Source organism: Scomber japonicus, chromosome 10, assembly GCF_027409825.1.
Source record: "Scomber japonicus isolate fScoJap1 chromosome 10, fScoJap1.pri, whole genome shotgun sequence".
Classification (NCBI taxonomy): Eukaryota; Metazoa; Chordata; class Actinopteri; order Scombriformes; family Scombridae; genus Scomber; species Scomber japonicus.
The window spans coordinates 485424-617351 of NC_070587.1; the positions used below are offsets into that span (position 1 = coordinate 485424).

The 131928-nt window shown below is 42.5% G+C and overlaps 2 protein-coding genes across 4 annotated transcripts in view; one reads left to right on the forward strand and one right to left on the reverse strand.

Moving 5' to 3' along the window:
- Positions 1 to 6871: 6871 nt before the first annotated feature.
- On the reverse strand, positions 6872 to 74545 carry LOC128366648 (DNA-binding protein SATB1-like). 3 transcript variants are annotated; one of them, XM_053327386.1, is made up of 13 exons: positions 74107 to 74545; positions 58948 to 59186; positions 55963 to 56139; positions 54682 to 54808; positions 51040 to 51088; positions 44596 to 44707; positions 43397 to 43474; positions 38313 to 38818; positions 35076 to 35288; positions 29753 to 29824; positions 29124 to 29279; positions 10703 to 10909; positions 6872 to 8774 (listed from the first exon to the last, which is right to left on the reverse strand). In XM_053327386.1, the coding sequence occupies exons 2-13, from the start codon at positions 59159 to 59161 to the stop codon at positions 8154 to 8156; spliced, it is 2532 nt and encodes an 843-aa protein (XP_053183361.1). In that variant the 5' UTR covers positions 59162 to 59186; positions 74107 to 74545; the 3' UTR covers positions 6872 to 8153. The 3 variants fall into 3 exon arrangements, with proteins under 3 accessions (XP_053183361.1, XP_053183359.1, XP_053183360.1); XM_053327384.1 differs by having other exon boundaries at positions 50965 to 51088; XM_053327385.1 differs by lacking the exon at positions 74107 to 74545 and adding an exon at positions 60580 to 60688 and having other exon boundaries at positions 50965 to 51088.
- Positions 74546 to 123780: 49235 nt separating this feature from the next.
- The window catches only part of si:dkey-82o10.4 (uncharacterized protein LOC797793 homolog), a 12300-nt gene continuing 4152 nt past the window's right edge, over positions 123781 to 131928 (forward strand). The window contains exons 1-4 of the mRNA XM_053327427.1: positions 123781 to 124349; positions 125191 to 125262; positions 126023 to 126149; positions 127158 to 127302. Of these exons, the coding sequence (XP_053183402.1) occupies positions 123879 to 124349; positions 125191 to 125262; positions 126023 to 126149; positions 127158 to 127302 (815 nt within the window). The 5' untranslated portion in view covers positions 123781 to 123878. The remainder of the gene's footprint in view (positions 124350 to 125190; positions 125263 to 126022; positions 126150 to 127157; positions 127303 to 131928) is intronic.

A 131928-nucleotide genomic window follows, 5' to 3' on the forward strand; every position in this document is an offset into this window, starting at 1 on the left:
CCTTCCTTAGCTCCGGTCTTCCCTTCCTTCCTTCCTTCCTTCCTTTCTTCTTGTCTTCTCTCCTCTTCCTTCTCCTCCTTCTTTTCCTTCCTTCCTTCCTTCCTTCCTTTAGTGATCCGGCCCACATGAGATCAAATTGGGCTGTATGTGGCCCTTGAATGAAAATGAGTTTGACTCCTCTGATGTAGAGTATTAGACTGATGAGTGCTAACACAGGTTTAAGTATCACATGTGACGGATTACATAACAGAGAAACTGTGAAGGGCCGCGCCGAGTTGTGAGCCATTACCCGACAGCGGACCACTCGACGGTCTAGCAGGGCGACTATGGTTTCAGACCTTTCCTACACACTCGTTAAGCTGCACATCATCCTTCCTCCTTTCCTTCCTTCCTTCCTTCCCTCCTTCCTCCCTCCCTCCCTTCCTCCTCTCCTTCCTTCTTTCTCCCTTCCTTCCTCCTTTCCTTCCTTCCTTCCTTCCCTTCCTTCCTCATCTCTTTCCTTCCTTCACTCCTTCCTCCCTCTTCTTCCCTTCTCCCTTCCTTCCTCCTTTCCTTCCTTCCTTCCTTCCCTTCCTTCCTCATCTCCTTCCTTCTTTCACTCCTTCCTCCCTCTTCTTCCCTTCCTCCCTTCCTTCCTTTCCTTCCTTCCGTCCTCCTGACAGCGAAGCACTCGACGGTCTAGCAGGGCGACCGTGTGGTTTCAGACCTTTCCTACACACTCGTTAACCCTTAAACAGACAACGTGCACCAGGAGATACAGACTCTTTAACCATTCGTGTTGTCCTCCCGCGTCCTTCCTCTGTCCTTCCTTCCTTCATCTGTCCTTCCCTCCTTCCTTCCTTCCTCAGATCTAAGTTCAGCTGTTAGGGTAAATGTTCCCTCCTTCTGTCCTTTCTTCCTTCCTTCATCTGTCCTTCCTTTCTTCCCTCCTTCCTTTCCTTCCTTCTTCCTCCCTCCTTTCCTTCCTTCTTCCCTCCTTTCCTTCCTACCTTCCTTCTTCCTTCCTCCTTTCCTTCCTTCTTCCCTCCTTTCCTTCCTTCTTCCCTCCTTTCCTTCCTCCTTCCTTTCCTTCCTTCTTCCTTCCTTCCTTCCTTCCTTCCTTAGATCTAAGTTCAGCTGTTAGGGTAAATGTTCCCTCCTTCTGTCCTTTCTTCCTTCCTTCATCTGTCCTTCCTTTCTTCCCTCCTTTCCTTCCTACCTTCCTTCTTCCTCCCTCCTTTCCTTCCGTCTTCCCTCCTTTCCTTCCTTCCTTCTTCCTTCCTTCCCTCCTTTCCTTCCTTCCTTCCTTCCTTCCTTCCTTCCTTCATCTGTCCTTCCTTCCTTCCTTCCTTCCTTCCTTCCTCAGATCTAAGTTCAGCTGTTAGGGTAAATGTTCCCTCCTTCTGTCCTTCCTTCCTTCCTTCATCTGTCCTTCCTTTCTTCCCTCCTTCCATTCCTTCCTTCTTCCTCCCTTCCTTCCCTTCCTCCCTCCTTTCCTTCCTTCTTCCCTCCTTTCCTTCCTACCTTCCTTCTTCCTTCCTCCTTTCCTTCCTTCTTCCCTCCTTTCCTTCCTCCTTCCTCCTTCCTTTCCTTCCTTCTTCCTTCCTTCCTTCCTTCCTTCCTTCCTTCCTTCCTTCCTTCCTTCCTTCCTTCCTTCATCTGTCCTTCCTTCCTTCCTTCCTTCCTCAGATCTAAGTTCAGCTGTTAGGGTAAATGTTCCCTCCTTCTGTCCTTTCTTCCTTCCTTCATCTGTCCTTCCTTTCTTCCCTCCTTCCTTTCCTTCCTTCTTCCTCCCTTCCTTCCCTTCCTCCCTCCTTTCCTTCCTTCTTCCCTCCTTTCCTTCCTCCTTCCTTTCCCGCCTTCTTCCTCCCTTCCTTCCTCCCTTCCTTCCCTTCCTCCCTCCTTTCCTTCCTTCTTCCCTCCTTTCCTTCCTCCTTCCTTCCTTCCTTCCTTCCTTCCCTCCTTCCTTCCTTCCCTCCTTCCTTCCTTCCTTCCTTCCTTCCTTCCTTACTTTAGGTGTAAATGACATAACTAGTAAGGCCTGTTTAAGGGTTAAGCTGCACATCATGTCTGCTCAAAACTCATGAATCCCAAACTCCAGATTTTCCATTTGTTCCTTCAAGTCGTCTGTGAAGTGTTAATGTGCTCCGTTGATTGACATCTTCATGAGTACTCTGGAGAGGGACGGGGGGGGGGGGGGGGGGGGGGGGTGGTTGTGTGTTAAGTGGAGCATGTATACGTTATTTAAATGTGTCCTGCCTGCCTGCAGATGTGCATCCTATGAATGCCGCCTCGTGGTTGCAGTTTACATCCAGACTTATATAATGATTGTAGTGAAGACTCTTTAAAGGAGTATAATAAAACATGTATTAAGTCTATTATCTATCTGCAGCAAGGAAGCTACAAATATAAAACCTCTTTGTATTAAAAGGTGATAATAAAAGAGTCATAACTGAGTTTTTTTGCTGTTTAAGGTGTCAACACTTTTATAATAGTGGTCTATGGGGAAAATACCTCTTGGGCCGTAAGAGGATTTTTAACTGCAATACCTTGAGTGACCACTAGGGGAACATATTTGTAAGACTGAACAGTGGAGCCTTATCCAGCTTTTATAATACATACATGGTCTCAATTTGAAGGAGTATAATAATAAAAATGTATTAAGTCTATTTGCTTTGTATGTGTTCACATGTTTGGCCAATAAAGCTGATTGTAGCCGAGACAGTATAGGCGATGCTTCAGATATGGATGCTGCAGCAAAGAAGCTACACATATAAAACCTCTTTGTATTAAATAATAAATAAGGTGATAATAAAAGAGTCATAACTGAGTTTTTTTGCTGTTTAAGGTGTCAACACTTTTATAATAGTGGTCTATGGGGAAAATACTTTTTGGGCCATAGGGGGATTTTTAACTGCAATACCACGAGTGACCACTAGGGGAACATATTTGTAAGACTGAACAGTGGAGCCTTATCCAGCTTTTATAATACATACAAGGTCTCAATTTGAAGGAGTATAATAATAAAAATGTATTAAGTCTATTTGCCAATAAAGCTGATTGTAGCTGTGACAGTATAGGCGATGCTTCAGATATGGATGCTGCAGCAAAGAAGCTATACATATAAAACCTCTTTGTATTAAAAGGTGATAATAAAAGAGTTTTTTTGCTGTTTACGGTGTCAACACTTTTACAAACATCTCTTTTATAATAGTGATCTATGGGGAAAATACTTCTTGGGCCATAGGGGGATTTTTAACTGCAATACCTTGAGTGACCACTAGGGGAAATATGTTTGTAAGACTGAACAGTGGAGCCTTATCCAGCTTTTATAATACATACATTTGTTCTCTGAGTGCATGTTCATGAGTTTTCCACAATAGAAGATGAGTTATGTTAGTTCTGTACAAATAATGTAAGTTACTACTTTTAATTTGCACTATCCAGTCATGCTAACATACTCCATATCATGTGCAGTGAAGATATTGGAGTAAATGTACTTTAAGGATGTGATTTCCCTTCTTGGGTGCAGACATCCCACTTGCCTCTTTGACTTCACACTTTTTTCTTATTCAATTAATAGATTGTATTTGTGTTGTGTCTCACAGATGGGAGCAGGAGCAAGAGAGAAACATGCATATGCTTACACACACAGAAAGTGAAATCCTCATACAGGCAGAGTGTGAAATATGAGGGGAGGTGGGGGTGGTGGGGGGGGGGGGGTCTTGGGGGAGTATCAGACAAAACTACACTGAATAATACACACATTCAATAAGGAAATAGGTTATTTGAGCAGATGTATGTCATAAATGAACATATGCATTTAAAGTATTCCTATAATTTGTATGTTTGGTTTTGCATCTGCTCTTGTGTGTGTGTGTGTGTGTAGGCCTCTAACCCGAACCCTATGAGCTGAGCATGTTCATGTGAGACCCTCAGCTCCTTGTAATGACACGTTTTAAACACTCATATATATAAATAACGAGACCCGAGGAGTTGAACATGGTCTGCCTGTAGTTTGATGAGGAGTTCCCAAACTTCTCCATGATAAGGACCCTCAAAGAGACAGAACAGAAACCTTTTGATGGTGTTGAGTCCACCTGAGAAGAGTGTGTCCTTCCCTTCCAGAAGTAGGTAAGGAAAGAAGGCCGAGTGTATTCAGTGTGTAACCTTGGAGATGATGAATAATACATTGCTATGAGCTTTACTGTCAGATACTCTATATGAGACAACCTGCATGCATGTTGGTAAGAAAGCAGAATGAAGTGAATTGGACTAGTTTAATTTCTCTGTCTCCAACCCTCTAACCCTAACCCTCCTGGAGAGCTGCTGCCCTGCATGGTTTAGGCGTCTCCCTTCTCTTAACACACCTGATTCTAATAATTAACTCGTTATCATGCAGCTGAAACTTGTCAATGAGCTCGATAACAAGTTCATTATTAGAATCAGGTGTGTTAGAGAGGGGAAGATACCTAAAACATGCAGGGCAGTAGCTCTCCATGGAGCAGGGTTGGAGACCACTGATACAATATGAGATCAGCTTATTTAATGCATGTCCAGTATGGAAGTATGAAGGAATGCAGAATATATTAATCATGTTGCTTTTCCTATAATTTGTATTTGGACTTGTGTGTCTGTGGAAATGTAAATTGATAGTTGGGCTGAGCATGTATTGATGTGAGATACTACATTAATATCAGAGTAGATTTTTGTTGTTGGGTATAATTTAGTCTAAATGTCAATATATTTATTTTAGCAGTGATTACTTGTACATATGTCCCCAGTATAACATTATGATGGTCAATTTGAGAATTTAGTTGCAGTTGCAGGCGTGCAAGGAAGAAGAAATGCTAGATCTCGTAAATAAAGAAGGTATTTAAAGTTATAATAAGTGTGTGAGGTCTGTAGGTTTAATCTTGGGGTTAAGGCCAATATTGAAATAGTCATAATCATTAAAAAAGGAGCCTATAAGTTACATTTTAGTGACTATTTCATGAAGTGGGTTATTTATGTGGCAGTTAGACCTCAGTACCAGCAGCCAGACCTCAAGCATGTGTGTCTACAGGAACCTTCATGAGGAAAATGTTTATTTGCTGCGACACTGAGCGATTTCTACAAATATCACAAGAAGATACTGTACTGTATCTGCTGGGCCGCCTTTCTCCCCCAGAAACATGGCATACCACAGCGTGATGTGGCATCGTCTATGAATGCTTTCTTGGAAAACTTATCTTCTGTTGCCTGCTAATTTATAAAATAAGCAACAGCATGAGAAGCCCGGGGTAACAGAGTCAGTGATTCATCACTCAACATTCTTGTCGTAATTATGATTTCTATTTTGACATCTGGGGAAGTCTTTGAAGTGTGTTTTAATACCGTGGAGAGCCAGCGAACAGCCTAATGGAGACGGGAGTTTAAAAACTGTTCTGTTCTTGCCAGTCCTCGCTGAGCAATCACCCATGATACCCACCCGTGGCGAAACTCCTGCGTTTAGCACAAAACTGGAGCCTCTGTGAACCTTTCTCAGCTCGTGATGCAAGAAAGTGAAGCCAAGTTTTCTACAGCTGTGAACGGACAGAAGGTTGAACTCTGGCACTGAGCTGCTTTTTGGGTTTTTTTACACTTCTTTTTAGGATATTTAACTTCTTCTATACTTGTATTTCAACATCCCCTTTTTTTTTCTCCATCAGAAATCATTTCAACAGCTCCACAAAAGCTGCTGTGACCATCTCCAAGATCGAGAACCATTGTTATAGAGACGTATTAGCCATCTGTGTGGGTAAAGCTTTTCTAAGGCTGAGGCAAATATGGCTGATCCTTATGAAAACAGATATAATGAGGAGGAGTATTATGCTGGAGTTCCTGTTATTTGTTGGTGCCGTCACCTCTGTTTGTCAGTGAGTAAGTCACTTGTTAAGTCAAAATCAAGAAATAATGAAGCTTAATGGTGTCTCTACTTTCTCCTGTCATTTTTTTTTTTACCTCTTGACACCTTCTGATCTCAACCTTTAGCAAAACGATGACTCCCCAGAGAGCGTCTGACACCCTATGATCTGTTTTCTTTTCTTCTGAACACACACAATTTTACACTCTGGCTTTTTTTATTCATGAAAAAAAAAGAAAGAGCAGAACATCAAGGGAACGCCAGCCCAGACTGGCTGGCACACATCGCAGGTAACAGGTGAGGGTAATTTCCTAAAGGTGCAGACACCTGGCCTCACCTGGGGTTCACGGCGAGGTCAGAGCACCTGTGCTGTTCTTTATCTGAACTCCCTGCAGAGGGCTTTGCTATCATAGGTGTTCACACCTTACATTTATTTATTTCAGACTTTACAGGTGCTTCAGATACACTCAGCAGTAGAAGTGAAGATGCAGTAGAAGAGCCCAGGTACAGTCGGTTTGATGGGAAGAGGCACGACAGAACGTTGATTTCAATTGTTGTACGGTGAGCTCTTCACAAACTTCAAATATATTTACAATAATAAACAATCAATGATTCATTAGATGTGATATTTACAGTTATTACAAATAACATGTGTTCAGTGACTGCAGCTGAACGAGTCAGTAACCGGAGATGAAATCTCTTAGCAGTAGGTTTTAAAACAATTCACATTGTTTCATCTTTTGTTTCCAGAGGAGAGAAAAAAAACACAAAGCCCTCTGGTGTCAAAAGAGTCTGGTCAAGTTAATGCCAAGAAATCTGTGGTACAATACAAACAGTTTAATTGTGTAATTAACAATCAATAACCACTTCTAGTTAGAACATTTCTGCAGAAAGGAACCGAGAAACACTTATAAAACAGTCAGTCGTAACAAAATAACTGGTGTTCTCATCGAAATCAACTCATAAAAAAGAAACACTTTTTATACAGAATATTTATACAGGAATAGCTTTTGAATTGGATTGTTAACCAAAGGAAGACACATCGCAGACATCGATTTTCACACAGATTGCATATGTTTTTCTTTCTAAGGTGTTCTATAGGTTAGTCATTTTACCTAAGCTTATTTGCATGATAGTAAAAATTGCATACAACATTAATTGTGAAGCTTGTAGCATGAGTTTGCTTGACATACAGCACTTTTTTTATAGGCAACCTTTAAAGCACATTTCTCCATTTAAAACGTGTAAGACACTTTTTGTTTTTACTGCCCATCGAAATTACATTTATAAATAGAAAAAAGATCGGTTGAATTAAAAAAAAAAAGCGCTATGCAACATAAACTTTTAAAAAAAGTAATTACATCAAAAACACTGCATGAACTGCAAATAAATAATGTCGGACAACATAAACATGGTGTAATTCACATTTCTAACTGTGTGGCAATTCAGAAAGTTACAGTGACAAAGGTTTTGCAAAATAATGTAACATCGGCAGTGCCGTATAGTACAAGGCATTGTTGGCATAGTTTCTTTAAGACTGTATTTCTTTTTTACAGTTACAATATATGTCTATATATATATATTTATATTTCTTCCCTAACAAATAATAATATGTAAAGACTGAGCTATTCTCGGAGATGCACCTGGGCCGGGTGATCGCGTTCCAGAGTTTGGAGTGATCCATAATCACATTATGCGCTTTTTAAAAGAATAACTAATCTGCCAGCAGGCTCCAGACTTGATACCTCATAATTAAGGCCTTGTCAACCACTTGGTCCTTGATTTCATTTGCTATTTTTTAAAAAATCCAGTTAAACGTCACATACGTAAACACCTATCAAAGTCCTATCAAACTCCACGGGGACTTTTTTTCTTTTTAAATATAATCAGTAGCTCAAAAAAGATAAAGTAAGTCAGTGTAAAACAACAGACAGAGTGCAGTCAGCAAATATCCACGGCAACATACTTAGAATAATTTTTTGTGCAGATTATTTAAATGATGCATCAGTCTTTACAGTGAATAATACAAGTTTTACAAAATCCAAAAAGTAGTACTTGTTGTATTACAGAGTCTGAGATGGGCTTTCCAGTGTGTGAACACTAACTTCACAGCCTGTCAGTCTGCAACTGATATATAAACACTCCTCATACAGTCCGGGGCGCCGTACTGAATAAAAACACTACTTCTCTTTATTTGCAGTGTGGTGGTTGTGTGTCGGCCAGAGCGTTACATTTAGCACAGTCAATCAGTCTGTGTGTGCACATGAAAGCTCTCAGTACATGACTCGTCCTACTCCTTGGCCTCGTGCTCTAACTCTGACTGGGCCTCGCTGCCTCGGCCCAGCTGCTCTTCGATCTTGATGGAGAAGATGGTGTTGTTGGTCTGCGTGCTCTCCTCCATCTCCTTCAGCAGCTCTCCGCTCTCCCTGAAGTCCGTCAGCTCTTCCTCGAAGGCCGGGCTGCTGCTGCTGCTGCTGCTGCTGGTGTTGGTGTTGCCTGCGGTGCTGTTGTTGTTACTGGGTTCCTTCAGCCCCTTGGCCGGGTGATTGACGTAGAAGCGCTGGTTCTGGAAGAACTTGATGATGGTGAGCTTGGGGAGGTCCAGCTGAGCCGACAGGGTGTGGATGGCCTCCTCGTCGGGGTACAGACCCACATCCTGGATGAAGCTCTGCAGGATGCCCAGAGCTTCCAGAGAGATCTTCCCTCCGCTGGTACGGGATTTGATGCTCCCTCCGCGGCTGACCTCGTCCTCCGTCTCGGCCGGAGAAGCGGTGGAAGGCTGGCGGGGCGGCAACCGGGGGCCGGTGGGTGGCTGCTGTAGCTGCAAGGGCTGCTGGGACAAAAGGGGTTGGGAGGGGTGCTGGAGAGACAGGGAGGGCTGGTGCTGCTGTTGTGACTGGGGCGGCTGAGCCTGCAGTGAGAAGAAAAAAAAAAGAAAAGAAAAGGGAAGAGAAAGGAGACGGGGATGTTATCAGTGAACACTTATCGGCGCATTAATAAGGCCTTTCATTAAAATCAATTGAGTTGTGAGGAAAAATGGGCCCACTGTGTATAGAACAGGCATCTGGTTGAAGGAATTTTCCATGTAATATCTCATTGAATGTAATCAGTTCTGCAGATATGACTTTTTTTTTTTTTGGTGGTGGTGGTGGTGGGAGATTGTGTCTCATTGTGGGGGTAGAGGCAACAGCAACACACACACACACACACACACACAGAAACTGAAAAGACACAATCAGCCCTACACACAGTGGGAATTCACAGGGAAACTGGCCTCTCTATTATAGCCTCTGCTGCTTATCAGGCTCTATTGCCAGGCAGTGATAAACAAGCTCCCTGTGCACAATTCATGTTACGATGGTCTGGCTGATTTGCCGCAGTGTGAGAATGCTATCGATGGCTTTCACTCTGCCGTCAGAATCCCGTTAGTGTAAACACATGACACATTACTCGTAAAATGTCTCATTGTGTGGTTGGAGAGGGAGTGAGTGGGCAACTCGTGTTCCCTATTGACCCCGCAAAATGGGTGCTCTTTTATTTTCATTTCTGAGTCAGACACTGTAGAATAGGTGTTTCATAATGAAGTTTGCAAAACAGCACTTTGCACACACTCTGTTTGCCAGATGCATAAATGTACCCAAAGATGTGATTTTACAGCACCGATATACAGAGCTATGATAGTTCTTGTTGAGCTAATGTGAGCTAATTTGGCTAATGTGTCGTGTTAGTGAAGGACTGGCACAAAATTAAAAAACACTAGTCTCTTATGGACGCAATAAAACGGCACCATTAAATAAGAAATAATCCTATTTTATCAATCTACAAGCATTTGTGTTTGCATGCAAAGTAAAACTCCCTCATTCCATATCTGCTGCTGGAATTGATTTGTAAGAGAAATCCTATTACCTTATTTATATCCAGTAAATGGCAGCCTTTGTGAAACACTGGCCATGTCTCCAAGTAACCAAATAACTAATCAAGTACTCAGCTGTGGCTCAGACTTTTAATAGAAGAATTATTGTACTTCATTAAGATATTTTGACCGTTAACCGAGGCTCTGTGTTATTTTCCATTCATCTACCAGATGTCTTTTATAAAGCAGCTCTGTTAAATAAGTTCAGGCTAATGATATCTTTGAAAAAAGGGAAAAAAAAAAAAAAAAAAAAGAGGCTTTGCTGAAAAGTAGGAACTTTTAAGTGTTGCTGTGTTTCTAATTACCAAGAGTTCATAAAAACTCTTAAGTGTTGTTTATTACATAATGCTGGAAAATTAGTTAAGATTAAATGAAAAAGGGGGAAATTTTTATTTATTTATTTCTTTTTTGAAAACAGCAGTTTAGAAAATGTAAGTAACATATGCTCAAATACAGAGAGGAGAGTTTCTCACCTGTGTTTCATATATATTAAATTACGGCTGCAACTAAAGATTACTGTCATCATCCATCAACTTTATAATCTTTAAAATGTCAGAAACAGTTAAAAACATAAAGTTAATGTGTTTGAATTGCTGGTTTTGAGTAAAAAAAACACAAATATATTCACTTTACTATCAAATAAGACAAAGAAAAGTCATTATTGAGACGCTAGGACAGTGGAGGCTTATTCTTTTTTGACTGAAACTTGACTTCCTGTCGATCAGCTGATCAATTAATAGACTATTGATTTCAGCTCCAACATGAATCACAGAGTTAGGGTGAATGTATGTGTGTGTGTATGCATGCATAGTCCATCCTTTATGTCCATACGCTTCATATTTATGTCCATTTTTATTCAAGTCACACCTACGAGAACCTCTTTAGACGTGACTCCTGAGCTCTCTGACGCCTGCGTGCCGTCTCACCTGTAGCTGCTCGGTAGAGATGTGCATCAGGTGCGTCGGCCGCTCGCTGTGGTGCTGCTGTCCCGCGCTGCTCTCCTGCTCGTAGATGGCGTCGCGCTCCATCTGGGAAAGGCTCAGGAAGCGCCGGATCATGGAGAGGTTCTCCCACAGCGTCCGGTTCTCCGGAGACGGATCCTCCTTCCAGCGGAGCAGCTCACACAGCCAACCCTGAGAGATGAGAGATGAGAGAGAGAGAGAGAGAGAGAGAGAGAGAGAGAGAGAGAGACAGAGAGACAGAGACAGAGACAGAGAGAGAGAGAGAGAGAGAGAGAGAGAGAGAGACAGAGACAGAGACAGAGACAGAGAGAGAGAGAGAGAGAGAGAGAGAGAGAGAGGAAGGTCAGCAAAGCAGGTTTACAGACTGAATGTGTTGTAATTAGTTTCTAAAGATGTAAAGATGTATTTAAAGGTGTTTAAAGGTATTTTTAGGCCACATGATGTAAAAACTGGTTCACACAGTCACATCCTGATTCATCTAAGAGGAGAACCAGATTATAAAAACTGCTTCTTTTGGTGTTGGAACAGATAAAGGTGACACAAAAAATAGAAACTCACAAGTACTGAGATGTAAAAGATCCAACGTAACATCCTTTCAAACCATTCAAGCAATTATAATGACTGAAAAATGCAAAAAAACACACTTTACAGTAGTAAAATAAAATAAATAAAAACAATAAAACTAAAAATACCCTCTATTGTTTCATAAGAGCTACACCTGCAGTTTAGTGTGGGTTTGTGTTTCCTGCCTCAGCTGAAGATGAAGACAGGAATTAGCCGAGGTCAAGCGACACAGCGGGGGGGAAGAACAATTTAATGTGACGAGAAACACACACTCCGCATATTGAGCAGCACCCATGGGAGGAAGAAAGTGACTCCCATGTTTGAAACACTCCAGCAGAGGGCCATGAAAGACAGAGCTGTGTGGTGGAGGAGCAGTGTGGGACAACTCATGTCTAAAAAAATTTAAAAAAAAGCTTAATTTTTATAAATTATTAAAAAATAAAAAGGTGTGCAATGAATCTGATGACTGAAACTCTCATTATAAGACACACAGGTGGAAATACTGCACACTGTTTAAACACATTAAAAGATAAAGAACTATTAACTGCACTATTATTAGTATCAGTGGATCATATCATACATGTTTCAATTAAAGTTTTAAAGCAGATTATAATTAAAAACTGTCAAACTTAGATTGTAGTTGTCTGACATACACTTAACTTATTTCTAATGTGACAGTGGAGCAGAGTTCTTTGCACTTAACATTAATTACATTTTGCAAATATTTGCCACAGTTATATATTAATATGAGAAAAAATACTCATATGAGGAATATTCACCATAAATATTTGTCTTCAACAAATCCTCATTTTCAAGATTTAAGATTTAATTTATCTGCAGATTGTTTTTTAGATTAATCAGTTTCATCTGTGTGAGAAAAAAAAAGGATGATTAACCGAGAAATGAAACTGATTAATTTGAGAAATGAGAAAAATGAAACTGACGCTTTTCCGGAAACCTAAAACTGACATAGTGAAATGACTAATTTTAAATATTCAGTTAAAAATGATATAAAACTGAGAAAAGCTGCAAATCATTCAGTTTGAGAAGCTGGAACCATTCAACCAAGAACAATGATGTGTTGTGATTTCTGCTTTAAAATAAGTGAAACGATTAATTCATTATTTAAATATTTGTTCATTTATTGGCTAATAATTTCATCTGTAATAATAATAATAATAATATAATTCAAACAGAGCTAATAAGCAGAATTACTTGTTTTAATATCTGACTACTCAACTTCTACAATATGAAGATTTGCTGCTGTTGTCTTTAAATGATTATTAAAAGAGGAAAGTTTTTTTATTTTTTTGGGATGTTGGTTGGTCAGAAAAACAAGAAGTAATTAAAAGATGAGCTTTGGAAAAAATGATTGCATAAAGATGAAGACCTCTAACTACTTCCTGTCATGATTGTGATTTAGAGACAAGCCTCAGGTTTCTGGTTGCGGTCTGGATTGGAGTGAAAGGTTAGCGATGAAAGGATCAGATGTTATGGAATAATTACTCTGAATAGAAACTTCTCTCTCTCTCTTGTGTTTGTTCACAGAGGTGATAAACTGAGAAGTGATGAACTGAGAAGTGACTATTGTACAGAGTAGAAGGACTCTTCAGGGGTTGAGTGACGTGGTCGCTGCCCGGCTCTGACGTGATGATCTCAAACCTCAGCGGCTGGTGCGTGTGTGTGTGTGTGTGTGTGTGTGTGTGTGTGTGTGTGTGTGTGTGTGAGTAAGAGTGAAGCACGCTGTAGAGCTGTGTGGGAGAGCGAAGAGGAGCAAGGGGGGGGTTGGGTTGGGTTGGAGGGGGGGGGTGGCGGTGAGGTGAGATGAAGAGCTGTAGTGAAATCTACTAAGAGAGAGCTGTAAAGGGACGAGAGTGGATGAAGAAGGAGGGACCGCCGGGGAGTGAAATCAGCGAGGAGGAAACGCAGCGTCAAAGAGAAGCAGTGAGGTGTGCGACTGTGTGTGTGTGTGTGTGTGTGTGTGTGTGTGTGTGTGTCTCTGTGTGTGTGTCTCTGTGTGTGTGTGTGTGTGTTACAGAGGGCTACTCGCTCAGCCGGTAGTCTGTCCTGGCAGCGTGACAGAGCGGCGCTGTAATCTCCCGGCCAGTGCGCGGCAGCACCTTTCATTTCCACAGGATTACACTGCGCTGCTGGTCCGCTCACAGACACACACACATGCACACACACACATGCACACACACAGACACACACACATGCACACACAGAGGGCAGAGCCACGCCGCCACACTGCATGCAAGAGATAACTCAGCAGTTTGGTTGTCCCCTGTTCCAACTCCTCCCATAAGCCACATCAAACCCAGGAGGGGTTTTGGAGGAAGCCGAGTAGGGGGGAGAAAGAGAAAGAGACATAAAGAGAGAGAGAGAGAGAGAGGGAGAGAGAGAGGGAGGAGAGAGAGAGAGAGGGAGGAGAGCGGGTAGAGGGGGCCATAAAGCCTGCGTGCCCACCTTGTTCCTTTGCCACGTTTATTGTTGCGTTTTTAATTTGCATGCAGAGGGATTTGGACGGCGCTCCAGTTGGGCTGTCTGTGGTTTCAGCTGATTCGGTAGTGAGGGAGAACACACACACACACACACACACACACACACACACACACACACACACACACACACACACACACACACACACACACACACACACACACACACACACACACACACACATATATATACACCCCACCAAAAACACAAACAGACAAGCACACAAACCACACACCATCTTGTATAAAGCCAGAGAAACAGTACCCCGGCCCAACGATGGAGTAATCCAACTCAAACACTCCCCAAACCAGCAGGATTAAACCCAAAGTAGCAGAGCCAATCAAACAAAGGCACGACGTGAACTCCATTTCAATGCCAGGAAGTCCATTTGATGAAATAAAGTACAGACAGTTTATTAGTTCACAAGTGCGAATGCTCATTTGTGTGTGTGTGTGTGTGTGTGGGGTGAGGAAGGGGGGAAGGGGGGATGGGGAGGGGGGCTTCCTTTTTTCATTTGATCATTTCCACAGTTTTTTTTTTAGCGTTTATCGAACGAAGTGAAGGCCGAAAAAAAACAAAAAAAAGAACATTTGCTAAACCTTTTTTCTTTTTTTTTTTTTATGTTAAATGTGGTGCAGGTCAAACAGCAGTTAGCGCTGCTCCCGGCCAGCACGGTGGACACTGGACAGTCAGCATTTTCCATGGCAGCTTCAAGAGCTTTGTTTGTGTTTGTCTAATTGCATTGCTTCCACAGACCAGACAGAGGCAGCGAGAGGGTAGAGAGGAGAGAGAGAGAGGGAGAGGGGGAGAGAGAGGGGGAGAGAGAGAGGGAGAGGGAGAGAGAGAGGGAGAGGGAGAGGGAGAGAGAGGGAGATAGAGAGAGAGAGAGAGAGAGGGGGAGAGAGAGGGGGAGAGAGAGGGGGAGAGAGAGTAGAGAGGGAGAGAGAGACACATACACTGAGAGAAGTTAGATATTTGACTCCCATGTTGACGGTAAACTTTCAAATTAAATGCATCAAAACTTAAATTTCTCCTAAAACTCAATACACCACGACGTCTATTTCATATTAAACTTACTTCTATATATTTCAATATTCTTTCCTAAGAATTTAGAATCACTAAATCAACAAGATTTCATGTTGAACATTCCCACACTCTGCTGATATTACCATACTGTTGCAAATCTGTTTTCCTCTTTATTGTTTAATGTAATTTGTCGAGCCTCTCCACCGCAGCTGACAAGCACCAACTGCTCTTGATTGGATCATGCAACTTGCTGCCCCGGCCGCTTAAGTGTTCCAACACCGTCCAGAAAACAAAAATCTAGGGCTCTTCAATCCAGTGTACTCTGTTTTGTTGGAGATCATTAAGGGCTCTCTATAAATAAATAGAACAGGTAGTTCAGGACAGGCGTAGCTGCCGACCAACACACACACACACACACTACAGCATCTACAGAAACTGTGTGATATGACAGGAAGTAGTCCGGTGGTACATGCGAGGAAAGTCTACGAGTGACTGGAGGGGGTTATTATGACTATTAGAGACGGGGAGGAAGAAGAGTTGTAATGTAACACAGTCCTTTTTAAATGAAGATCACACAAAACCACAGGCAGCCATTTCCAGCAAACAGTGTGAGACAAGCTGAGTTGAAGCTAAAAGTGGCCGACATGAAACGGCAGACAGCCAGAATAAACTGAGTGTCTGGTGAAGAAGTGAACGGCTAATAGCAGACTGGTATTAGTCAGGATGCTGGTGTTGTGTCAGTGTGGAGAAGCAGACAGTAGTTTGCTAACATATTAGTCAGAACAACTTCATAAACTACTGATATAAGAGAAGAGATGTATTTGGAGGATGGTGAATGTGCTCTGTGGGTTTCATTGTGTGTATTTAAGAAGCTTGAGGAAATAATACCGTCTTGTTCTTGATGAAAAAAAAAAGAAACAAACATTACCGTCTGTAATCAGATATTGTGTTCATTAATAACCATCGCTCCTCTTTACCGTCTAACAATAGTTTCTCTCTTATATTAAATTCACGTGTGTGTGAATTTACAACTTTCAGCCTTCGAGCTCGTGTAAATCTGGTTTTTTGCTGGTTGTGTTTTTACGGCTGATCTTCAGAGGAGGACGATTCTCTCCACAAAACACAAAACTGACCATCCCAAATTGTGTGACCTCAGTAAATCCAGCGTAACACGTAATCACCGTCTGTTCACACGTCTCCACGTCGCAATTACATTACGTGTGATCCTCGTCTCAGTGCGTCTGCAGCGAGGAGAGAGAGGCGCTCAGATGACTCGTACTCTTCTTCTAACTCCAGCCTGGTGAACCACACACACACAGTCACTATACTCCTCTAGATATGAGTCATTCTGCTCCCCCCCCCCAATAGTGGGAGATCAATACATATTTAAATTGGCTCGTTAGTGTATTCAGCGGTTGAGTAAGAACATGTGCTGAAATATTTGGTCAGTTATTCAAATGATCTGTTACACGCCAACACTTGTGATACTAGTGTGTAATTCATAAAAGAAACTCTGCCTCCAGCTTCTTTACATATCTGTGTAATCTGATGCCTCACTGATATTACAAATCAAATCTTAAAATTGATATTAAAATACATTCATTTGGCTTTTCTGTACAAATAAGAGCATGTAAAGTAGTATCCCAATTAAAAGCCTGTTTAGTTCTTAGGATTTTTTTTTTAAATTAAGCATTTAATTAATTAATAATGAAAATAAAAGGCAGATTAGTTGATCATTAAAACATCTGGAGTCCCTAGTTTGACCATTATGGAGAAAGAAAGAAGAAAGAAAAAGTTTATTTCTACATCAGACAGTGTGACGGAGTTGAGCTGCTGCTTTTTCAGGTGAGGTGAGAAACTGCTTTGCCTCAATGATGAAACACAAAAAACCAGAACTGAGCAAATAATAGCAGAGACTTTCCTCTGAGGTTTAACAAAGAGCTTAAGTACTTCTATCTGTAGTGGATGACATCACATTAACTGTTTAATCAGAGTTTAATATATTCACTAATACATCAGAGAGCAAACGGTAGAAATGTCTAAACTACAAAATATGATCATAATAATATATTTGTCTGCTTTATTTGTTCAAGTTAATATTGATTTAATGACATTTACTACACATTTAAAGATGTCAGCTGACCTACTGAAGTACATCTATGGATTTTTCTAACCTACATTATCTCAGAAATCACCAGGATAGTAACTAGTGATCTGGAAAGCCAGTTTATATGGTGGTACATCTCTCAGGTGAACTCACAGATGTTACAAACAGGTTCATCCGAGCAATACGTACTGACAGGGATAGGATTATCTTGCTATGTTGGCACACACCTGCAACAATATTGCACAATAATCCGCTGCCTCTAGGTCATCGCCGCTTAATCATTAATTAGTTTCAAACAACGGGACTGGCAATCAAGACTCGCCAGCCTTTTCTTGTTTTACAGCAGACACGGACTGACCAGAGACCCACCCACAAGGCTCTGGGGTCATAAGGTGCCAAATTAAAAGGGTAATAAACTCCTCAGCGGACCATTGTATGGCTCGGGTATAAATAGCAACCGGGTGTTCTGATAAAAATATTTTCCTCGCAACACAATAGTTGAATTCATGCGCGAGATTCACCCAGCTATGCAATGCGGTACATGGTGTATGTGAGTGCTGCAGTCACAAGCTGCCAATGAGAGTATAGGCCTGCTCTGTCAGAGAACAGCATGGTATTCACCGCCCAAGCCCACCTACCCATTCACCCGTTCACCACCAAGGCTACCACTGCAAATACCCCCCCAGATATGGAGCCTCAGAGGAGGGCTGAGGGAGAACTGGCTGTGCTGCTGTGAAACGGGGACGACGGACAGATGTGGAGGCAGACTGACTGAGAGAGAGACAGATAGACAGACTGAGAGACAGATAGACAGACAGACTGAGAGAGAGACAGACTGAGAGACAGACATGCAAGTAGAGAGAGAGGCAAAGAGACAGACAAAGACACAGATAGACTGAGAGACTGATAGACAGATAGACTGAGAGACAGACTGAGAGAGAGACAGATAGACTGAGAGACAAACAGAGAGACATGTATGTAGAGAGACAGATGTGCAGGCAGACAGACTGAGAGACAAACAGAGAGACTGAGAGAGAGACAGATGGACAGATAGACTGAGACAGACAAAGAGACTGATAGACATGCAAGTAGAGAGAGAGGCAAAGAGACAGAGAGAGACACACAGAGAGATAGAGAGAAAGACAGACAGAAACAGAGACAGACATTTAGGCAGAGAGACAAAAAGACAGATTGACAAAACAGACAGATGTGCACAGAGACAAACAGGCAGAGAGAGAGAGAGACAGACAGAAACACAGACAGACATGCGGACAGACAGGCGGATAAACAGGCAGAGAAACAAACTGACAAACAAACAGATAGAGAGCGAGAGAGAGAGAGAGAGAGAGAGAGAGAGAGAGACAGACAGACAGACAGACAGACAGGGCTGTCACACGGCCTGGCCAACACCTTCCCTCTAATCTCATTTGCTCGTTATCAGTCCCATCAGGCTGACCTCGGCCACCGCAAAAATAAATAAATAAAATAAGCCAACAGATGTCCATCAATTTGCCATTTGAGTTTTTTTTTTCTCCTTCCTCAGATTACTGCGTGACCAACAATAACGCCACAGTTTCAACCCCTGCCACCAAGTTTATATACCCAGTACACTTTGACTTCTGAGCTACGATGAACACACATGGCCAAGATGACACATCAAAAAAAAATGGAGAGAGGGACAGAGAGACAGAGAGAGAGAGAGAGATAGAGAGAGAGAGAGAGAGAGAGAGGGAATGAAAAAAACACACAGATGAAGAAATGATTGTGGCCATTGTTGTGGCTGGCTGGATGGAGGACAGGGCTGTTTCGGAGGCAGCCAGACAAACCTCTTCTGTGTCTGAACAAGGGAGAGAGCTAAAAGTAGGGGTGGAAGACAATGCATTATTGTCTTTCCTCCTCCTTGAACCTGGCAGAGGCCCAGCACTGGCAGACAACACTATGCAGATAAATGCAGCCGATAACACGGTATGTTCAAACCTGTTCCTCCTCCTCCACTACCTCCTCCTCCTCTACCTCCTCCACCTCCTCCTCCTCCCCCCCTGGCCGAGCCAAAATGGCGGCTGCACGTGCGCGTTCACCCCGCAAGGTAACGTGTGCTGTGTTGTAAATACAGTACGCCGTGGTGGACGCCCATCTGCTGACGACAAGAGGAGTCTTGATATGATCCTGATGCTCGGGCATATGTGAATCTCCCGCAACAATAAGCAATAATTGACTGCACGATTCAGGGCCAGGTTTTTTTTGGGGGGTGTTTTTTTGGGTAGGGGTAGCGGGGGGGTTAGAATAAGTCTTTATATGCAAATAGAAAGGCTCTGAGTGACTGTACAAATGGTTTTTGGCATACTGGGAGGAGGATGGGGCAGTGGAAATGGGGTCAGTGGCCTTAATTGAACTGCAGAAGGAGAGCAACCATGTGCCAAAAATATAGTGAAAAAAACACTTTGTGCCCCGCATGCTAACTAATAATAACCCTAAATACCTGTTTAATTGTCTCATAGTGTCATTACTCAATATTCAATTTGTGCTATACATCCACAGTGCTTACCTTACTGTACGATGAGCACTGGAGGGAGCTAATGACAATTTAAAAGATATGATTTTGATGCCGATGCCCAAACGCCAATGTGGTCCTTTTAGTGGAGGTACGAATGTAAATCCAATCTGTGTGGAGGTGTTCTTCTTCTTCACGTCCCACCATCAATGCTCAACGCGTAGGATTTAATTCATGGTTTCTCACAGGATTTAACCCGTCGATCGCCGCAAAACACTCAATGTGCAACGTGTGGTATATCACCAGGCGATGGGATGGCGTGCATTCATTACACCTCCCAAAGCAATCATGTTTATATTCTTTTATTCAACGTGTGATAGAGAGAGAGATCATCAGGTTTGCACTGGAAATGATCTTAACATACTAATTCTCTTAACCGTGCATTCATTACAGTACAGTATATACACCCCAAAAAAATAATGATTGCATTCTTTAGTTCGCTTACGGTGCAGCGAGGAAAAGTTTGCACTAGAAAATGTCTTTACTAGATCACCAAAAAGATAATTTATCTAGAATTACTGAGAAGAAAATGACTGAGCCTGTTACTACACTCTGCTTCATGTTGTATTTGCAGTGAGGAAACACTGCTGGCATCTAATGTGTTTACGAGAAAAGAAAAAACCCCACAAAGAGTAGTGCAAACAGAATTCATGAGGTCTCTACGTGGTCTCCAAGTAGCCGAGACTTCCCCACGTTTTTTTGGGGGGGGGCAAGCACATCAGTGGAGACCTTTACTCATTTCCATCAATGACATCAGGATACGTGACAGCCGAAAGCACACAACACAACACCGGGAATTAAAACAGCTCTCTGGGTTGTGCAGAAGGAAACTGATCATTTACAGATAAATTAAATTATCATCTTACTATAAATATAAATATAAATATAAATATAAATGTATGGTCTCTGTGTGCTATCTGAGTCTGGTCTCCATATGGTGAGCAAGGAGTTGATTTTCTTGTTGGAGCCACATTTTTATTTACCTCGAGATCATTTTTCCATAACCTCTCCATCTGATTCCACTTCACAGGCTGGTCCTGACATGCACATTAGGAGGGAGACTACAAAACAGAAGGATCAAATGGACATCTATCTGAAATGACAGATAGGCCTTAAGGATGATTGGATATGTGACCACAGAAATGGATGATGAAATTTCTCGTCCTCATATTTACAAATCACAGGCCGGCCGCTTGTCTCTTAAGAAAAGCTTTTGAAGATTAACAAAAAAAAAAAAAAAAAGGGGGGGAGAGTCATCTAAATCATTTGAAACTTGCTTTTTTTTTTTTAAAGAAATTATTAAATCACATTGATATGACTCTGATGTCTTGTCAGAGTGGATCTGTTCCAGATTGCGGCTGCCAGATTGTGTCACTATCCTCTTTTGTGAGGATGTCAGTGGCTGAGCTTTAGGAGAGAAATTTGCCAGTCTGAATCATACATGCCAAACAATTAATCTCTATTCGAACGGCGACACGGAGAAGTCTTAGCCAAACAGTGCACATTTTTCTGAAGAGGGGTCGTGACCTCTCCAGATACAATAAGCAAGTTGACAACAATAACAGACTGACAGCTAACACGACACACATTGTGGAGGCAAGGCATGACTGTGCAGGAAATGGCCCTCTCTGTGTCAGCACTCGCTCCCAGAAACAATACCGACCAGTTCTGGGTGGCAGTTTACGTCATGGCTGCTGCACCAATAAAAGTGTGCGGGGGAATTTTTTTTTGAGCAACCAAATAGAGGCAGATGGAGCATAAAGAATAACCAAAGGCAAATGACCAGTCCATCTAAAATGGAGCACATTAAACATCTGTGTGGTGACAGTTTCTCTTTTTTTTAACCGCACGTTTTATTCCTTTTCTGCAAAGTTGTTCTTCACACACAATTGCACATAACACAGTAACAATAATATAAGCAGGGAGTTTCCACAGCCACAGTCTCCTGCTGGATTCTCACAAGTTACACTGGACCATAGCTGCAGGAAAAGTGCCTTGCTCATTAACAGCAGTAAAGACATGAAGAGCAAGAACGCTTTTAAAGCTTTGCTCTGTGTTTGTTCACAGCAGGAAACATATTTAATCTTCTAAGATATATTACTAGCTATCCTTGAGGTGACATACTGCAGAAAAATGTACATCAATCAATCAATCACTATCACATTTTACTGTTTTCTTCTTTCTTATTCACTTTGTCCAGTAAAGCCCTCGAGCTGGTTTATGTACAAAATGGCTGAAAATCGAGTCAGTTGTGATTCAGTACATGTGCCTGTTTGAATCAAATATTAGTATCGTTGAAATTGCACCACAATCTAATTTAGCTCGGTGGTGGGCTGATATTTGGGTACCGGCACTGTGTCTGAGCAGCTATACCGAGTGTTCAAAATCTGTTCTCCCACCACAAATTTACCTCTTGTTTCTAATCTGTTGTGTTCAATATTCAATACTGCTGAGGCAGATGGAGGATGAATGCGCAGAAGACTACAAACACACTGGAGATGAACTAGAGATAAACAACAGCAGCAGTGACATTACAAACACAGAAAACACCTACATGGAGTCTGATTCCATCAATTATAAGAGTTTGATTGAGATTTAATTCAAAGCTGGGCTTTAATTGCTAATATCAGAGCATAATTAAGCTGATAAATCATGACTGATCTTATTGAATTAGGGATTGAAATAGCGGAGAACCTGCAAATTGTCTATGTCAGCTAAATAAGTGTTCTTAATTGGTCTACATGTTTGCTTCAGATACTAATGAAACTGAACAAATTTCATCCCCAAAAAGTGGTTTGAAATAAAAGTCTTCATTTACTGTAGTTGATTCAGTGCTTCCGCTGTAGCTCTACTGTTCACATCTGTCTGTACGTGGCTCTAATGTCCTCCTCCAGGCTTCATTTATGCACTATTTTATACAAACAGTGGCTGAAGAATACAGTTTAGACAGTGATGAGGATGGAGAGCTGGTCTCCGTTAGAGGGAGAAATAAGACCAGAGAGAAGAAGATAGTGAAAGACTGAGAGACGGTAAATAATGCTAGCAAAACAAAGTGCACACAAGCACCAGCATGAGCACTTGGATAGGTCCTAATATCTCCCCATGCAATTCCCCCTCACTCACACTCACACAAACACTCTCTCCCTCTCTCTCTCTCTCTCTCTCCCTCTCCCTCTCTCTCTCCCTCTCAGACTGCATCTGCCGGAGCTAGTGGCTGTAGTTAAATTGAAATATTTCCCGGCGTGTGTCAGAAGCATGCAGAATGGTAATTATGACAGATCTGATTAGGCGGGCCGAGTCGGGCGGCTCCGGGCTGCAGGTGCGACCTTGTGCATTCCTGCGTGTGTAAATAAAATTAATTACAAGCGTAGGGGGCGCGCAGCGCGTGACATCAGCGCGCACAGGGGGGACTCCCACGGGGGGCACCCTAATGGAATATTTTCCCCGAGTCTAATAATACAGTTGGTATTGACTTGAGGTAATTAGGGGGATCATTAAAGCGCTTTTCCCGGCGTATTTGCCTGCCTGATCAGATTAGCGAGAATGGGCCTCAGAACAAGCCCTGTGTGGTCTGTCAGGAGAAGTGGAGACAGTGGGAGAGGTTTAGCTAGCTAACATTTGTAGGAAAGAAGGAGGAGAAGGGCTGAGACAAGAGCTGCATTCTCTAACAAGCTAGCAATGTGGAAGAGGCACTATTAAGGTTAGACTGGTGGCGAGTAGGTTAAGCACTTATTAAAGCTTCATTGAAAGAGAGCGGGTGAACTATTAGAGAGGTGGCGGTTCAGTTAACCGGCTGAAACATGCCCACCAGTGAGAAACATTTGTCATATATTAATGCATTAGAGGTGATGACGAAGAGACAATTTGGAGTCAGGAGGGGCAGATTACTAGTTTTGACTGCAGGGTAGGAGGTAGGCGAGGAGGAGGAGGGAATGAGTTGCGCAATTGGAGACAGATGGGGTGAGAGGTGGCATGTAAGGCGTAAGTGAGAGAGATGGCAAGGGAGACACAAAGTGCTCTGGGCATGCTCAGTGAGACCCTGTGCCCCTGCTAAGAGGAGGAGGGTTCGATGAAGCAGGCAGTGGAGAGAAAACAAGCTGGTGGGAATTCCACTGTCCATTAAACAATAAGAGAAAGGCTCATTTCAGAGGGAGGGGAAGACTTACCGTTTGCAAGATAATTCATTCGCTAAATTAATTATTCAGACAGCTGGGTCTCCAGTTCAAGAAATTGTGTCTTTAATAATAGAGAGGATCTGGCCTAGCCTGTTTCCCATGGCAACCTAATAACCAAGCAGGCACTGGAGATAAATAAATAAATCAATTAATAAACAGTCATGGCCCTTTTTAAATCCCTGGGGGTTGTGATATGCTTGTTCTGATCTGTCTAATTTGAGGGAGAGAGAGGTATGGAAAAACTGTGAGTCCACAAACAAAAGATGAAGACATCTTGATGCCTGCCCTGCCACAAGCATACCAAGCATCCAACTTAAAGACAAGTGGTCCAAAATTTCACAGTGTTCCCACACGTAGCCCCCAGCGATGACCATAACCCCCGTCTCAGTTCCTGATAGTATAAAAGTATCTGATAACATCTTTACTAAATCAGTTTTAGGGATGTAATTTAATGCTATTTTGTAGAAACTCTTCATGCAAAACACGACTTCTAACGCACTGACCCCCCCAGTGGCTCCTCAGCAACAGACTCTAGAAACAGACACCCAAAAGGTCAGCCATCTGCCCCTCTTGTTAAGCAGCCATTGGATGGAGCAAAGTGTGTGTGTGTGTGTCATTGGCCTGGTCTGGATGGGCGGGTCAAATATCTGAGATTAAAGCTAAGTAAAGCGTTCAAGCTATAAAACATGTACGAGTCCGACCACTAAACGGATTCCACCCGTAACAGGAAATTAGTCATTTTCAAAACATGAAGGAAACTGTTTCGGTTATTCTGTCACCCTCCCTTCCTACTCATATCAGTGTCCCCATCCGCCACCACCCACCTCCACCCACTCCCCCACCTCTCCAGACCAACCAGGCACTCACTCCCCCCCCCCCCCCCCACATCGTCGCCCCCTCTCCACACACACACACACACACACACACACACACTATCCCCTACCCTCCACTCCAGGGACTGCCGTGCCAGGCGGGTGCAGGGTGACAGATGGCATACACCAACCTACCCCCCCCCCCTCCACCCCCCTCAACCTCCCTCCTCACTCTCTTCTCTCTCTCTCTCTCTCTCTCCCCCCTACTGCACCAGCCCCCCTGCCCGGCCCCCCCGGTGGCGCAGCGGCGGACCAGATCAGTGCCATTCTGTCTCATTAGAGCCTGGCTAATTAGCGTAGCCTCTTCCAGGGGAGAATGAGCAAGTGAGAGAGAGACAGAGAGAAGGCGGTGGCGGAGGGAGGGCGATGTTGGTGGTGGTGGTGACTGTGTTCTGTTACTCTACTGGTCATTGAGGAGTCGGAGGGCTTTGAGCCCCGTGGTGCGCAGGGCTCCCCGGGTGCTTGTTTTATGACAGCAGGGACTCTGATTTCATCCGTTGCGCAATTCCCTCTCAGGAAGTGTCGGGGATGTTTGGACATAAAAGTCGTGTCAGAGGGATGCCCCCCCTTTCCAATCCGCCCGCTCCACCCCTCCCACCCCTCGGCTAACCTCCCATCGTTCAACAGAACATTAGCCGCCCCCTCTGCCAGGCTGGCCAACACAGCAAGCCTCCTCTGTTAACGTGAAGGAAAACAAAGCACAGTGGCTTGCTAGATAGATAGAGCTCTAGTTCTACTGAGCCAACTCCAGGCTATCCAGATCATAGCTCGCACCTCCACCGGCTAAAATGAAAAGGGACCGTCGACCAATACGAGCTACACTTCTGGCAGTGACGTCTCTGGATTAGAACCAGTAGCACACACTTGTTTTCTCCAAGTCTGACTTCTCCTGAAGCTAAATGAAGACGGAGCATTCTTGGAGTGTTTGTACCATAGAGGAATGGATCATGAATAATAGTTCTGATTTTTATCAAAGAGTAAATGTAATATCTTTCCTAATATATCAAAATGGCTGCATGGATTATTTTTTAGAAAAAAGTAGGTATGCTCAGACTTAATGTGAATGGTGAGCATTAATCTGATAAAGTAATGTGGCTTGGGTGAGAGTCACTGTGATATAGTTACTGCTCTCTATATGTGGCAGTAAAAGAGTGATTGAAATGCAACATTGAATATGTGAGAGGGGTGTAGGGTGGAGGGGGGGGGCAGTTAAGGGCTGGCAGAGGCCTGCTGTGGTTACGAGCCCTAAGAGAGGACAGGATGGCAGCGTTCCAGGATCCCCCCACCCCCCCCACACACCCCCCACCCCGAAAGCACATACACACCAACACACACAAACACACACATTCAAGTACACAAACATCAGTGCCCACATTCAAATGGGGCTGCACATAAACCCATATTTAAAATACAGAAAAGCACACACACACACACACACACACACACACACATACACACACACACACGCACACACCTAAGCACACACACTCAGTGAAGCATGCACCAATCAGTAAACTCATGTTTACTGCTTTTCTACCCGGGGGACCACCGCCGCCTGTGACCTCCCTCAACTCCCTTTTCTATCTACTCTCAGATCTCCACCATTCTTCTCCTTCCCTTCTCAGCTCTATCATCTGTTTCACTCTGAATGAGGCAAATACTGTATGCTACACACAAATGCTCCACACACTCAGAAATACTTCACAGTGCACGGACACACACACACACACACAGAGACACACACACACACCCACGCACACATTTGGTACCGATAACAACAGATCCTGGGTCACCTGATCCTGAGCCGGCGTGAAGCATGCCAGGAAATCTTAAGCTGAGCAGAAGAGGCAGAGGTTGAACAGCACACAAATCTGACAGGACAGTGCCAGTTTCAGTGATGAGGCCTCCTCCTCACCCTCCCCCTACAATTATTTCCCTGGACCCCATATGGGCATCCTGCCAGTCCAGCCCATCCTCCATCCTCATCACCAACCACATTCATGCTCCAGTCCCAACCTCAGAACCAACCCAAGGTTTGGATAGAGGATATTTTCTGCCTGTAAGGCTCCAAACCCATCTGGACCTAACCTTTCATAACAAATTGAACATTTTTTATTTGTAAATATACACATTGCTGCTATTTCTTAATTTAAATTATTATCAGCTCATGAACAATTTACACTGTCCTAACCAACCACCAGGATCCAAAAAATAATAAAAAATAAAATAAATCCTTTCCTTGTTAGAAAAAAACAACCCCTGGTCACACAACCCATCATTTATCTGGTTCCAGCAGTGGTATAACATTATTTTGGGGAGTAAACAGAGCTAAATATCTAATTTGAACAGCGATATCTAGCACGGCTTCACACAACACAAGCAACATCTTCTTTTCTGGTGTGAACTGAGCTGGAGTCAATATCCTGCAAACATGTTTCTAAAATAAAACAAGTCAAATCTTCCTAAAGTCTCATCTACCCAACACTGAACTACCATTCATGACATTTAACAGATAGTAGTTAAGGAAACCGCTGATATCTAAAAGGCTGCAACTACAGGTTATTTCATTACTGATTAAACTTCTTATCATATTCTCTTCTAATCCATTATTTCATTTTAGTTAATAAAATGCCTGTTACACTTTCACAGAGTCCAAAGGTGACAATTAAAAATGACCAACAGTCCAAAAGCCAAACACATCCAACCTACAACTTCAATAATTCATAAATAAAAAAGTTTCTGCTGATAAACTAATCAAATAATTGGGGATTTTATTTTTGCTGTAAACTAAAAAATAACATCCTTCTACTGTATGTGTGTCACGTCATCCACAGAAAACTACGTCACATTTCCACCCACATTGTTGGAGTAACATGAATTCTGGGAAGTAAAATGAAAACACTATAGAACTGACTGTCGACGGCATTAAAACCAGAACAAATACACAAAATCATGTTTTTAAGATGATTTTTTGAGTGAACTGAGACTGAAAACTGTGTTCCTGAGCTTTGATTTTTCAGGGTTCAGGGGGTCCTGATGGGGAGGAGCAGCCGCTGGCCTGGTGGTGCTGGTAGCGGTGGCAATGCCGGCTGGGTAGTAAGGGGGGAGACCAGCTGCCCGGGGAGCGCCCATTACGAGATGGAGCCAGAGATAAGTGCTCTCCCAGGCCCCCTTTCACAGGCATAATTAGCACACTTCTTATCTGCTGCTCAATTCACATTCACACCCGCCTGCCATGAATGGAACGTGAAAGGAGAGGCAGAAATCGGGGTGGGGGGGAGAGAGAGAGAGAGAGAGAGAGAGGTAGAGGGGGCAAGACAGAGAGATGGGAGGGAGGTGGAGAAGGCACGGTGGAAACCTGTTCCCAGACAAACCGTCATTTGAGAAGAGAGAGACATGTGCGAGTTAATACTGCGACCGCCTCGCTCTCCCTTTCTCTTTTTCCATCCTCCCAAGGAGTCTTTGAACTCCTTAACAAAAACAGTGGTTTGTGCATCAAACTGCAATTTGGTAAAACAAAGCTATCTGGGGGTATAATCATCCTAATCAGCAAGAAAAAAATAAAGCCTTTGCAGATATTTCTAGATTATTCCGCCCTTGGTGATCTATTTCTCCCCCCCATCTTTTTCATCAAGCACAATTGTGGAAATCTTCCCAACTGTGCCTCCGACAGACAGACACGTGAAAACCTTTAATAATAACTCCTTAGTGCTACATTTTTAAATTGCTTTATTAAGGAGTTAAACTGGTGGCGTGCCCCCCCTCCGCCCCCCCTTCACCATTTCCAACACACACAAGCTTGTATTGTGTGTGTGTGAGCGCCCTTCTCTCTCTCTCTCTCTCTCTCTCTCTCTCCCTCTCTCCCTCTCTCTCTCTCTCTCTCTCTCGAAGATAACAGGGGCCCCTCCGTCTTACTGAGCTAAGCTAATATAAACAAGTTTGTTTGGTATTGAAACAGTGTCGAATGCTAAACTCCCAACCCACAATACAGAAGACATATATGTCATTATGTCCATAAATCTTTGCCCTGATGCACTGACGCGACGACACACTTTATATCTTGGATAAATTTCCACTTCTTTGCTTTTAACTTTATCAATATGGCCATCTAGTCTTATATGTGATCAAATCTTATATTCTAGTGAACATGATCGCCTCAGAAAGCAGTTCAGACGTTACGTGAGCGTGTGAGAAACTGTCTCTGTATAGAGTATAGAGTAATGTGTGTGTGTGAACGTGTATCAAGAGTTCAAGTACATCAAATGCTCCGCGGGTCAAGGACTGGCTTACTTGGGCACCGACGAGTCTCTCTCAAAGCTAAAGGATCTTGATTTTCTTCCTTTGATCTTTGCTAGACATTTAACAGCCATGTGAGAGAGCAGTCATAGATACAGAGTTGGAGTTTAAAGTTTGGATATATGGCACATCGACATCTTGTATTATGAATAGAAGGCCATGATATGCAACTTTTCTCCTAAAATGTATTCATATCAAGCTTCAATGGTGTTAAAAGAACAAATGCTGGGTCTCTCAGCACTCTGAGCATGAAGAGTAGTCAGTCTGAGAGTAGTTCAGTGTGTGTTTTGGGTACCTGGCTCTTGGAGGCTGCCACCTTAGCGAACAGGGCCTGGGAAACCTTGGCTCTCTTCATCTCCTGCTGGATCTCGTCGTAGATGGTGGAGTTAATGTTGAGTATGCAGCTCTCTGTCTTTCCGTTCCACTCGCTGGGCAGAGGCGACGGTTTCACCTGGCGGAAATAACCACGGCAAAGGAAATCAAGAAAATCCTACACACATATGTTCCATCTAAGACTTCTAACACTTTGTCACATATTGAATTCTTGATTGTATTTCATGCATTGATCCACTTTAAAGGAGCATTTCAGCATTATCAGAGTCATGTACGGCTGGGAATCTATTAAACATTGTGTATCTGTACATGTTTTTTAATTGAGCAACAATATTTCCAGACTCTCTGACATCAAATTATTAATCTTTTAATAATAATAGAATACAATAATGTGTGTTTACTATTCTGTCTCCATCTTCAGATACACTGACACGTTGCTCTTTTCATGTTTCCTGCTTCACAAACATTTAAACACTTAAGTATGAAGGAACTGCATGCAAGCTCCGGTGTGTGTATCGAGCGTTCAGACTGGTGGTGCTGGGTGAGAGGTGAGGGGGGGTGGGGTGGGGGGGGGTGGAGTTGTTTACTCACAGGGGAAATGCCCACGGGGATTCGGGGATTCCAGTCCTCGGGCCTTACGCTGTTACAGTCTTCCCTCCGGGGCTACAGTATTGGGAACACAGCACAACCATATTTGCTCAAACTCACATGAGAAGAAATAGAGAGAATCTGGCTCAACACAAGCATGCAAACACACTCATGCATGCACACATCTCACACATCTCACACACACACATACACATACTGAACACCCACGCACAGCACCACCGTTACTCAAAAAAACACTTGTATGAAATGTTATTATTCTTATGTCAAGCTGATGATTAAAAAATAAATGTGAGTCAAGTGAAATCAAATCATGTTCATTCAGCGGCTTGTTGGATCTTGACAAAAATCCTTTGACAAGGTAACAAGTATCCTAATAAAAGCATTACCCAAGAACCATTAGCATATGAATCATTCCATACGAGTCCTTTCTGAAAGGAGACATCCACAGGGTTCGGTATGAGCACAAGTGCACGGCATTCAAATAAACCATAATCACACCAACAGCTACTAACTCAGCCTGTGATAAAAAATAAAAATACATATATTGGAGTATTTGTCTAGACACCTAACATGAGCCCCTATGTGTTCAAAAACAATCACATAATCCTCAAATTTGTGGTGAAACTGGAATGTGGGAGCATCGCCGGCCCTTTCATCCTGTTTTATGACAGCTCGACATGGGCTTCTTTTCAGTCTGAGTGGTAGGTTACCATGTCAAGCTAATTGTTAAGGCTGGGATGCGCACTAACTGGCATTGGGGGAGTTGAGTCGACCCATCAACACACGTGAGAGAAACATACCTCTGCATCTGTTTTTATGAGGCCTATAAAAACCCTCCTCTGTCTCTGGCTCAATTGCCACCCTGGCTGATTTATGGGCTTAAATTCACACTGCATTGCTCCATAGGAGAGGCTGGCAGATGGCCAGGTGTATGAGTGTGTGAACGTGTGTGCGTTCGTGGGTGTGCATGTGAGAATTGCCTTGTGTCGGAACAGGTCTAACATGATAAATGTCGATGGGTTTTAGTCATACAGGTGAAGTATATTAGGCCTCAAGATATACTACTGATGTGCCAACAGTGTTCTTCATGTGAGAATAAAAACCACAAGCCAGAAGCTTCTGCATGCAGTTTTGGAGCATGTTTGAAATAGTTACAGATTGATGTGGAGCAGTAGTCATTGTGTTTGTTGTGTATCTTGCAAACCTATTTCTGTTTGGTTATGCATCTCTATAGCTCCATAAAATGGTTTCAGATATGCTGAAAGTCCCTCGGTACATTCATCCTGCAAGCAAGTGGATTACTAATGTCTATTTCACCTGATGCAGTTGTTGAAAAGCAAAAAAAAAAAAAGTTGTGCTTCCAAATCTCTACGTGTGCTTCTAGGGTACAAATGAAGACATTAACCGTCGCTTGTTTAGCTAAATAAAACACACTTTTCATTCTTTTTTTCCTTTCTTTTCTCTCACTTTAAATCTCCGTCCTGCACTGACACAGTCTCTGATTGTAAACCTGAGCTGTGAACTGCAAAGTGGCCCTCCTGCTTTTTTAAGTTCAGCACCACTGCTTCAGAATGACAACCTTTTCTTTTTTAAGTTTTGTAAGGACAGAGACAACTGAGATCACGCTGAGCAATTTAAGGGGAAGGCTCCATTTTGGAGATGGGTGGGCCCTGACGCTTGTGTCTTTCTTTGCTCCTCACCTAAAAAAAAAAAAAAAAAGTCCCATCTTCAGAGAGGACAGGACAGAGGAAGCCTTTGTCAGCCCCTCTCACCTCCTAGATGCAGCTGACCGCACTTCAAATGGGCTTAAGTGGTAGAGCGTTGCCACATACCTTTCAAATGAGAGACACTGATTTGCGGCAGGGGTAGAAAGTTGTGCTTGTGGCACTCAGTGATTTTGAATGAGGGACCGACTAAAAGACGAAGGATGTTTGATCTTTCACGCAGCTTGTCATCACTGAGTGAGCTTTATTTTTTAAAATGGGAGGGCTGTTAATGCTGCCTAATGCATGGTAAAAGGTCAAAATTAGCACAAAAAATTATCCATCATTTGTGCACCATTCTCACCTGTGTGGTGAGGGCGGGGATGATGCACAACTCATTTACATGCACGGAGAATGTAGAGTATGTTCTCTAATGTGAACGCTGACGGATCGAATCAGCTTTTTTTTTTTTTTACTTATTATTATTATTAATACTTGTTTCCAGACGGGTTGCAGCCTGTTACGATGCAGCACGGTGTGAGGAGCTAAGGTGCCGCTTGTATTCATACTTGCTTGTCGTCACATGTAAACAGAAAAGCGCTAATGAGAGGAGCTCATTAGCGTGTCTTTGTTTTAACTCTATTAAATGTAGACACACACTTCTTTTCCTACACTGGAAAGAAAAAAAAAAAAAGGTGCAAAACTGAATGACCTTTTTATTCCTGTCTGGATTAAATCTCATGACACCAATACAAGGACACGTCTCCGTCCCTGCTCTCAACACTGACTGAGCTAATATGAATAATATCTTGAAGCAGTCGTACAGTCCACAGGAATGAGTCCCTTCACACGCATACACTGTTTTCTACATCGCTGCACTTTTTTCTTTTTTTTTTAATCGATCCACCAGAAAGACTTTTTTCAATTTTGCTCTCTTTTCCAGCCGTTGGGAACTTCAAATAACAATTCGTTTTGTTTCATTATATTCTAAATTGGAGCGGAGAGACGTTTTGGTTACACAAACATCTCTCCACAGTAGAGTCGCTCGAAATTATCCCCCCCCTCCCCTCCCCTCCTCCTCCTCCTCCTCCCACCACCACCTCCACCACCTCCACCCCTTCAATCCTCAATGGTGGAGCCAAGAATGCAAGGTAACACAAGGCAGGAGTGGTTTATTTAGCAGCACTGTGACAAAAAAAATGAGTTTGAAATCTAGTAAGCTAACTGGATTCCTGACCCCCCCCCCCCCCCAGACCTGGACTTGGATTAGCAAGTAGTTTTGTGTCAGTGGTTTTTTTATACAGCAAGTCCTGAATGTATGTTTACTTTGTTATCAGGACTATATCTCCCAATATGGAGGCAAAGTCTTAAAAAACGACTTCCTGTTAAAGCGAACCTCAGTTTTGGTCATCGATGGGAATCAGAAGAGTGTGACGCATTCAAAGCCCTGATTGACAGTCGGTGTGAAGTAGGATGAAGAAAGGGGAAAGACCTTTTTTTATGAGCATGGAGAAGAGTCCCACATAAGGACGAGCTCACAGATGAGAGGTGGTGCACCACGCTGGCTTACCTTGCAGACATATTTTGGCAACTCAACGAGTTAAACGTCAAGCTTCAGGGCAAGAATGAAAACATTCTATCATCCACAGACAAGATTCGGGGGTTTATGGGCAAGCTTATCCTGTGGCACGAGGCTTTGGAACAGGGCTCCATGGACATGTTCCCACTGGCATCAGCCGCACCACAGGCAGCCAGGCAGCGGGATGTGTTTGCCGAACACTTTCAGACATTAAAGGAAAGGGTTTTTTGACCGATATTGAGGACTGTGATCGGATTCGAGACTCATTCGATCAGGAGTCCTCAACGGGAAAACTCAGAGAGGACTGCGCTTAGCTCCGTGTGGACCTTCTGGATCCGTTTTTGGTTGGCATCTCCCACCTCGCTATTGAGCAACTTCTTCTTTTCCTCTCTATCTATCACCTATCTGACTTCTCCACTCAGCTTCCCATGAAGAGCAACAAGAAGTCACGCCTCTAATAAAACAGGACTTCTCTCTTTAGTACCATCGAGCACCGGCGGGCACGCGTGTCTCACCAGCTTGTAAGTAGCCAAAAATAGCAAATGTTTGAATGTTGATTCATATTTAAGTTATTTCAAATTTCTCACTAAACATTTTCTTTTCAACTCAAAGTCAACTGTGTCCATACTATTTTGTTTTGCATGCTAATTAGTTTTCACTCTCAATGCATCTCTTTTTTTTCTTTATAGTTTTATACTATACGTTTATTTTAAATCAATGCAAAACTCTGTTTACATGTATTTACTGTTTATATGCAAATTAGTTTTCCTTCTTAGTGAATCTCTCTTTCTTTCTTCTTAGTTTGGTCTGTAAAGAGTGATTAGATCTTGTTCAACCAGTGATGCTGCCTCTCTCTCTCTCTCTCTCTCTGTCTCTCTCTCTCTCTGTCTCTGTCTCTCTCTCCCTCTCTCTCTCTCTCTCTCTCTCTGTCTCTCTCTCTCTCTGTCACACACACACACACACACACACACACACACACACACACACACACACACACACACACTTTTCTGTCTCTCCCTCTTTTCACCACCACATTACCTCATTTTTAATTTTGCGATGTGTCTGCAGTTTAAATGGGTGTGTTTCTGCTTTGATGTAATTTTACAAAGTTTCAAATGAATTCTTGAATTACTTTGTTAATAAATATTTCATGAGTAATTTGGTTGTTTGTCACATTTTATTTGGCCATAGTTAATAAAAAAAATAAATGTTAACAGAGTGATAAGAGTGATACCATGTGTTATAGAGGCTGTGTTGCTCAGATATGAATACAGGTGTGCCTTGAGATGTTGGCTCTCCATACAGGCTCGTAGCATAAAGACTCAACCACAGCTCATGTGTAGCCCTCAAAAATGTAACTACACATCTGTGATCGGTCCCAGACGTGATTACTCTCCTTGGGTGGCTTTGTGTTTTATCCTAAATGTCTCCAGCACTGATAGCGTTTTGTTGATAATGAAAAACACTTGACAAATGTTAAACTTCTCATTTATACCAATCAATCATTTATATCATCAAGTTTATATTGTGTGATCTAGAAAAGAATTTCCACTGCTTCTCTCCATAATTGTCCCTTTTAGAAAGTGAATTAAATCATGTAAACATGATTACTTTGGGTGTACAGCAGACACATAACACTGCCTTATAATGCAAGACACATTCATCTCGTTGCCGTGGTGCTACAACAATTAATGGCTTCAACCATGAATCAGTTTCTGGCCTGTGTGTTTCTGCAGCAGGACCACCAAAACACTAAAATGAATCTTCCTTTAACCCTTGACTTTTCCTTTTTCCTATTCTAATGCTGCTTCACTATAAATGAAAGCCTTTGAACAGTAAGCTTTATTTGAATTTTTTTATCTTTGAATCTTTACAGCAGCTCTGTCTCCAAAACATGTTCGTAAAGCTAAAACTCCGGTCTAATAACTACTGTACGTCCTATTCAGTCACATTCCAGTTAACATTAAGCTATCTGCAACATGCAAATGAAAACATGCACAGAGAGGAATATAATCTCCGGTACCTGTACAGGTCGGTTGGGTGGAGTGCTGATAAGTGGAGCGGAGCCCATTGCGGAGGCAGCGGTCAGGCTTCGCTCTCTCTCCTCCTGATAGATGCGGTCACGCTCGGCCTCCGGCAGCTGCAGGAAGTTCTGCATGGCACGCAGGTTGACCAGCAGCGACTGGGATGCTGTTTTAGGATCTTCCTCTTTGCGAAGGATCTCAGAGAGCAAACCCTGCGTGATGTTGGAGGGAGGAGAGAGAGAGAGAGAGAGAGAGAGAGAGAGAGAGAGAGAGGGAGAGGGAGAGAAAAACAAAGAGAGTAAAAAAAAACGATGAAGATGAGGCGGTGAGGGAGAACGGCATAAAAAGATTAAATAGAGGAAAAGAAGAGCTCACGGAGAAGGAAACAGTCAGGTGGTGGGGTTCAGGATGGCAAGCAAGAAGGAAAATATTCACATTAGAGGATTCCTTAAATAAGACAACCATGAGTGTAAATGGAAACTCTAATGACAATGGAGATGTGTCACTCTTATACCCACTTAAACTTTAAATACTGCCTTTTAGGGACTACTTAAAACACTTTCTTACTCCACACACAGTATTTTTAGAGACGGCAGGTGGAGTAACAGGTTTTTTCCCTGTCATGTGATTACGACAGTGTTTCCATCTCTAAAACACATTCACTCTCTATCCAACATCGTCATAAAAACACATTATGGAAGAACACTTTACATATTCTCTTCCTCCCTCTGCAGAGCTTTTGTCTGGTACTAAAAAAAATATATATTATTCAGTTGTGTCAGATCATGCCCTCTTATCAGTGATCATTCTTGGATGACTAATCTGCTTCTGCACAGCTTTTAAAAAGGCATTAAAGTGGTTTAAGTGTAATTTTGCACATCTTGGACACATTCTTACAGCCGTACGTCGCTCCTCCGGATAAGAGCCGCAGCTACAAGCCTGAAAAATGTGAAAGTCTTGTACGGCGGGCAATCAGTGTATCCTCTGTTTACTTTTCAATAGCGCTCAATTCCATCATTACGAGACAGCGATGACTCCATTATCAGAGACGTGTGATTGGGCCTTTTCATCAGCTCTTGGCCACACACTGTGCGAACCATCGCTCCGCTTCCCTCACCATCAATAGGTGTGATTTGGTAATAAAACAAGGTGGTGGTGGTGGTGGTGGTGGTGGTGGTGGTGGAGGGGGGTAACAACCTCAATTTTTTTTATTTTTTTTAGTTTTAAATGTTGATTTATTTTCATTTTTTATCGTGCAAGTCCTCATGGGGAAAGAGTAGAGCTGCAGATATGTGCTTTGTGCTGTTTGTCTGACTGTTAAAACGTATGAGACTAGATGTGTCACGTTCAGATAGGAGCTGGAGGTGTGTGGTATCCAGACAAGCAGGAACAAGAGACTCAAGAGAGACGTTTTTACGGGTGAGGAGGACTGTACGCGTTTAATGTACACAAGTATTCATGGGATACATAAGTGGCATTTCTAATTTTATTAGTACTGTGTGTGTGTGTGTGTGTGTGGGGGGGGGTGTGTCTGTCTGTGTGTGTGTGCATTCTTCAGTGTGTGCATTCTTATCATTCTTTGCCATCAACCATTTCTGTCTGTCTCTATCTCTTCGGTCAATCAGTTTCCTCCCTCAAAAAAACACAACCCCCCCCCAAAAAAGTGTCCTCAGCAGCAGCACCTCCTCTCCATCTCCGGCTTCCTTCGTGTCACTACTCACCAACCCCACCACACAACCAACCCCCCCCCCCCCCCCCCCCTACCACCTCACCCCCACACACTGCTTTTATTAACACTGAGTGGAAACAACACACATGCCTAATAAATAATCCTCCAAAGGCAAACTCTCCAACGGCACATCGGGCTAATTCCTCATATCAACGCAGATAAGACTGTTTGTGTGGGAGCTTGCCAATCTGCACAAGAATACCACTGTCTGACTCCACCATATAACACACACACACACATTTGGGTGGGGGGAGGGGGGGTGTTTGAATTGCTGCATGTTCTAATTCTAATAGATCTTTATCAGTTCCTACTTTTTTTTCCCTTTTTCATACGGCAACTTCAAAGCTAATGGAGTCGTAATGAGGTTTGCTGTCACTTCCTTCCACCCCCTTCTAATTCAGACAGTATGTCTTAAGACATTATCACTGCCTTCTGTGTGTGTGTGTGTGTGTGTGTGTGTGTGTAAATGTGTGTGTAAGTGTGTGTGTGTGTAAGGCCTCTGACTATGAAGTGAAACCACATATTTTGGCAGGGAGAGAACGCACGCCATGACCAAGCCCGGGTCTTTCACATGGCAGGCAGCCAGCTGTCTTGAAGTACAGTAGAGGTGCTAGATTACTGTATAGTGTATGAGAATTATGAATGAGATACACTAAAAGCTATGGAAATTAACAGATTCAACCAGCAGGCCTTTCTCAATATCTCATAGAATAAAAGGTCTCCTTCTTAAAGACTTCATTAATGTGATGTATTTACATTTGAAACATGCTGCTGAGGAGTCTGAGATAAGGAAGTATTAGCCAGGGAGAGAAAGGAAGTTTGATTTCAATGGATAAGCAGACATGGGTGAATGACTTTTTGTTTGTGGTTTAGACTTATTAGTTTCACCCTTTAACTTTTGGTGGTGTTGAATGACATCACCAGCAAAGATGTCTTCCAGGAAGCAGTAGTTTTCCAGGAGGCATTAAACGTCTCATTTCGTGGGATCTTTAAAAGGTAACTGTTTGTAGTCTATTATTACCTTAAGAATATATATGGGTCACACTGGGCCATTACACTGAAGATACTCAATGTTCAATTATATTAAGAAATAAATCACATTTTTAAATTAACCTTGAATGTTGTAGCAAATACTGATGTTTTCCATGATTGTACAACTTCAGTAGCAATGTACCGAAAATAATATCTGCATTTATCAAAGTATGTCATTATTTTATCAAATGGAACTTTTTTTGGCCAAATATTTTTAAACTGTCTCAGTCAATGAGAAATAAACCACTGAGCTGCATTGTGCTTTAATTTGGTTAAATCTGACAATACTCAAATACAAATCAGAGCTTCCTCATCAAAAAGCAGCAGGAAGGGGAATGAAACTCTAATTGATATAAAGAAACTATAAAGAACAAAGAAACTAAAGTGGTGATTTTTAGTAGTGACAGTAATTGTCCTTTTTCTTTGGTTAGGGGAGTCCCTTTTAAATTCTAGCCCATCTATCTTCCCTCCTCACCTGGGTTCTGTTGAAGGCCACACGGGCGAAGACGGCCTGTGAGATGCCGGCCCGCTTCAGCTCGTCCCGAACCCACTGGTAGATTTCGGAGGACACCTCTGTGTTTGATGCCACTTGTGGCTCCAGAGGCTTGTTGTGGGAGTTGCGGTTGACAGGTGGGTGGTTGAGGTACTGCTGCGACAGGGACTGCTGTGCCAGCAGCCGGTTCACTGCATACTGCTGGTTGAGGATCTGTGCCATCACAAGCTGCTGGTTCACCAGCTGGGGACTGATGGGCGTGGACACCAGGCCCGGGTGGTGAAGACCCGGAAGCTGGGGCTGTCGGCCGCCCGTCTGGCCACCATGTGGTGGTGGAGCGTGGGACATCGGGGGCACCGGCGAGGAGGGAGTCTGCTCTGCTGTGCTGCCGGGGATGGGCTGCTGCTGCTGGGAGAAGCCCAGGTGGTTGTGGTTGTGGTTGTGGTTAGAGCCGGGTGGGGAGAGGTCGGACAGGCCGTCCATCTCAGCTGGAGGAAGAGGGGGAAGACGAGGCGAGAGACAGAGAGATGAGAAAAGGGACAGGGTCGGCTAAAAACCTACATTAAACACCACAAAGAAAATACAGGATGAGAGACTGTGGCTCGCTGAGGAAGAGAGAAAAAAACTAAAACTACGAGTAGCTGGAAAGTGAAACCTCAATCTCTAAATCATCACTGTCAGTAAAATGTCACCATAGCCATAGTCTCTCTGCAGCAGATCAACTCAGCACGTATCCATATTTATAAGTGCTAACAAGAAAGACATAGCAGCTTAGTGTAAATGTCTGCTTCCTAACCAGCGCCCTTCACAGGCTCTTTCTTCCCTGATTGGATATGACACAGCTGATCAGCCAACGACTGGTTAAAAAAAGAAAAAGATGGAAACTCAGATAAAAGAGCTTCATTGTGTTTGACCTGTGTCTTCCACAACCCATGCCTTCGAAATTAAGTTCAGAACGTCTGTGGCCTCATCATGTGAAAAAAAATCTTGGAGAGACAGTGGAGTGTGTGTATGTGAAGGTACAGGAATAATGTGTGTGTGTGTGTGTGTGTGTGTGTGTGTCTGTGTGTGTGTGTGTGTGTGTGTGTGTGTGTTCACAAAGGCAGAAGCAGTGCTGATAAATCTGATTCACTAGATACATCCTTAATTCTAAAATAAGGAACACAAGCTAGCCAATATGACATTTTTAGGGGAGGATGGCCTAAATATAAATGTAGGGAGCAGTGAATGGAGGCAGGCCATCATAGGATAGGATACAGTACTGTATGTAACCTGTAAAATGCTCTTGTTTGACTGTACGACAAAAACTGGTGGGAAAAAAAAAAAAAAAAAAAAATCAAGATGTCTTCGTTTAATGGCATTTTGCATAGTTCTGCGGCATCTCTTGCTTCGGGAATCTTTAACGCCATAATGGGTGCTGGGGAATATTTTAAGACAGGTTTAAATTATGTGCTTAGAGGATGAAAACAATGATTTAACATTCAAAGTACTACCCACAGCGAAGTGAATGAGCATTTGGAGCGGCTGAATGTTTTTTCACGTTTCCGCCTGTCTTTAAGGAATTCACATATGCCGAGGCTTTTCACATGCACTATACCGACTGACTGAGTGAGTGAGGGGGCAGCGTTTAAGAATTCATACGGATGGCAACATTAACACCTTAGAAGTATGCTGCTGCGGCCTCCACATCCCACAGAAAAGCATCGTATAGGATTGTGAAAAGCATAAATTGCTGTTGTGGAGAAGAAGAAAAAAAAGGGGGGAGGGGGGGGTGTTGGGGGGGAGGGGGGGGGGGTCCTCAACAAGCTGAATTTTTCAGCAGATGAAAGATTAAGTGCATGGATGTTTTCCAAAAATACCCACAATAATCATGTGTTTGAGCTGCGTGTTTCTTAACTGTCAGCAAGCACAAAACACCCGGCCAAGACGGGTCTATTGAGCGTTTGTGGAAAACAAATGATGTGGGGGGGGGGGGGGGGGGGGACAAAACAAAAAAAAAAAAATCTTGGTAATAATCACATCTCTTCCCATAATCCCTGGCATTCCCTGGCTCTGATGGTATGGCGTGCCTATTTACTCATATGTGAATGTGTGTGTGTGTGTGTGTGTGTGTGTGTGTGTGTGTGCATATGCTCGCTCGCTCAGACTGCTGGGGGGCATGCTCACAACACACAAACACACAGGCACACAGGAGCTGCCACAGAAGCGGGAGTCCTCGTGTGGAATCCTGCCACAAAAGAGCCCCGGATTAAACACACAATGGGAATGGGATGTGGGCTGAGGGAGGGAGGGAGTGTATATGTGAGAGAGAGAGAGAGAGAGAGAGAGAGAGAGAGAGAGAGAGAGAAAGAGAGAGAGCGAGAGAGACATACATAGTGACCCAACTCTCTCTCCTGTGTTGGCTTCCCTGTACTAGGATTGCCACGTCAAAAGGAGAGACACAACGTTAGCTGGCGGCCGCTAACACCACTTCAGCTGGCAGAGAAGCAGAGCAGCTTGCCAGTACCTGTGACCAGGTACTTATTTCCTTTGACTTCAGGCTCAAGCTGCTTGCTAAATGCAGTGTGGTGAAGTAAATGCAGAGTCACATGTGACGACACCGCCAAAGCACAAAGGGATGACCATGCTACTCTCTCTTCCAGCCTTTCCATCTTGGCGTTTCACCAGGGCTCACTCCTCTTGCCATTTGTGGCAAACTACAGCAGACAGCAGCCCGTCATGAATATTGAGATTGGGGGGTGGGGGGGTGGAGGGGTGCCGCAGGCGTGCAGTGGACACCTGAGGCTCGTGTGCCAGGATTTTGTGTCTTGGGTTTAACTAACATGACACATGGGCGCTAGAGTTTGAGTGAATGCGTGCGAGCTCATCTTCAGATGTTATCGCGGCCTCTGTGTACGTACACATTTGTGGTTTTGTTCTTATCAAGACTTGATGTCCCCAGAGAGGAGGATGATAAAATGAGTTTAATATGAACAGTTGAACTGTTTTTGCTTTGTTAAAGTCAAGAGGAAACAGCACTTTGATGTATTCTACTTAAAAGAGACTTTATGTTATAGTGTGAGCAGGACATACAGTTAAAACATGCACCACGCTGCCAATTGAGCCATTTGAAAAGATTAGATTATATATTACATTATAGGTTGAGATGAAGAGGCTGAAGGTAAAATTAATTTAAATTTTCAACTGAGAAGGAGCAGAGTGAATATGTCATCTTTTATTTTAAGAGTGACTGTGAAGTTCTATTTGGTTTTGGGTTTAAGATTAAGATTATAATTGGGATTCAGTTTAGGCATTAAGGAAGGAACGTAGCTGCTCACAAGTTAGACAAACGAGTTAGTGTGTGTGTGTGTTTATGCTTTTGTATTAATCAACAAGATGGAAAAATATATTCTATTCACAAAGTCACATTATGGAGACAAAAAGCAGCCCCCCCACAAGGCAGAGCACTAACATTAAGGGTTAAGGTTAGATTCAAAGTTGGTGGGAGCCAACACCTTGCCATCCCCAGTTCTGGACAATCTAATTCAAACATGTCTTTTTAGAAATGTACAAAAGTGAAACTCTGATGTCCAAGTGCAAGTGAATGCAGCAGGAGATGACACCAGCTGCCACTAGCTGTCCCTGCAGCGGGCAGCACCCAGCAGCTTTCTGTTGCAGCCTCTCCCGGTCCCTGCTGTATATGAATGCTAAAGCTGTGTGTGGGGTTGCCAACTTCCACTAGTAGAAATACACAACAGCCACAGATGGATAGCAGTGGGGCTGTTCTTTTAAAACATGTTTTGTTTAGTAATAGTAACTCATGTCTGATTGTGGGAGGGATGGATTAAGGCTAGACTAGACCAGATATGAAGGTAGAATCGTGCCATAAATACAAAGCAGGGCAGACGATGAAGTGTAACAGTGAAATAGTAATCGCGACTGTAATTCGGAATTTAAAACTCTTAAAAATGCACCACCGGACTTGCGTTTGCATCTTGCTATCTGAGCTCTCAGGTGCAGTAATCCTTATCACGTTAAAAATGAGTGAGCCAAAATTGAAAGATGCACAAAAACACAACTTGCTTTCAAGAAACCGTAAGTTGTGTCTGTTCTCACACATGCAGCCAGTAGGAGGCAGCGTGTCCAACCCAGTTCAGATCAAACCAAGCCCACTTCCACATGAAGCAACCCTCCACCTAACCTACAGCAGACGACAAAATGCATTGGGTCTGTTCTGACTGCACTGTAGTGGAAATCAGAGCAGAGACGAGCTAAACCAAAAACAGTCGCAGTCACTTTTTTGCAGTGGGACTGTTAATAAGTCACTTTTTTTAAGATTTAATATTTTTCCAGGAGAGAAAGTAACTATGTAGATTCCCAATTTGCTGTCAGTTTATCAAAATAACGCCTGTTTGCAAATCTGCTGCAACATTTTCAGACTCCTGAGATGATCGACCGGTTATCTGAGGGAGAAAATGACCCGATGAACTGATCTGTGCAGCTTTTTAGTGATGTACTGCTAGCTCTAATGCGTAGCGTTTAGATATAAACAGATGAAATTGAACAATTGTAGCTGCCACGTATGTTTGTCTGGATGTAAAGTGAAGCTTCATGTTTTTACTGGACAGAACAACAGCGCTGTCTCCAGGCTCTGTATGTACAGATATCACCAGCTTTACATAAATATAAATGTATTACTTTATTAAGCGTCTTCCCGCTCTCAGGCATAATTTTCAGGGCTCAATATGTACAATAATCACCACATTTCAATAAATATGAATGTATTAAAATGAACAGATAAGTCTATATTAATCTCTCTGTCAATAAGATTATTTTTTTTTGGGAGGAAAAGAAGCGTTAATGGAGCTGAGAGTGGAGATGATGTTTGTCACAGTGCTGTCTGGTGGGCTGAGGTTAGGCGTGTAATGATTTGGGTTAGGGTAAGTCTTCAGGGAATGAATGTCCACACAATGTCATCCTTACTATCAAAAACAAGAATCTGTGTGTGTGTGTGTGTGTGTGTGTGTGTGTGTGTGTGTGTGTGTGTGTGTATTTGTGTGTGTGTGTGCACCCAGGATGTGACATACCTAGTGCATTGGCACGTGGGCTCTCACGGAGGACACACGTCCCCAGGTAGCCCTCCAGCTGGGAGGGTTGGCGCATGCCTGCACAGTCGGATTGCAGGGAAAACACACGCACACACACATGCACACACACGCACAACACACACACACACACACACACGCACACACACACACACACACACAAAAGGAAAGAGAGGAAAAAGGAGCACAAGGTTACAGGTTTTAACAGTGCTTCTCTCCCACTCCAAGCTAAGACATGACATTTAAAACTCCAGACCAGACTGACAGCTGCTCTAACTTAACTTTAGAAGAAATTACATTAAAAAAAATGTTTTAAAAAAGTGTGTAGGAATGTACAAGAGACACACACACACAAGTGCAGCAGGTCTGAAGTAAATAATGTTCCCAGCGTATGTTTCCACTTTAACAGAAGAAAAAAAAGAAAAAAAAAGAAAAAGAAAAAAACATCAGATAAGATATTATCACAACATGCTATTTGCATGGAGGCTGTGAAAACATTTTGATATAATATCTCATCTGTCATCACTGTGAGCAGAAGCACACTGGCAAAGAAAAGATTGCTCAACAGATTGTTAAGCCTAATATCTGAACATTACCCTGCCTTATGAGTCCCGCTACACACTGGATTTTCTGTTTAATCAAAAGACATAAAAATATATCGGAATCCTATCTGCAGTCAGGGTGCTACTGGTATTACATAACCTCATTTCCTGGCGGGTCAAAGGGGAATTTTTTTTAGATAATATAAAGCATGCGTTGTTAGAGGGTTGATAAGAAAATCTAATTGAATTTCAGACTAGGCGGTGGCCTGTTGAAGTCATCACTGCCTTTTGTTCATGGAAAACTAAAGCGTTACAAAAAAATAAAAACAAGTCAGAGGCCTCGATTTGACTTCTAGCATTAAGCGTTAAAGCGGTAATGGATAAATGAAGGATAACGATGTTCGTGTTCAACGGCTAAACTGTGAGGAGTAATCTTGAATTATTAGATAACAAGATAAAAATGTATTTCTGCTTCGTGCAACAGCAGGAAGACAAAGAAACGGTTGGTTAGAGAACATATTGTGTTGGTGACTGGTGTGTATTTGTGTGTATGTGTGTGTGTGTGTGTGTGTGTGTGTGTGTGTGTGCAAAGAGACAAAAGTGTGAGCACCATACTTTGCGCCCCTCCGTTTTGCTTACCCATCATATCTTTTGTCTTCTTGAAATGTTTATACCAGCGCCCAAATTCCTGACACTTCGCCGCCGACACATTTGCATAGTAAGTGCTGTTCACAATGGAGGAAATCATACTCTGAAAGAGAGAGATTGATTGAGAGAGAGGGAGAGAGAACGACAGAGATACTTTAGATTCTCATTGTGGAAAATACAGACATAATATTAAAGCTTGTGAAACATGCAGTAACACTGTAGCTTGTCAAAACAAATAAAAGATAGGGACACAGTAAAACCCAGCACTAAAAAAAAAAAAGAAGAAGAAGAAAAAAAAAGCCAACTCAAAAAGTATCAGACATGCAGAAATTCTGATCTCGTCTACTAAAGGTAAAACAAATTAAATCAAACAAGGGTTTATCTGTTCTTTTTTATCAAATGCCGTTGAGTTTGTCTGAACATTTTTTTTTTTATTATTTCAGAGTGGGTAAATTATAAGGTCAACTGAGCTCTACATCTGTTGAAATCAGCAGAGAAGATATTTACCTTCAAAAAAGGAAAGAAGATAGCGGCTTATTTAATATCAGCATCTGGGGAGTCGGGCGATGTAAACAGATAAACCTCTTTTATTTTCTCGGCTCTTTATTTATACAATCTGTTAAAGACAACAACTTCAAGCGGTTCGTGGGCTGCGCTGAGCATGTCGCTGTCAGACGCATGTGTGCCCCCGTCTCCCCCTTTACAGTTGACTCTTTGCCCTCTCTACATTTACTTCAACCGTTCCTCCTTTGCTGGAGAAAAAAAAACCAAAGAGGAGAGATATTTTTTCCCTTTTCAGTTTCATTAAAATGAATGTTTTAACACCTTGGTGGCCTCCGGGTGAATAGCGAGGTTGGTGCAGGAGAAATTGTTTTTGATTGTTATAAATATTCAAAAGAACCAAACCATCTGTTTTCAAATTACAGGTATGCCATCTTTATCATTTTCTATAATATATGCGCTTGGAGGATGGCGGGGGAACCTTCTGGCAGAGCAGCATGGCAGTGTGAGCACAATGAAATGCTACATGATGATTGTGGTTCTCTGGTTGCAGCTCCTCTGCTCTAAGAGGAGAGGAGGGGTGAACTGGTGAGGAGCAGAAAGGTTCATCTCTGAACTCCTGACCTCCTCGTCTAACTGCATGCACCTTATGCTCTGGCACCACTTCTAAATCTAAAGATGGGTCTTCAAAGGAGGCCTCATTCTTCAGCTATCTGTCTCAGAGGTGTCTGACAGAACAGATACATGTCTATTTTAATCATTATATAAATATATGTCTTCAAAGACCTCAGTAACAGCTCACATTATACCTATGTAACCATAAGTGGAGCCATATTTTTATGCTTCAATAGTATTTTCTTCTGTTTTATGCATGCAACTATAGTGACACACCAAAAAATAACTTAACAGGCGTCACAAATGTGTGCAAAAGGAGCCAGATTTTTTTTTTTCAAACTGTAGCATGAGGGCGTTTGCTCAAGGCTGAACTAAAGCCGTCAGCTTTGAGAACACTTTTAACCAACCTCATGTGATATCTTCACCTAGAAACCAACCACGCCACCAACACCACACACAAGTTAATAAAAGCTCAAGGTCCTCAAAGACATCGGCTGTGCTACTGCCCAAGTCTTGGTCCAATTATGTTTAAAAAAAAAACTAATAGTGAACAAAAGTGATGTAATGTTGGAGAGGAGTTTATTTATTTGTGTTGTCATTCTTTTCCTTTCAAACAGGAGTGGCAGCCGACCTCAACCACTAAATCATTACAGGCAGGACTCTCACCACACCTGCTTGTACGAGGTATTGCCAAACATAGTCGCACTTTGCCACACAAATTCAGCTGCTTCTGTTTTCTAAGTCAAATATAGGCAAGTGAGGCAAGAGTCACGTTGATGGCTGCAGCTGGTTGTGAATTTGTGCCAAATATGCTGTGGTGCATCATGTCGTCATGATGAGAAAACAGGGGGAAAGGGGGGCAAGGGGAGGGGGTAAAGAGGTCTGCATTAGGACTTCCACAGTGTAACAAAGCAGCCTTTTATACGTATATTGAAAAGCCTTCATTCAATGAAAACCCTGATACAGTTCAGGTTAACATTAGGAAGTCTAAATTGCCCTTTTAAAATGGGTCTTACATTTATGAATGAAGAAGTTCATTCTTTTGCATTCATGCACGATTTGTATTAGGAAATAGTAACTTCAAGTTCCACCTTCTGTGGTCTATGGGAAAGCAGCAAACCACACCTTCTAGTTTAACCTTGTTCTGGCAGTCAACTCCCAAGACAAACATCCACCCCATATAGCCTAATACCCGTATAGCTAAAGTAAGGAGAATTCCCCTTTAAGTCAGAGGTATAATGAAATCCTCTCCTTCTGCCTGCCATGTTTTATTTACAGTATATCTAGGCTAAGGCGGCTCCAGGCAACAAACAAGAGGCCTGCAGAAAACCGTGTGCCTCTCTCCCTCTCTCTTTCTCTTCTCGTCTTTCTCTCCATCTCTCTCGCTCCCTCTTTCTCCGCCATCTTTGACACAGATGTTCTAATAAACGCTCCTCATTAATCAGCCCTCTCCCTCAATACATCACTCTACCTCTCACAGGGGGCCCTGCGTGTATGTGTGAACGAAACAATACACATACACCTTCTCTCTCTCTCTCTCCCTCTCCCTCTCTCTCCCTCTCCCTCTCCCTCTCTCTCTCTCTCTCTCTCTCTCTCTCTCTCTCTCTCTCTCTCCTGGTCTCTGTCGCACACACATGCATACACACTAAGTGAAATCAAGCAGATAACCAGAGCCTCTGCTGCTACTGCGGTGCCAGCGGGAGGGCTGTGCTAAGGCTTGTCAACAGGTAGTATGGCTGCATGTGTGTGTGTTTGAGTGTGTGTGTGTGTGTGTGTCAGAGTGTGTGCATGAACACATGTGTGGACCCTTTAAGTGATAGCCATCTGCAGCACAGAGAGCTTATCAGCAAGACCAGGAAGTGGCACTGGGCTACTATCGGTCCCCAACATCTACTCCACTCCCCATCAGGGGAGACAGGAAGAGAGAAGGAGAGAGTGACTGCATGTGTGTGTGTGTGTGTGTCAATGTGTGTGTGTGCCAGTGTGTGTGTGTCAGTGTGTGTGTGTGTGTGTGTGTGTGTGTGTGTGTGTGAGAGAGAGAGAATAGCAGTGCAGCAGGCAGGTACTGTATGCACCTGACTGCCAGTGTTAGAGTGTGTTGCACAAACTGGCGAATGCAAACACATACAAAGTAAAACCCCTGCAGACAAACACACATGGTGCTGCTACACAAATGTACACATCCAGATGAACACACATACACACACATATACACACACACACACACACACACACACACACATAAACACACCCACACATTCCAACTTAGCCTGATGTCTTGAATCAGCTAGGGAAAAAAAACGCATCCCATTTGCAACACTGTGCCTTGACTCTCGCCAACATCTAACACAGCTCAATTATGGCACATATCCACCTCAACTGGAGTGACCCCCCCCCCCCCCCCACCACTCTAACACACACATATATACACTCACATGCATGCACACACACATGCACTGGCAGCCAGGTTGCGCCTATGGCAGCCGAGGTGGTGAAGGCCTGCAAAGATGGCATTTTGATGACTATTTGCTGCTACGCAACGCAGCAGCTGGTGCATCAGGGGCCGCCCAGTGAGAGTGAGCAGGGGGGGGTGGGCAAGAAGAGGTGGTGCTGGTGGTGGCAATGGGAAAGGGTGGGGTGAGGTGGGGGAATCTCGTTTGTTGCCATAGTTTCTGCGAACATGGGCAAGGGGGTTGCTAAGCTTGGAAGCAACCTAAGAAAAGAAAGGCTGACTGGCTGATTGAGGCGCAGTGTTATCCTCCACAAGTTTTATTTTGGCTTCTTCAGACTATCAACCCAACAAGACTCCTTTAAAGGACGCTTCAGACGTGTGTGCGTCAGAATCAATCCCGACAATGGGCATGAGTTAATACATTTTCTCTCTCTGGGTTTTCTCATGCCATTTGTAGGCTAAACACACAAAGCCTGACTCCCCACTGCAAAAGAATGAAACTAAATGTTTGACAAGGCCCCGGACAAAAGCAGCAGCAGTTCACAAAATAACCCCCCACCGGACTGCCCTCCCTGCTCTACCCCCCCCCTACTCCCTCCTCCCCTTCTCTCTTCAGAGCCCTGTTCAGAGGTGGGCTAATTCTCTTTCACTTGCCCGCCGTGATTCTCTCATCTGTTAACCTCTCCTTTCGGCCAGGGATTACACTGCAGAATATCAAGGAAGCACTAATCCTAAAAAAAGGTGCCAATCTTCTGTGCCCTCCTGCAACGCCCCCTTCCCCTCCTACTCATTTCGCTCAGAAACCTCAAGGGGGAGGGCCAAATGCTTTTCCTGGCTTCTCCCCGTCTCATCAAGACAACATGCAGGCGGTGACATCACTGGTCACAGGGCAGGGAGCCCGTGTATCCAAACAATGCGAGGACATCCCTCAAACGTGACAACCAGTCTCCTAAACCAATTGGGTTAAGGAGGAGCAAACCACTGCTCTATGGGTGTAGCAGGCCACATGAAACCCCACAGAGTAACAGATGTCAGACACCATCAAGGCAGCTATGTTTGTACAAGGCAGATATAGATACATGTAGATCCTCAGGGTACCAAGTAACAACATGACAAAGCTGCCAGATCTCTGTGTGGTTATAATAGTAATAGTTGGAGATAAAATAAAGTCAAATACTGCAGAATCAAATACCATCATGGCTTGGTTTCTGCATCAATAGCAATCAAATCATGTTTAAAGGCTGTAGTGTATGTGTCTTACTGGTAAAACAGCATTGGTTTCAGATGTACAGTTTATAGCTTGGAACTGGAAATGAGGAAAAAAATGGAGTAGCCATGCAGCTACCACTTCAACCTATAAAGACTGACTGGCTTGTCTGCACATGTCAGTAAAAGTAATATGCTTTAAGATCAAGTTAATATCATTTGGAACTGACTTTAAGACCAAATTGGCTGTTAAAAATACAGAAAGAGGAGAAATAGAGTTTTTGATATTTTTCTGACCTCCTTTCATCCTCACCGGAAAGCTAAAACAATCTCCAATTTAATTCGAGACTAGCGTATATGTGAAAATAGCAAATGTGTGTCTGAGGGAGAGTGTGTGTGCCTGTGTGTGAGATCCTCTGAGCTAGTGTGTGCTCTCTTCTGAGCCGTCTTCACATATGGACCGTAAACAGGGTGATTACCAGACCGGGCTGGGCTCCACCTGAATGCCACCCAGGGACTCTTTACATCATCAGCGCACTGCTCATGCCCGGCTAAACACACAAACACACACGCTGGTAGAGCAGCAGCTCACACATACACACACACACACACATGCACACACGCAGCGCAAATGAGGGTCTCCAGGTGACCATACGGTGGCCTAGGAGGGGAGCTGGCTTCATACTGAAGGCAACTACACTCTCTCTCTCTCTCTTACAGATTTAAACACACAGACATGCAACACACAAATATAAATGTTCACATGTGCGTCGTGTGCATTGATATACATTTCATAAACATACACAAGCAAATACATATCTCACACACACACACTGGGACATACACACACAGACACACACACATTATTGGCCCCTGTGAGAGATATACTGCCATTTCATTCCATTCACTCCAGAGCTGCCTCCATGATATACTGACTACAGTGCCGGTTAATACAATATCTGCGCCAGTGCTTTCTCTCCAACCTCCCAGCCGACCAAAAAAAAAAAAAAAAGAAAGAATGAAAGAAAAGAAAGAAAGAAAGAAAAAAAAAAAACAGCGAATATAATATAACACCTAACATGTGAACGAACACATCTCCAGGCCTGATGTGCTGAAATGTTGAGAATCAAACTAAATGAGAACAAAACCCAATCCAGACTGTTCTGGGTTGGGGCCAGTGTTTATCTAACAATAACCATACGTTCAACAACACCTCTGCTTTTTGGCTGCTGGTGCGTACCACTCTGTGTGTACGTGTGTTTTTTTTTTGTGTAGGGGGGGGGCGGTATAAAAAAAAAGGAAAAGAAAAAAAGGAACAAATGACAATAGCCATTGATTTGAATTTTCTATGCCGATTCTCTTTTCCCACTTGATCAAACTCAGGGCATTTGATAAGTAAAAGGATAAAAGACGGAGGTGATGGAGATAGTGGTGTTTGTTTTGTTGTGTGGTATGGTAGCAAGGGGGGTGGGGGGTGGGGGGTGGGTGGGTGGAGGGGAAGGGGCTTATTCTTATTTTTTTTTTTGTTTTTTTGTTTGTTTGTTGTTGGGTTTTTTTTTTTAAATAAGCAGACTGGGCTTCAGCACCTGTGACAAGGGACATTCTTTAGCCAGAGAGCTCTGATTCATGTCTTTGAGTAACTCCTTGAGGGCGTTTCTTACTGTAGAGTGGCTCCATTGCTCGGGCGGCAGGTCTTCCAGCTTAGGACAACTGTGGAGAGAGAGAGGAGACATATGGGGGAGGGAGGGGGGGGAGGAAGGGGGGAGGGGGGTGCAGGGGAGGATAAGGATGGGGAGATAGGGAGAGGCAAGGGGGAGAGGAAGGGAAAGATAGGGATGCAGAAGGAGAGGAGGGGAAGGTGGGGTAGGAGGGGGTGGGGGGGGGAGGGAGGGAGGGAGAGCATGAGAAACAATTCAGATGGAGAAGAGACAGAGATAGAAAGGAAAGCTAGCAGCCCTGATGGTATCTTGAATGAAATGATAAAGTAAACAAGCCACAAATTCAGCAACACACACAATATCAAAATATTTAATCTTTATCGGGGTGTTGGGACACTTCCTGATATCTGGAGCAAAAAAAAAAAAAGGGGGGGGGGTTGAGGGGGGGGGTAATAACACCAATCTTTAAATCTGGGAAATGAAAATGACCCCAAAAACTATCGAGGCATACATGTAAGCAAGTTCTGCTGCAGGACTTCCTCTTCTAACATCACTCATTTCAAACACTCAGCTGCAACTAATAATTACCTTATTATTATTATTATATACCTTATTACCTTATTATCTTATTATTAATTCATCTGATTATTAGTTATTTATTCCTTTAAATGGTGGAAAAACAGAACAGTTACTACAGCCCAGAATAACATCCTGCTTGTTCTTCTCTTACTGACAGATATTACATTTATAATGATATAAAACAGAAAGTCAAACAGCAAATCCTCACATATGAGAAGCTGTAACCAGTGAATGTTAAATGACTTCAACAATTAATCGATTATAAAAAAAATAAATAATTGTTTGCGGATTTATCTGGTGTCGATCGACTGATGATCTCATCACTAATCGAGGGTTGTGTTAATAACCGGCAATTTGGGAACAAATAACTAATAGAGGTTTAACAGAGGGGTTTGCAGTAGTAGTGCAAGCATGTCCTCTACATGGATATTATATATACACATACATAAATATAAAATGTGATAGACTGAGAGAGGTAAAAGACAGAGAGAAGAAACCAGAGAGAAAGAGAGCTGAACACACGGGCCCCCGCTCCTTTTTTCTGCTGCAAGCGCCCCTCCAAGACAGACAGATTTCATTTGGCGCATCAAGCAGATGCATCTGGAGATTGCTCTGTCTCTCTGTCTCTCTCTCTCTCTCTCTCTGTCTCTCTCTCTCTCTCTCTCTCTCTCTCTCTCTCTCTCTCTGTCTCTCTCTCTCTCTCTGCCTGCCTCTCTCCCTCTCCCTCTTTCATATTCTCCCTCTCTCTCTCTCTCCCCCTCTCCCTCTCTCTCTCTCTCTCTCTCTCCCTCTCTTTCTCTCTCTCCTGATTGTTCTGATTAGTTAATTACTTTATACAACACATCTGCTGGATTGATGCATGAATTATACATCAGCTGCATGTGGCGACTATTATTTCGTGTTACTTCTACCTTCCTGGCTCATTGTGCTTGGTGAAACAATTTAAGGTGTTACTGGCTAGATTTCTGCGGCAGTCGGGGCGGGGGGGGTGGTGGTGGTGGTGGTGGTGGTGGTGGTATTGGTGGTGGTGGGGAGGGGGGGAGAGGGAGTTGTTTAGGGGATGGCGGGGCAGGGGAGAGAAGAAGAAGAAGAAGAAGAAGAAGAAGTAGAAGGGAGAAACAAATACAAAACAACAATACTGACAACAATACACAGAAAAATCAAAATAGATTTACACATCAAATAAACTTCTGCTATTAGCTGGCGGCTCCAGACGTGAGATGTCGGGATTCAGTCTAACGTGAGAAACTCTCTGATGATTTGGTTTGAAAATGAGAAATATCTTTACATGCTGGCTGGGAATGAGTGGAGTAAGTGAACTGGCCAGTTAGCTCTGGGTAAGCACTTCATGTGTGTGAGACATATGTTCAATGTGTTTCTCATTGCACGTACTGTTGAATTACTTTTCATTAAACCCGCTCTGACACTTGACAAGTAGGAGAGATGAGAGATTGAGCAAAGGGTGATGAGTGTAAGAGTGCATGAGACATTGTGTGTGTGTGTGTGTGTGTGTGTGTGTGTGTGGGTCTGAGTGTGTGTGTCCATAAATCTGTCAGTTGGTGTGTTGGAAGCATTACGAGCATGGAGATAACGGTGGAGTGGAATAGAAAAAGGATGCGTGCAACGGTCGAGGCTAACATCTGCTTGTAGAAAAAAAAAAAAAAAAAAGCACACACAACCTTACACACACACGCACACACACACACAAACAATGGATTTTCCAGAACACCTTAAACTGCTCCAGCAGCTAGAAGGCCTCTGGGGAGAAGGAAGTGAACAAGAGGAGGGAAGGAGGGAGAGAGACAGAGAGAGGTAGTGGAGAGAGACAGCTATCCATGCATTCAGGGCTAGCACGCCGGAAATAAACACAACCTTCTGTATTCTGACTGGTGGACGTGTTCACATCAGTCTGTCTGTGTCTGTGTCTGTCTCTGTGTGTGTGTGTGTGTGTGTGTGTGAGTGCTTTGTTGGTGAAGGTGGATGGGGGGGTGGTGGTTTAGGGGGATAGAGGAGAGACAGAAGGAGAGGGGAGAGAGAAGGAAGAGGCAGAGCGAGGTAAGAAAAGAGTAGGAACAGCTCTCCAGAGGGTTGCAGAACACTGGGTTAGCGTGCAGCTGGCACAAGCCTCCACACCAGCGCCACTCGGCTGTTTGTGTGTATCCATGTGTGTGTGTGTGTGTGTGTCTTTGTGTCTATGAGCCCTTTTGCATCCATGTCTATAAATGCTTGTATGCTCTCGCTGCGTGTATAAATACAACAACAAACCTCACACCTACAGAGTAGCATTTAGCGTACAATATGGTGACTGATGGCAGAAGACAGCTAGCGGTATGCCGTGGAGGAAGGTCTTAGCATGTTAGCGTTCTCTTATTATATGCCATGTAGATTCAAGAACATATTTAGCTTTAAATATCCAGTGCAGCCAGCAGGTGTATTTATGGAACTATTTCAGGTGAACAACCTTGTATTCATCTGCTGCAGAGTCATTTTTAGCCCTGCAGTCTCCAGTTGCCCACCACACTCATTTTTAACAGAGAGAGTGAAAGTAGTCCTTGGGTTAAAAAGCTGCTACTTTATTATCACAGTTCATTTAAGTTTTTACCAATGTAATAAAAAAAACCCTCTGCATTGTTACGTTAGCATCGGTTTAGTGGCAATACTGCATTCACTTACTTTAAGAGATAAATCTAGTGGATCAGTTTAACCACAGTTTTAGTTTTAGTTAATGGTTAATTGACAAATTGACTTATCTGTGTTTCTTTGGCATCATTAGGCATGGATGCTTTTTGGTATTCAAATGGGTTTTTCCCATTTCTGTGGGAAAGGTCAGCCTATTGTGTGTGTGTGTGTGTGTGTGTGTGTGTGTGTGTGTGTGTGTGTGTGTGTGTGTGTGTGTGTGTGTGTGTGTCAGCAGATTGGCACCTGCCTCTGGACATACAGTACGTGCAGTGTGTGTGTTTGTGTGTGTGTTGAAAGCAAAGACAGAGCTGTGCCTCTTTATGTATTAAATTAATCCAATACTCGTGTGTATGTGTGTGTGTGTGTGTGTGTGTGTGTGTTTCTAACCTGTGCAGCTGGATCTTAAGCGTGACCACGTGGTAGACGTCCTGCAGCATGTCGGCCACCGTGGCATCCGGTGCATCTGTCACGTATGACAGGGGGACGGGATTCCACTTCCCCACCTGAATCATACCTGGATGATTGAAAGCACACACACACATTAACACATTAACACAAGTGAGCACACACACACCAAACACAGCACAGTGGAAGTAATGACAGATATGGACACGCAAAAGCACATCAGTGGACACATGTGCAAAGATTTAAAAAAAAAAAAGAAAAGAGTGCATGAGAGCAAAGTTCATCCTGACATCTTAACTCACTGTCACTAATCTGCCAAACTAAACAGAAAATGTTTATTTCAGGACAATAAAACTCGCCGGTCCCATAAAGACTCAATTCATTCTCTGACATCACAACTACTTTGTGGGAATTTTTCCTGAGACCGACTTAAAAAAAGAAAGAAAAAAGAAAAAAGGAAAAAGGAAAGTAGCAGCCCACACAGCAGGAAGTGAGAAGGGAGACTAGGGTGTGTGTGTGTGTGTGTGTATGGTAAGTGAGTGTGTGTGTATGTGTGTGTGATGGACAGGCTATAATAAAAGAGCATGCTAAGAGGCACCTTGAAACAGCCACCCTCGGCCTGCGTGTGCTCAAGTGCAATTAGCAGACCCTTTCCTCCACCTGCCCCTCCCCCCCCCCTTCTGAGTCACTTGAGTGTACGTGTATATAAATATACAGTAAAGGTGTGTGCATATATGTTGGTGTGTGTGTGTGTGTGTGTGTGTGTCACTTATATGTGCACTATGTGTATTAGCATTTCAACATTTTAGTGGGTAAGCCTCTGCATATAGACACAGTGTGAACAAGCGCACATCTGTGTGGGAATGTGTGTGTGTGTGTGTGTGTGTGTGTGTGTGTGTGTGTGTGTGTGTGTGTGTGTTTGGATGTGTGACTGTGTGTGTGGGGGGGAGACTTGAGCATCTCCCGTCTGGGATCAGTGTCAGGATGTGTTACTGTGGCTTCAGATCTGCTGGCGGTAGGCTATTATGGTCACAGAGTGTGTGTGTGTGTGTGTGTGTGTGTGTGTGTGTGTGTGTGTGTGTGTGTGTGTGTGTGTGTGAGAGAGAGAGTATGTGTGTGTGTGAGTGTTTGAGTGTGCGCACAAGTAACAGCATGTCAGACAACGCTGTAGAGAGGATGTTAATGAGCATTAGAGGGATAAAGCAAGACAAGGAGAAAATGAAGATATGATGATGGGAGTCAGTGAGTGACACGGAGGCTTACCTTTGGCCTGGGCCGCCGAGCTGTGGGAGTAGCCCAGTGACAGCAGGGCCATCTCGATCAGCTGATTGAAGAGCATGTCCTTACGCACCAGGACAAACTCGGCATGCTCCTCCTTGCTGTCAAAATCCATGGGATTCTCATAGTGTTCGACCACACAGAACACGGGCAGCATGTTGCCTGAGGACATGAGGAGACACAGAGAGGCACAGTGAGGACTGAGAGGGTTCACGTTTCTTCACACGCTAACTTTGACCTTCAGTATTGTGTGTTTGCAGAGGGACCAGATTAATATTTAGTGCAGATGATTAAATTACACTGAGGTTGAGTGTCGAGGGAATATGAGTGAGTCACTACATTACAGCTGAGTGGAAGTTCTGGAAAGAAACAAACTAAAACGATGTGTTTGGACCACAAAGACATTTTTCATCTTTTATAGGCCAATTTCTGTCTCAACCCTCACCTCTCTGTCTCAGCGCCAAACTCTCACATCAACACGAGGAAATCAAACGCTCCTTAAGTGCACAATAACATCAGAGAGTGAATCTGTTTTACCTCTTTTCTTATTTAGAAATGCTCTCTCTAGTCTTGTAATAGTCCTGATCTTCCTCTTGAGTTTTTCACACATGGTTTTTTTTTTTTCTTGCACCTGTAATCCCACTTTAAGAAGCTTTTTTATTAATTGTTGGAGGTTTCTTTCCTGCAGTCTTCCCTCTTTCTAGGTTTTAATATGATGACATGATATTAAAGAAATGACTGCTATGAGTTGTGCATGTTTAATAAGTAAATATAGATATTACAGATAGAATTATCACCTTTAACTCGGTGTTGAGTAAACACCAAGAGGCCGCAAAAACCCTTCAACTCGTTCATCTTCTTTTGGCACACTAAACAGTTTATTCACTGTCAAGGTGGTGCTGGGATCACCTTAGACTTTCCTTCTGCCTGCCAACCCAAAAATCATCTTCCCATGATGCAGCGCTTCAATTCCCAAGCCGCCCCTTGCGCCTTGAGGTTTACTATTCTGTGTCAACAGTGGCTCTGCTGTTAGGTGGAATGAGCAATCCTTGACTGCTGAGTGTTCAAGGGAGCCACTGTGCAAATATCACCCAATATGCCATTTCTGCTAAAATAACATCCCTGAAATTTAAGGAAGTGAAACAGTGCAGATAACCTGAAGCCTTCTGAAGTCTCAACACTTGAATGACAACTGTAGAAAATCAAGTGTTGGTGAAGAATCGATACAGTAGCTCCACTGTACGCAGTTAATCCTCCACCATTTATGAGGTGCCCTGTTGCTCTACTTTACTCTAACTGTGTCCACACTACTGTCACCTGGACAAATTCCTCTATATTTATTGTCCTGTGTGATTAAAATGATTCACGTTCTAATATTTTCCGATCTCATGCATTCCAGAAGATGCACACAGCTCTGGCAAAACAATCAATAAGCCGACAGATGCCAGGGAATGTGCTGAAAGAGCTGCTTTTCTCCTCCCCCGATTTTAATAGATAAAGATCTAACAATAAAGACTGCTGTGTAGGTTCATTTGGGGGATCAATACTGGCTTTGTTTCCAGGGAGCCCAGAGAGGGCTGCGGTAAATATTGTTTCGGGCTCGGACACAATGCCCACTGTGGGCCCTCTGCGAAGCCTCCGCGGCGGACCGCTCCGCCTCCCTCGGCAACTTCACCCTTTACTCTGGAAGAAATCTAAACGAGAGAGCAGGAGGTGGTGGTGGTGGTGGTGGTGGTGGGGGGGGGGGGGTAGAGCTTGGAGGAACAAACGTTGTAGGAGGCCAAGAGACGCAAAGATGATGAAGGTGAAAAATTAGGCTCTCTCAGCTGGAGTGCGACGCGTAGATTAGAGGAGCAAATAAGAGAAACGGCCCAACGGAGGACACTCACGCAGATACATTCCAAGAGTTCCTGAGTCCCTGTTGCCCAAAGAAAACCAAACCAGCCAAACAAACAAACACACCAGCTTTAGCAGCCAAGTGCTATTACAACTCTGAACCTGCAGGTTTTCAAACACATTCCCAACCCACTGAAAAAAAAAAACCCCAACAACAAACATAACTATAAAAACGTTCTTTTAGATAGCTTTGCCTGCCCTTGTTTTTCACCAGAAGACACCGGTTATATTAAAAAGCTATGTCATAATCTCAAAGTAAAGGCTCCCTTTGAACGGCAATGGCTCTTAAAGGACTGAAACTTTCCCTTAATAAACAAATGTCGGAGCAGGAGGGCTGCGTGTTGGAGAGAGGAGCGGTGACACAGCGCTATGCAGCACGACACAGGAATAATTCTCAGTGCTCTTCTATTAGCTATTGTCTGGGCAAATAAGTGGGGGTGTGTGCAGTGTGTGTGTCTACTGAGATGACTAAAGAAGCATTGTAAAAAAAATAAAATATAATAAAAAAAAGCTTTAAGAGTTTTTGGAGAGTATGCAGGGGGTGGTGGTGGGTGGAAGGTGTATATGTGTGTATATGTGTGTGTGTGGGAAGGAGGGTATTTAAAGTGCATTTAAATAGCTTTCCTGTCTTTATGTGGTGTATTATTCTCAAAAAACACACACACACACACACACAAAGTTAGTACAACTTTCACTGGTTTATATACACTACGACCTCAACTAACAATTCATTTCTTTATCTATTGATGAAATGTTTAGTGTGTAAGATGTGTGAAGTAGTGAGAAAGTCCCATCACAATTTCCCAGAACCAAACATGATCTGGTCTTTAAATTAAAATGAATGGTTTTTTTCCAATAAACAGCCCAAAACTAAAAGATATTCAGTTTATAAAGATATGAAACAGTAAGAAATCAATACATGCTCACCCTTGAGATGGCATCTTTTACTTCATAAATGACCTAACTGATAAATAAACTACATCAATCAGATTGCTCTTTCTCTTTCTCTCTGATGCCCAACTAATCGATTCATGGACTAATCGTGTCAGTACAGACGCCCTCTATCCCTCTCACCTCTCTTATGGCAGGTCTTCAGCAGGTGGCCGGTGGGTTTGTACGGGACCCCAGAGAGTTTGGCCCCGGTGCTGCCCAGCCTGGCTCGGCCCAGGGGGCTGCCGTTCTGCTCCAGTCGGGGCAGCTTGGCCGGCGGGGCCTTGCCCTCTGCCATGCTGTTGACCAGCTCCGAGTTCTCCTTGCCCAAACACGCCTCGCTGAGATGTTCCATCATTCTCAGCACCTCTGCTCACTATCACCTGGGGAGACGGAAAAAAACAGAGCGATTCAGCTGTCAGCGGAGGTATGTATGAGACATAAAAGAAGCACAAGAATGAGAGGCTGAAATGTGACACGAGAGGAGCAATGAACACAAAATCTTTTGTGTTGATATCACTGACATGTGAAGACGTGAAGGGACATTTTTATAGAGGAAAAGAAATGCTTTTAAGTAAGTGAGACCTCTGAGAACAGACCCATTACAGCAATAACTGTCAATTCGCTTCAGTTATGACGACTTGGGCCGCGGTGACGTTTTCGTGCCACTGTAATGTACCCATTTTTCAACGCATGTATTATGTATGGGTGTCCCGCTAGAGATTCCCATGCGAGAGGGGGCAAACAAGCCTGGGTTTTAGTGCAAACACATTAATTTGCTGGGAGATTCCACTTGAATGAGTACAGAGCAGTTCAAGGTATGAGGTTGTTGCAGCGGCACACGCAGAGAGGAGGAAACTAACATAATTCGTTTTCTGAGTCACTTCGAGTGGCTTCACGTTCATGACGCAGCTCAGAAGGGGGTTATGGAGGCCGCTACGCAATTCCTCTTTGACACACACACACACACACACACACACACACACACACAGGCCTGCACAAGATCACTCAGACTGTCACTAGCATAACTTCACAGGTGTGAACTTTATTTTTAGATCTTGCAAGTGCAGAGAAATATTTCATGACAAGCAATAAGTTTACAACTTTTGGAATAAGGAAGGAGGCAACGTTTGGGAAACTTCAAAAACAGACTCACTGCTGACTCATGAGGCGAGTCATAAAAAGTTAGTGGGGGAAGAAAAGAAGACAGAAGGGGAGGATAGACAGATAGAAACGAAAGATGGGGCTCGCTTTCCCACAGGTGCACTGCACACACACAAAGTCACACAGTGAGGCTGAAGCTGCTAATAAAAGCTTATTTTAGCTCCCTGGGTACGAACGTCAAGTGTTAAACACCTGATATGATTAATAAGATGTGTTAATGTTAAAAAACTGTCATTGAAAGTCATTCTGGATGTCACGACATGCTGCAGGTTTATTCACTGAGCTCAAACTGGAATGCTGTTGTCAAAAGAGTGACAAGGGCAAAATCACCCACCCCCACGCAAAAAAAAAAAAAAAAAAGATCATGAACTCCCCCATTCATAACATGCAATGAGGCAACTAATTCCCCCCACAAATAGAGGAGGGGGGCAAAGGAATCCAGACCCGGATAAAGTCCAGATCCAGGTCAGGATTTTTAAATGACCTTAAAACACAGAAAAAGAGGAGTTCAAATAGACACACGTTTTTAAATAAATCAATAAATAAAAAAGAGAGCTTGTATAAGGTGAAGTTATAAAGGGGAGGACAAGTTGAGTGGGAGATAAAACCAACCTGAAACGCAGCACTTCAGCACTGGAGAGCATACAAACACCACCTGGGGGAAAAAACGCGTCTTCTTCAAGTTTGGCCAGGATAAGAAGCAAAAAAAAAAAAAAAAAAAAAAAAAAAGGAAAAGAAAAGAAACTCTTCTTCTATATCTCTCTTTCTTTCTTTCTCTACATGTGCATGACAGCTTCTTTTTTTTCTTTCTTTAAAAAAAAAACAAAAATCAGTTTTTAAAAAGACGCCTTCTTCTGCTCTTCTTTGCAGATGACTGGCAGCCAGAGACACAAACCAACACCCCGGGTCTGTGGAAGAGGCGATGAGGTCGAGATGGACCGTGATAGGCGAACATTGGTAAGCGGTTATGTGTGTGTGTGTGTGTGTGTGTGTGTGTGTGTGTGTGTGTGTGTGTGTGTGTGTTTATGTATCCGTGTGTGTAAGCCCCCCTATCGTTAGCTAATTCCGTCCAATTGGAGGAAGAAGAAAACGGCAATCGTAATCGTTACAACCGGCGACATTTACGCGTAAAAATAGCCTCGAACAACCCCCCCCTCCCTCCCCACGAAGAAAAGAAAAAAACACACAAAAAAGTGGATGGTTATAACCACGTCCAAGGCTTTACAAGTGAGGGCGACTTCTGCTATACTTCACACCATCCACAACATCCAAAATATCGGCACAGGCAGGCAGAGCAGGCAAAGGCAAAGCCGTACAGTAATACAGTCAGCAGCAGCCGCCACAATAAAAACCAAAGCGCCTCGGACACTCTTATAATAAGAATAATATTAATAATAGTAGTAATGAGAATAATAAGCGCGGCCGAGACCCAATAAACCCCCGATGTGTATGTTCACGGAGGGACTAACGTAACATAAAAATGGCTTTACCGTCGGCTTAGCTAGATTTGACTACCGGCAGAGACTGACTGAGAAAGATAGAGGGAGAGAGAGAGAGAGAGAGAGAGAGGGAGAGAGAGAGAGAAAGAGAGAGAGAGAGGAAAAATAATAACCCGACAGTGTGATCTCGCTGTCTCGTCGGAGGCGATGTGGAGACGATATGCGGACAGCCCCGAAACAGGTCCGTCAAATAAAACACAAGGAGAGAATTAAAAAAAGAGAGAAGGAGGAGAAGGAGGAGGAGGAGATGGAGGAGAAGCAGGGGAGGGGGGTAAAAAGAAAAAGAAAAGAAGGGAGGGAGAGAGAGAGAAAGAGGGGGGTCAAAAAAGTGCGGTTTACTTTCCGATGTCGAGGATAAATAAGGCTGGCTGTGGATGCATGAGAGAGAGCTGCCTGTAGTAGGAGGTGTCCTGCTGGCTGGGGATTGGCGTCCGGACGGAGCTCCTCTTTCTTTCTATCTCCCTCTCTGTCTCTCCCCCTCTCACCCCGGCTCTCCCTCTCTGTCCCCATTAAATTATTAGTTGTATTGACTCATCACTCCCCCCCACCACCACCACCGCCACCCTCCTCCTCCTCCTCTTCTATCTCTCTCTCCCTCTCTCTCTCCCTCTCTCTCTCTCTCTCTCTCTCTCCACTCCTCGCTGCTGCTGGTGCTGCCGGCTGCCTGCTCTCCCTTTCTCCTCCTCATTTCAAATGGCGTGGTAGAGGGGGTAAAACATTTTAGGGGGAAAAAATAGAAAGAAAGGAGAGGATGTATGTGTGTGTGTGTGAGAGAGAGAGAGAGAGAGAGAGAAGGAGAGAGAGGGGGAGAGAGAGGGAGAGAGAGAGATAGATAGATAGAGAAATAATCCCCTCATAAAAACCAGATGATTCTTCCGCATCTCAGGCCGAAAAGTCCTGGCGGAGACAAATAAAGTGGAGAAAGTGGACTGGGAGAGAAACCACACATGCACGCACACACACGCACACACACACACACACATGCATGCACACACACACACACACAACAGAGAAGGACGGTGGTGCGATTTCCGGCTGTGCGCGCAGGAATTTTTAATCAGCTTGATTAGAGTGAGGCGGTCCTGCATTTAACACACACACACACACACACACACACACACACACACACACACACACACACACACACACACACACACACACACACACACACACACACACACACTACAAAATAAAACATTCATTAGTTATCTGTTTTATTTTACTTTAACCCAATATATAGTTATTCTTCTACTAAAGGATGAGATCTGAAACAGTAAAACATGTAAGATGATATTTGACATCACAGTGGACTGATGGTCAATCTGAGATAAACTAACCCAAAGAGACTTCCTGTATGACACAAAACACACTTTTATTTGTCCCCAAACACTCATATTAAATACAAAAACCTTCAGTTTGGTTAAAAATGGGGATTTTTTTTTTTTTTTGCATGTTTAATTAATTTGGTTTAATTAAATGGCGTGTCCTCTTTTCTTAAAACAAATGCATCTATCACTTCCTGTTTCTCTACAGTCTGAGTTCATCATTTCTTTTATGACACTGATTTATCTTATTTTTTTTTCCAAATTGTAGTTATAGACTTACTTATCTTTAAGTTCAAGGAGGTTTTATTCAAATGGGAAACTGCTTGACTTCCATTTAATGATCATACTTATAGAATAATTAAAGAATATGTAATATTTATATATTTAAGAAGGTGTTCATTTGCATCTTTCTTATGTTATTTACTCTAATCAACATGTATGACCGCCTGTAAACACACTAAAGGTGGTTGAAGGTTGATTATTTGTTAATAAACTGAAACTACTATGACGTTAAAAAGGATTTCTAAGGCTTATAAATCTACTTTTTGGACATATATGGCATAATAGGATCACCAAATAAACTAAAATATGAATTGCATTATCAAGAAGGTGCTACTTTATGATATTCTCTATTAACAAAAGCTCCATTTAATAGATTAGAAAGATGTTGTGTGCCATTAAATCACTAAAAAATACTTCAGGCTTCATTTAAAACCAATGTAAAAAGTGACCTTCCACTTCATCACTACATATTTGGAGGTTGCTGTTCAATATAGATAAATATGTTTTTACCAATAATCAAACAATATGAAGAGAACTTGCATTTCCCATCTCAACATTTAACCATCACGCTGCTATTAGTGAGCTATTATCCCTCAAATGTTACCTCTGCGGCAGGTCACATGCTGTATTATGTCAAAGTAGATTATGCCAAAATATTAGACAAGCTAATCTCTGTTGATACAGTCAACAAAACCCTGAACTGTCAGAGTGGAGGAAGGAGTGAATGAATGAATGAAAGGAGGAAAGAAAGCAAAGGAGGGATATTTAGAGGCTGGAGAGCGACACAGGCTCTGCAAACAATGGCAAGCTGGAAGGTTTTCTCAAGTTGATGTGCGAGCTATTGTTGTTATCTTGTAATTATTTCATGAATCGTGTTCCCCCCCCCGTCGCTTCTGTTGTTCCACGACCAACCGCGAAAATATCAGACAAGGTAATCTCTGTTGATATTGTCAATAAAAGCCTGATACAGTGTTTTTAGCTAACCTTAAGATGGCCTAATAAGAACAGTTCCACTTCGGCTTTATGAACAAAGGCCAGGCTAATATCTAGTCAACACAGGAGACAGTGAATGCAACAAAGCTGTCTCCTAATGTCTCCTAATGTCTCCTAAAGTAAAATACATTCAGGTCTGTGTGTGTATGTGAGGCAAAGGTCAAATGAAATATAGTTACATTAATATTAATACTCTAGAGGATATAAAAGTACACTAAAAGTTAATATTCACTCTCTCATTTTCTTCTATAAGCAACACGAGTGCTTACATATACTATAGCTGCGCTGTGGTACATATAGGTAAGGTGGAGTCTTCTGATCCTCCTCATCAGGCCAATATCTATCACACGGTGACGAACAAGCGTGCCTGTCCAGGTTGTGAAAGAACAAAAACAGGAAACCAACAGAAAACAGGAAGTGTGTATACATATTACGGCGACAGAGCCAGAGGTTGTGAGGAGGCGACTGTGGAGGTCAGGTGCAAATGTGTTAATGCTACATAACACCTCGACCTGCTTTCTAATAAATACATGCAGGGGCTCATAAAGTTGTTCTATATGAAACCATAAATACATTTATAGTGCTCATCATCTCATTGCAAAGCTATTGTTTCATAAACAGTGAAAACCACAGACATGAGCCTCTTGAAAGTAACCACTGACAGGTGATGGCAGACTCAAAGAGACTCAGTGGAACAACTGAGAAAAAAAAAAAAAAAAAGTCAATAGTAGAGAAGCTGTTTACAGTAAAAGATGGAGGGGGGGGGGCATTTAAAATAAAGTCTGAATTAGAGCAGATGCAAAAAAGAAAGGAGTGACGGTGTGTTGTATCAGCACGCAGTCGAATCAGTACAGTTACACTTCAATGAACCCCTCGATGTGAAACCAAATCATTGTTCCACCCACCCACCCGCCTGAGGTCAAAAGGTTGCTCATCTCATCTCAGAGTAGATTCATGGCCGAAAAGGCAGCCGCGGGGGGGGATTCACCGCAGAGGGCCGGCGTACAAGCTTTTAACGGAAAAACTCAAGATGGAAAAATTGTCTTGTAATGTTGACACCTAGTTAGCATGAGGTGTAAGTTTTGAGGAGGGGTGGGGGGGGGCGGCTGCATTTAAAAGGGTCCCACGTGTGGTTTTTTAACAGGAAGCGTGAGAGTTGTTGACAGCCCTGTTTAAGACCCCGACATGTTTGAATTGTTGAGAGGCGGCTGCTGCTGCTGCTGCTGCTGCTGCACAGATTCAACGATCAATTCTTACCTTAACAATTGTGGAGGTTTCAGTGAGCTGCCAACACTGTGTACTAAACACAGCTGCGGTGTGTGTGTGTGGTTAAATGGCTCCGCTACGTGTCTGAATAAAGGTCCAAAACTGTGGAGTAATTACAATATTTTCAGAGATTCATTTCAATGTGAGATATTATTCACAGTCTGAAAAATGTGACAAAGATTTTTACTCAAGTCACTCAAGACATGAAAGTAAAATTGACAAATGAATCATATTGAAGATAGAGTCTATTTTGAGCTGCATGATAGAAGCATTCAAAAGGATGAAATTGGCCTCTCCACATATTTTTTTATTATTTTTTTTTAAGAATAAATGATGAAAATCAAGGGATGTTTTGTCTCTGAAATGAAGGTGCAGCATTTCAGAAGGTGTTTCATTTTGCAGGATGCGCCTACTGTTCAGGCTGTGATATGTAGTTACATGAATCGCACCGACGAGCTGCAGCCCCCCTAAAAAACCCAAACCTCCTCCTCAGCAGATCAGTTTGCATCACCTAGACCTGCACGGCATCGCTGCACAGCATTCTGCATGTTGACATGTTTTACATGATGTTTGCTGCAGCTCCTGTTTCTGTCTTTGTGTGTATGTGTGTGTGTGTGTGTGTGTGTGTGTGTGTGTTTTTCCTTGGCCACAGTTAGCAGCATTCGGAAAACAGGAGTGACGGTGAAAGCGAGCCATTGTCGGCAAATGCTCTTTTCTATCTGGCATGACGCAAGCAGCCGCAGTCATTTCCACTGTGATTGTCGGGCACCATCAGAGAGCATCGATAACCCCTGCCAGGCCTTGGCACCGCCAACAGGTGCCGGCACTGCCAGCTAGGTTGGCACCGACGTGGCTGTGAAAACCCTCTGACATCCAGAAGGGCACAGATTTGCACTGAATGCACCACTGAATCAACACTGCTGATTATCAATTAACATATACCGTTTTGTATCGCACAGAAAAGAGGGAAAAATGGGTTTTGAAACACAGAAAGCTTGTTTAAAAATACTAGCTGTGTGCTGTTATAATCATGTGCTGAATACAGATTTAGCTCTGCTCAAGGTGGGTTTTTACAAGCCAGTGTGGCTTTGTGTTGGGCAGATACAGTACGCGGTGTGCTGTGCATGCACACAAGTGTAATTGTTCAGGCAGGATTTTGTGCCTGTTGGCTACGTTTGTAAGGAAAACATAAAAAAATGACACGAGAAACATGACAGACCAAATGCTAAATTGCAACAAAAGACACCTCATATTTAAATGTCAGGAGTCATAGCATTACACCGCAGATACATTTCATCTTCAGTGTGTGTTTTACCACAGGTACTGTACACACTTATCAAAACTATCAGATCTGGCCTCCTGTGTCTTAAACTGTGCTCGTGCCTCAGGAGGAAAGAATTATTACGCCTGTTTTATTAAAAAGACACTAATAAGCAGCACATAAAGGGGGGGAAAAGACTGAAAATGAATTAAAAAATGTATAATAGTTGGCTCAGCATGGAGAAGCGTCTTTATTTACTGTGTCAAGCGAAGCCGGCGCCATCACTGCCTGTACGTAGGTGTTGTGATGTCTTCATGCTCGCCACTTGTGATGCTTCTAATGGGCATTAATACGATTATTTGGATTACTAATACAAATTAGTCTGCGCATCCAGTCTGAGCTAACACAAACAGCATGGGGGCAAGCGCTGTCACCCGTCTCTACTTTGAGCTTTCTGCAAGTGTCTCCCACAACAAAAAACACACACACACATAAACATAATAGTATTATTAAAGGCAGCGAAGGATTTAATAATCTGTCGGGGAACGTGTCAAAACATGCGTGAGTGTGGGTGCACAGATGAACCTCTGTGAGACAGAAGATGTCATGTACAATGAAAAAAAGGAAAAGCGAGGGCGGTGTACAGTACAGGAGACGCCGCGCAAAACCATTAAGCACTTAAATGAGTAATAAAAATGACAAAAATGAAATTAATCTCTTGTCTAAACAAAAGGGGATGTATTGGAGCTGGAGTAGATAGTATTTTATTTATTAACAATAATTGGTTTAATTTGTTTTTTTTTATTTATCATGAATGGATTCACATCAAAGGGAGACTTGACTTTCGGAACAAAGAAAGTGTTTTGTGCCGATGGCGTTTGTAGGATGCTATGTGGGCAAATGGGTTTTGAAAAAATGTGTGAAACCTACACATGTGACGAAACATGAAGACTGCTTCTCCAAAATAGTGCACGGAGCTGGAAACCTGGAGACGCTCAATATGATAACTACAAGTGTAATGCGTCATCGTTCTCATTTCGCTCGATGTCTTCTCAGAAACACCATTGTTTGTTTGCAGCCTCTTTTTTTTTTCTTTTTCCATAACATGATGCTTCTCCCTGCACAACTGTGTTAACATGCACATGCTTACAACCACAACCTGCTTTACATTCACTTCTTACTGAGTTCAGAGTCTAGGTGCTTTATTAATGTTTCTTCCTAAGACATCTGAGGACCATGAAAAATTGCTTAATCAGTTGTTAGGAGGTAAGCACAGATAGACTGAATATTCCATAATGAACATATCCTCCAAATCAAATTACTTTCATGTTTTCCATTAGCCTCTCATACAGCGAGTGTGGCTTTCAATTACTAGTGAAATAAGGTGATTTCTACATTTCTCATATGTCCGCGTTTCGGTGTGGGAGGAGGGAGGGAGGGAAAGAGAGAAAGAAGGAACAAGGGGGATGTAATGAACTGAGAGTCGGCTCCTAAGTGCTTAATTGTTTTATAATCACATGAAGTCGACAGAAATAGAAGCGGAGCGAGTGGTCTCCACCTCAGGTCTGCTGACAGGAAGGCCTAACGCCAGTTGGCCTCGGCGGGTCTCTGCGCCGCTGTGGAAGCTTTTTTTCCTTCGGCGACATTTCTGAGAGACAAGACGACGTCGCTTCACCAACACCCCTTATTCTCACATCGTAACTCTCCACTCTCGACACCCTGCCTCAAGATGTGCGGTGTACACTGTACACAATGCAACTCCCACGCACAAGCAGATGCACGCCACACACACACACACACACACACACACACACACACATGTACATCTGCTCAGCGGCGTTGTGCATTGACGCAGTGTAAGAACAACACCTCTGCCCTCAGGGTCTGGGTCTTGATCTTAAAGCCGTACTCTACAGTCGGCATCTTCAGGTCGACGTTGGATTCCTGCAGCATCGCGCCATCATAGGATGATAGGCCAGTTCAAACCAGAGTCAGGCTTTCTTTCTAACGGGAATCTGTTTTAAAGATTCAAAACTATACATCCCTGCCTTGTTTATCGCTTCCTCTCTCTCTCTCTCTTCTTCTCTCACCCTTTATGCCTTTATCAAATTTTAAAAAACCAATTAGACGTAGAACAATCATTGGGTATCAGAGGCAAGGCCGGTTTTAAAGAAATGACTTTTCTGTCACTGCTCGCTGGACTCCGGTCATCACATGACCGAATAATCAAACTCTAATCTCTGCCTCGTGGATCGCAAGAAATAAACAATTAATAGAGTTAGAAGGACAGGGACAGGGGTGTTTGTGTGTTTCTAAGAGATACTGAAGACGGCTTTTTCCACGTCGTGGCACTGAGAGAGAGAGAGAGAGAGAGAGAGAGAGAGAGAGAGAGGACAGACTGAAGGGGTGAGAAAGGTTGCCGCGTCCTGCTGTGTTTTTCCTGAAGTGGGGGAGAGACGGTGAAGGGCACAGGACCAGTAGCCTTGTGGGGAGTTCTTGAGAGTGTTAAGGAAATGAAGGCAGGCGATGGGATGGTGTTACTCGCCTCAGTGTGTGAGAAGTGATGCAGGAATATAAGCATGTGGGGAAAACGGCGCTTAATATCGAGGCTTAGGCAGAAGTATTAAATAAGAGGTGCAGACTTGAGAATGTGGTTCATTATCTACATATTTTTTCTTTGCACATTTAATCCCTTGTCAAAGGATGCATCATCCATCCACTGACGAACAAAACAGTTGATAAGGCAAGGGTGTGTGTATGTGTGTGTGTGTGTGTGTGTGTGTGTGAGACAGAGAGAGGGAGAGGGAGAGAAAGAGAATACAGTATGTGTTGAAATTGTTTCATTGGAGTATGTGGGTGGGTATTAACAACCTGATCTTAGCGGGATGCGCTTTCCTCTAAATCGCTCTCTCTTTTTTTCCTCTGAACAAAGCATTCAGAAAAACCTACACAGATCGGATAAAGACAAGCATCGGAATAAAACACAATGAGTTTTTTTTCCCCCCCTTCTCAAGAAATTAAAAAAAAACATACATTGAGACGTGTAAATGTGTAATAATGTGATTTAAATCATGAAAACTTATACAGACGTATATGCTTTTCTTAATTTGTATTTTCCACGGTTGCATGAGGCACACTAAATAACACACACACACACACACACACACACACAAATCTATCATAGGAGGGATGTCATTTTTTAAAAAGCGTGACAAAACCGACATGACGGACTTTGGGTCTTTTATCTCCTGGGGAGAAAGACGCCAACCCAGTCGGTGAACGGGGCTGATTGTGAGGACCCAAAAACAATGTGACGCTTTTATCACTAAGCCAAGGAATCTGGATCAACAGTATGCAAAACATATGCCAGAATAAATGCAGTCGAACATGCTGGGACAACATAACACCACCAACCCCCCCACCCTCCAACCCTCCAACCCCACACCCCACCACTAACCAGCCTCTCTCTCTCACTCTCTCTCTCTTTTATAATATAAAGAACTTTCCAGATAATGACAAAATGAGCTCTAACTCCCCAATCACACACTAAGCATTCACCCAGGGTGGTATGTCTGTAAGTGTCGGAGGGGTGGAGTGAGTGTGTGTGTGTGTGTGTGTGTGTGTGTGTGTGTGGAGGGTGGTGGGGGTTTCTTACATTTTTGAGCCCTGGAATGCAGCATTCCCTATTAACACACCAACCTTTTCTTTTTTTCTTTTTTTTTCTTTTTCCAAACTAGTTGCAACATGTCATCAAAAAAAAAAAAAAAAAAAGAAAAAGAAAAAACAAAAAGCGCTGGGAATCATTGTTATCTTTCTCCTCTATTAGCAATCATAACAGAGCTATTTCATACAGAGGAGGGATGGCGGGTGTGGAGGGGTGGAATCCCCAAAGAGCCACACATTAAAAAACGAGACAGGCCTCTTATTTACTGGCGGCAGTCTAATAAATACATTTGCTGGCAGCTAAACAGGTATTTACTCTGCTCCCTACCACAGGTATAATTTCACTGTTTGCTGAGCTGTTATTTTGCTACAGCGATAATTATCGAGGTGGTAAAGAAAGACGATTAATGGTTTTAGCCGAGATATCAGTCTCAGCAAAGTGAGGCACAGCCCGGCTCCAAACTCCCAGCAAATACTCAACAGGAGGGTTTTTAATAATCTGCACAACCTGAACACATAACTGGGATGGTTGCAAACATACTTAGGTTTCTAGTTTTTTAATTTTTTTGTATTTTATGAGGAGGCCACATCTTTTAACTTAGACATTTTTATTTTACTAAAAGCAATAAAACTGATGATTTAGAGCATGATTCAATTTTAAAGCAAAGTGTTGAAGCATAGTGAATATGATCTGGAGATCTGGAGAGCGGCTACACAGCAAACACAACAACAACCACCAAGACGACGATGACGATGATGACACCAACGTTAAAAAAAAAATAAAATCCCAACCTGTGCTCTCCTATGTGACGACTAATTGGTCTCTCAGGGTCACAGACAGACAAACTTTGCCATCTCGCTCTCATCTGTACAACCTGCTCTTCAGGGCGTCTGTTTAACCTGACACTGAGTGAGAGCTGAGCACATCAACACGCAGCAGCCGCGCCACTGTACTTCACTAATCACGTCTACGCTGTCTGCAGAGAGAGAGATGTGTATATATATATATATAGAAGGGTTTTAACTGGTGATACACAGAGATTGCCGTCCTCTCCCTCTCTCTCTCTCTCCAGTCTCTACTGTTTTATTTCCGTGGGCACAAAGTGAAGCCACAATAAAAAAAAAAAACCAAAGTGTCAGCGGGCTTTAAAAAGGAAAAGACAGCAATAGATCCTTATTTGTGAAACGCTACAAGCTGATTTCCTGCTCTTTCACTACTAGAGTACAGTAAATCAGTAAATGCTGTGTGCACTAGTTTCGGTTAGTTGTAATGAAAACAAAACTAACTTCTAAGAGAGGGGGAAAATATATATATATATATATATATATATATATATATATATATCTAACCAGGTTGAATCTGTAAGACAGAAGCTGAAAGGTAGAAAGGTGTTTTCCCAGACCGCTACCTAATTGTAAATCATAGAAGGGTTATTGTAAGAGCCGTGAACACAACACGACGTATTCAAAAGGAATTAATTACATACTAATAAGCTGCGACAGATGTTTAGGCTTTACTGCTGGATGTGTGTGACCTGACAGTCGTGCACGGCGCTGCTGCTGCTGCCGCTGCCGTCCTCACAGTCTGATTCTTATCATTCCTGCCAAACAAGTTTATGTGGAGAAATTTCACCAGGCAGATTGACATGCCACTGTGGATATGTACATGAGCCTTTTTTTTAATTTTATTTATTTTATTAGTGCCACATTCACAGCCACAAACTGATAGCAGAATGGTTGAAGTGAAGGCTCAGAGCTGAAGAGTAAAACCGAGAAGTTTTGCTTCAACGTTCACAAGCTGCCGTTGAGGCTTTCGTCTTGTCTGAGGACTTTTACAAGAAGTGACACATGGCAGACTGAGACAGGAAAAGAGCTGTGTGTGTGTGTCATTGCTGTCAAAAGGCACTGACCAGATAAGCCACAGTACCTTGAACTGCCACAGATCTGCAAAAGATAAAAGGAGAAGAATCACCGGTGCTGTGCCATAACCTGTTTTGTTCCCATGCAGCGAGTGCCATGCTTGACCTCATAATCTCATGTGAGCGAAGCACAGAAACACAAACCACCGTCGACACCAAGCAGCAGCAACAAGACAATAAACAACCGGCCACACTGACGGAAAGTTGGAGATTATTTCAGGACGGCTGCTCTTTAATTATCTGATCACATTTCTTATTTAATGCAAAACAGATTTTTATTGTGATCTACTTTTTTGCACTTTACGCTCGATTCACGGTCAACTCATCACGGCTAAAATTAACAACGACGGGGTTATACCAACACAATGCAAACTCTATATCTTTACATGAGTGTATTTGTGCTGGTATCCATATTTAACTAATCATCAGCATCAGTCAGTGACCATGCTGCTGTGTGAAATGTCAGCTATTTTCTAAAGGGGCAGAGAAACCTTTAAAAAACCTGCAAACCACAGGACATCAGTGCCCACGCACTTTTAACATGGCAATACATATCTTCTCATAAGTGTTCTCACCCTCTCTCTCTCTCTATGTGTGTGTGTGTGTGTGTGTGTGTATCTCTTAGACACACACACACAAACACATACGTAGGTCTAGTTGTACCTGAAATTACTTTATCAGCACTGTGACAAAAGCCACAAGGCAAACCCAACAGCATTACTACACCATCTCTGTATCATCACATCTATCTGACTGCCTCACACCAAGTCATGCAGAGAGAAAGCAATAAATCCTTTAACTGTTTGTTTCCCTTTGAGTTTGTCACACCTTTTTTTTTTCTTTTTTTGGTTTTGTTTTTTTGTTTAGTTGTTACCTTGCTTTTCTTCTGCACAGTGTGTTGCTGTCTAGTTACACAAAGTGTTTCATGCTACAGCAATAAAAGTGTTGAAGGAAGTTGACACGTAATTAAATAGTAAGTGTATGGAGAGAATAAATGAAGTGGCTCTAATGGCCTAATAAAAAGTATTAAAAGTAGATGGGCAGTTGGAGTAGCTCCAGCGTTTGTAATAAGACATGTCAGCGGTTTGGTGACAAATGTGATTTGTCAACACACACACACACACACACACACACACACGCATGTACATACACGCATCACTTCATTATAATAAGTCAAAAAAGTATGATGAGTAAAAAAAAAACAAGAAAAGGTCTTTGCATCAAATATTTGGATTTTTGGAATAAAACGTAAAAATCAAAGTTTATTAAGCTCTCTCTCTCTCTCACTCTCTCTCTCTCCCCCCCCCTAAATAATATCCCCTGGTTCCTGCAGTCATCAGGTCAGCAGCAGCAGCGATGGCAGCATCACTTCTTTGCTCCTCCGCTGCGCGCTGAATAAGTTGTTAAATGAATTAGAGGAGATGGATGTTTAACCCCGCGAATATCACGAGTGCTTTGCTTATTCCTGCAGAAATGACACTGGCCTGTTTCTGCACATTTAAAATTAAATGTTTTATTTTTTTTATATATTTAAAAAAAAAAAAGTGCATTTATATTTACCATCAAGAATAACATTCATAATCTGCATTTCTCTCCCCCCCCCACACCCCTCCACCCCCACCATCCCCCTTTTATGAAATATTAAATCCTTTGCAGCCACTTTCGGTCTGTGTGGGTTTTAAGTGATTTAGGAAGATAGGTTTGTATATTACCTTTAATTTATTTAGACGCGAGTCATTTATCTTCTTATTCGGAGCAGAGACACCTGACTGGAAGAGTCACGCGCTCAATAATTGTGATTTCAAAAGATATGTAGTTTGGTTTTTTTTTTAAAGAAAGAAAGAAAAGATGCGTGTGTGAAAGAGAGAGAGAGAGAGAGAGAGAGAGTGACAGCACAGACAGATGAGTGCAGTGTGTGTATAGGACCGTACCTTTAAAGTCAGCAGTCGCTCGACCTCTTGTTTTCCATCAAAAGTTGAGCAACCTCTTGTCAATGCTCCACGACGAGAGATCCAAAAATAGGCAACTACTCTGTGGGAGGACAAAAAAAATGTTTTAAAAAGTCAAAAGTCCTGCGGATGAGGAGGAGGGGAGGGGGGGAGTCGTGTGCTCGAAACCACACTGGCGGAGGTTGAAGTTGGGGAGAGCGCACACGGCGGATGGAGCAACAGAAATGTGAGCAACCAGCGGGGGTGAAGTAGAGGAGAGGAGAGTAGCGGCATGTGAGGAGGGTTGCTTTGAGAGGGTGGCAGGTAAACGAACCGCCCCTCCCCGTTTCTGATGCTCAAATCGATGATTTGCCAGCTGTGGCGCAGCTTGTCTCATTGCCCCACTTTGGTTTTTACAGCCGCTCCTCTCCGACGCGCTGCTCTCCGGGGACACAGAGGAAGAGAGAGAGAGAGAGAGAGAGGTAGAGAGAGAAAGAGAAAGAGAGAGAGAGAGAGCGGGTAAGAGAGAGAGAGAGAGAGAGAGCGAGTAAGAGAGAGAGAGAGAGAGAGAAAGTCACTGCCAGGAGAGCTCTCACACTCATTCATTTTCATATTTACACGCCACATGTTTGCGTGTCAAGAAGAAGAAGAAGAAGAAGATGAAGATGATGAAGATGAAGATGAAGGGTAAAAGTGGTAATAGTCAGATTTTAGCTCCTATAGAGTGAAAGCTCGTAGTTTTAACAGCGGAGGCAAAGTGCCAGCTCCTCCTGCCCACATACCTGAGCCCAATATGAAACCTATAGCCCGGTATACATCACGTGCTCTTATACCGACATAAAAGAGCCGCTTATTAAAACACATGGTTCATTTGTTTTAAAGCAGGAATGTGCAAAAATAAAATAAAATAAAATAAAATACAAGTTTTAAAGAATAATTAAGTTTGAACAATGCGTATTGATAGGTAGGTTAATACTGCAGTCTGTTCTCTTGCTGTTTGCCGAAAGCTGTTTTTTCCTCTTTTAATTTAATCAATTTAAACAAACAAAGCTTTTAGTTTAAATAATAATAATAATAATAATAATAATGATTATTGTTAATATTCTGCGCTCAGCTTTTTATTTTAACGCGTCATTATTGAACCAGACGCACTTTTTAATTTCATCAATGCAAGCTGTTGCGTTTTCCTCTCCTCTGCAACTTAGTTAAACTCCGGCCATCACACACACACACACACACACACACACACACACACACACACACACACACACACACACACACACACACACACACAGCCTCTCCATCACATTTAACAATCACACCGCGGGCCTATCCAAGAAAAATTAAATTAAAATCTGCGCTAAAAGAATGCAAATTTACAAAAATTTACGTGGAGAGCAGAATAATTTGATTTTTCCTCCTCTCTTCCTCTTCCTCTCTTCCTCTCTCTCTTTTTGGACATCTTTAAGAAGACAGCCTGAAGCAGAATCAGACGAGGCACAGAGGACAGTGACAGATAACGGGAGAGCAAGCTTTTTATTTTCACCCTCACACACAGTCTAAATGTATTTCTGCTATTTTAATTGATTTGAAGCTTTAACTGTATTTACTTGTATTGACTTGTGCAGAATATACATCGACCTCTCCCCTCTGCCAAAGTCTGAAATTACAATTATAAGAATTTCAACTTTTACAGAGTGTTAAATTAAATCAAAAGGTCTAAATGAAGAACATTTATACATATATAAAGATATATATATGAAGAGAGAAACGTCTCTCCATGGTGATCCCTGCTTCCACATGTTGTACATTAATGTTTCCTACAAGACATTTTCTTAAATCAGAAAAAATAATTATGTTCATCCTGCATGAATGAACATTTTCTCCTTTACTCAGTTTAATTTTATCTTTTTTGTGTCCTTCGTGTGTGAGTGTGTGTGAGTGTGTTGCTCCTCCGTATACATTTGTGAGCCTACATTGTGAGTGTGTGTGTGTGTGTGTGTGTGTGTGTACTGCAGATTGTGGGTTGAATGCACGTCTTTATTTGTGTCATGTGTGTATATTTGTGTTCACGTGTGCCCTTGCACCCATTTATACTCATTTGTTGTGTGCATGCCTTTGTGTGTGTGTGTGTGTGTGTGCATGCCTTTGTGTGTGTGTGTGTGTGTGTGTGTGTGTGTGTGTGTGTGTGTGTGCGTGTGTGTGCAATTGATTGACAGTTTGCATCTGCACACAGCCAAACTGCTCTGCACTAGCAGGTGTGCAGGAGCCCACAGGTAATGCAGCTGTTTACTTACAATATGAATGTGTTTCTCTTACCCGGGTTTAGCATAAATAACACACTGATCCATTTACATTTACACTTCATTTACACATCCCATTGAAAATAGAATTAGTGGAAGCAAATAAAAAAAAAAAGAGCTAAAAGAAGCCGACACCAGACAACAGAAGGTGAGAGCTGAGGAAAAGGTTTCAGTCTTTAAAATGATAGTGAGTGTCCACGGTGACACGGTGAGGATGCAGAAGGACTGGAGTCTTTATTGTAAGCTGATACATAAAAATACTTCTCAGAAAAGTTTATTTGTTGTGGTTTAGAGATTCCACAAAAGTTTCATTATGAAGCATCTGAGATCTGCATTTAAATAAAAAAAAAGAAGAAGAAGAGGGAGGCAAAGAAATCACACACACACACACACACTCTCTCTCTCTCACATATACACACACACACAATCTCTGCATATGATTCACTCCAGCTCTCTCCTGGGAGACTGAATGGGAATTGAAAAGTTCCAGTAAAGAGATTCAAATTTGCTTTCTGCGTAATTATAAATTCATGCTAAGTTAGGAATGTTTTCATCATTACGGACAACAGCTGGTGATTTCAATGCAGTCTGTGTTTTATCCATCAATTCATGTTGCTTGCCTCCGAAATAAACCCACATGTGCTGCAGTTCTCATTTTGACCACAAGGGGGACCACTGAGTCTCATCTTTACAGTATATGTGTGTGTGAGAGAGAGAGAGAGAGAGAGAGAGGGAGAGAGAGGGAGATAGAGGAGGAGGAGGAGGAGAGCAGGGCAGCTGATGATGACCTCTCTACATTTAAAGACACTTTTTATAATTTGGGTTTTAACGTGTTATAATTTGGCTGCTTGTGCCAATATTTATGAATCTATAGATTTTTTAAAAAGCAGTAAACTCTGACCTCAACATTCAAACACAGAAGATTATTAGTGCAGCAGCAGCGACGACGTCTGAGAGCAGAATATGAACTCTAAGATGTTAATGTAAATCCTTAATGTGAATCCATGTTGATGAAGAATACATGGAGGGGTGGGGGGAGAGAAACCAAACTGTGTGTGAAGTGTAAAGAAATCAAAGCAGACCTTGAGCTGAGACATTTCTATCGTCTACACCTTCTTCTTTTTTTTTCCGCTCCGAAAACAATAAATAGCACCTGGAAAATTACAAGGGTTATACACCCCAGAATTAATCTTTCCAACCCATAACTAAATAGAGAGACACTGTTGCCTCTCCATCAAGTGGGTATATTTTAATTACAGGCTATTGACTACTGAAAGTAATTTGTCTCAGAAAGATGCCCAAGAGCTACAAGACAGACGTCTCGTCTAAATCTGGAATGCTCATCCTTTTTTTTTTTTTTTGCTCTGGTTTTGTGGTTAGTCTTTGCAACTTTCTTCAGTAGATCTTTTATAATTGCTAACCTTTTAAAGATTAACAAGGATTCCTGAGACGACTAACACTTGTCTACTGCCTTTATCCGGGGTAAGCGCTGGATTTCAGTTTTATTTTGTCCTCCACAGAAATTGAAAAATTAAAGCATGTATTTTTCTGCCTTTGCCTCCTCCTTAGCTTACACCCTCCCTCTTTCAATTCATGATTTCTGAAACAGGAGTACTCCACAGAAGCTCACCTCTCAAAATGAAATACTATAAATCCTCATTTTGCTGGCTGCCAAGGAGGACAGTGGAGATGAGAGCCAATCGGAACAATAAAAGCTGACCCACAGCAGCGCCTCCAAAGCACACACGCTTACAGCTGTTAATGGGACGTCAGTCAACTGGGCGAAAGGAAACAGCCCCGAAGTGTAATTACTGTCTGGTGTGAACTCTCCCATCAGCTGTAGCCGCTTAATGTCACTTAGTACATTATTGCGTGTGGAGAGAGTCCGCTGAACACTGCCATGTCAGCTGCTTGGATTTAAGAGGAGTCTATCTGTGTGAGAGGGAGAGGGGGGGGGGGGAGTTGCTGGTTCAATTCTTCAGGTAGACAACTAGAGATCACCTGTCAATCACATTCATGAGACCCTCTATGAGCCCAGCTGTGACCCTCCCTCCCTATCATCAGGTGGATCAGCAAAGATCACTTTTAAATCTTAAAGCTCGAGCTGAAAGTTTAGAGATAGGATGAAACCTGCTTGTGAATTCATGTCACATGGTTTTAATAAATGAGGCTTTATTGATCCCCAGGAGGGAAGAGAATTCAAATTTTGATCACAGGTATCAACTGTTGCCTTAAATTTGATTTTAATTGATTTTCTTGGTTGGTTAATTCTTAGGCAGCTGCTTTTTTTTTCTTCTTTCTCTTTTCTTTTTTTTCCCGTTAATGTGAATATTATTTTCTTCGTCTTCCAGTTTAAATAACAAAATACGTCATTGCACTTCGGTTAAGGTTAAGGAATGATCGTCATCATGATACCGGGAAGCGCACAGCAGGCAATGATTTTATTGGCTCACTCATCCGCCCCGACCTCCTCCTCCTCCCTCCTTCTTCCTCCTCCTTCCTCCCTCCTGCAGACTTTGTGTATCTAACATCATCAAATCACTTCCTCCTCTGCTCCCAATGAGAGTCATACCTCCTACAGCCGTTGGACTTTAGCGTAAACATATGAGTGATGCTGCCGTAGTTCTTGGAAGGACGGCCTCTCCTAACCTCACCCGCCTCGACTGTACTGCAGCTTGGTAACCGTGGTAACCTCTTGACCTCCCCGAAGTTTAAAATGAGTGCAGGCTGCTGGTCGGATCGCCGGACATTAAAACTATTTCCAAGCCGACTTTCTTCTTCTTCTTCTGTTTAGTTTTTTTGTGTCACAGTTTCTCCTCAGACTAAAGATGTAAGGTGACTTGCATCCAACTGAGCAGAGCCTACGTCATGAAAGTGAAAGCTGTACTGTTACTCACTGCTTGTTTGTGTGTGCGTGCACGTCAGTCACTCGAGTAGTGAGAAGGACATGCGATGAGCCTACAGATTTGTGGGGTTTGCCAACTTAAAGTCCAAATGGTTTTTCTGTATGTTTCCGACTGTCTTGTTATCGTGAAGCAGCTTCTCTCTCACACTGATCGTATCACCGCTGATTTATTGACACACACTGTTTTTCTAGAACTCGTCTGTCTTGCCCGTCTTCTCTACGTTGCTTTTAAAATCAGTCATGCCAACCTTGTGAAAAGATTAACAATGAAGGAAACAATGAAGGAAACAATGAAGGAAACAACTCCCACGACGTCAGACTCCGTCTCGTGTTATTGTTTTGATTGAGAGACCTGTTGAAGCCTCCTGAATAGGTAGAGTCCATGTCTTTCAAACTAAACAGTGTCCAAGGCAACACGTTTCAGATGATGATCACAATGAAGTAGAGGATGAGAACTAAAGACTGACTGATGCAGCCGAAATATAAAATGTTCTATGAGCCAAAGAAGCAAACAGACAACATGTGTTAAGACCTGCTGAGATTAAAACTTTCATGAACTTAAAGCAGAAATGTCTTTATATGTTCACGTCACAGATCATTTACTCTAAATGATAGGTTCAAAAAGTCTGTCTTAAAACAATAGTCAGGTGCCCATATGAGCTATTACTCCTGTTTGCACAGACTATTAGAAGATCCCTTCATAATATTACTTAAATGAAGTGATGGGGGACAAAAACCAAAATCTTCACTTGTGCAAAAATGTGATCATAAGTTCATCTGAAGCTAATATTGATCTCTCTTTGTGTTTCCCTAGACAGCGTGTACTTATTGAGGAATAGTGATAAAAAGAGGAACAGATGTACAAACAAGGAAGTTATACTTTGGAAGATATCTACTGGATTTGACTCATATGGATATGCAGGATAATTCTGGTTGGGGGGGATTTAAAGCAGCATTTGCCCCTCCCTCATTACCACCACTGAGATGCCCTGGAACAAGGAATTCAACCCTAGTTTCTCCAGTGGCCGGCCGATCAGACTGTGGTTGTACTGGACGGCTTCCAGGTGTGAAAGTGTGTAACAGTGATCAGGGCGTTCCTGCAAAAGAGACGCTTCCTCTCAGTGAGACTTCCCTGAATAAATACAAGTTTTAGGAAAAGCTGAGAACTGTAGATTTTGTCTTGCGTCACTTACATTGAAAGGATGTTAGTGTCCAGTACTTTAACAAAAGGAGAGATTACAGCAAGAAAAACCTGTTTCTACTTCCATAAAGGCTCCTACTGTTTAAAGAGAGACTTGAAATGGTGACTATATCCTTTAAATAGGACACATATTGAGATTTTTTTTTATACTGACTCTTTCTGCAGCCCCTCAGTTCAACCTCTGTCTAAAACAAGCCGTTTCATCTCCTGTCTCTTTAAAACCTCGACCAGCTCCGGAGGCTTTGTAAAGAAACAGTAGCAGTAGGATTTCTAAAACACATCTGTACATGTTCACGCCCCAATCCGATCCCAAATATGAGAGCAGACAACGTGAAGAACCCACAAAGCTACCTTAGCAACCACCTTGGAAACGAAGCATGCAGAGCAGGCTGGATGAAACCCTGGATGTTGATGTACAGGGAGCATTTTTACATTTTTAAAATTAGACATCTGATATAATTATAGTATAAAAATAACAGCAAATTACTAAAAGCATTATATTCCCTTTAAGGGTGGTGCCGCCTGCATACAGAGAACAACAGCGATGTAATGAGAAAAGAAAACTAGATGATGATGTCCATTGCACGCCAGCTGCTACTACATAATATTCTTGATAGACAATGTTCTGTCATCCACCTTTAACCCCTCTTTCTATTTTCTGTCACCTTCAGTATTTAACCTCTGGCTTTTGTGTGTCAAGCTTGCAAACATGGTTTTGGTGTCAGGCACATCAACCAGCGCGAGCCACAGGAGCCTCAGTGATACCAGGCCTCCGTGTGTTTGACATGCATCTCAATGCAAGCGGCTGCCGTCACAGCGAGACACCATATCTCCTGGAGAGTCTATTAGCTGTGCTTAATTAAACAAATGTGATTAGACTGATCCAAACTCACACAACTGAATCCCCGGTAAGGAGTCAGCCATGAGAAGTGGCTGCACAGAGAAAGTCGAGTCGCGCATGGCTTGGCTTTATTAATAGTGCCTACTACACACTAACACACACCAACACACACACCTCGCCCGCCACGCCGCCGAGCCGCAGGGTTTTTATGTGTGAGTTATGTGTTGCACCGGTGGCGACGTTTCAGGTCCACTTCTGTAGTTTGTCAATCACAGTTTAGTGCTGACTGTCAAGAGCAAATGAAGCTCGGAGTGTCAGGATAAAGGTGATAACTAATAGCGGATTGATTACTGGTAATTTAGTGTGAGATATGTGGGTGGAATTTAGCTACAGCTGTCAGTTGTAACCAGGTGGAAAGCTACAGGGAAATTTCACTAACTTGTAAAAGATGAATCACCAACAGAGGCAGAGAGAAAGATGAGAGAGAAACTAAAGTAACTGAGTGTGCTAATATTTTAGGGGGATTTTAACTGTGAGTCATTTCAATTTACCATCAAGTGTAAACTCTTTCTGTCAAAAAATATAACTTGCTGCTTAGAAGTACTTAGTTGAGGAAACAAGAGCAGGAAGGATGCAGAATTGTAGAAACTCAGTTAAAGTTTGAACTTTCTTTGCCCTCTGCATCTCATGAATTTGATGGTGCACTCATTACTCAATCACAGGCAACCTAGACATCCAGGGCAGTGCTATTTAAAACAATGGCCTGTCTATGTCTGACTGAGCTGAGCTGAGGGCTTCTGATGAGCTACTGCAAGTAATATGGCTCTGACATGTTATTGGGTCAATGCCAATTCAAACTAAGGAGGCCTTTTAATAGTTTGTTAAAAAGGTCAAGCAACAGTTCACCAAGTTTGGTTCATTTAAAGGATCCGTTCAAACTCTCCTTTTTCTTTTTTTATTGAGAGTAACTGACTCTGTGTGGACCTGCATTATCTAAACAGTCTGCAAAACCTGCAGGGAAACTTTATTTCTGCATTTTATTATTTCAATTACTTGCTTTGTGTGTGTGTGTGTGTGTCTTGTGTAATAATTAAAAGCCTTAAAATACATATCCAAGAATATCTTCCCACTATCTTAAAACAACCCTAACATGCCTATATGTGCTCTGAAGGTGTTGTAATTACTCCTTCTGTCCATACTGTAGGAGAAAGTTGGGAAAATCCACAATCCGCAAGTCTTCCATCGATATATATCACATTCTTCGGTGCCATAGACGACACTGTTGTGCAAAATCTATTAGAAAAAGCACAATGATGAGCCACACTACTGCACTTCTGTCACACTGAAGGCGATGATGGTTACCGTAGTTTGTTAATAACAGCGATTTCCAGTCTGGAGGGAGAAGTTCCATGTATGCATGCACGGGAACGTGATTGTGCTTTCAGTGCTTTGCTCGCTTGTTGTGCTACATACGGCAACCTCCTGACTTCAGAACAGTATCGTAGTTATTAGTCTTTGGAGCTGTTAATAAACATGCTGCAGTAACCTATTAGTGCTACGCTCCATGGTGTGTGGTATTAATGCTTTGTGGACTTCATCAGAAAGGAATATATCAGAGTCTGGATATAAATACTTGTTAAAAGGATGAGTCCCTTGTTAGTTTAGCCTTTAGCTCAACATATGAGATTTGTCACCAATAAGAAAAATATAGAATATCACCATCATATCCTTTAAATATCAATATTCAGTCTATGTAAGCATGTGCATCTCACAGCTGTTTATTATATATTTCCTAACTGCGTTCTGAGTTTACTTTGAGAAAACTGTTGTTCCCATTAACATGAAACATAGAGGCTGCCTGTGTCTATCTTTTAACAGGGCTATATCTGTACTGAACCATTTATCCACACCTGCGATGCCATTTTGTACTGGTGCATCCATCACATCACCATTAAGAATCGGGATGCCTTTAAGCCTCTTATGCACGTTTCCCTTTTAGCCACCATGACTTTTTTTGATAACAGTGCAGCCACAGGAATCTCTAATTCTGCATAATTTTTTAAGCGAAACCTGGCTAACCTAATTGTGTTTCTTAACGTGTGTTGCTGCACGAGTGAAGACAGAGCAAGAATTTATGGGGACTTATTGTCTGGTGACTGGAGTTATAATGACACCTGTGTATAAATTGAGAGACCAATTTAACACATGCTGTTGCAACTGTTTTAATTTTCTTACAAAGTGAGCTAATGTTATTGGATAAGGAAGAACAAATGCTAAAAAAAAAAAAGTTACTACTGGACCAATTACCAGATGAAATGATTGGGTCTGTTCAGCCAAAGGATTTTATACTACTGTTATGCATGATGTATGTGGTTTGGCTTTTAATTATCCAGGTTTTGAGACGTGTATTTCTGCCGCTGGCCAAATACAACAAGGGGAATTTTGTTTACAGTTACACAGCTTAAAAAAAAAAAGACATACAAACTATAAAATGACTCCACAGAAACCACTCGATGGTTTTCTATGGAATAAATGCTTCATTCACTGACGTGACAGAAAACTCACAGATCGATATCTCCAAACCCGAACAAATAAAACCAAAACTATATTCACACCTACTTATCACCAGAGATGCTGCGCTCGCTTCCACTGAATTTTGGGACTTCAAAAGAGCTCAAAACTGATGGAGCTCATGTACATCCTGACTTTTAGGAAGGTTAATTTGGGTCAAGATGCAAAAACGCTCAAATCCTATGTTTCCCATAATGCGATTAAGTCATAGCCGCCATTCGACCCTTCTTTAAAACTCTTCATCTCCAGTTTTTAACACGTGGTTTCTGTGTTTCTCTCTCTGCACACAGTTACGCAAAGGTGAATCCAGTCCCTAACTACCTCACACTTATGACCCGAGGTTTCGTGTGCACCGACGGAGGAGATCAAAGTCAGTCCTCAACAAGGTGATACATCCTAGTCAATGCTAATCACAGTGTTTCCATGACCACAGCGGTAAACAGACATGTTGTTTGCTGCTCTCGGTGTACAGACGAGCGAAAAATGAAACACGGAGGACGCGTTTTGTGGCCTCCTGGGCGTTTGTGGAGGATGGAGATTTCCTGTATGAAGAAAAAGGTTACTAAGTTCAGCTAGTCGTGCATTAGGAGTGTTTTTAGTCAACACAAACAGGAAGGGGTCAGCTTTCTCAGTTCTTTTTTTTTTTAAATTTGGGAGAATTGACCCTTTAAACACAATCGTAATAGATTCCAGAAAGACATGAAAACAAGAACTCAGGTCATTTCTTTTACCACACATGGAGGCACTGCTTCATTTGTAAGCGTGTGTGTGTGGAAAGTGTCACAGGATCATCCATCAACCTGCAGACATACGCTGCAATGCATCACTTCATTTCTAACAATCACTCACACAGTAAACCTCTAATCCAGCTCACACTCTCAAGTTGCCTTTGACAGCAGCTTAGCCACCCTGCCATCCAGCGTAACACAGCGGGTGTGGAGAGAAGCCCTCAGGGGTGAGATATCCTCCACCCCGACCCCTCCCCTCTCCGCCCTCCACCCCCTCCGCGGTTGCCCCCGGTGACAGTGACAGAAGTCTGTAATTGCCACCTCGTCAGACGGCTTCATTAAGACGAGCATTGTCTGCGCAGCTGAACGACGGCGGTGCGACGGGGAAAGAGAGGAGCCGAGCGGGGCTGAGGAGAGGAGAGGAGAGCCCACAATGCAATTACTGCATCGCTGTGACAGGTGGGGCCTCCAATCCTCTGTGTCGGTGGGGCCCTGATGCATGTTGGGGAGCCGCAGCGGGCTCGCATCATTTTTCAACCCCCCCTGTCATTAGTTGGTAATGATTGGATTATTTTGCAGATGAATCACAGTATATGTCTTGCTCACAAACATTTCCTGGCCATATTAATCAAAAGCATCAAGGCAGAGCAGTCAGAGCGAATTAAAAAAACAACACGTCTAGATTAAAAATTACCGTAATCCTTCATCAGTGTGCTTTTAACCCTTTGACTGGGGGGGGGTGGGGGGTGGTGTTGTGGTGGGTGCCATCTTTTATGAACGTCTTTGACAATATGACAGTCTTTATGAATTGTAAATTATTGATAATGTTTGAGGTTCATAAAGAGCGGAAACACTGATACAGCAATTAAGTGACAAAGGATGCCATCACGTTCCTGTGCAGCTCTCTATCTCCATCCTGTTAGATGTTAGATTATTATACTTCACACCAGCACTTAGTACAAATATAGAAAGTACTGAGCAGCTATATGTAGAAGGGAGACTTCTGACAGTCTGCTATGACCTGAAAAATGAAGGGGTCACATGACTAACTGGGGCCACAGAGCGTGCACACTGCTAGCAAGCTAATCTGCCAGCTGATGAATACACAGCTTTTACTACAATGTGGATTTCAGAGTTTGAAATGTGAGTATTTGGGGGAAATTTTACTCAGAGTTCATTATAGAGAATGATTTTTGTTGGTGCTGGTGGTGCTGACTCTGAGATCATATATCTGTTATGTTGAAATAAGAAACTCATTTATTTTAAAAGGGATCCTCAAATGTGATTTTCAAAATTAACCCTTTATAGGACACTCATTGAAAGGAAGGGAGGAAGGAAGGATGGAAGGAAGGATGGAAGGAAGGAAGGATGGAAGGAAGGAAGGATGGAAGGATGGAAGGAAGGATGGAAGGAAGGAAGGAAGGAAGGAAGGGAGGTAGGGGGGAGGAAAGAAAGAGAGAAGGAGGGAGGGAGGAAGGGAAGAAGGAAGGAAGGAAGAAGAAAGGGGGATGGAGGAAGGAAAGAAGGAAGGGAGGAGAGAAGGAGGGAGGGAGGAAGAACAGATGTAAGTAAGGAAAGGAAGGAAGGAAGGACGGAGGAAGGAAGGAAATAAGGAAGGGAGGAGAGAAGGAGGGAGGGAGGAAGGAAAGATGGAAGGAAGGACGGAGGAAATAAGGAACGAGGGAGGGAGAAAGGAAAAGAGGAAGGGAAGAAAGAAGGCAGGGAGGAAGGAAAGGAAGGAAGGAAGGAAGGAAGGAAGGAAGTTAGTTACCAAATATAATTATTTGCCCAATAAAGGGTTAACTTGAGCTTGAGCCATGAATATTCATCAAGAGTATAGAGTCATATCTTTCAGGGAGGTTAGCTCAATACACGGTGATGCTGATAGGAGTCAATGTAGTGAGTCTCCCGGACCCTCGGGTGGTCAATTGAAAGGGTCCCGTACCAAAATGAATGTGGACTGTACCAAATTTAGAATATACGTTTTTCTACATCATTTGTTAAAATCATTCAAAGTGACTGAAGATAAGCAGATCTTTATAGAAACTAGTATAGAGCTGTGTGTTTTTACTATATAGTTGGTTTGATGTGTTTTTTAATGCTCATTATTAAAATGACTAAACTAAAGTTCACGTTCAGTCTGCCACTTGTCTGGAGCTGGTTTTGCTGCATGTGGGATTCTTTAACGTCCTTAAATTCGGGACCATTAAGCCGATCGCTCGTTTCAATTTGAGACCTTTAAGTTGGAAATAATGTTTATTTATTTAAAGTTTAAAGACCAAAGAGAGTCCAAAGCAGCCTGGGCTATTCAAAGGGTTTGAAATCAGTGGGATGAGCGGTTGGAGAGAAATGAGAAGAACAGACAGACAGACGGACGTTCCTGTCATTTATAGATACACGACTAGATGATTAATTATCAAACTTTTTTATTTAAATGTATCTGGAAAGATTAAAGACTAGATGTAAATCAGTTAGTGAGGAAATAAAAACTGCTTCCAATGAGCAGAAAACTTTTAACTGTTGTAAAAAATACATAAAATAGATCCTGATAAAAATATTAATAATGGTTTTCTCTGTTTAAAGACAACAAACTTCCTTCTTGCTTTAACTTTCTGAGCTAAATTACTAAATATGTGGCATTTTATTCCCAATAAGTGACGAGTTGAAGAAGCTACCTCAGTTTCTAACGGCTGGAGGAACTGCAATTCATATTTACCAGAAACTCTGATGAATGAAAAATTGAATTATTGTTTCTGATTGTTCAAAAAGTCACATAGTCGTGTGTGTGTGTGTGTGTGTGTGTGTGTGTGTGTGTGTGTGTGTGTGTGTGTGTGTGTCTCTCTCTGTGTGTGTGTGTGTGTGTGTGTGTGTGTGTGTGTGTCTCTCTCTGTGTGTGTGTGTGTGTGTGTGTGTGTGTGTGTGTCTCTCTCTGTGTGTGTGTGTGTGTGTGTGTGTGCGTGTGTGTGTCTCTCTCTGTGCGTGTGTGTGTCTCTCTCTGTGTGTGTCTCTCTCTCTGTGTGTGTGTGTGTCTCTCTCTGTGCGTGTGTGTGTCTCTCTCTGTGCGTGTGTGTGTCTCTCTCTGTGTGTGTCTCTCTCTGTGCGTGTGTGTGTCTCTCTCTGTGTGTGTGCGTCTCTCTCTGTGTGTGTGTGCGTCTCTCTCTGTGTGTGTGTGTGTGTGTGTGTGTGCGTGTGTGTCTCTCTCTCTGTGTGTGTGTGTGTCTCTCTCTCTGTGTGTGTGTGTGTCTCTCTCTCTGTGTGTGTGCGTCTCTCTCTGTGTGTGTGTGTGTGTGTGTGTGTGTCAGGGAGTCTCAATAACAACTGTGTCAGATTATTTCTATGATTTCAACACAGATTTGTTTCATCAGAGAGAAAAAGGTTGTGTTCCCTGAACGCATCGATAGTGAGTTTACTGCTTTACTCCTTTCAGATTTTAACATGTCGGAGACGTTACGACTCCGTCTGGCTCTTTATTCATCTGTTTTTCTCATTTGAAGATGTTTTCATTGATTGCATCTGAGTGACACGGCGCTGCTTTGTCAAAAGTTAAAAGAAATGAAAAAGAAAGTTTTATAGATTTTTTCAGGGAGGGTTGAGATCATGTGCTTCCTCACTTCTCCAGCAGGTGTCGCCAACCTGCCGATCGACATCAACCTGTCGATGTTTCGGAAGTTCAAAGGAGATCGTGAAACATTAAAGATAAAAAAAAGTAAATGTCAGGGCCCGGTAGTTCTGTAATGTATTTTGGTTGAGTTAGTTTTTGTCTTCTTGTCTACTTCCTGTTTTATTTTGGTATGACTTGTCTAACTTCCTCCCCTCCTGTTTGCTTCCCCTCACCTGTGCCTCGTTATCCAGTGTCTATATGTGGTGTGCTCTTTTCCTTCTGTTCCTTCCATCTTGTCAGTTTCCTGTCAGAGCTCCAGCGTTATCTCAGTTTAACATTATAAGTGTTATTAACCAGTCTTTGCCTTTTTTTGGATTCTGAGTTTCTGCCCTGTGATTTTGGACTTTGTGGTTTCTGACTTTTGGACTGAATTAACCGACTTGGTCCACTTGTTCTGTGCCTGATTGTATAGCCTATAGCAATTATAGCAAAATAAAAAAAACTCTTTTAAAAATCAGAAAAGTTAAGAATCTAAATTTATGTCTTTTATGTACTTTTGCAATCCAGCCAATCAATTAATGTTCTGATGTAACGCCTTCCTGCTCTCCTGTCTGAATGGATGGATCGCAATACTGTCATGAAGCTAGCGTCAGTTAGCAAGTTAAGCTAGCTAGAGGATCGGGTACGAAATAAGCCAAAAAGCCAAAAACCCACAGCCCCCCCCATTGCAGACCAATCTACGTCATTTATAACCAAACAGCTGGTGAAAAAAAGGTAAGATGGAATAACACTTACCAGCCATGACATAAAGACGACATCTCAACCAACAGCTGCTCTTCTCCAAGTCCACAGGAAAAATAAGTGTAAGTCACACTTTGGGCTAAAAACACACAAAAATAACATTAATCAAGGATATCAGCAATTTGTGTCCCTGCTGCTGACACTTAATTTAAAGACTGTAAAACAAAGACGATATAAGAAAAAAAAGATGCGATCCCAATTGTGTCACCTGGAAACTTTGTCCAGGAGGATCGAGTTGTTTTCAGAGGACGCGTCTCAACAAGCTCTCAGGGATTAATCACTGTGAAAATGCTTTCTCACTGCAATTTGACAAATCTGTGGACATGACACACCCCGTATAATGATATGTGCGCTCGGATGACTTTTGAGTCAGATTTCCTCACACTCTGACCATTAAAGGAGGAGTGGATGAGAGTGGATGGCAATAACAATGACAGTGCACCAACTACCAGGAGACACATTGATTTTTATTTCTTTGTGCTGCAAAGACCCAAAAGTTTCCAGAGTTTCATGATTATCACAGTTTGATCCAGCACAGTTGGACCATGTGATGTCACTAGTTGTGAAATGGACTACCGCTCCGATTGTTCAAATCTTAACTGGACTGAATCTGACGCTGTTTCTGGTGACTTGCTTCTGCATGCTGAGCTTCGTCACGGTGAAGCGCTGCAGAGACTTAATGACCTTCTGCCCAAAAATCCAAAATCAGCTTCCTGCTTTCTGGAGGCATAAACTGAGCAGCACAAAGAACTGTCACACATCGTATGGCTTCTTGATTTGGGGTTTCTTACAGACCTGATTGCCAAACTGAATGAGCTTAACTCTGAACTGTAGGTTAAAGACAAAGAGGTGACACACATGATCAGGGATGGCGATGCGTTCAAAGCCAAAGTGGGTGTGTGGACTTCTCAGTTGAGACGAGGGAGAGTGACACAAACCTGGAAAGACTGACAGAGAATATGAGAGAAGTTAAACCTCAACGTGAAAAGGTCTGAGCCCATTTGGATGAAGTGGCAGCTGGATTTGAAGGGTTAGGGTTAGTCAGAGGAGGACATTGTCAAATTTATCACAAATCCATTTCCTAATACTGACATTGATGTGTCAAGTTTTATAAAGTGCTTTCCTTTCCAAATGGAGCATTGACATAGAAACTGAAGCAGGGGACAGACACTTTTGGGGACTTGTAAGCATGAGAGAGAGATTTCCTATCCTCTTCTCCTGTGGACTCTGGCTTCACTTATCTCTGTGGTCTTTTCAAGTTAACCCTTAAACAGGCCTTACTAGTTATGTCATTTGCACCTAAAGTAAGGAAGGAAGGAAGGAAGGAAGGAGGGAAGGAAGGGAAGGAAGGAAGGAGGAAGTAAAGGAGGGAAGAAGGAAGGAAAGGAGGGAGGAAGGGAAGGAAGGGAGGAAGAAGGAAGGAAAGGAAGGAGGGAGGAAGAAGGAAGGAAAGGAGGGAAGAAGGAAGGAAAGGAGGAAGGAAGGGAAGCAAGGGAGGAAGAAGGAAGGAAAGGAAGGAGGAAGGAAAGGAGGGAAGAAGGAAGGAAAGGAGGGAGGAAGAAGGAAGGTAGGAAGGAAAGGAGGGAAGAAGGAAGGAAAGGAGGGAGGAAGGGAAGGAAGGGAGGAAGAAGGAAGGGAAGGAAGGAGGGAAGAAAGGAAGGACAGATGAAGGAAGGAAGAAAGGACAGAAGGAGGAAACATTTACCCTAACAGCTGAACTTAGATCTGAGGAAGGAAGGAAGGAAGGAAGGAAGGACGGACAGATGAAGGAAGGAAGGGAGGAAGGACAGAGGAAGGACCCGGGAGGACAACAGGAAGGTTAAAGAGTCTGTATGTCCTGGTGCACGTTGCCTGTTTAAGGGTTAAGTCAAGTCAGTTTTATTCTTATACCACCAAACAGAAGTTATCTCACAGTACTTCAGTCATATAGAGCAGGTCTGGACCACGCTGTAATTTACAGACCCAACATTTCCCCCCATGAGCAAACACTTGGTGACAGCAGAAAGTAAAAAATCCCCTTTAATGGGAAGAAACCTCACGTTTGGGTTCAGAGTGAAAGAAAGAGAGAGAGAGAGAGAGAGAGAGAGAGAGAGAGAGAGAGAGAGAGAGAGAGAGAGAGAGAGAGAAGACACACTAATAGAAATATGATTGATTATATTAGTGGTAGCAGTGGGAAAATATGACTAATAATAATAATAGTAGTAGTAGTAGTAGTAGTAGTAGTAGTAGTGGGACAGGAAAGCACAAAACTCTGAGAAGATGCCCAGTTTGCTTCATGCATTAATGAGTCATGAATGGGTTACTACCTACTACTACTATAATACCTGATAGTTTATTTCCCTTTTGCTGTCATGTCTCATAAGAGTCTGGGAATATGTAAGCTCACCTGTCTTCACCTAGTTAAAATAAACTCTATGTAATGTATTGCAGACATTCATGTTTTAATTTCTGGAATTAAAATGAAAAGTTAATATGGACTAATCTATAAATACAAATAAAAAGAGACAGCATTATTCAACGTTTAAGCTTCCTGTCGTCCTCCCAGGTCAAATTGACCCCATCTGTTTTAACTGTTCCTTCTTTCTTCCTTCCTCCCTTCCTTCCTCCCTTCCTTCTGTCCTTCCCTTCTTCATTCCATCTTTCCTCCCCCCCACCTACCTTCCTTCCTTCTTTCTCCCTTCCATCTTTCCTCCCTCCCACCTACCTTCCTTCCTTCCTACCCTCCTTTCCTTCCTTCCTTCTCTTTTCCATCTTTCCTCCCTCCCACCTACCTTCCTTCCTTCCTACTCTCCCTTCTTTCTTCCCTTCCTCCTACCTTCCCTCCTTCCTCCTACCTTCCTTCCTTCCTCCTTTCTTTCCTTCTTCCTCCCTCCCTCCCTCCTTTCCTTCCTTCTTCTTCTTCTTCCTAACTACCTTCCTTGACTCGAGGACGACAGGAGGGGTAATACACATTTTTTTATTTCATATATGATTTCCTCTGAATGGTAGATCTATAATATTCAGACATGAAAGTGACCTCAGGCTGGAAAAGGTTGGTGACCACTGTCCTGCAGTAAAGAAACTAGTTATCCTACAAAAAAAAAAAAAAAGACTACTTACACTCCAGCTGTGTCCATGTGTGATGTGGCCTCTGCAGGTCGTATCTGTCCTTGGAGAGTCGACCTCACGTAGCAGAAGCAGAAACTAAAAGTCTTGAGATGTGATGCAGGATGTTTCACTTTGATGTCACATCCTGGAGTTTGCATCCTAACTATTAATAATGACTTTAATGTTGCTTTTTATCTGTAATAATGGACATTTTATTGAAATTGAATTGAAAATAATTACATTTTTTGAACATGTTGGTGTGGTGGTGTGTTCAGGTGCCTGAATCATTTCTCCTGATCCATGTGTAGTGAACTCTAACTTTTATATTACTCTAACCATGCCTACTTACAAGAAAAGAGACAGTGAAGCCTTTAAACACGGTCAATACTTTTTCTTGAATTTCCTGATCAGCGAACCACAACCAACAGGACACTGATGTGGCTGTAAAATGAGGTTACATGCAAATGCACAAACGGCACTGCAGTCATCTCTGCTGAAGTTGGGCGTGGGCAGCAAACGTCCTCCACAGTCATCTCACAACTTGGCCAGAAAAAACAAAACTATGTTAGCATGGCAGCATGTAGTGGTAGACAGAAGTGAGGAAATATATGTTACGGTAATTTTTAGTGGAATGACCCTTTAAAGCCTTTTATAGTGAAACTTTTGTTTTCCCTGAATTTGATTGTTTTATCCATAAACTCAGCATCATGTCGTTGAAGGAGTCTTTTCTCATATCTGCTATGAGACGGGATAATGTGTGAAAGCAGCTGCCTGACTCGCTCTCGTTCAGTCCACCCCCAGCGAAACACATTCCTTTCATCCATCGAAATTCCACATGATTGAAATTGCCCTCGGTGGAAACATATCATAGCCATCCACGGCTCTTGGACGGCTCCCATTGGGCGGTTCAGCCCATGCCAAGCGTCTGGGTTGGCCGAGAGCCTCCAGGGAGGCCGGGGCTTATGTCTCCATGGGCCAGTAAGCCTAGAGGCCCCGTAGCCGTGGGAAACGTAGCAAATCAGGGGAGCACCTTGGCAGTGGTGTCCCCCTTCCTCTTAGCCTTAGGACTGTCATAGCTAAAAGAAGGCTAATGGTGGCCAACTGTGCAGCGAGTGGGTCTGGGGTGTTGGGGAAGCATGTCTGTAGGTTCATCTGGATTGGCGTTGATAAGGATGTGCGCTCTTCGTCCTCTGCCTATCACTGCCATGCACAGGGTGGGAGCCGAGTGTGATGCATTTCTGTTTCTCAGTATGTGTGTGTGTGTGTGTGTGTGTGTGTGTGTGTGTGTGTGCAGAGGTGGCACAATGATGAGGGACTGGCAGACCATCTCCAGAATGCCAGCAGTGACTGATGCCACACCAGACATTCCTTTCAGAGGAAAACGGCGGCGTGGTCAGCGCCATGCCAGCTCCCACAAGCCCTCAGGACACCACCACCACCACCACCACCCCCCCCCCCCCCCACCCCCCCCGCCCACCTCCACCCCTTTCTCCTCCAACCCTCAACCCTCCCTCTCTCCTCTTTCCCTCCTCTAAACGCAGACCACAGCAGTGATGGCACGAGCTTCCAACGGATGTGAGGAACTGAACAGGAAACAAAGCGGGAAGATGTTTGGTCTCAACTTTTCTTTTTTTTTCTTTTTGTATAATTTCAGTTTTGTTTTTCATTTGACTTTTGTTACATATTGGATCACACACACATTATATAACATGATCACTGAACCATTTTAACCCTTAAACAGGCCTTACTAGCTATGTCATTTGCACCTAAAGTAAGGAAGGAAGGAAGGAAGGAAGGAAGGAAGGAAGGAAGGAAGGAAAGGAGGAAGGAAGGGAAGCAAGGGGGGAAGAAGGAAGGAAGGAAAGGAAGGAGGGAGGAAGGAAGGAAGGTAGGAAGGAAAGGAGGGAAGAAGGAAGGAAATGAGGAAGGAAGGGAGGAAGGAGAGAGGAAAGGGAGGAGGGAGGAAGGGAGGGAAGGAGGGAGGAAGGAAGGAAGAAAGAAAGGAAGGACAGAGGAAGAAAGGAAGGACAGATGAAGGAAGGAAGAAAGGACAGAAGGAGGGAACATTTACCCTAACAGCTGAACTTAGATCTGAAGAAGGAAGGAAGGAAGGAAGGAAGGAAGGAAGGACAGATGAAGGAAGGAAGGAAGGAAGGAAGGAAGGTAGGAAGGACAGATGAAGGAAGGAAGGAAGGAAGGAAGGAAGGAAGGACAGAGGAAGGAAGGAAGGACAACACGAAGCTTAAAGAGTCTGTATCTCATGGTGCACGTTGTCTGTTTAAGGGTTAAAGAAGCAACGTGCACTATGAGATATAAACTCTCTAACAGCCTATATGGAGCATGGTTGGTTCGGGTGGTTGTTCAGTTTGAAGTGCTGCTAGAAGTTAACCCTTAAACAGACAACGTGCACCAGGAGATACAGACTCTTTAACCTTCCTGTTGTCCACCCGGGTCCTTCCTCTGTCCTTCCTTCCTTCCTTCTTCCCTCCTTTCCTTCCTTCCTTCTTTCCTTCCTTACTTTAGGTGCAAATGACATAACTAGTAAGGCCTGTTTAAGGGTTAAGCTTGTTTGAGACTTTTACTTTGATAGAAATGATAAAAATCAGTTTAGAAACTAGTTTATATGATATTAACCCTCCTGTTGTGTTCGAGTCAAGGAAGAGAAGGGAGGAAGGGAGTAAAGGAAAGAAGGCAGGGAGGAAGGAAGGAAGGAAGGAGAGAGAAAGGAAGGAACGACAGAAGGAAGAAAGGGGGATGGAGGAGGGATGGAAGGAAGGGAGGAAAGGAAATAAGAAAGGGAGGAAGGAAGGATGGAGAAAAGAAGTAAGTAAGGAAAGAAGGTGGGAGGGAGGAAAGAAGGTAGGAGGGAGGGAGGAAGGAAGGAAGGACAGAGGAAAGAAGGAAGGAAGGAAGAAAGGGAGATGGAGGAAGGAAAGAAGGGAGGAAAGAGAGAAGAAGGAAAGAAAGAGAGAAGGAGAGAGGAAGGAAGGAAGGACAGAGGAAAGAAGCAAGGAAGGAAGAAAGGGAGATGGAGGAAGGAAAGAAGGGAGGAAAGAGAGAAGAAGGAAAGAAAGAGAGAAGGAGAGAGGAAGGAAGGAAGGAAGGAAGGAAGGACGGGTCAATTTGACCCGGGAGCACGACAGGAAGGTTAATGAGCAGAGAAAGCAAGGATGTATCACTGTCATTATGACCATTTTATACCTTAATAGGGACAAGGTATCTTAGAGGAGATACAACTCATAAAAATCCAAAATGTCCAAATATTGAAAAAATATATTTATAGAAATGTTTATCTTAGGTGCATATAAGATCTCATTTTCCACTCCTGCCTGTTTAAGGGTTAAAAGAATAGTTATTATAAGCTTAGATATTTGTCTTTAAACTCTATAAATGGTCATCAGTTGAGTTTAAAATATAACCCTCATTTACTTCCTGTTCATATTCTGATTCATAATTAGTGTCGACACAGATTCACATTCATAAATCATCCATCAGTCATTAATAAATATTTGATGAATCCTTAATGAAGCTGTCAGAGTGTATTCTTTTTATTTATTTATGGGAGAATAGTAAAAGAAGAGTATTTAAGGGTTAAAGAAGAGTATTTAAGGTTTAAAGAAGAGTATGTAAGGTTTAAAGAAGAGTATGTAAGGTTTAAAGAAGAGTATGTAAGGGTTAAAGAAGAGTATGTAAGGGTTAAAGAAGAGTATGTAAGGGTTAAAGAAGAGTATGTAAGGGTTAAAGAAGAGTATGTAAGGTTTAAAGAAGAGTATGTAAGGGTTAAAGAAGAGTATGTAAGGGTTAAAGAAGAGTATGTAAGAGTTAAAGAAGAGTATGTAAGGTTTAAAGAAGAGTATGTAAGGGTTAAAGAAGAGTATGTAAGAGTTAAAGAAGAGTATGTAAGGGTTAAAGAAGAGTATTTAAGGTTTAAAGAAGAGTATTTAAGGTTTAAAGAAGAGTATGTAAGGGTTAATGAAGAGTATGTAAGGGTTAAAGAAGAGTATTTAAGGTTTAAAGAAGAGTATTTAAGGTTTAAAGAAGAGTATGTAAGGGTTAAAGAAGAGTATGTAAGGGTTAAAGAAGAGTATTTAAGAGTTAAAGAAGAGTATGTAAGGGTTAAAGAAGAGTATGTAAGGTTTAAAGAAGAGTATGTAAGAGTTAAAGAAGAGTATGTAAGGTTTAAAGAAGAGTATGTAAGGGTTAAAGAAGAGTATGTAAGGTTTAAAGAAGAGTATGTAAGGGTTAAAGAAGAGTATGTAAGGTTTAAAGAAGAGTATGTAAGGGTTAAAGAAGAGTATGTAAGGTTTAAAGAAGAGTATTTAAGGGTTAAAGAAGAGTATGTAAGGGTTAAAGAAGAGTATGTAAGGTTTAAAGAAGAGTATGTAAGAGTTAAAGAAGAGTATGTAAGGTTTAAAGAAGAGTACGTAAGGGTTAAAGAAGAGTATGTAAGGGTTAAAGAAGAGTATGTAAGGGTTAAAGAAGAGTATGTAAGGGTTAAAGAAGAGTATGTAAGAGTTAAAGAAGAGTATGTAAGGTTTAAAGAAGAGTACGTAAGGGTTAAAGAAGAGTACGTAAGGGTTAAAGAAGAGTATGTAAGGTTTAAAGAAGAGTACGTAAGGGTTAAAGAAGAGTATGTAAGGTTTAAAGAAGAGTATGTAAGGTTTAAAGAAGAGTATGTAAGGGTTAAAGAAGAGTATGTAAGGGTTAAAGAAGAGTATGTAAGAGTTAAAGAAGAGTATTTAAGGGTTAAAGAAGAGTATGTAAGAGTTAAAGAAGAGTATGTAAGGGTTAAAGAAGAGTATGTAAGGTTTAAAGAAGAGTATGTAAGAGTTAAAGAAGAGTATGTAAGGTTTAAAGAAGAGTATGTAAGGGTTAAAGAAGAGTATGTAAGGTTTAAAGAAGAGTATGTAAGAGTTAAAGAAGAGTATTTAAGGGTTAAAGAAGAGTATGTAAGGGTTAAAGAAGAGTATGTAAGGGTTAAAGAAGAGTATGTAAGGCTTAACCCTACTGTCGTCCTCCCGGGTCAAATTGACCCATCTGTTTTGACTGTTCCTTCTTTCCTTCCTTCCTTCCTTCCTTCCTTACATCTGTCCTTCCTCTCTCCTCTCTTTCTTTCCTTCTGCTCTCTTTCCTCTTTCCTCCTTCCTTCTGTCCTTCCTCCATCCCCCTTTTCTTCCTTCTGTCAGATCCTTCCTTCCTTCCTTCCCTCCTCCGTCCCTCCCTCCCTCCCTCTCTCCCTCTCTTCCTTCTTCCTCCCTGCCTTGTTTCCTTTCCTCCCTTCCTTCCCTCCTTCCTCCCTCCCTCCTTTCCTCCCTTCCTTCCTTGACTCGAACACAACAGGAGGTTTAAAGAAGAGTATGTACGGTTTAAAGGGAGTGCTGTCCTTCCAAATATTCATTAACAAGTTTAAGAAGCAAACATAAATTCACTTATTCCCTCTTTCAGCTGCTTTGAAGTTCTTATTTTAACTGTGTGATGTTGGCTGAGTCTATTTTTTTTAAATTTCTTATTCATGCATTTTCATCTCCGTCCATCATCAGTCAGATTTAAATGTCATAATGAGACAGAGTCTGCTTTGCTGTGAGTCAATCAGTGGAGGAAATTATTAATTGTGGATTCAATTAAGTTTGATTTTTTGATTTTCAGTGATTAAATAATATGGAGAGCTGTGAGTGTGTGTGTGTGTGTGTGTGTGTGTGTGTGTGTGTGTGTGAGTGTGTATGTGTGTGTGTGCAGACTGAGCAGTAAAAGTATACCTGACCTGTTTAATCCTGTTTAATCCACACCTCTTTGCCTCTCTGTACAAACTGCACCATAAGTGATAAAAGCTATTTGTTCATGTTACTGTTATTAAATGCAACGTTCAAGTCTTCTCATAAGATATGAGGACTTGCTGTTTCTGATATTTCAGTATTGTTCGGTGCAAATTAAAAATATCTGTAAGGGTCTTTTTATTTTTTAGATTAAACTCTGGTGCATTTTGTAGGGAATGAGTTGTTTTATGTGAAGCTTCTTGTAGGTTTTAATAATCCTCAGCTCTTCCTGGCTTCACAGAAATACTAAATATGTATAATACAATGCAATTTAAACACATTTATTTCTATTTTATTCTGATATTAAACAACCTTTTATTGTTTTAAACGTGAAAAATTCCACTTTCATCAAATTACGTTCATCGTAAACTCCATTCAGCATTTTTTTTTTTTTTTTTTTTTGTGTGTGCCCCACCCCCGCACTTACGAAACGAAACCTACACTATCGCTGAAAACGGGGAATCCAGGAAATATCTGCTGGTGACGTCGCACGTTTGCTGAGTTTGGCTTCTGCAGTAGCTTCCACGTGAGACGACGGGGTTAGCAAGGAGGTCACGGGAAGATGTCAAAGCTTTAGATAACAATCAGAGGGTCTGCAACTGCTGCTGCCAAAAAGACCAAAAAGTCATATTCTGTGTGTCAGGATATGTGCATAATGAGTAATATGGAGGCTGAAGTGATGTTTAATCTGCTCATCTATGTTAAGCCAAAAGTTTTATTAGTCAGGTAGATGCCTCCTTGAAAAGTCCTACCTGTGTTTAAGTGATATATGCTGCACTGTTCTTATTATATATATGGTTTTACTCTATATTGTGGAGTTTCTGGTCATATGCATGGTAAAAACACAGAGGTTCAGACAATGCAATGAAATAGCAAAAAGATGCATACAACAATATTATATTAAAGGTTCAATACAATAAAAAAAAATAGAAGCAACAGCAACAAAATCCAAATAAATGCAGCTTAAATGTTTCCTTAGAGTTCATTCTTCCTTTTATCAATCTGCTGGAAAACTACAATTCTCCTAAAAGAAAAAAAAAGCTAAGCTGAAAATCCAACACAGCACCAAATATCATCCACCACGCTGCACTGCCAGAGAAACCCTCTCTCCGTCTCATATCTCTGCTTATTTCAGAGGGGTTTTTCGGGAGGGTATTCAATCGCCGGAGCCCCCTCGTGCTCCACCAGGGCTTAAGTGATGACACAGAATGATTATAGCATAGTTAAATACCTGGCCTAATGAGCCATTTAGCCCTATTGACATCCGTTTGCTGTCTCTGAGGTGGAGCGAGTACCACGTACATGCTCCTTAATCAGAACCGATAACACCATTTAGCCTTCAAACACTAATCCTGACTCCCGGGCTCTCTCTCTCTCTCTCTCTCTCTCCCTCTCTCTCTCTCTCTCTCTGGAATCCACTGTGATTTCTCTGTACTCACGCTGAGAAACTTCACGCCTGATTCATTTTCAATTCCACTCTAGCTGCACAGTTATAACTTCTCTGTGGTTTTTACAACCATTATGACTGGGGTGAGTTTTTATATGATTCTTTTCTTGTAGCACAGGATGTTGCGCAATATATATATTTAACTCTATTTCTGCAGAGAGGATCCAACATGCAGCTTCTTTTTTTGCTCTGACGTAGACCCTAACCCTTAAAAACTAAATAAACTGTAGTGTTTTTGTTTTTTTTAAATAATTGAACATGTTTTGAAGGTGTAAAAGCAGACAGTGGAAAACCTTTATCTGAAGCTGATTTCCGTTTCATCGTCTACCAAAAACGAAACTGAAAAAGTAGTGACAAATACTTCAGGTAAATTTGGGGCATTTCATTAAAAACGGGGCGCCACAACAAAGAGAGCGAAAGATAAAGTTTTAACCATGGGCACTTGTTGAGTCAGAGTGGTGTGAATGTTTTGATATTATTCAAAAAGTTACTGTAAAAAAAATATACATCCTCAGCTTCAGAGGACCGTGAGAATATCTCAACGTGTGCACATGAAACCGTTTTCTATTCTCGGTGTTACGTTGACACTCAGGTTTTATTTCTTTAAAGTGAAAATCAGTTTGACCGGAGGCAGAGAAAAGAAAAGAAGAGAGAGAAAGAAAAAAAAAAAAATCCTGCCACTACCACTACCACTACCTTTCCAGCTCCATTACAAAAAGTTTACCTAAAAAAGATTTAAATGTCATATTCGAGGAAACGAGCCGGTTTTGATATCGAGTGCAGACAGGATGCACGGGCTGAGTTCTAGTAAAGCTTCAGTTTGGAATAAACTGAACATCTTCTTTCTTTTGTGTCTCTGTGGTTGAAGGGAAGTGAGAAGAAGAAGAATGACTGAGGTGAGAGTTTGCTGCCAATCTGCTCATCTTCACTTCTGAGTAACAAAAAATCAAGGTCAGTTAGACAAACAACACATGCACACACACACACACACACACACAAACACACACACACGGGCAGGCAGGCAACACACACACACAAACACACAAACACACACACACACACACGGGCAGGCAGGCAACACACACACACAAACACATACACACAAACACACACACACGGGCAGGCAGGCAACACACACACAAACACACAAACACATGCACACACACACACATATATGGGCAGGCAGGCAACACACACACACACACATACACACACACACACATACGGGCAGGCAGGCAACACACACACAAACACACAAACACATGCACACACACACACATATATGGGCAGGCAGGCAACACACACAAACACAAACACACAAACACATACATACACACAAACACATACATACACACAAACACATACATACACACAAACACATACATACACACAAACACATACATACACACAAACACATACATACACACAAACACATACATACACACACACACACACATACGGGCAGGCAGGCTACACACACAAACACATACATACACACAAACACAAACACACAAACACATGCACACACACACATGCACACACACAAACACACACACACACACACACACTAACACATACACACACATACGGGCAGGCAGGCAACACACACACACACACACACACACACACACACATACGGGCAGGCAGGCTACACACACACACACACACACACACACACACACACACACACACACATACGGACAGGCAGGCTAGCTACACACACACACACACACATACAGACACACAAACATACACACACACACACACACACACACACACACACACACATACAGGCAGGCTACACACAAAGACAATAGACAAATACACTCGTAGACACCTACAGGTTATGCATTTTCATCCACCACATGTGCAAACACACACACACACACACACACACACACACACACATACACACACACACACACACACACACACACACCACAAATTAAAAAAAAAAGAAACACACATTTGCACGTATGCATGCAAACAGTAAGCACACACACATTCTCACCAGCTCCTCAAGTAACTGTATTACACCTACATGCTCCAACACACACACACACACACACACACACGTAGTAGAGACACACACACACACACACACACACGTAGTAGAGACACACGCCATGCCCACAACACACACGACCTTTAAATCATCCCCTGTACTCCCACATTCTTTCTGCCTCACTGTCGCTCTCTGTGTCGCTCTCACGTTTGTACTTACAGTCTCTGTGAGGACCGTCACTCACATCAAACACTCACTGGCTACCAACTTTATATATAACTCAACCCTAAAACTAATTATTCATTCTCAAAGAGCATCCTGTGAGCGGTCAGAATGTCTTCGCCCTTAATGGAGAATATCTGAAATGACCATGCTCCTCACTTTCCAAAATGTGCACTGTCCATAAACACCTTCTCAGTATTTAAAGAATAATGTTCTCAGTTTCTTCAAGAGTCTCCACACTCTCTGAATATATTCTCACTTTCTAAAAAATATCAGTAAACTCCATCAATGTTCACACTTTTTTAAAATGTCCCTCATTTTTAAATATGTACTTGATGTTTGAGGAAAGGTCCAAAACTGAGCTCACTTTTCAACAATGTCCTCACCTTCCACAAAATGTGTTCACTATTAAAAAACGTAAAATATCAAATATGTATTTTAATATTCAGAGTTCACAGGACTGTCGCTTCCCTTTGTCCAAACGTTAACATCCAACAGGTAGCTAACTGCTCATCTCACAGCAGACATCTTTATTCAGATACTAATTATTCAACCCCAAAATGAAGTCTGAATTAGTTCATTATGTCCCTTTAAAAAGTTCACACTTTTAAAAAAATGTCTTTATAGTTTCCAAAAATATCCTCAAACTCAGAGTCCAAAAACTCAAAGTGGTCCTCACAAACATAGAAGTACAAACACACACACACACACACAGACATACACACACACACACACACACACACATACACACAGACATACACAGACATACACACACACACAGACACACACAGACATACACAGACATACACACACACACACACACACACACACACATACACACACACATACACACAGACATACACAGACACACACACACAGACATACACACACACACAGACATACACACACACACACACACACACACACAGACACACACACAGACAGACAGACATACACACAGACATACACAGACACACACACACAGACACACACACACAGACAGACAGACAGACACACACACACACACACAGACACACACAGACATACACAGACACACACACACACACACACACACACACACACCCCAGCCTGAGCAAACAGAGGTGTAGTCTTCACACAGAGCGTCTCTGGTCCCGATCGGTTCGTCAGTGAATCTGGAGTCCAGATGGTGAAAGAGGGAGACATCAGCCTGCCGTCCCTAAAGAAGCAGATCCACAGAGCCGCGTGAATCTCTCTCATCCACCGGCGTCCCTGTGGACCCGCAGGAGTGTCTACCGGGCCACGTCTGCCTGCTTCTCCAAGTGGCCACAGGGGAGGGCCAATTAGCAGTTCCCATGGAGAGGCGCTGTGGCCCTAATAAGAGACGGAGGGAGAAGGAGAATCAATTAAACCTGCGCTGACCCCCCAGAAACAACACGAGGAGGAGGAGCCGCCTCCATGCAACCTTTAAAATGAGACAAGCAGAAGGCGGGGGGGGGTTTCATCTCACGTCCGGGAGAGGTGTTTTCTTTATCACTTTTTGTTTTTGGGCCCAGATACACCATGAAAAAAAAGCAGACACTGGTTCTTATCAATTTTTTACTGGCTACTGCGAAGCTTGCTATTTGGAAGAGCCGCAAGAACCAGATGTCAGGTGATGGCTGGACAGATCCGGTGCTGGTGCTGAAAGCTCTGGTCTCAGTCAGGTTAAAGATAGAGCACTCCTTCTACACGCTGACCTGTAACATGGAGGGTTTTGAGGATGTGTGGGGGGTCAGACAGGTCCTGTGTTCTGTTGGGGAGGACGGGTCACTGCAGCTCAGTTTTTAGTTTAGTTTTTAACTTGTTGGTAAGAAAGTGAGAACAGGAAGGTTTGTTTCTTTCTGTTTTTTCATCTATTGGAGGCTGTGAAGTGGAGTTTTTAGTGTTATTATAATGTGGTTTAAATAAAGTTGTGTTAAAATAAAAAAAATAAAAAAAATCTCACGTCCGGGTGAATCTGACGAGACTGGACTGATTTCAGACGACGGTGTGAGACAGAGGGGCTCATGTATGACTGTGTAGAAGAGGTGGACAGACACATTTACCTCTCTAAAAAACACCCAAAAAACCCAAACATTTTATTTCAGGTCTGTAATTTCCCAAGAATTTTCCTTTTTACACCCTCAGTGTGTAATTTGGCAGTTCCCTCTCGGAAAATCCATGTCCTGAGACTTCTTCTAGTATTTGATGTAGTGAGCGGTGTTGAGTTTTCTGTAAGCTGAATCATTCATTTATTATTATTGGAAAGGTTATTATCCATATATTTGGAAATATACGCCCAAAGACAAACTTCTAGAGATTTCAGGTGTTAATTATAATTAATTAAATAAAAATGTGAGAGCTGAACCCTGTCTCTATATTTCCTATAATTACTAATAATGATAATAAAGTTCTTTTTTAGGGACTTTCTGATAAATACACAAATAAAAAGATGGATTAGTGTAATATATACCAACACATTAGAGGTATTCTTTAGCTCTTTGGGATGAAGAGGAACATGTGATGCTGTTTTTATAAGAAAGAAAATTAAATAAAATGCTGAAGATTTTTTTATTGGTCCTCTCAAAAGTGGGCGGCTTTGCAAAATTTAGCATAATATGGATCTGTAGTGAGTTACAGGCCTTTAAAGTGAAGTTATCCTCCCTCATTCATGCCATTAGATGAAGAGGATGGAAGGAAGGGGAGGAAAGGGGAATTATTAAACTGAAGCATACTGAAATAAAATACTCACGTCTGCTAGATACAACAGCTAAATGGTAAAGTGTGATTATATATATGATGAGAGCAGCGAGTCACCCAGATCACATTTGATTAGATTAATGTATATAAGCAGGATTAGGATCATTTAAATGTTTTATAGGAAGGAAATGAGCAGGACTGTGTTATAAAAATACTCTAAAATGAGTTTATTTGCCATATTTTTTTTAAGAGCAAGAGATAATTAAAAGTAGAACTTGGGGTAAAAGCATCCAGTATGTCTTTAGAGGAGTTTTAAGCTGTCCAAATAATGACAAAGTCTTTTTATTTTATTTAAAGCTGTGTTGGTTTAGGTGTGTGATATGGTTGCAGGATTCTGGTTCTCATGGTCGTGGTTATAACGTCTGCAGCCATAACTTTGGAGACAGTTATCTGCTCCAGACGTGAGTGCAAGCTGAAGCCTTTTGTTTGTTAACCAACAAAACACGCTCGACAGAAGGAAGTCGATGCATGAGAGAAAACTTGTAGATATGCAATGCATTGTGGGTAGCTTCCTCTCATTTATGTTTTTGGGAGTCGTCAACAAAAGAGCCAGCAGAGGCACCTCAGGAGGGAGAGGAGAGAGGCTAATGAAAAGTTTGATTATCTGAGTTGCACCAATGTTTTCTCCCAATAATTCATAGTAGAAATTAAATTCTGCATACAGTTCTTCTACAGTAATTCAACTTTAATTAAACAATACTCTATAAATGGTGCTTTCAATGACCAAATGTTCCCATGTAGCCAAGCAGAGGGTCCCCAGCCGTTAAGAATGATATAAAGTTGGTCTCAGGAGGAGGCGGATGGATTCTGATCTGCAGGAATGACAGCTGATGACTTCAAAAAGTTAATTAACTTTTCAATTAGGACCCGACGTTTGCAAGTTGTGTGTCTGCTATAGAACAAGCCGACTGCTGCTCGGGGGGGAAAACACACTGATTGATGCTCTTCAGCGTCTTTGAGCACTTGAATAATGGTTTGTAATGTGAGCGTGTGGCATTAAAGTGGTTTTACTGACTATTTGCTTTAATTTCATCATCACACAGTTGCTATTATGTGAGTTATCTTTTGTCTGGAGGTGTATGATCTCACTCAGGTAGCCGACAATTCGCTCAAATATAATTAATATAATGAATATTGTGCTTTTTGCTTTGCTGGGTTCGGGTTAGCAGATATAATTCATATTTGTAAAAGTGGTTATTTGTTCTCAATCAATCTTTATCAGGATTACTATTGTTGCTATATACCTTAAATAAGTTTCAATTATCACCATTTTCACAATGTTGTCTTTTCTTATAAATAAATGTAAATGAAATATAATTTAATGCACAGCTGTTAGACGGGTTCACACCAGAATGAAAACTTTACTCATACGTAATATAAGATTATTTCACATCATATAAAACTCTAATTCTTCATTTTAATACCTTATTCAGCTATTATAAGGAGTCATTACTGTATAACTGCAGTATAGTGCATTATAAACCAATTCTAAGTGTTTATACTTACTTACTACTTATATTTAACTATTATAATTTCTTCTATGAAGCATCCGTAAAGTTAAAAGCACAGATATATAATCACATCTAATGATACAATCCACATAGTTCATTATAAAACATTAAGGCACCTTCCAGCAGCAGGGGAAATTCAACATGCAGCACATTTATTTTAAAATAGTTTAAATAGAATATAAATTAAATTAAATAAAAATTAACTCAAAGTCCATTTACTATATTTCTCCCAGGCTTTCTGCCACATCTTATCAGTCATACAGAGTCATTTATAAACAAATATACTTTATAAATCACATGTAAATATAATACATACATTAGATTCCATATTTCATATAATAAATAAAGATATACTGTACTCTATAGTTTATATAAATATATTATAAACCAGTTACAGATGCTTCATAGGAGAATTTATACTTACTATTATATTAATTAACATGTGATGTCTTTATTTCTGCTTATAACTACACCTGCTGTGTTTAATAAGCAGTTTATTCATCATTTATATACCTGCTAAATCTAAAATAAAAGTTAAAATAAAAGTTAAAATAAAGCTTTGGCTTCTTATTCTGCTTCAACTTCAGCAAACTGATGATACTCTAAAGAAATACTCACCTTATTCTGAGCTGCTGCTTGTTCACATTACATAGCAGCTAATAAAAAAGGGCCAAAACTTAATTATTAATGAACCAAAAAACCCACATTTTATTTATTTGTAGGCTTTTTTAATCCCTCTATATTTCTCCTTGTGTGCTTCCTCCGTGATATCAGATCAAATATCTACCATTTGCTTATCCTCTCTCCCTCTCTCCCTCTCTCCCTCTCTCTCTCTCTCTCTCTCTCTCTCTCTCTCTCTCTCTCTCTCTCTCTCTCTCTTTCTCTCTCTCTTTGAATCCAATGTTTTCAATTAGTGCGTGATTCCTCCATTTTCAGCTAATATTAAGGCGCTAATTGAAGTGGCCGGGTGGTTGTGTGTGCGCTGACGTGGGGACGATGTGTGCTAGTGTGTGTGCGCTAGTCATTAGCCTGACAGTGCCTTACACCTGGGGTTCATTCAGAGCACGGGTCAGAGGCCACAGGAATTTGTAGGATAATTATTGACAAGCAGATGTTATAAAATCATTTATGGTAATGCAATCATAATAAATGGGCTTTGTGTGTGTAGCCGAGGCAGATGAGCAGGGATGGGTGGTGGGGTAGGGGGGTTGGGGGGGTGGTGGGGGGTGGTGGAGAAAGTTTAAGTGAGGAGGAGAGAAAAAAAAAAGAGGGGAAATTTACACCAAGCTGCCGGAGTGATTACATTAAAGTCCATGTGGATAGAAGATGTATGGAGTAAAGAGCACCTGCACACACACACTTACACACTTATACACACACACACACACACACACACACACACACACACACATATACACAGACCTTGTGAATGGTAAAGAATGGTGTATAAAGCTGCTTTGTTGGCTGCTGGCTGGCTTCAACAACACAATCACAACCTGCTGAAAAATTAGTGATCATTTAGCGCAGACGCTTTCAGATCTAGATTAATTCTGTATAGCAACCTAGTGTGATGCTATGTGGCAGAAATAGCATCTCTCTCCACCCATAACTGTGTAAGTAGGTAATTTTGCTACATGTCTAGCTGCTTTTCATCATAACACCACCATTTAATTATAAAAATAACCTCAGCATAAGGAGGCTCCTCACAAATAAAATATTAGGAAACTAAAAAAGAGGGAGGGAGAGTGTGTGTGTGTGTGTGTGTGTGTGTAGGGGGGGAGGCTGGGGCTAGGTGTCTTTACATATATTGTCATTTGCTATAAGACACCCTATCTGTCTCTTGAAATGTGTCAGGAATTACCGCCAATTCCAAAAACATGCATTAGCCCCCACCTTAGGTGCAATAGTTCTTTTTACAGCGGGCAAATATCGCAGCGAAACACGGCTGTGCGAGGCAGCTAACCTGGCAGCTGGCGGAGAATAACCCTGCACAGGAAGAAAGCAACCATGTTATCATGCACACACATGTGGCCTGGGTAAAGATTAAGCCGTATTCATCCCTGGCTGCTTCGCTCTCTCCTGCCTCAGTCCATCACAAGATATGGCAGCCGTTCAGCCAGGAAGCCAGGAAGAGGTGCCATGGATTTCACGGCGTTCCCAAATCAGGCCGTCTGGAGAGACTCGGGCGAGGTGCTCCACCGCTCTGCAACTCGCCTCAGCTTTTCCCACAGATCATAAGCTCTGTACTGATGCCGGGGGTTTGGAATTTTGTTGGAAGGGAACGTCGGTGCTAACAGAGGCTCCCCTCCACCCTCCACCCTCACACACACACACACACACACACACACACACACACACACACGTACCCTCAATACAATCCCCTGTTGTGTGCATGGAATTGGGAATCATCTGCTGATTCATGCTTTCTGAGGACTATTGTTCCGCAGCGTGTTAATATTTTCTGGGAGTTTTTTTTTTTTTTTTTTTTAGGGGAGTGGATTTACTTGAATGAAAGACAGAGTGTAAAAGAAAGAAAATGATCATTTAGCATGGAGAAGTGAGGGATCATTGCATGTCCCTGCTGACATGTACATTATCACTGAATGGGGCTGGGGGGGGGGGGGGGGGGGGGGGGGGGCTCAGCATGCTGTTGGCCTTGACTTTGGGAGAGAGGCTTACACCCCGAGAGCTACTTAGGGGCCTCTCGGTGCTAAGCTGCTAATAATTCCTGCAGGTCCCTTAAAAAAAAAGAAGGAACACAAAGGGGGGAAACAAAGTGATGAATGCCGGGCCGTATGGTAATACATCAGGCCGTGTTCTCAGTGAACTGGAGCCTTTCGCAGAGGAGGTGTGTGAGCGCTGGTCAACATTAATAATCATGAAAACGTCATTTTGCTGAGCAATGTACAACAAGGCAAGACAGAATATAACAGATCTACAAAGAAAGGGGAGACTCCATCAGTGTGGAAAAGCTGTAATTAACACTTATTTTCATGAATCTGATGATTGATTGATGATTAATGAATTATTGTGTTCATAAAATGTCAGAAAATAGTGATAAATGTCCATCGTAATATACCAGACTACAAGATTAATACTGCTAGTTCCATCCAAAAAACCCTCTAACACACTAAAATACTAAATTAACTCTCAAATATGACCAAAAATAGAAAGTAAGGAACTTTTTTTTTTCTTTAGAAGAGACAGGAACAATAATTTGATGACTAAAATAGTTGCCAGTAGATTTTTTCTTTAAATAGACATTCTTAATATTTCTACAAGGAAGAAAGAGTGAATCCAAGCTGCTACCTTTCTCAATAAAAACATTAAAAAGGCCAAAATGTGTAAAAAAAAAAAAAAAAAAAAAATGTGTTTGGTGAGAATATTATCCTCTTATGTGTTATAGAAGACAGAAATCAAAGAGCTTTGTGCACACAGTAACACACACAGAGTGACAGCGTTGGTGTAAAAGTCACTCAAATTTTGCTCATTTGCAACAGCTGTTAGGTGGTAAATCATCTTTTCTTTTTAGTCATTGGTGACATACTCATTCAGGGTGTCACAAAAAAAAAGAAAAAAAGAAAAGGAGGCTGGTTTACACTTTGAGCAGTAATCACAGGTTGTTAAAAACAAAAGAAATACAATTTATTGGGTAGAAATTTACGGTGTGAACCCCCGACGATGAAGTCTCATTTGTGTGTGTGGTCTAAACTTTTAAATGGAAGCAAATGAGAAAAGAAAAGAAAAAAGAAAAGGCACTCTGCTGCGAGACTCTTCAGAGAGCTCAGGAGCCAAAGCCAAAGGAGCCAGGTAATCACCACGGTGTATCCAGGCAGAAATGATTAGCTTACCCATCTGAATATTCAAGGTGATGCCCGAGCCATTTGTGTTGTGCTTCCTACATCCTCGCTTCACCACACACACACAGACCAGGAGGAGGAGGAGGTGGAGGTGGTGGTGGTGGTGGGGGGGCTCGGCTCTGCAGCAGCGAATCCAAAGTGGTTTCCCTGTGTCAGTAATTTTTTATTTTCGACAAAGCTACTGGTGCAGTGTATTAGTCATAATTTATGTTTATCATCCCTTGTACCCTGACTGACTTCAACAAACCGTTTAACGCTCTAAGCATATGTGCATATGGCTGCTTTAATAGCTATTCTGCATGGAGGAGCACTTTAAAGACTCTAAATCATTTCTTTGGACAAACACTAATGAATTATGTCACCACCACGAGTGCGATTCAAAAGTGCAAAGAGGAACCCAGTGGTAATTATTGGGGAGGCTTGGAGATTTTAATTATCAAGGAGTGGGGCTCCTTCAAAGTGTAACTAACAGGATTCAAATGTAGGACGGGACGCGGCGTCAGTCATTAGAGGGAAGAGGACGGAGAGGAAGAGAAAGAGAGAGAGAGGATGGACGCGTCAGTCATTAGAGGAAGAGGACGGAGAGAAAGAGAGAGAGAGGATGGACACGTCAGCTGTGAGTGTGTGTGTGGAGGGTTTCACTCCCTAAAAGTTCATTTAACTTACAAAAACCTTGAATCCTCTCATCACATCTTTTAATAAGATCCTTTTTTTATTAAATATATGGTGTGAAATGAGGAATTTACCACAAAAAACAACATTTTTTTGGTGTTTGTTCTTAAATTTGTGTTCTTGAAGTGAAGAAATAGTCCAAGAAATAAGAACGAATGCCGTCTTGAAGCTGCTTTGTTACCGATATTGAATTATTTAAATGTTTCTATTGTTTCTTGCATGCGTCAAGGCCTCACGTCTGAGGGCGAACAATAGTTTCAACATCTTCTTTTTGTAGTCTTTTAATAAAACACATTACACTTTCTCTAGTCTAAAGGCTCACTCGTACCCAAATTTAAAACACATACACACAACTTTTCTTTTTTTTTTTTTTTTGGATTTACCTTTAAAATGTGAGAAAGAGACATAACTCCCACAGTAGACATGTTTATCTGTTAATGAGAAGAGTTCTGCTATGTGTGGACACATTTATGCTGATTTTAAGCGCCTTCTCTTGGCTCTCTTTAAATAGTAACTTGTTTGTCAAGGAGGAGCGCATGATTTTTGCTTAATGCATTAAATTCTCTGCTATAATTTCATCATCACCTAATTTTTTATTATATTTACTGACATTTTATTAAGTTTGTTTATGAAGCCGGTGACAGCTCTGAAGGTTCTTCTCACCAACACCGTGTGTATTTATGTCTGAATACGTAAGCAGGACCATTTATGAATGTCCTGAAATCAGATTTATTCCAGTAAAAATATCCTCATTCCAAATCATTAAAGAAATGGCATCAAGCTGTGTTTTTCCCTTTTTCTTTTTTTTCTTCCCCTCCACAGAAAAAAATAGCTGAAATATGGCATGTGAGAAATGTGCAAGGTGGCCGTCTTACAGAAGGTGTAGAGGTGGGATAAATTTAATTACAGCTTCAAATATTCATTTGGCAAATATATCAAGGTTGGAAACACAGGCCCAGAAATGGCAAGCCAGTCTGGCAGGCGCTCACAATAGCGGATGGCAAATGACAGTAATCCATGAAAAGAGACCAGACATTTATAGAATTTATAGAGAAGGACTCGCCATCCAGATCTCTTGATTTTTGTGGGATTTGCTCATTGGCTTGTTAAATGTAGGAAAATATATATATAATAATCCCAACCTGTTTTTCAACCCCATTACTTTGGTTGCTGAATTTCAAAATTGATTTAGGTTAATTATTGAGCCACATGTGGAAAAAAAACACATTTTTGCAGCAACTCACCTGAATTTTTTTTTTTTTTTTGCTTTCTTGAATGAATTTAACCACATTAACAGACTCTGAGTGTTACTTTGTGCTTATGAGGAGACTATTTTGGGTTTAATGTTTAAAAAAAAAAAAAAGGCAGAGTATAAAATGACAGTTTTACCAGCTGCAAAAAAAAACTGAACTGAACACGGAGAGTCATACTGACACTTTCGAGAGGCGGTTAATACTTTCAAGACAGAAATGAGCCATCTTCTCTGTGTGTGTCTTTTTGCTCTGCAGGCCTCAGACGGTCACTCGGCACACAGTCGCAGTAGCAGGAAGCGCAACACGTGAGCCTCGCTGCTCTCTGATCTAACACGCTCGCTGTCTCGTCTCCAGCTGTGCAACGCGTTGTAGCAGCGGCACCAGCGAGTTTAAGCACAGGTGAAGGCACACCAGGGCACTTCCTCTTCCTGTGACAGCGAGTGAAGGCGGCCTACTTTGCCTCCGTTATCACGCTTTTGCCCTGCGTAGGGTTGATTTAATCAGCAGGTTATGGTGTTGGGGGTGGGGGTGGGGGGGTTAAGGAGGGAGAGAGTCTGCTTCTCCTTCCCGAGCCTGGAACCGGAGGAGAGCACGGGGGCGGTAAGTGGTTCTCCGAAGACCACACAGTCACAGAGAGTCCTGGTGCTGGGTGCCAAACAACCACCCCATCATCCCCTCCCTCCTCCCACCGACAACCAGATTAGAGTAGATCAAACCTCACCCACCTCACTTCTTCAACCTTCAGGGGGCTCCTTCTCCGCCGTCGCTGCCGTGCCTCCGAGCTGGAATCACTCTCAGGAGGAGGACGCGGGGCATCAGCTGGTGCTCAGGTGCTGGTGCGGTGCGGTTGAGGCCTAATAATAATAAAAACAGGCACAAAACAGTTAAGTCGAAGATGGAAATTGACAATGACCTACATTACCAAAACCCACAAACCATCTTTAGTTCACATCTTTCCTGCATGCCTGCATCATTGTAGTTTCATGTGAAGATAAAACACACACTCACTCACAGCTAGTGTAGTAAACTGATGGATATTTGTGATTTTTAAAGCTAACAAAGATAAAAGATAAGTACTATTCTGTTGCTCTCTCTTTAGCTGAATGATATGTCACGCTTGTAAATGAGTCGACACACTTCTCGTGTTTCCCAGGAAAGCTGTCACGCGAAGTGGAAGTGATGTGTTGGGGTTATGAGCACCACCTACGAAAACTTGGATGTCATCAACAAATAAAGAGAGAGAAGAAAAAGACGTAAAAGTGTTGATTGAAAAGTGATTGCTGAATCAATGAGCGTCTTAAAAAGAAAGAAAGAAAGAGAAGATTAACACATAACACTAACTTCAAATTTGCAAGTAGCTGAGTTTAACTTTATGACTTTAAGTATCTACCTGCGTGTCACCTAAGCAAACAGCAAACGCTAACAACTGCGAATCCGGCAGTAGCTCAGTAGCTCGCCGCTGCACGAATCAGAGACGCGTAAGAAGGACTGAATGCATTTGTTCGCCAAGAGGAGCCAAATTATCAAACTGCTTTGCACCCTCCTGCTGCTGCTGCATGAGAGCAGTCCATGTGGAGGTATGGGAGACGCTGGCGGGAGGAGAGGTGCTGCTTCTGCTACTGCTGGTACTGGTGGTGGTGGTGGTGGTGGTGGTGGTGAGGTACTAATCGGATGGGAAGGAGGGATGGAGGGATGGATGGAGGAGGAGGAAGAAGGGAGGGTTGATAAAGCCTGATCTGTGCCACCGGGCATTTATGGCTGTTGGGGAGGCAGGGGGACGGGGATAGGGGGAAACGGGTGGGAGGAGGCATTGTCTGCTGTGTCCGCGCGTTTATAGGATTGAGCTCAAGTTTCCTTTGTGTTTCCATTTTGTTGGAGGGATTATGTTCTTTGAGAGAGTTGTGCAAGCAGGCAGGCACACAGAGTGGAGGCGGAGAGAGAGAGAGAGAGAGAGAGAGAGAGAGAGAGAGAGAGAGAGAGAGAGAGAGAGAGAGAGAGAGAGAGAGAGAGAGAGAGAGAGAGAGAGAGAGAGAGAGAGAGAGAGAGAGAGGATGGGTGAGGTGGAGGGAGGGAGGGAGGGAGGGAGGAGGGGGGGGGGCATGAAGAGGGAGGGAGGATGTCTTTGTTCAGAGCGTTGATCATGAACAAGACAGATAGCAGAGGGTGTGTGTCTGCATGAGAGTGTGTGTGTGTGTGTGTATAAGTGAGCATATCTGTGTGTATGTTTTTGTATGCTTGTGTGTGTGTGTGTGTGTGTGTCAGGGAGAGAGAGCGAGCAAAGCAAGATGTCAGGACATGTAACCAGCCATGTAACAATTTAAAATCAATTTGCCTCCCAAGAAGGAATTGCTCTGCGAGACATTTCCCCCTCCGAGCGTTTACAGGACTTTCATTCTATCTAAATAGATATCAATTACATAATCGCTTTCCTCCTCTCCGCCTGGCCGCCGACCGGCTCTCCGTAAAAACTTTGTCACACCGAGCGAGGCGCTGGTGTAATTGTCCCCCCCCACCACCCCCCGCGTAATGTTTTGTGATTGCTTGTGACATTAGCGGTGTCATTGATTGTGTCTCGTCAATGTGTCTTCATTACGACGTTGGGCCACAGAGTCGTAATGAAGACACAAAGAGCTCCGACTGAGGCTGATGGAGGAGATGGAGATGGAGGCAGAGGTGGAAGGTGGAAGTTGAAGGTGTTGGATGTGTGGAGGAGGAGGTGGAGATGGAGGAGATGGAGGTGGAGGTGGTGGAGGATACTTATTCTGAACTGTTGGAAACCATCTCTTTTTCTAAACACCGCCAAGTCGCATCCAAAAAAATTCTCTCCTTTAATCGAGATGGAGATGGAGGCAGAGGTGAAAGTTGAAGGTGTTGGATGTGTGGAGGAGGAAGAGGAGAAGATGGAGGAGGAGGTGGAGGAAATGGAGGTGGAGGTGGTGGAGGATACTTATTCTGAACTGTTGGAAACCATCTCTTTTTCTAAACACCGCCAAGTCGCATCCACCCATCAAAAAAAAAAAAAAAAAAAAAAATGTTTCTCTCCTTTAATCGATTGGTGATGGATGAAAGTCTGCTCCGCTTTGCAATTCATCAAAAATTCAAATATGGAGAAGGAAGGAAAAAAAAAAGTAACTGGAAGTCTTAACTGGTGATAATCTGAATGCTGAAAGTTTTCCAACTCTTCTCATTTAAAAAAAAAAAAAAAAAAACACCCCCCCACAAACATCCTGGTGTCTTTACCTTGTTCCAACCCCACTGGGGCAACCACGCTACCCATTGTGTTTTCCTCAACTTGTTAAAACACCACATGGTACATTTGCATAGGATAACCAACATATAGAGAATCATTTGCATGCCTGAAAGTGCACTTGAGTAACCGTAATTACACGTGACACCAATTACTCTGTTACTTTGTATTAAATTATAATGGAAAATTCCACTAGAGAATTGGAGCCTAATTGCATCTTAATTTGCATAATTTTGCATATTAATCACATCTCAGATGAATAATAAATTTCAGCAGATTTTTTAATTTATGCACAGATACAAAAACAAGTTGAAAAATAATTTGTGAGTAAAAAAAAAAAAAAAAAAAAAATCAGGAACTATTACTTTAGAGCATTTGTGCTAATTTCTCTCATTACCCAACGCTCAAGTCAAAGATATCTATACTCTTGATCAACAAGCGCCACACTCTGAAAATGAGAGAGTTAAGTCAATGCTTCAAGAAAAAAGAAAAAAAGAAAAAGAAAAGGAAAAGAGAAAAAAAGAAATGGAGAAACATGAATTTTTGGAAATATCCATGCATCAATTTTACATAAAACTTTGTGGCTCCACAGTATTTAAAGCTCTTTCCACTGCAGAGATGCCAAATGCACTCAACAGTGATAATTCAAATCACTTTCTGCCTTTCCCTTTTCTCTCTCTGTCTCTCTCTCTCTCTTTCTCTTTCTCTCTCTCTCTCTCTCCGTCTCTCTCTCTCTCTCTGTCATTCTCTTTTTTTCTGGTCAACACCTGTGCCTGCTATTGTGTGTGGCTCCCTGCCAGCAGACTCCAAATCCAATACCTGTAGCCCAGATTCAATTCAAAAACGTACAAAAACTAATCATATATTCAGATTTAATGGTCTATCTTTTTTTTTTTTTTTTTTTACAGAGGATGAATTTGTCCAAGTTAGTCTCAACCTGAAAATGAAGAAAGGCAAAAACTTAATTCTGCTCTTTTGACGCTGTTATAACTTCATTTATGTAAATATTTTAAAAGTTGAGATCAGAAAAAATGAGAAAAAATGAACATTAATATGTTTTTACTCTTCTTCTGCAACTTAAATAATGAAAAAAACTACTTATGACTCTTTGACTTCAACTTAATGTCTCCTCTGATTTAATATTTAAAGGTAAAAGTCACACAAAAATAATAATTTTAGTAAAAGTTTAACAAAATGACATCCTCATTCACTCCCAATATAACACACACTCTGTTATTTCCTCTATAGTGAGCAGTAAAATGATTTTAGACACTTTAAGACACGCGTAAAGTCACACAACTGTAATCTTTGCATCATTGGAGGATTATTAAAAGAAAGCACGTATCATGAACACTACTATTTTATTCCACTGTAGGAATTTTTAGGGTTTTATATAGCAGATAAACTTCAGTCAGGATTTCATCATTTGAATAAAATGTACAGTAGAGTAAATATAATGCACTATATTGGTGATTCAGATGGTTTTAGTGTGTTTCTGCTTTATTAGCCTGTTAATTCAGATTTATGTGTCCCCTTAGAAGTGACCAAACCCTCAAGTTAGGAGTCTAAGCTCATTTTTTTACTTCATGAATATCATATTTATTCATTTAATTGCATTTAAATCCTGTGATTTCATCCAGAAAACATTTATTCCAGAGCATCATTATGTTATTGTCTCCTCATTATTAATAAATTGGGGCTCTGTATTTACCCTTTGCTCCCTTTGCTGACCTGCCTCACACACTGCAGGGGGGTGGGGGTGGGGGGTGGTGGGGGTTCAGCTCAGCTCCACGCGACGTCTTCATCCCCCCCGTGAGGAGCTCAGCCTTGGACAACAGCACCTTTCAGTGGCACAACGGAGGAAAGAGCTCACTGAAGACTGGAGACTGAAGACTGAAGACTGGAGACTGAAGACTGAAGACGCGGCAGCTGCAACACCACAAGCTCACGCACCATCTCTCTCTCTCTGAGACACTGCTCAGCTCATTGGAACAGTCTCCCCCCCTCATGTGATCACAACAACTCGAATATCGAGTTTTAAAGTCAAACTGAGAGAAGCCGTGCTTAGCTATAATAGTAAGTTGCAATAGCCTACCATTAAATTAGAAAATCATGTTAAGTTGAATTCAAGCATGTTAATACAGCGGTGTTGAACAACTTGGTACACTTTATGCTGCAGGTTACCTCATATATATATATATGTTTCTATAATCATGTAACTCTTTTATAATCAACTGTACTATTCCTCTGGATCATGTTAACACATTTACATTGCATTCCTTATTATATATATTTCTATAATCATGGTAATTCAGGTTGAATGATGTTGTGTAATTCTTTGTATAAATGATGTAATGATGAAATTATTGTAATAATTGTTTGATTTAATGTGGACCCCAGGAAGAATAGTCTTCATCTCTATGAAGACTAATGGGGATCCAAAGAATACAATAAACAATAATCAATAAACACTGAATCACATTTAAGGTTTAAGGCCTCGGAGCGTCCTGCAGGTAAACCTTCAACAGCTCAGGACTGTTAACATGTCAAATAAGAAATGAGAAACACCCAAAACTGTCCTTTCAAATAGATTCAGAGAGTGGAAGAGTAAGACTGGGGCTCAGGGCCTCAGTGCTGCTACCCCCACCTACTTAACTAATGTTTGACTAGACACCAGAAGACCTTTACATTATTAATGCTTTCATGTTAAATGTATTCACTTAACTGTTTAATCTGTACTTCCTGTTCATTTGAATTTGCGATACTCTACTATTTAAGGCAAGAAATACTACATCCTTTCATTTTATATAGTTACTTAAACCTCTTAAACACACAAGATACTTTAAAAGAATACCAGAATCAGCCTTTAAAAGCACACTACTGAGTCATTTCTGTCTCTAATTAAATAATACTCGAGTAACCAATTCTCCCAGAATCAACCCAGAGGACATGACCTGTGTGTGTCTTTAATGTTATTTTACAGCTTGTGTATTTTTGAGGCAGTTTAATTGGTGTTTTATTATAAGTTTGACTCTTGATTCAAACTCAATAAAACCTGTGTGAGGTGCAGTAGGCATGTCTTCTCTTCTCTGACTTATCATCTCATGACAGTGTTCAAATGTTAATTATCCACATGTGGAAAAAGCTAACATGTGTCCCAAGTCTTGCCCCTCACATGTGAAGAGTTTTAACATATATTACATCTCTTTTTAATTCACTTTCTTTCTTTATTTCTAATTTCTTCCTTTTTCTTTGTCCTTTTTTCCCTTTCTTATTTCTTCTTCTACAGTATAAAACTTAAATATCTTGATTATCATGTAATAAACAACAGCCTGGACTCTCTCTCTCTCTTTTTCTCTGCACGTGTGTGTGTGTGTGTGTGTTCATCTGCAGACCACCCCCCCCCAAAAAAAGAAAATTTAATCCCATCCAAAGAGGACTTCTTGTTAATATTCTGCTCCATTCGACTCACAGATGTAAAAACGCATTCTCAACTGACACGCATAATTACTGTGATACATCCCGGAAAGGGTTTTTTTTTTTTTGTGTCTGTGTCTGAGCGCAATTTCAAATAACCGAGTGCTAATTATTGATAGCCTAAATAAAATTAGTTGGGAGAACTTCAGGTGGGCGGGGGCCGCGTGCAGGTGTCTGCAGCGTGCGTGCGTGCATGAGAGAGAGAGAGAGAGAGAGAGAGAGAGAGAGAGAGAGAGAGAGAGAGAGAGAGAGAGAGAGAGAGAGAGAGAGAGAGAGAGAGAGAGAGAGAGAGAGAGAGAGAGAGAGACGGTGCTGACCTGTAATCACCGGGAACAGCGGGGACTTAATGATGTTTTGGTCTGCTGATCAAATTTCACATTTTCGCACAATCATTTTGGGCACCTGCGCAGAAAACAAAGCCTGGGCGGAAACTGCTGGCCTGTAGGAACAACTGGTTTAGTGTGTGTGTGTGTGTGCACGTGCATTTAAACACACACACACACAAAATCATTTTCAGTAGCTTTTTCTTTTTTTTTTTTTTAGATGTTTTCTGTCTTTTGTTGCATGCAGACACTTAAAGTTTGACTCCTAGTTGTCTCAGACTTTGTAACACACACACACACACACAGTAATACACACACACACACAGAGAGAGAGAGAGAGAGAGAGAGAGAGAGAGAGAGAGAGAGAGAGAGCGAGAGCGAGAGCGAGAGAGAGAGAGACAGAGAGAGAGAGAGAGAGAGAGGAGAGGAGGCAGATTCATGGGTATTTATCTCCCTCTACTGGACGGAAAGACACTTTGCTCCCTTCATGTGCTTCCTTGTACAAGTTAAGATAGATTTACATTATTATTGCAGCAAAAAGAAAAATGAATAAAGAACTGTCTCATTTATACATTTATAATCATAATTTTCTTACATGTTTATTGAGTTTTTATGCTGCTTTTTAATTCATTCTTACCCACCCTTACATGATGAAGCAGCTTTTACACACAACTGGAACAAACTAGCAGCAGAACTGAAATCATTTTTAAATCCAGGTTAAAAACATTTCTCTTCTCCTGAGCTTATGATTGAGCTCTTTTAAAGCTCTTTACATTTTAATCTTTCATTTGCACTCTATGTCCTTTTAATGATTTTAAAGCTAATTTATTATTTTATGCTGCAATCATTTTATTTATGTCTTTCTATTTTTCTGTACTTTGTCTTTATTATGGGGGGGTGGGGGGGGGGGGGGGGGGGGTTAATTGTATGTTTTAAATTTCTCAAATTGCATGTTTTTCTGTTTTATGTAAAGCACATTGAGTTTCCATTGTGTATGAAATGCGCTATATAAATAAAACTGCCTTGCCTTGCCTTACCCTTGAATTTTAATTTCAAGGCCTTAGTATATATGTATTGTGTGTGTGTGTGTGTGTGTGTGTGTGTGTGTGTGTGTGTGTGTGCTACTGGATATGTCTGAGGGGATGAATAAAGTATCCATCTATCTATCTATCTAAATAATACGTAAGTACACCAGCAATTTAACGACAATAGTTGTAAAAAAAAATATGGAAACCTCCCCTTTTGTTATCTGTAAAGAAGAGATGATGGTTGTTAGACTATATAGATATATATAATATATAGTCATCATGGAGCGCTGGGCTGTGAAGTTACATCAATGGCAAACCTGAACACATTTCTTGCTGGGATGAATCTATCACCACTTTAAAATCATTATTATAGTCATCTTTGGTTCTGACTTTGGGTCCTGGGGGGGTGGGGGGGGGGGTCTATTTTATTCATATGGCCCGACCTCCTTTCAAAGCAGGAATGGGCAGTGGTAGCAGCTTTGGGTTGCTGTCCATTTATGGAGTTTACTTGTATATGTGCTTATATAAAAAGATGTATTTGTACAATTATGTTTGTTTCTGTTCATAGTAACCCATATTTAATAAAGTTAAACAGTAATACACACTTATTTCTTCTCAATGTCTGACTGATATATGCCACATTTTATATCTGTCCATTCTTTATATGCTTTTTCTTATTATTCTTTATTTCATTTGTATTATTGTTGAAAAATCAATAAAAAATTGATTCAAACAAAAAAAAAAAGTTGTAAAAAATATAGTAAACCAATAGTAACATTATGTGCAAGACTAATATTGGTGATGAATGATAACACACCTTAGTTTTATATTGTTACTGCTTTGGTTTAAATATTGCATGGTTGAACTGAGTAATAATGTTCCAACTAACACTGTTATTATTTATAAATATATATATATAGTGATTTGAGGCAGAGTAGACATAATTTATTTAAATGCGAAAATATGAGATCAGATGTGTATTCAAAAGAGTGAACACATGAACTTAACAATGTAAATCCCGGGTATATTGCAGATTTATTTAAGATCCAGTTTACTGTATATAGTATTTTATTTATTTGTTTTATCCTATTTTGTCTTATCAGTGTTTCCCACAGGACAGGCATCTATTTGTGGTGGTGTGGTCCTCAGCTCATTTTTGATTCTCCCCAAATGAGAAAATGAGCTCTCCCCCTCACAGTTTGTCACCGGCAACGTAAGGAACATCCTCAAAGCCACATAAACATTAGGGAAGACTAACTGCAGGCCAAACTTCAACATGATTTTCAGCATGTTTGAGGGTGACTTGTCTGTTTCAGCCAACATGAAGGACCGGAACTACAGACGTTTTAAGTGTCTGTAGTCCGCTGTTCCGCCTACGGGACGGACCGGAAGTTAGGAGGTAGCCACAAGTTCTTCTGAATGTTTTAAACACCAACCCTTAAACATATATATTCATGCCGTACATTGACAGAAAGCTTAGAGTCTCCTGATTCATTTAAGACCACTCACGACTTATATGGTTGCTCACAGCCGTAATAGTATTAGCGGTTAGCTCGGCTAGCCACTCAGCTAAAGTAAGCTAACAGCTATAATGCTACATACCTTCAAAGTCTTCCCTTTATCCACAACGATCATCTTATGACTCAGGACTTCCGGTACAGCTCGCCAAATATCCATTCTGATGAAATATGAAATCCGTTTCCTTCTAACCGGAATACTTTCCTCAATATGTCCATGGATTTAGTCCAACACGTAACGTAATAACACAAATAACAAACCATATACGGATACGGACCCTTTCACGTCATTTCCTGACTCACGCATGCATCTGTGGGACACGTGACTGTTTCATACGACACCACACACCAGCCAATCAGTGCTTGGGATGAGGCAACATATGTCTCCAAAGCCAATGAGGACAACGTGGGTGACAATAGGTGCGTGTATTAATCGTCTATCTATGGTATTAATGAGGTCTACTCACAAGAAAAAAAAACACCAAGTGACGGTGTTTTCACAAAATAAAACACCCGTTGCCTTTTATTATTAAGAAAACCATAACGATAGAGTTGGTGCTTTAATTTTGAAAACAGGAAGCGAACATACCCTCGCTGTAACCAGAGACATTATAATAAGAGGAGACATATCACTCTCATTGAAATGCATAGGGAAACTACGTAACGCCAAGATGGCCGGTGTTTGCACATGTCCCGCCTCTTCTGGTGCCGTTGCTCCAATCATCTCGCTGGTCCTACGCGGTCACGTTTTTGCGACACTTGGAAGTCATTTTCAACAGCGACATTTTAAAACACATGATCAGCAGTTTATACTACTTTGTGTACATATATTTTGTAATGCTTTATCCAAAATTGTGGCATGATCTGGGAAAGTTGACTGTGAGCAAACTCCTGTCTCTGCTGTGAGCGTAAGATGACGTCTTGCTGTCAGTGCCTGCCGTAAATGAAGACTGTCGTGAAGTAGTCCAAGATGCCTGTAAGGAAAAAGGCTTTTAAAACGTTAATTTGATACAAAACCATCAAACCCTTTCAGCAATTATAGTTTGATTTTCATCGTGATTTCAAAACATATGTTTTTTATGTCCCTTAGACCTCGGGACATGCAGATACAGCTCTCTCCCTATTCATTTAGATAGCCGGTTGGTCTTCCTATGGCCAAATAGCTGCCCGGAGGCGTGGCCAATTTTGCCGCCGAGTGAGATGACTTGCCTTAGAAGGACTTTGCTGTAACTGACTTGAAACCACCGAGATACATTATATTGTAACGCCAGTGGGAGTAGCAGTTAAACCTGGGGAGTGTACCTATGTTCCCCGATCGCGGCTAACTCAGCTGCTAGCTCGGCGGCTAATTCGGTTGCTAGCTCGGCTGCTAACTCGACAGCTAACTCCAAGCATATTATTAATCAAATATCAAAATCCGAATAGCGTCAGAAAGTCAACCCACTCTCCACACAAACACATAAACAAAACACATCTCATATGAAAGCTAAGACCCTGGCGAGTTCAACAGTACCACTATTATTACCCTCCGACACAAACTCAGTGAACCAGCAGCCAAAGAATACACAAGTTAAACAACCACTTATTTACAGACTAACAGATATTCTGTCTTACCTTCGAAGTTTTGTGATGAAAAGTTGTACTTGAGAGCAAAAAACGCTGGTTTTAGTAAGTCCAACACGGCTCTGCTTCTTTACAACTCCATTTCACCCAGTGCCAGCTTACAGTAGCTGCACCGGAACAACAGATAACCATGGCAACCCGCACTTCCGGCCGTTAATTGGCTGGTACAGTGTAAACTGAACGTGTCAGAAAGTCATTGTCAAACCCGTCAAAACATTTTAAAAATATTAATTCAGACTAAATTTTTTTTTATGGAAAAGCAATACTTTCATTCTGTACCCCTCAAAACGCCCCGTGGCTGTATTATTTAAAAAAAATATATAGCTTTTAATAAATATTCTACATATTCAACCTTTAAATTAAATGAGATGATAACTTACTAAATGAAGACCACAAGCTCATTAGGAGACTTTACCGAGGTCATGAGTCAAGTAAGACTTCTTTTTGGAGCCAGTGGAGTCGCCCCTGATTGCCATTAGAGGTGATGCTGGCACTTCTGTACTGAGACCCACAAAACTGTATTTTAACTTATTCTACAAACATCTAAAATATTTCCATTTGAAGACTGGTGCAGCCATAAAATCAGTCAGTCTGTGATCTAAATACAGAGCTTTGGTGGAATAGGGTGACTTTTCCCACTTGAAAGCTGCTTAGGAGGAAAAAAAGATGGATAATATTTATGATAAGGGTTTAAAAAATAAACACACACACAGCAGCAGATCTAGCAAGAGATGGACACACTACCCTTCATGCTGCTGGAGAGAAAAAAACATCCTAAACCCATCCTTGGCCTGATTGTTACATTTCCGACTGTACTTGAAGGCAGCAGTCATGTGTGCACGTCATGAGCACCACGAGCATTATGGGTACAGCATGGGGTGAGTTGCATAAGGTTTCCAAAGGCAGCTGAGGGTATGGAGGCTGTTTCAGCGCCGCTCCTCCGTTTCATGGCCGGTAACGCTGCGTCCTCCCCGGTCTGATGCAGCGGATCACCAGCCTCGCTGCAGGCCTGGAGCTCGGCGGCCTGGCTGCATGCACACCCGGGGTCTGCACCTGGAAGAGAGGCCCGACATGCAGCAGCAGCAACAACAACAACCAGCTGGCCGTGCACCGGCTGAGAGCGGGGGTGTGTGTGCGTCCTGAGCGTCCCTTCAGCGGGGAGTTTGGCGCACAGAGTCGGGGGCTGTGCAGGACGGATCATGTGGTGTTTGCCGGTCAGAAACACAGACTGTTCAGCTCTCAGCCTGGAGCTCAGGGTCCACAGGAGAGCCCCGGTGGTCAGCCTGGAGCTCAGGGCCCACAGGAGAGCCCCGGTGGTCAGCACGGTATCTCTGTGGTCGGCTCCCCGGATCCTATCACATGGATCCGGTGTAAAGTCATCATGTGGGTCATTAGAGTGTACTTTGAGGTAGACATCGTCTCTGCAGAGTTTGACAGAGGAGTGAAGCAGGTAAAAACATCAAGTACTAACAGGTTTACTAACTATTACTGTTACTGCAGGAGAAGTTAGGAACAGTTCCAAAACATCACCTGCTATGTAGTCATGTACATCAAGTATTACCACAGGGGGCTTCTGGGGTCAAATATGAGATGAGGTAGTTGAAAAGCCAGAGGAGGAGGAAGAGGAGGAGGAGGAGGAAGAGGAGGCGTTAGAAGAGTAAACATACTATATGTGAAGGATTTCAAACTTGCAAACATCCTCCAAAGTTTAACCCTTTATTGGGCAAATAATTATATTTGGTAACTTCTGTAAATATCAAAATATCCTTCCTTCCTTCCTTTCCTTCCTCCCTGCCTTCTTTCTTCCCTTCCTCTATTCCTTTCTAACCTCCCTCGTTCCTTATTTCCTCCATCCTTCCTTCCTTTCCTTCCTTCCATCTGTTCTTCCTCCCTCCCTCCTTCTTTTCTTCCTTCCTTCCTTTCCTTACTTCCATCTGTCCTTTCTCCCTCCTTCTCTCCTTCCTTCTTTCCTTCCTCCTCCCTTCCTTTCCTTACTTCCATCTGTTCTTCCTCCCTCCTTCCTTCTCTCCTCCCTTCCTTCTTTCCTTCCTCCATCCCCCTTTCTTCTTCCTTCCTTCTTTCTTCCCTTCCTCCCTCTCTCCTTCTCTCTTTCTTTCCTCTCCCCTACCTTCCTTCCTTCCTTCTTTCCTCCGTCCTTCCTTCCTTCCTCCCTTCCTTTCAATGAGTGTCCTATAAAGGGTTAACATGTTGTGTAAGAGTTTCTCAGCCTGGTTTAAACACAATGACTCAAAGCTCTTACATCTATCTCCTTGTTCCTTCATCCATGGCAGGCTTTTGTCCACGTCTCTAACATGATGTCCAGTGGCAGATACTGGCAGCTGAGGGGGGTAGTGTCCAAGGAGGTAACCGTCACACTGCGCCCACACACACACACACACACACACACACACACACACACACACACACACACACACACACACACACACACACACCACTGACTTTGCTGCTGGCAGATATTTAAATTGAACCTTTAACCCTCGTGTCATCCTCCCTTTCTCTTTTCTCTTTTGACTGTTCCTTCTTCCCTCTTTCTTTAATTTTTCCTTCCTTCTTCCCCTCCTCCCCTCTTTCTTTGCTCCCTCCTCCTTCCTTCCTTTTCGTCCTTACTCCTTTCCTTCCTTCCTTCCTTCCCTCCCTCCTTACTCCTTTCCTTCCTTCCTTCCTCTTTTCTTCCCTCCCTCCTTCCTCCTTTCCTCCCTCCCTCCCTCCTTTCCTCTTTTCCTCCTTACCCTCCTTCCTTCCTCTTTTCCTCCTTACTCTCCTTCCTTCCTCCCTCCTTACTCCTTTCCTTCCTTCCTTCCTCTTTTCCTCCTTACCCTCCTTCCTCCCTTCCTTCCTTCCTCTTTTCCTCCTTACCGTCCTTCCTCTTTTCTTCCCTCCCTCCTTTCCTCCCTCCCTCCCTCCCTCCCTCCCTCCCTTCCTTCTGTCCTTCCTTGACCTGAGGACAACAGGAGGGTTAAATATATGGTGTCAGCTTACACTCAAACAGTCCAAACAGTTTAAGAACTCCTTAGAAAAACTTGACCTTCATCTCGAGGGTCCAACAGTGAATCCAGATGGACCCGTGTTGAAGGTTTAATTATCTCCGTCGTGTCATTTCAGACGGTGAATTATATCGAGAAGAAGTGTCGGCCTTTCACCAAAGATCAGCAGCAGCAGCTGGCAGTCTCGATGGATGATATTATATTTCTGCTGCCGGAAGACGTCTCTGTCGTCTTCGATCAATACGGTGAGGGTTTTTTTTTTTTTTTTTTTGTGGGATTGGTTTTTCATACGCTCCCATGAAAATACTTAAAGTGAGAAAGTAAAAATGGGACACTTGATTTGCAACATTCATCCCCATCTTGGAAGACTTAACTTGATTTAACTGGTTAAACTGCTCCAAAGCCAATTTATTCATATTAATTAAAAGGTCAAGGAGGACAGCGTGAACTCACATCCTCTTGTCTCCGAGCACAGTTTCCCTTTTTTTTCTAACTTCTTTTTGTTAATTATCTTCGTTTTCCGCTAGGCATGGGCTGGTCTGAGATTCTGGCGGTATGATAACTATAAGCAAACATATCACGGTTTCATGGTATGGAGGTATTGTGATTCCAGATCTAAAATGTTCCTAAAAGGAAGAAAAATAAAGACAGACATGTTAATTTAACCTGAATCTGTAATGACAGTGTGAGGGGTCGTGATACTCTACGCTGCAGCTGCTCCACCTGAGGGGTTTCTGACCAGCACTTCCTGTCTTTGACCAGCACTTCCTGTCTTTGACCAGCACTTCCTGTCTTTGACCAGCACTTCCTGTCTTTGACCAGCACTTCCTGTCTTTGACCAGACTAAAAACAGCTCATACCTTAGGAACGGTATGAGGAAGGAAAGGAAGGAGGGAAGGAAAGACAAAAGGAAGGAGGGAAGGAAAGACAAAAGGAAGGAAGGAAGGAAAGACAAAAGGAGGAAAGGAAGGAGGGAAAGAAAGACGGAAGGAAGGAAGGAAGGAGGGAAAAGGGATTAGGAAGCAAGGGAAGGAAAGACAAAAGGAAGGAAGGAAGGAAGGAAGGAAGGACAAAAGGAAGGAAAGGACGGAGGGAAGGAAGGAAAAGAACACAGAAAGGAAAGTGGGCCGGAGTGGACCCTTCGGCGGGCCGGATCTGGCCCACGGGCCGCATGTTTGACACCCCTGCTTTAGATGCTTTTGTTAAAATCACTCAGCTGCCGGATGCTCTCTGGTTTCTCTTTCTACTCGCAGGGAGAAAGTTCTGCTTCATCGTCATGAGGTTTTGGTTCCTGTCGACACACGAAGGCCCCGAAGACCCCGAAGCCACAAAAATCTTCAAAGTGAGCCCCGGTGAAGACGGCAGCCCACAGAAGAAAATAGCCACAGCCGTCTATGAGTAAGCGCTCGGCTCATCACCTGCACACATCACCAATATCCATCCAAACCTTTGGACTAGTATTAACCATTTATAGGACACTCATTGAAAAGAAGGGAGGAAGGAAGGTAGGGGGGAGGGAGGGAGGAAAGAAAGAGAGAAGGAGGGAGTGAGGAAGGGAAGAAAGAAGGAAGGAAGGAAGGAAGAAGAAAGGGGGATGGAGGAAGGAAAGAAGGAAGGGAGGAGAGAAGGAGGGAGGAAGGAAAGAAGGAAGGGGGGAGAGAAGGGGGATGGAGGAAGGAAAGAAGGAAGGGAGGAGAGAAGGGGGATGGAAGGACAGATGGAAGGAAGGAAAGGAAGTAAGGAGGGAGGAAGGAAGGTAGGGGGGAAGAAAGAAAGAGAAGGAGGGAGTGAGGAAGGGAAGAAAGAAGGAAGGAAGGAAGAAGAAAGGGGGATGGAGGAAGGAAAGAAGGAAGGGAGGAGAGAAGGAGGGAGGGAGGAAGGACAGATGGAAGGAAGGAAAGGAAGGAAGGACGGAGGAAATAAGGAACGAGGGAGGGAGAAAGGAAAAGAGGAAGGGAAGAAAGAAGGCAGGGAGGAAGGAAAGGAAGAAGGAAGGAAGGATATTTTGGGATATTTACAGAAGTTACCAAATATAATGATTTGCCCAATAAAGGGTTAAATCTGCCCTCACAGATTCATTCCATGCAGCGTGCTGGATATCTTTTTTTTTTCTTTACTAAAAGCTCATTTTTGATCATTAATTTACTCAGATGCTCTTTGCCAAAATCTGTGTTTGCTTTATTCCGACATATAGACCGCGCTGAATCACAATTAAAAAGGTAGAAATATTTACTTAGAGGCGTAATTATCTGTTGGCAAGAGCTCAAAGTAACTCGCAGGCCTTCCAACATATGGCACGCCTGTCGTTGGGTTTATTTGAGAGCCACAGCGACGCAACTACTGATGCTGGAGAGAGCTTCATGTTTCTCAAAATATATGCAAAATTATTAATGGAAAATGTGTGTGAAGTGTATATGGGGGGGGAGGGGGGGGGGGGGGAGGAAGGAGGGAGGGAGGAAGGAAAAGGAGGAATGAAGGAAGGGAGGAAGGAGCGAGGGTAAGGAGGAAAAGAGGGAGGGAGGAAAGGAGGAGGAAGGAAGGGAGGAAAGGAGGGTAGGGAGGAAAAGAGGAAGAAAGGAGTAAGGAGGGAGGGAAGAAAGGAGTAAGGAGGGAGGGAAGGAGGGATGGAGAGAGGGAGGAAGGAAAGGAGTAAGGAGGGAGGGAGGGGAGTAAGGAGGGAGGGAGGGAAGGAAGGAGGGTAAGGAGGAAAAGAGGAAGAAAGGAGTAAGGAGGGAGGGAAGAAAGGAGTAAGGAGGGAGGGAGGGAAGGAAGGAGGGTAAGGAGGAAAAGAGGAAGAAAGGAGTAAGGAGGGAGGGAAGAAAGGAGTAAGGAGGGAGGGAAGGAAGGAAGGGAGGAAAAGAGGGAGGGAGGAAAGGAGGAGGAAGGAAGGGAGGAAAGGAGGGTAGGGAGGAAAAGAGGAAGAAAGGAGTAAGGAGGGAGGGAAGAAAGGAGTAAGGAGGGAGGGAAGGAAGGAAGGGAGGGATGGAGAGAGGGAGGAAGGAAAGGAGGAGGGAAGGAAGGAGGGTAAGGAGGAAAGGGGAAGAAAGGAGTAAGGAGGGAGGGAAGAAAGGAGTAAGGAGGGAGGGAAGGAAGGAAGGGAGGGATGGAGAGAGGGAGGAAGGAAAGGAGGGAGGGAAGGAAGGAGGGTAAGGAGGAAAAGAGGAAGAAAGGAGTAAGGAGGGAGGGAAGAAAGGAGTAAGGAGGGAGGGAAGGAAGGAAGGGAGGGATGGAGAGAGGGAGGAAGGAAAGGAGTAAGGAGGGAGGGAAGGAAGGAGGGTAAGGAGGAAAAGAGGAAGAAAGGAGTAAGGAGGGAGGGAAGAAAGGAGTAAGGAGGGAGGGAAGGAAGGAAGGGAGGGATGGAGGGAGGGAGGAAGGAAAGGAGTATGGAGGGAGGGAAGGAGGGTAAGGAGGAAAAGAGGAAGAAAGGAGTAAGGAGGGAGGGAAGAAAGGAGTAAGGAGGGAGGGAGGGAGGGAAGGAAGGAAGGGAGGGATGGAGGAAGGAAAGGAGTATGGAGGGAGGGAAGGAAGGAGTAAGGAGGGAGGGAAGGAAGGAAGGGAGGAAGGAAAGGAGTAAGGAGGGAGGGAAGGAAGGAGGGTAAGGAGGAAAAGAGGAAGAAAGGAGTAAGGAGGGAGGGAAGAAAGGAGTAAGGAGGGAGGGAAGGAAGGAAGGGAGGGATGGAGAGAGGGAGGAAGGAAAGGAGTAAGGAGGGAGGGAAGGAGGGTAAGGAGGAAAAGAGGAAGAAAGGAGTAAGGAGGGGAGGGAAGAAAGGAGTAAGGAGGGAGGGAAGGAAGGAAGGGAGGGATGGAGAGAGGGAGGAAGGAAAGGAGGAAGGAGCGAGGGTAAGGAGGAAAAGAGGGAGGGAGGAAAGGAGGAGGAAGGAAGGGAGGAAGGAGGGTAGGGAGGAAAAGAGGAAGAAAGGAGTAAGGAGGGAGGGAAGGAAGGAAAGGAGGGATGGAGAGAGGGAGGAAGGAAAGGAGTAAGGAGGGAGGGTAAGGAGGAAAAGAGGAAGAAAGGAGTAAGGAGGGAGGGAAGAAAGGAGTAAGGAGGGAGGGAAGGAAGGAAGGAAGGGATGGAGGGAGGAGAGTGGAGGGAGGACGGAAAGGACGTACGGAGGGAGGGAAGGCAGGAGGGTACAGGAGGCCAAGAGGCAGACCGGAGTAAGGAGGGCGGGAAGGCAGGACGGGCGGGCGGGCTGGAGGGCGGGCAGCACAGGAGTCTGGAGGGAGACGCAAGGAGACTGGAGGGAGGGCAGAAGCGTATGGAGGGCGAGGGAGGAAGGAAAGGAGTATGAGGGGCGGCCAGGAAAGGCGGGTCAGGAAAAGAGGAAAGAACCGGCGTACCGGACGGGCAGGGAAGGCAGGGCGGGCTGGAGGGCGGGAGGCCGGAAAGGCGTATGGAGGCGGCGGGAAGGCAGCGAGGAACCGAGGAAAAGAGGAAGGGAGGAGAGTTATTTAATTACCCAGGTGTCCAAACCCTTCTGTTACAAGGCTGTATGGATGCAGGTTTTCATTTCAATCAAGCCAGAGCACACCAGGTTTGACTCATTTATAATCAGCTGATCTCAGCCTCCAGACAGCTGATTGATGGTTGAATCATGTGCTCTGGATTGATTGGAACTAAGGCTAGCTTTACACGACAACGATCTCAACACAATCCGCAAAAGTGGCGTTGCGTTCCCACTTTTTATTTTGCGTTTAGACGTAGAGCGTCTTTGGGTGGAAATCTGCACACGGGTGACGCAAAAGTGTGTGAAATTAGATGTAGTATGTGTTTCTCCATGAAGCACAGGCAACACAAGTAGCTTTCTTGACACGGGTTTATTCTTAATCTTCGAATCCACCGTGAAAACTACACGAATAAAGACACAGTTAGCAAAATAAAACATATACAATATGTGCAGAATACTTCTAAAAGTACACAAAATAAACATAAATTACCTCGTTGGCTGCGTGCTGATTCAAGAGAAAATCTTCCAAGTCTTCTTCTTTTAACATTTCTTAAATGTCTTTTACCCTCTTATAGGATATAACTTAATGTGCATGCATCTGCACCGATGCTTTTTTCCTTTTTTCTTTTCTCTCAAGCTAGAACAGCGCCACCAACCTTCCAAAATAAAGGTTGTGATTTCACAATAAAACTATGTTTAAATTAACACAAAAATGAGAAATTGAAATACTGAAATACTTTGTAGAATACAATCATACCGTTATATATTACCAACAACAGTTACAGTATGCATGCCAGGTGGCTAGGTGGTACTGTGAAGACACACTTTTTGCGTTTTCAACCCTTTAGACGGGAAACGCGACGGTGGAGCGTCTTTAAGATTTCCACTCTGGAGGGTGGGTTCATTTTTTTGCGTTTTTAAGCCCCAAAAACGCCGTCGCCGTCTAAACGAAAGACACATCTGATAAAATATTTTGTCGGTTTCACCCGGGAGCGTTGTCGTGTAAAGCCAGCCAAAGACACACGACCCTTTATGGAATAGTTTGGACATGCTTGATCTAATATTTACTGCATCACCTGTGTTAAATGTTGAAATTTAGCTTAAAGTAACCAAAAAACCACCAAGGAAGAGACAATACTGATTGAAAACTGAATATAATAATATGTTCACACAGGTGACGTAATGAAAGAGGCACATCAGTAGAGAAGTTACACAACCTTCTTTTCCTTCATACGTAACTCACCAGTGTTCCCAGCTGTCACTCTTCTCCCTCTGGTTACACCTGGTGCCAGATATCACGCAGGCGTTGTGGCTCTTTACGTAAATGTCCTCGTGTCTGAGTAAAGCTGTGAGGAGCCTTGATGCAAAGGACAGCAGTGCAGCAGAAAGACTCAAAACCAGAGGAGTCAAACTCATCTTCATTCAAGGGAAACACATACAGACCAGTTTGATCTCATGTGGGCCGGATCATTAAAAAGATGGAAGGAAGGAAGAAAGGAAGACAGAAGGAAGGAAGGAAGACAGAAGGAAGGAAGGAATGACAGACAGAAGGAAAGAAGGAAGGAAATAAGAAAGG

Bases quoted from the DNA above. Each gene is read 5' to 3' on its own strand.
- LOC128366648 (XM_053327384.1), bottom strand. From the start codon at position 59,161: ATGATGGAACATCTCAGCGAGGCGTGTTTGGGCAAGGAGAACTCGGAG. The intron at 43,475-44,595 runs GTAAGCAAAACG...CCGACTGTGCAG, and splicing joins GAAGACAAAAGATATGATGG to GCATGCGCCAACCCTCCCAG. The intron at 8,775-10,702 runs GTGAGACGGCAC...TTCTCACTGCAG, and splicing joins TCTCTACCGAGCAGCTACAG to GCTCAGCCGCCCCAGTCACA.